The 107,591-nt window shown below is 40.8% G+C and overlaps 3 protein-coding genes across 12 annotated transcripts; 1 reads left to right on the forward strand and 2 right to left on the reverse strand.

The window, feature by feature from the left end:
- Positions 1-3,969: 3,969 nt before the first annotated feature.
- pla2g7 (phospholipase A2 group VII) lies at positions 3,970-36,019 on the reverse strand. 6 transcript variants are annotated; one of them, XM_008116641.3, is made up of 12 exons: positions 35,692-35,830; positions 31,180-31,259; positions 30,928-31,088; positions 25,741-25,891; positions 21,137-21,230; positions 19,057-19,125; positions 18,023-18,167; positions 16,680-16,793; positions 10,378-10,469; positions 8,671-8,841; positions 7,127-7,275; positions 3,970-5,778 (listed from the first exon to the last, which is right to left on the reverse strand). In XM_008116641.3, exons 3-12 carry the CDS (start codon positions 31,012-31,014, stop codon positions 5,666-5,668), a joined length of 1,185 nt encoding a protein of 394 aa, XP_008114848.2. In that variant the 5' UTR covers positions 31,015-31,088; positions 31,180-31,259; positions 35,692-35,830; the 3' UTR covers positions 3,970-5,665. The 6 variants fall into 6 exon arrangements, with proteins under 6 accessions (XP_008114848.2, XP_008114844.2, XP_003215369.2 ...); XM_008116637.3 differs by lacking the exon at positions 35,692-35,830 and adding an exon at positions 35,580-35,621; XM_003215321.4 differs by lacking the exon at positions 35,692-35,830 and adding an exon at positions 32,205-32,279.
- An 8,714-nt stretch (positions 36,020-44,733) lies between these two features.
- Positions 44,734-81,349, reverse strand: LOC100554993 (dual specificity calcium/calmodulin-dependent 3',5'-cyclic nucleotide phosphodiesterase 1A). 5 transcript variants are annotated; one of them, XM_008116631.3, is made up of 16 exons: positions 81,068-81,348; positions 78,727-78,903; positions 76,263-76,329; positions 73,832-73,948; positions 72,539-72,679; positions 69,129-69,229; positions 67,911-68,036; positions 63,949-64,059; positions 63,709-63,829; positions 60,222-60,303; positions 58,983-59,106; positions 56,142-56,326; positions 55,299-55,379; positions 51,369-51,644; positions 50,560-50,844; positions 44,734-45,173 (listed from the first exon to the last, which is right to left on the reverse strand). In XM_008116631.3, the coding sequence occupies exons 1-16, from the start codon at positions 81,172-81,174 to the stop codon at positions 44,803-44,805; spliced, it is 2,472 nt and encodes an 823-aa protein (XP_008114838.2). In that variant the 5' UTR covers positions 81,175-81,348; the 3' UTR covers positions 44,734-44,802. The 5 variants fall into 5 exon arrangements, with proteins under 5 accessions (XP_008114838.2, XP_062813152.1, XP_062813158.1 ...); XM_062957082.1 differs by lacking the exon at positions 73,832-73,948; XM_062957088.1 differs by lacking the exon at positions 67,911-68,036.
- A 972-nt stretch (positions 81,350-82,321) lies between these two features.
- On the forward strand, positions 82,322-104,912 carry LOC100554797 (meprin A subunit alpha). Its single transcript, XM_062959774.1, has 13 exons — positions 82,322-82,339; positions 83,441-83,465; positions 83,587-83,640; positions 84,578-84,618; positions 84,710-84,785; positions 86,316-86,433; positions 87,198-87,373; positions 90,365-90,586; positions 92,688-92,828; positions 95,308-95,523; positions 99,625-100,095; positions 102,348-102,515; positions 104,342-104,912. The coding sequence occupies exons 1-13, from the start codon at positions 82,322-82,324 to the stop codon at positions 104,368-104,370; spliced, it is 1,755 nt and encodes a 584-aa protein (XP_062815844.1). The 3' UTR covers positions 104,371-104,912.
- Positions 104,913-107,591: the final 2,679 nt, after the last annotated feature.

The raw sequence follows: 107,591 nt of genomic DNA on the forward strand, positions 1-107,591 counted from the left end.
TTATTTTATTGGATTTGCTTATATTTGGATGTGTTTTATTTACAATGACTGTAATCTTTTGGGCTTGGCCCTATGTTAGCCACCTGAGTCCCCTCAGGGAGATGGAGGCAGGGTATAAAAATAAAGTTGTGGTTGTTTATTATTATTATGTGCAGCTGTTGCAGAAAGTACATCTGAAGTTCAAGATCTCTTCACTGTGCATAACAGAAAAGTTGGCAAAAATTCTTATTACTCCTTCATTGTTCTATCCTCAACATGTTGCCCACCAGTTAATTTCAAAAGGCAAGGAGCCTATTGCAGTCCAGGGTCAGAGATGCTAGGATTAGAATCCTCTGTTGCCTGATCAATTTGAAGAAAAAAAATGCCCTCTGGAATACAGACTTGCTCCCCATGCATTAAGCAGTTTAAAGCTCTTCTGATGCAGTTTGTGAAGCTCCTAACAAAACACTTTTGCCAACCTCGGTAATTTGCAAACTATCTCTTTGCAAGTTGTAAGAAGTCCTTCCTAATAATAATAATAGTAACAACAACAACCCACCTTTCCCTGCAGCTCATGCAAGCACAGACATTCAGAAGGCTGAATCTTTTCTGGGTGCCAGGTGTTCCATCTCTTAGGCCATGTACTTCAGCAAGAAGTGATTAACCTGCACCCCAAAGTATTTTAGTTTTTTTTACCCATACTTTCATAGTTCCCTGTAACATGTGGAAAGCTATATTTTGTTAGATAATGAGGTCAAATGCGGATCCGAAGAAAGTGACTTGGAAGAGGTTTTCATACAGAAGGTATGAAATTTAGGTTTAGTGTCCACAATAATACCATCAGATTTGGAAGAGACAAGGACCATCCAGTCCAATCTCCTGCCATGCAAGAATACACAAAGAATTTCTGAGATATGGCCATCCAGCCTCTGCTTCAAACCCTCCAGAGGAGATTCCATCACTCTGAGTCAACATATTCCACTGCCAAATAGCTTTTACCATTGGGAAGTTCTTTTCTCACAGTATAAATCCATTGCTCCATGTCTTTGTCTCTGGAGCAACAAAAACAAATTTGCCCCGCCTTCAATATAACATCCTTCAAATACTTAAACATGGCTACCATGTCCCCTCTTAACCTTTTTTTCCTCCAGCCTAAACATACTCGGCTTCTGAAGCCAATAGGGCAGTTTTTGAAATGACATTTCTGGCCCTCTCTAGACACATTCCAACTTGTTAATATCATGAGTTCTGATGCCTATGTTCCAGCTGAAATCTGACCACAGCAAAATGGAATAGTAGTTTTCCCTTTGATTCTAGATACATACTAATGTGCAGTTCATTTTTTTTTCTGGCTAAGGGTAATACCTTACATTTCTCTTATTCTGATCAGACCTTTTAAAGACATTTATCTGACCCTGGAAAATTCATTTAGAATAGGCTAGTATTCGTATACCATCATGCAGTATACCATCGTGCTGCATTTTCCCTATAGCATCACCTGCTCCATTATCCCCACAATCGGTACTAAAGTTTACTTTTTTAGAGAACACACAGCAGGTTTTTCTCTGCAGTTAGCATTTTGCCATCTTCTCCATAGTTGCCCTACAATTTCATTGTTCTTTTTGCTACAGATATAATAAAGCCCTTTGTTTGAAAACTTTAGGAAGCATGAGTTCCTTTTTAAACTTAACATTCTAATTATTACACTTGAGTTATTTCTCCCCTTTTCAGTTTCTTGACAAATGTCCCTTTGTGGACCTCATCACACCAGAGCTTGGATCCACTTTATATCCACTTTAGGGAGGGGCGTTAAACAGCTCAGCCAGACAGATCCTGGGCCTCACCAAACTACAAACCCCAGAATTCTGCAGGAGGCAGAAACTGGATTTAAAGTGGATTCATGCTCTGGTGTGATGAGGCAGTATAAGTCTTAGCTCAGTTGATGGTTCTTTAGACATTCATTCTGCTTTTTTAAGATTTATTTATTACATTTATATCCTGCTCTTCTCACCCCAGAGGGGACTTAGAGCGGCTTACAAATCGAACGTACATACAATATATTATCAGGATAGCACAATATAAGCATTAAATTACAATATTGTACTATATTATATTATATTATTAATATAATATTGTATTACATTATAATATCAATATTATAAGTATATACAATATATATTTATAAATTATTGTATATATCTCTATATATAAAAGGGTAATGAAATTTCGGTCTAGGACAAAACAACAAAACTACACATCCCAGAAACACTAAACTTGGCAGCACAACCCCTCATCCATGTCTTTACGTTCATACAACAAAAAGAAAAGAAAAATAAAGTCCTAATTAGAGGGAGAGGAATAATTGTTTTTATCCAATTGCTGACAGGAGGCTAAGCTCTGCCAACTTGGTCTCCTAGCAACCCACCCAGCCCAGGAGACAGGCGGAGTTAGGCCTCACCTAGGCCTCTTCCACACTGTCTATAAAATACAGATTATCAGATTTTAACTGGATTATATGGCAGTGTAGACTCAAGGCCCTTCCACACAGCTATATAACCCATTTATAATCTTATATTATGTGCTTGGAACTGGATTATCTTGACTCCACACTGCCATATAATCCACTTCAGTGTGCATTTTATTTAGCTGTGTAGAAGGGGCCTCATACTTCGCCACAGCAACACGTGGCCGGGCACAGCTAGTATATATATGTATGTATGTAAAATTAGCATGTTGCTATGGCACAGGAGACAAGACGGAACTATTTTCCTGGCTCTCAGGTTGGTATGATGTCTTCCTCCCCCCCCCCCCCCCCGTTCTTCACTCTGATCCCAGAGTGGCAGTTATTCCTTGGTGGGAGGGGCTGTCAACTAATGGAACAGAGACAGCATGGTATGATGTCTTCCTCGCCGTCCCATTCTTCACTCTAGATACTTCCCATTGTTTCACCTATTGGGCCTGTTTGAAATTGTGCCTTCAATTTGATGGAAAATCTCATCCATCAGGAATCCTCTTCTTTTAGTACTCCTGCCAACGTAATCGCACCTAGTATTTCGCTAGGTTTACTGAAATCAGCCTAATCATCATCATCATCTTTATATTTCACCCTATCTCCCCGAGGGGATTCAGGGCAGATTCCAACAAACAAAAAAGGCAAACATTCAAATCTAGACTATGGTTTGTTTTCCCTCTCAAGACATCCTATCAAGCCCATAAACCATTGTGCTTTTCCCCTCAGCAAAAAGTCTCCTACCATCACTACACATGTCATTTGAATCCTGAAAAGTGTCAGTCCATGTGTTGAATCTCCAAGGTCACATGCACATTTTCTGAGGACTGGCGCTGTTGCTCTTGTTGCTGTTTTTATCACCATGGAGAGAGAGTTTTGAATCAATTCTGTTGCTCCAAACTCAAAATGATCCCTGGTCCTTTCACATTCCTCCAAATGTCTTACGCCTTTCTCTTATGAGAAATCCCGATTGTTCCTCATCCAGACTTCAAGTCACTGGACATTCTCTTCCAATAGGGACACAGACATTCACTTGCTGAAAGTATAGCTTAGCTACACCCACCCTCAATTAAGAATACAAACAGCATACGCTGGGTTGCTGTGAGTCTTTCGGGCTGTATGGCCATGTTCCAGCAGCATTCTCTCCTAATGTTTTGCCTGCATCTGTGGCTGCCATTTTCAGAGGTTCTGTGATGGCCATACATCCTGAAAAACTCACAGCAGCCCAGTGATTCTGACCATGAAAGCCTTCAACAATAAATAGCATAGGTTGTCGAAGGCTTTCATGGCCGGAATCACTGGGGTGTTGTGTGGTTTCTGGACTGTACGGCTGTGTTCTAACAACAGAAAAGAAAACAAGAAAACATTTCTTAACAACCCCAAAGCCAAGATGAAGATGAAATGGTCAGAAGTATAAACTAAATAAATCAACAAGGAGAAATAATTAAAAAGACAAAGGGAAAGAAAGAAAACTCTCCACATTAGAAGAGATAAGCTCTTTACTGTTTATGAAAACCACAGAAAGATGTTGAAACTCCAGATTTTTTCACTATTACAGTAGAGTCTCACTTATCCAAGCTGAACGGGCTGGCAGAAGCTTGGATAAGCGAAAATCTTGGATAATAAGGAGGGATTAAGGAAAAGCCTATTAAACATCAAATTAGGTTATGATTTTACAAATTAAACACCAAAACATGTTTTACAACAAATTTGACAGAAAAAGCAGTTCAATATGCAGTAATGTTATGTTGTAATTACTGTATTTACAAATTTAGCACCAAAATATCACGATATATTGAAAACATTGACTACAAAAATGCATTGGATAATCCAGAAACTTGGATAAGCGAGGCTTAGATAAGTGAAACTCTACTGTGTTTCAATTCAAGGAAGAACAGGCTCAAATGCAACTAAAATTATACCAGGATATAAGACTAGAATACAAAGCAAATTTTAGAAGTCACAAACCGGATTGACCAAGGAAAATAACATTTAACATAAAATTGTATTGACATTGCATACATTAATATTAAATGAAATATGTTATGGTCCCTATACAGTAACATAGGCTACTTCAATACTATGATCAATTCTGGGAATCACATTTCAAGAAAGATATTGGCAAGCTGGAAGGTGTCCAGAGGAGGGCAACTAAAATGAAGGTCTGGAGACCATGAATCCCTGTTTGGAGCGGCTTAAAGAGATGGGTATGTTTAGCCTGCAGAAGAAAAGGTTGAGAGGAGACGTGATTGCCATGTATAAATATTTCAGAGGATGTCATACGGAAGAGGGAACTGCTGCCCTAGAGACTAAGACTCGGAGCAATGGATTCAAATGACAAGGAAGGAGATTTCATGTAAACATTAGGAAGAGCTTTCTGATTCTAAGAGCTGTGCAGCAGAACCCTCTGCCTCGAGAGAGTGAACTGAAGCTCCTTTCTTGGAGGTTTTTGAACAGGCTGGATGGCCTTCTGTCGGGGGTATGTACTTTGATTGTGCTTTTCCTGCATGGCAGCAGGTTGAACTGGATGGCCCATGTTGGCTCTTCCAACTCTTCTATGATTGTTTAAAAATATCAAGTTAATTTTATATTGTTTTTTTAATCCAGTAGTTTTTATGTTTTTACTCTTTTTCTTTAATGTGCCCGGCTTGATTTTTTAAAACAGTGCTGTTATGACCGGCATTTACAAGATCCTCATTTTTCATATCTTCATTCATATCAGAATGCACACCAGCTCCACAACTCTTTTACATGTTTTAACCATACTTGCTAACATCCGATTCCTTAACTAACACCCATATATTAGTTATTCAGTACACTCTTGGGTATTTTCTTTGAATCCAAATATCTTCAGATGAAGGGATTTCAGATTTTATGTCAACTTTACTTTATTTAGCAAAACATAACCTTTTAAACTCTCAGTGTGAGCTGTTTCAGTAGCTAGATTCATTAACAGATGTGACCTAGAGATGCATGCGAACTGACTGGAATAAAGCATGATTATTAATATCATAACAGATAGACAAATAATGTAAATATCTCTTGATCAATGTAATAATGCTCCAAAAATCTAGCCAGTACAAAATATTGTATTGAATTGTATTTATCAAGCATCATACAACATGGTCAATAAACAAACAGCACCTATCAACCAAGAGTTTAAAGGTGAAGAGTATTCTATTGTTCTGATTGAGATGCCACTGGAGGTAAATCAATATTGGTGCCTTGAATGACATTGAGACCTTTGCCATCTAAGAGAGCGTCCCACCGATTAAAATCTTTCTTCAGGCCTGCAGAATAAAAATGCAAATGAAATGAGAACAGCATTACCCGAAAAAGCAAAATAACGATCAGAGACGTCCACAGGTATTTTGCCTTAGTAGGCAAAATAATTTTTGGCATCGCCCCCCACGCCGCGGGAGGCGTGGCCACATGCTGCGGGAGGCCCTGGCCCCGCGTCACACGGCCACGCCTCCCACATCACGTGCCCACGCCTCCTGGCAGGGCAAGGGCGTGTGCGCCGCAGCGGGAAGGTCCAGCCAGCCTGGCTGGGCATTCTCACCACAGCCTGGATGGACCTCCCGCAGCAGCCTGGCTGAGCCAGCCCACAGTGGGGAGGCCCATCCAGGCTGGCTGGGCTAAGCTGCACAGCATGGGGTCAAACCTGGCCCACCTCCCGCACCCTGACCCCGCCTCCCGCACCGCATGCCCTGGCCACGCCTCCCGTGTCACATGGCCACTCCTCCCACGTTACGTGGCCACGCCTCCTGGTGGGCAAGGGCGCATGCGCTTCGGCGGGAAGGTCCAGCCAGCCTGGCTTGGCGTTCTTGCCGCAGCCTGGATGGACCTTCCCGCAGCGACCTGGCTGAGCCAGCCCGTGGCGGGGAGGCCCATCCAGGCTGGCTGGGCCAGGGTTTATTATTTAGTGTTTATTAAAAACCCGCAAAACAGCGAATCCGCAAAAAGCGAACCGCGAAGTAGCGAGGAAATACTGTATTCCTGACACCTCTTGTTCTTGGCTCTTAAACTGACTAGGGCGTCTGAGCATCTTCTACATAAAACGAATCCACTGTAATACCTTTCCTCTGTCAAGTCTAAGGTGTACCTACATTGTAAAATTAATGCAGTTTGACACACTTTAACTGCCACGGCTCACTGCTCTGGTATCCTGGGGTTTGTTGTCTGCTGAGGCACCAGCACTCACTGGTAGAGAAGATTAAAAAATCTTGTAAAAAAAACAACAACCATGATTCCATAATAATGAGCCATGCAGTTAATTTTACAGCATAGATACCCCCTGTGTCTTACACACATTTTGTTCCAATCTGTATTTGCTAGATATGTGAGGAATGGCGCACATATGATACGTGTGATCCTGATCTCCGCCATTACATCAGTGGGAACATAAGATCTCACAACTCAAGCTGGTCAAAATCTGTTGCGGTGAGCTATTCCTTTGACAAATAAATCCTCACCAGCCCATTAACAAAATCTTAGCTGGCTCTTGATGGCCAGAGATAAAGTGAAGATATGTATTATTTCTATGTTTAAATATTTGATATTTAATATATTACCCTCCCACAATCCTGTAGATCACTGTAGGCTATAGATCAAATGTAATAACAAGGAGCAACTTACCTAGACATTTCTGTAAGAAAGCTAATGAAGCTTTGTTGCTAATATCAATGGCTAGATTGGGGTCTATTTCTCCTTTCAGATTAAAAATCTTTCCAACAATACTGCCAACGAGGAATGTAAAGTCTGGAAAACTTTGATGTACGGATCCTCTGAAAATAGCAAATACATTTTTACTCTAATATAGTTAGTAAAGGGTAAGTAAGGCTACGCACCATATTTCAAAATCAGGACATTTTTTAGTACAACAATGTTTTCTTATGGAGACAAAAAAAAACCCTACTCACAATCATAATTGGACTCAGAAGGGAAAACTTACTTCATTCCTTCTCCTGCATTATATAGGTCAACATTGACCATTTGATGCAGTTCAAACTGACAATGTAGATCTAGCAATGTAGATCCAGCCTAAAATGTCTGAGTAAATTACAGCAATCCTCCAGATTTTAAGTTATAACAGCATAGCTGTACAGGGTGAACATTTTGGGGCTGGGATCTTGTATGTGTATCAAGGAAGGGGAATATTTGTTGCAGGCTGCAGTTCCTCCAGAATCATGGAGTATTAGTTAGGAGAGAGCTCTTTTTAGGGATAAGGGGCTGAGCTGCCATTGTGTGAACCAAAAAAAAAAGCATAGAATATGCATTCCACATAGCAGACACCACTTTGAAACGTTTTGTCCTATCTGAGCTAAAGAATAAAGGAGGCTTGGGAAATGTTATGCTGCACCTTTTTTAAAAAAGAACTACCATATTTAAAATGACCCTTAGCCTAACTAACAACACATTTCAGAGATATCTAAGAGACACAATTGTTGGCCCACCTTTAAAGTATTTTTTTAGTACAAGCAATAATTGTTCAGGAAGTGGGTTTGCTGTGAGTTTTCCAGGCTGTATGGTCATGTTCCAGAAGCATTCTCTCCTGATGTTTCACCCAAATCTACTTCATCTCCATTTCTAAGCCGAAAAGCCGGCGTTGTCCGTGGACACCTCCAAAGTCATGTGGCCAGCATGACTGCATGGAGCGCTGTTACCTTCCTGCCAGAGCAGTACCTATTGATCTACTCACATTTGCATGTTTTCGAACTGATAGGTTGGCAAAAGCTGGGACTAACAGTGGGAGCCCACCCTGCTCCCTGGATTTGAACCGCTGACCTTTTGGTAAACACGTTCAGCAGCTCAGCAGTTTAACCCTCTGTGCCACCATGGGCTCTCCCGATAAACATTATTCTTAACACCATATAAACCAGGAATGGCCAACCATGGAGGGGACTGGGGCCACTTCCCAAGAATTATCCCTGGAGTTAAGCAATGTCACTTTCAATTCCAGAGATTATTCCCTTTTTTGACAATAGAGGAATTTTGGAAGGGGGTGCAGAGACAGGAGGTTACACTGTTATGTTCTGAAATGTCATTTCACCAGGTTTTTCATGTTTTTTGCAACAGGAGGGGGTGTTTTTAATTAGGAGGTTCTGCAATCTTAAGGTTCTCATCCCTCACACAAATATTCCTGCTTTTAATAAGAAAGGTTGCTCGAATTCAGCACTTACTCGATTGTGATCATTTTACTTTCTCTCTCTCCGCAGCTTAATTTCTTCATTTCTAGAATGTTTGCCGCCCACTGGAATTTTTCTGAATTTATAAACAGCAGCGGCTGGTGAACTCTTGAATAAATTTCAGGAGACAGGGGCAACATCCATGCATCAAGAGCAATGCCACACCTTGACAGAACAAAAAAAGTATATAGCTGGTAACATACCAATGCAAGTTTCACAAATTGCCTATTTTGGATAAGCTTATCTTAGACCAATTGTTCTAACCTGTGAGTCCCCAGGTGTTTTGGCCTACAACTCCCAGAAATCCCAGCCAGTTTACCAACTGTTAGGATTTCTGGGGTTGAAGGCCAAAACATTTGGGGCCCCACAAGTTGTGAACCAATGTCTTAGACAATACAGAAATAATGTATGAACATACTTCCATATATGTTAAGTATCTTACCATGAGAGAAAGGGTAGCAGAAAATACCATCTACCATAATGACAGCTTATGTTTCACTAAAAAAATTAAACAGAGACTGGGTGGTTACCTTGTTCAGGGATTCGATAGCTGCATTTTACTCCCAGCAGGGGGTTGAAATAGATGAGCTCTGAAGATGTAGTTGAGTCTCCCCAAGGAAACAAAGAACAGGGGTCATGGGCGTTGACTCCAACTCCTGTTATTTTTGTTGGATGGTGATGAAGGAAAATATCCTTCAGGGCAGGCCTGCACTGCCTGTGGTCCTTCAAGTGTTTTGGACCAAAGCTCCCAGGATTCCTGGCTATTGGACAAGCTGGCTGGGGCTTCTGAGAGTTGGAGGCCCAAACACCTGGCGGGCCACAGGTTGTGCAGCCCTGCTCCAGGGCTTCCTTATGCTGACTACACATCATGCCCTGTCTCACCAGGGATCACTGAGCTTGTTTGTTTTAAAATGTGTTATAATTCAGTACTACATGAAGAACTGATAGCATCTTTGAGTGCCTGTTGTGAGTTTGAATAATGTTCTGGTCATATGTGTAGATACATTAGTAGAAAGACAAATGTTTGTATATGTTTTTGATTTCAAAGTCCCATCCCTGCTGGCCTTCTACAGGCAAGTTAAAACCTTCATCTTCCCGCAGGCATTTGGGGAAGGGTAATAGGCAGGCTTTCGGGAGGTTGTGGGTGGGATTGGGTAGGGTGGGGCGTGTATTTTAAAGGGACTAGACTGTACTGTGTTGTCGAAGGCTTTCCTGGCCGGAATCACTGGGTTGCTGAGAGTTTTTTTGGCTGTATGACCATGTTCCAGTAGCATTCTCTTTTGACGTTTCACCAGCATCTGTGGCCGGCATCTTCAGAGGTCTGTTGGGGTTGAGGCAAGTAGAGAGAGAGAGAGAGAGAGAGAGAGACAGAGTGTGTGTGTGTGTGTGTGTGTGTGTGTGTGTGTGTATGTGTGTATATATGTATCTATCTATCTATCTATCTGTGGGATATCCAGGGTGGGAGAAAGAACCCTTGTCTGTAGACCCAAGTCTACATAGGAACCACCAAACTCAGTGCCCAAACATGAATCAAAGAACATGAAAGGAAAACTTTAAGATTGTACACATTTTAACAGCTGCTGCATTACAGTGGTTATCTGCTCAATGTCTAAGAAAGAATTTGAAGATAGACCAAGCTCTGATATTAGTGCAGAGAAAAACAAAGATAAGATCACAGTTCTTTTTAAATTACATGCTTACTTGAATCGCGTATCTTTGCCAAGAGTCTCAATAGCTGTAGCAGCACCAAAAGAGTGCCCCATCACTGTTATCTTCTGTATGTCAATAGAATCCTAAAAATAAAGACACCAGTTCAATATTTCCATTTCAAAACTACTACCATAAGAAACTGAAGCTGTAATCGAACACACAGTGAGAAAATTTATAGAAATCAATAGGGTAAAGCACACCTCTTCCTTTGCCTACAGATCTCAAGCAGACAGGAGTTCTTCCTTCCACCCGGGATATTCCACAGATATATAAACCCCATTTCCCTAGTTTCCAACAAAAAAAAAAGTTTCCAACAGACCTCACAACCTCAGAGGGTGCCTGCCATAGATGTGGGTGAATCATCAGGAGAGAATGCTTTTGGAACATGGTCATACGGGCCCGAAAAACTGATAGCAACCAGGCTTTCATGATTCCAGTCATGAAAGCCTTCGACAACACAATGTAGTCCCTGAAAATAATCTGAAGGTAGATATTCGCTTTAGGTGCCATGGGGTTAGATTCTTCAAAAACTAATCCCTGAACTACATAGGAACATTTGAGAATGGAAATTAGGAGAACAGATATTCTTATATCTTTACACTCTCTAGAATCTTCTTCATTCCAGTATTTGACAGTAAGGTTCAATGTGGCTACAGGGTTTACCCTTTTGTTCAGTGAGATTGATGTTATCAATATGTTGATATGAGGTAGTGTAGTCTTTTCACATATTTTTTATTTAGTAAGTAAGTAAGTAAGTAAGTAAAAGTTTATTTGTATACCGCCCTCTCTCCCAAAAGGGACTCAGGGCGGTTTCCAATATAAAATCAGCATAAAACATTGTACAATAAAACACTGAAAACACTATAAAACGCTATAAGAATTAGAAACGAAAACAAAACGTAACAATTGACAAAAAAAAAACATAAGCAGAAGGAATATAATCACTCAAATAACATGAATCTGCAAAGAAAGAGGGGGGGAAAAAAGACCACTGGGATGGAGGAGAGGATGGCCTGGAGGGACCACTAGAACTAAAATGCAATGTGATATTCTAAGATGCTTTGGGGCAGAGGAATAAAGTGCAGTGTTTCAAGTCAAAGAGGTGGCCTGTGCGACTACTATAGCTATGGGCTCGGTTATCCAAAGGCGCAGCGGAAGAGCCAGGTTTTAAGCAGCTTTTTGAAGGAAGCCAGGGTGGGTGCTTGCCGGATCTCCTCCGGAAGGGAATTCCAGATCCGGGGAGCAACAATAGAAAAGGCCCGCTCCCTCGTCCCCGCCAACCGAACCTGGGATGGTGGCGGGAGCGAAAGAAGTGCCCTACCGGATGAACGAAGAGGACGAGTGGGTTCAAAGCGGGAGATGCGGTCACAAAGGTAGGCGGGTCCCAAACCGTTTAGGGTTTTATAGGTAAGAACCTGCACCTTGAATTGGGACCGGAAAATAATCGGTAGCCAGTGGAGCTCCTTGAACAGGGGAGTAGATCTCACCCTGTAGTTTGCTCCAGTTAACAACCTGGCAGCCGCAGGAGGAGGCGATAGGGCCACTGCAAGGAGTAGATGGGGTGATGGTGACAGGGGATAGGGAAAAGGCAGAACTGCTTAATGCCTTCTTTGCCTCGGTCTTCTCACAAAAAGAAAGCCATCTTCAACCTCAGCAACATGGAATGGACGAAGGATTGGGGGAAATCCAACCCCAAATAGGGAAACAAGTTGTCCAGGAACACCTGGCCACTCTAAACGAATTCAAGTCCCCAGGGCCAGATCAGCTACATCCAAGAGTATTGAAGGAACTAGCGGAAGTTATTTCAGAACCACTGGCAATCATCTTCGAGAGTTCTTGGAGAACAGGAGAAGTCCCAGCAGATTGGAGGAGGGCGAATGTGGTCCCTATCTTCAAGAAGGGAAAAAAGAACGACCCAAACAATTACCGTCCGGTCAGCCTCACATCGATACCAGGCAAGATTCTGGAAAAGATCATTAAGGAAGTGGTCTGCAAACACTTAGAAACAAATGCGGTCATTGCTAATAGTCAACACGGATTTACCAAAAACAAGTCATGCCAGACTAATCTGATCTCTTTTTTCGATAGAGTTACGAGTTGGGTCGATACAGGGAATGCCGTGGATGTAGCATATCTAGATTTCAGTAAGGCCTTCGACAAAGTCCCCCACGACCTTCTGGCAAACAAACTAGTAAAATGTGGGCTAGACAAAACTACGGTTAGGTGGATCTGTAATTGGCTAAGTGAACGAACCCAAAGGGTGCTCACCAATGCGTCGTCTTCATCATGGAAAGAAGTGACAAGTGGAGTGCCGCAGGGCTCCGTCCTGGGCCCGGTTCTGTTCAACATCTTTATTAACGACTTAGACGAAGGGTTAGAAGGCACGATCATCAAGTTTGCAGATGACACCAAACTCGGAGGGATAGCTAACACTCCAGAAGACAGGAGCAGAATTCAAAACGATCTTGACAGACTAGAGAGATGGGCCGAAACTAACAAAATGAAGTTCAACAGGGACAAATGCAAGATACTTCACTTCGGCAGAAAAAATGGAAATCAAAGATACAGAATGGGGGACGCCTGGCTTGACAGCAGTGTGTGCGAAAAAGATCTTGGAGTCCTCGTGGACAACAAGTTAAACATGAGCCTACAATGTGATGCGGCAGCTAAAAAAGCCAATGGGATTTTGGCCTGCATCAATAGGGGAATAACGTCTAGATCCAGGGAAGTCATGCTCCCCCTCTATTCTGCCTTGGTCAGACCACACCTGGAATACTGTGTCCAGTTTTGGGCACCGCAGATGAAGGGAGATGCTGACAAGCTGGAAAGCGTCCAGAGGAGGGCAACTAAAATGATTAAGGGTCTGGAGAACAAGCCCTATGAGGAGAGGCTTAAAGAGCTGGGCATGTTTAGCCTGCAGAAGAGAAGGCTGAGAGGAGACATGATAGCCATGTACAAATATGTGAGGGGAAGTCATAGGGAGGAGGGAGCAAGCTTATTTTCTGCTGCCCTGCAGACTAGGACACGGAACAATGGCTTCAAACTACAGGAAAGGAGATTCCACCTGAACATCAGGAAGAACTTCCTCACTGTGAGGGCTGTTCGGCAGTGGAACTCTCTCCCCCGGGCCGTGGTGGAGGCTCCTTCTTTGGAGGCTTTTAAGCAGAGGCTGGATGGCCATCTGTCGGGGGTGCTTTGAATGCAATTTCCTGCTTCTTAGCGGGGGGTTGGACTAGATGGCCCTTGAGGTCTCTTCCAACTCTACTATTCTATGATTCTATGATTCTATGATTCTACGTTGGACTAACTGAAGTTTCCGGGCCGTCTTCAGGGGCAACCCCACGTAGAGTGCATTGCAATAATCCAGTCTAGAGGTGACTAAGGCGTGGACCACCGTGGCCAAGTCAGACTTCACGAGGTATGGTCGCAGCTGGCGCACAAGATTTAATTGTGCAAAGGCCCTCCCGGCCACCGCCGACACCTGAGCCTCAAGTGTCAGTGATGAGTCCAGGAGGACCCCCAAGCTGCGGACCTGCGCCTTCAGGGGGAGTGCGACCCCATCGAGCACAGGTTGCCACCCAATACCCCGATCAGACTTGCGACTGACCTCGAGGACCTCTGTCTTGTCAGGATTGAGCTTCAGCTTGTTCGCCCTCATCCAGGCCATTACAGCGACCAGGCACTGGTTTAGTATCTGAGGAGCTTCCTTGGAATTAGGTGGAAATGAGTAGTAGAGTGTCATCTGCGTAGAGATGGCACCCAACTCCAAAACTCTGGATGACCTCGCCCAGCGGTTTCATGTAGATGTTAAAGAGCATGGGGGATAAAATGGAACCTTGCGGGACCCCACAGGTCAAAGGCCAGGGGTCCGAGCAGGTATCACCCAGCTTCACCAACTGGGAACGGCCCTCCAGGAAGGACTGGAGCCACTGGAGCGCAGTGCCTCCAAGGCCCATCCCGGAGAGCCGTCTCAGAAGGATACCATGGTCGATGGTATCGAAAGCCGCTGAGATGTCCAAGAGAACCAGAAGGGACACACTCCCCCTGTCTAGCTCTCTGCGGAGGTCGTCCACCAAGGCGACCAAAGCCGTCTCAGTACTGTGACCAGGCCTGAAGCCGGACTGTGAATGGTCCAGAAAATCAGTGTCGTCTAAGAATCCCTGGAGCTGAGAGGCAACCACCCTCTCCAGTACCTTGCCCAAGAAAGGGAGATTGGAAATTGGTCTATAGTTGTTAAGAGTAGACGGATCCAGGGATGCCTTTTTTAGAAAAGGCCTAATTACTGCCTGTTTTAGGCTAGATGGAAAAATCCCTTGTTCCAGAGATGAGTTGATAATTTTCTCAAGCCAAATTAACAAATCTCCCCTGGTCAGTTTGATTAACCAGGAGGGGCAAGGATCTAGGGAACAAGTGGTCGCTCTCATAGCTCCAAGGAATTTGTCCACGTCATCAGGGCGAACAAGCCGAAACGAATCCATCAAGATCGGACAGACAGATGCCTCCGGCACCTCACCTGGCATTGCACTAACCCCAGTGTCTAACTCAGAGCGTATCCGAGCGACTTTATCTGCAAAAAAGTGCGCGAAATCGCTGCACTGGGTTGCTGGGTTGTCAGGGGTCTCCTCCCCCTGGGGAGGATGGAGGAGCTCCCCAACAACCCGAAACAACTCCGTTGGTCTATTGATTGCAGATGCTATGCGGGCAGCCGAGAAAGCCTTTCTGGCTGCCCGCAAGGCCGCAGAATAGGCCCTAATAGCGGCTCTAGCCCGTGTTCGGTCGGATACCCTACGAGTTCTCCGCCAGGAGCACTCTAGACCCCTTCTCGACCGCTTCATCAAGGCCAGCTCCCTTGTGAACCAGGGAGCCCTGGTGCGTCGGCGGGTTGAGAGGGGACGTTCAGGGGCGATCGTGTCTATCGCCCTGGCCATCTCACTGTTGTAGCGATTGACCAAGACATCAACAGGATCGTCAGTCTCAATGACAGGAAGATCCCCAAGAGACCTCAAGAAGCCGTCTGGATCCATTAGTCTCCTGGGGCGGACCATCTTAATGGGTCCACCACCCCTGCAGAGGTTAGTGGTCACGGTAAGTCTTAAAGTGACCAGGTGATGGTCGGACCATGACAATGGAAGAATAGTTTGCTCTTCCACTCCAACCAATCCACTGTCGGCAATAAATACTAGGTCAAGGGTGTGTCCTGCCTGATGGGTGGGTCCAGAGATGACCTGGGACAGTCCCATGGTTGTCATGGCAGCCATGAAGTCCTGAGCTGCACCAGTTAAAGGGGCCTCCGCGTGAATGTTGAAGTCCCCCAGCACCACCAGGCGCTGGGAGGCCAGCACCATGCCAGAGACCACTTCTGCAAGCTCAGGGAGGGAGACTGCTGTGTCGCGGGGTGGACGGTACACCAGCAGAATCCCCAAACTGTCCCGGACACCCACCCTCAGGTGGACACACTCAAAACCTGAGGCTTGCGGAACAGTGCACCTGGCCACGGCAATGGATTGCCGAAAGACCACCGCAACCCCTCCTCCCCGCCCCCCGAGCCTGGCCTGCTGATGCACCCCGAAACCAGGAGGACACAGCTGAGTGAGGTTAACCCCACCCAGCTCATCCAACCAGGTCTCGGTGATGCAGGCCAGGTCTGCCCTGGATGACGGAGGTCTTACCATTAACAGACCTAGCATTCAACAGCAGGACCTTAAGCCCGAAGGGACTGTCATGAGGACTACCACGCCTTTCCTTCTCCAGGGTCGCAAGTGTTCTATTGCGCTTCTCCCTGGGATTTTGGTGACCGCTTCTCCTCCTCCCCCACATGACCTCAATCTTTCCCCCCTGGGGACCACCCGCCCCCTCAGTAGGGTTAGGCAAGATGAAACTGCCTTTTATTTATTTATTTCCATCATTTCTATCCTGCCCTTCTCACCCGAAGGGACTCAGGGCGGCTCACAGTCTGGCAAAATTCAATGCCAATATACAATACAAAAAGATAAGACATAAGCAATTAAAATAATTAGATAATTTAACAAAGTACAATAAATAGATTTAAAACAATACAATATAAAATACTTGAACCATTCATCCTTGTACATGAACCCTAATCTGGACCGAGTCGAAGCCAACAGAATTCACTCATCAAACGCTTGCTCACAAAGCCAATTCTTCACATACATACCTAAAACCAGTTCTGAGCTAGAGTGTCATACCAGACTTAGCATCGGCATGCCAGCCATACTCATTGCAGCAAAATCTGGCAACTACCATTCATTTCATTGGCCAGGAATTTTCTTTACCTTTAAAAGGATCCAGTTAAAGTTCAGAGGCAGCACATTCATGGGAGGCTTTCCAGAATTGATATCAAGCATGAGGTCAACAGCCCTGGTGCATTCATCTGCCCGTTGCTGTACCTATGAACCAAAAAGAGACATCAACCATTCTCTCTTGGGATTGAAACAGCCAAGGCATTCGAATTTTGATGTAACAATTAGAGCTATTCATATGTGTTTATACAAACCCCTTTTAACAAAAATGTTCTTGGGAAAAGTAACTTACACAATTACATCACCTTCCAAGGCAATCTATTCCCCTATTCCACAGATCTATAGATATTTATCTAAGGTATTATGGGTCCAGTGTAACCTGTTAATGTTTTCCCCCTTCTCAGTTACATGCCTTATTGTATTTATGCTATTGGGTTATTTCCTACTAGATGTACTGATGGATAGATATTATTCACAGCTGAAAAATGCCCATCCATTCAAAGGGTTTTCTTCCAACTGGAGGAAAAACCTCTTCCAGGGTTTGCTGTTTGTCAATGATGAACTTGCCAGGCTGCCTTATTCTAAATCACCAAAAAGCAACAATGTAATGGAAGTTCAAATAATAATAATTACAATATAATAATAATAATAATAATAATAATAATAATAATAATAATAATAATAATAATAATAATAATAATAAATTATAACCTGCCCCATATCCCCGAGGGGACTCAGGACAGTTTCCAAACAAAAAATGGCGAACATTATAAAATATCATTAAACACCTTTACATCATAATAAAATCTGACCACTAAAGTGCATTAACAGTGTAAAATGGTTTACAACCACCAACAGAGCCAGGGTGGGTTTCCAGTGTCCAAACAAGATAATTAAGATAATTTAGTCCTCCTTCTTTCCATAGGCTGAAGTGCAAATATGGGTTTTAAAAGGTTTTTTTAAAGGAGAGGAGAGAGGAGGCCATTTTTATTTCTTTGGGGAGGGAGTTCCAGAGTCAACAGGCTATCACAGAAAAGGCCCTTTCTCTCATTCCCACCAACCACGCTTGAGATGGGGGTGGGACCAAGAGCAGGGTCTCCTCTGCAGACTGCAGCATCTGTGGAGATGCGGTTAGTCAAATAGTCAAATGTTCTTCTTTGGAAATACTTGGAAAATTCTGATACCTGTTTGATTACAAATAATAAAGGAAACCAAAGATATCATCAGCTGTTATTCTTTCACCGGTTTTCATATGAAAGATCAACACACTCATAAAGGGGAATAATCAAATATGATCGTGAATAAAGAACTTCCCATTCCACGAGATATCAGCAATGATGCCGTCTAGATGACACATTTTTTAAGTCCTAAAATACCTGCTGATGACGCAAGTAAAACTCATCTTCATTTGCTTTTAATTTCCGGTAATAGATCCATTCCTCATGCAGCTCTGAAACTTTGCCTTTTGCTCCTGAAACAGGTTTCCCCTCGTAGTAATATGTAGCTGAAGCAGACTGGTCTCTAACACAAATGAAAATGCAGTTCAGGATTCTGTGCTGAGAGGTCTACACTCAATGGCCATGACCTGCTGCATAGGCTTTTATTAATATTCACTAATATTTAGATTAAAATCAACCCCTAATTTCATTACTCAAATGAATTTGTAGCACAATGCTATGCATTATTAATTATAACCTTGACAACAACAGTAACAGCCTGTATTGGGATACACTAGCAGAATCACAGCACAGACGTGTATAACAAAAAAACCCACATATAATTAAAAAGTACTAATCTCAAGAATAAAACTTTCAACAGTCTTACAAAAGAACGCATCAAAGGTGTTCGGGAGGTATGGAATTTTATTACACTCTTGCAATTGAGAACGCTGCAAAAAATTGGATTGCTGTATTTCACCCATATCTTCTCATATTTGGGGCATGTAAACAAAGAATGAGCCCCCGAGGGCGCAGCGGGTTAAACCGCTGAGCTGCTGAACTTGCTGACCAAAAGGTCGGCGGTTTGAAGCCAGGGAGCAGATTTGAAAAAAAGTGTTGTGCCATTAAACACAATCATATAGTACACATGACAAAAAGAAATTACAATGTCTGATGTGATTGTGCTGCCTCATTTATTTTGGTTTCAGCCTGCTTTGCTTTCTAATTAGTGTTTGGAAGATACACATAAGCTTGATTATCTTGTCTGATTTTACTGAAGCACAGTATCTCTTAGGAAACCTCAATGACACAGGAAACATAATGCATGAAACATGATAATCACAGAGAAGGAATGTTCCTCTTACTGTCTAGTCAGACCATTTCTAATTCTAGTCCATCAATCTTTCACATTTGTAGTATTTCATTATATACACACATACTTCTTCAACCTGATATAGACAAAGAATACATACCTGTGTTCAACAGCGGCAACAACAAAACCCTGAGATGCCATTTCAATGCAAATTGCTGAATATATACTTCTGTTGGTATAAACATGACAATTAATTATATGTAGTTTGGTTCAATTTTGACAGAATTCATAAGCTTTGTATATGCTACATCTGCTTTATTTTCCATTATTTTAATGTTCCTTTAGGTAAAGGTAAAGGTTTTCCCCTGACATAAAGTCTAGTCATGTCCAACTCTGGGAGTTGGTGCTTATCTCCATTTCTAAGCCAAAGAACCGGCGCTGTCCGTAGACACCTCCAAGGTCTTGTGGCCGGCATGACTGCACGGAGCGCCATTACATTCCCGTCGGAGCTGTACCTATTGATTTATTCATATTTGCATGTTTTTGAACTGATAGGTTAGCAGAAGCTGGGGCTAACAGCAGGAGCTCACTCCACTCCCCAGATTCAAACCACCGAGCTTTTGGACAGTAAGTTCAGCAGCTCAGTGGTTTAACCCACTGCACCACCAGGGAGAGGAGGTTCCTTTAGTTGCTGTTAATATCATCATTTAGAAAACACCTTAAAGTTTTTCAGGTTTCTCAGCTATAAGGCCAGCACTGTCACTGGTAACTTTACTGCCTTTAATAGAAATAGTATTTTTGCTATTGTTAGTTTTCAAAGCAGTGTACCATCAACAAAATACTGGAATTATGAAGGTATTAAATAATGGGTTTCCTTAATTATAACAGAACAGGTACTATATGTACTTTCTAAGATAGAATCACAATCTATATATATAAAAGAGTGATGGAATTCGGGCACCGAGCAAAGCAACTAAACTACGGGCCCCCCAACCTCGACATTGGACAACACACCCCATCATCCACGCCTTAAGGTTGAAACAACACAAAATCACTTCACGCACCTCCACATGGAGAGAACCCACAATGCCCCATCGGGAGCCATGGCCGCCGGCAACAGGGAAGGCAGGCAATGGGAAAAAGCTGTCCCCTGGGTCCTAGTGCCCGCCCATCATCCAAACCATTTATCTCCACTCCAGCCTTCTACAATATCCAACCCATTTTAATACTCTATATTTTAAATATATGCTATGAACCATGACAATCAACACAATCTCTCTCCTAATATTTTAACAACCTTAAAATCACAACACCAAATAAAAAACAACACTCTTACAACACGGGAATGCCAGACACTAAACAATCAGGGCCAGCAAACACCTCCCACGATCTGCCATGCAGGACACAATCCAAGCACTCCCAACAGATGGCCACCAAGCCTCTCAATAATAATAATAGTAATAATAACAACATCATCATACAATCCTAAGGTTTGCAGAGGCTGACTATTTCTGTGGCCCTGACATGTCACATCTCTTTTTATGTTTGGAACCTTTAGAGTGTTTCCTTATCTTTTTCACATAGAAAGAAGATGGCTGTATACTAAGAGAGGCCTGACTATTTCTGTGGCCCTGACATGTCACATCTCTTTTTATGTTTGGAACCTTTAGAGTGTTTCCGTATCTTTTTCACATAGAAAGAAGAAAGCTGTATACTAAGAGAGGCCTGACTATTTCTGTGGCCCTGACATGTCATATCTCTTTTTATGTTTTGAACCTTTAGAGTGTTTCCTTATCTTTTTCACATAGAAAGAAGATAGCTGTATACTAAGAGAGGCCTGACTATTTCTGTGGCCCTGACATGTCACATCTCTTTTTATGTTTTGAACCTTTAGAGTGTTTGCTTATCTTTTTCACATAGAAAAAAGATAGCTGTATACTAAGAGAGGCCTGACTCTACTGTACATACTAAACATAAGGACAACCATACAACAGACATTCAATACCACCACTAACTCAAATTTCTCACCAACACCACCAGACAACGCCACAGCAACGCGTGGCCGGGCACAACTAGTTATTTATATTCTACAAATAGTTTTTTGTGTCAAACCCATTCTTAAAGGCAATCGGCAGCAACATGTTTTATCCTAGAATATAGTATTATTTAGAGACAATCATATATCAGGAATCAGCCTGAAGCTTTCAGAGGCACACGGCACTATTAAAAAGCAAGATTACCTGAAAGCTCCAAGTCCATGGGAAAAAATAATGAGTGGGTATTTTTCTCCAGGCTTGAACACTGCATTCCATTTAGCAGGACATGTCATTGAGCCTAGATGGAAGAGAACAGCTGTCAATGCGATTTTTGATTTCCATTAATTAGAAAGCCTGAATTTCATTTTCTCATGAAAAGAGTTATATGCTCCTGAAACAAAACTTCTTTACACATCCCAGACATTTCATTGGGCTCATGCATATCTGTGGTGGCATCAGCCAAGCTATTCAGTAGGGCCAGGCCAAATGTGATTTTCCCATTCAATGCTCTATTCCCTTGCTGTGCAGCTGGAGTGCACTTTCTGCCCCTCCTGGGGTGGAGTGGACAAACAACCTCAATAATTCTGTAGGTATGCAACTTGCCTTTTTGCTTGAAACAATTGACTCTTGGTATGATGGAATCCATGGATGAAGAATTCACAAATATAAACAGCTGGCTTTATTTGAGAGGTTTGTCATTTTTTTTGGTGAAATTCAATTTGTCATAATTGCAAATCATTCATGCATCCCCAAATATCTACTGAAATCCTGGGTATTAGGCAGAAAAAATGAAATGCAAATATACAGGATGGGTGATGCCTGGCTCAACAAGTCCATGTGAAAAAGATCTTGGAGTCTTCATGGACAGTAAGTTGAGCATGAGCCAACAGTGTAATGAAGCAGTTTAAAAAGCCAATGGGATTTTGGGCTGCATCAAAAGGAGTCTAGAATCTATATCAAGGAAAGTCATGCTGCCTCTCTATTCTGCTTTGGTCAGACCTCATCGGGAAGACTGTGTCCAGTTCTGGGCACCACAGTTCAAAAGAGATACTGACAAGCTGGAAAGTGTCCAGAGAAGAGCAACTAAAATAATCCAAGGTCTGTAGACCATGAATCCCTTTGAGGAGTGTCTTAAAGAGCTGGGTATATTTAGCCTGCAGAAGAGAAGGTTGAGAGGAGACATGATAGCCATGTATATGTGAAAGGATCTCATAAGGAAGAGGGAGCAGGCTTGTTTTCTGCTGCCCTGGAAACTTTGACTTGGAGCAATGGGTTCAAATGACAGGAAAAGAGATTCTACTTGAACATTAGGAAGAACTTCCTAACTGTGAGAACTCTCAGCAGTGGAACTCTCTGCCTTGGAGTGTGGTGGAAGCTCCTTCCTTGGAAACTTTTAAACAGAGAGAAGGCTGAGAGGAGACATGATAGCCATGTACAAATATGTGAGGGGAATTCATAGGGAGGAGGGAGCAAGCTTGTTTTCTGCTGCACTGCAGACTAGGACGCGGAACAATGGCTTCAAACTACAGGAAAGGAGATTCCACCTGAACATCAGGAAGAACTTCCTCACTGTGAGGGCTGTTCGGCAGTGGAACTCTCTCCCCCGGGCTGTGGTGGAGGCTCCTTTGGAGGCTTTTAAGCAGAGGCAGGATGGTCATCTGTCGGGGGTGCTTTGAATGCGATTTCCTGCTTCTTGGCAGGGGGTTGGACTGAATGGCCCATGAGGTCTCTTCCAACTCTACTATTCTATGATTCTAGAGGCTGACAGCCATCTGTCAGGGGTGCTTTGATTGTGCTTTTCCTGCATGGCAGGGCGTGTTAGACTATATGGCCCATGTGGTCTCTTTCATCTTTATTATTCTATGATTTTATGTTCCGTGTAGTCTCGGATTAAATACTGCAGCCTAGGCATGCTAATACAGTATCACATGATCTTTGCTATTGCAAAAATAAACCCCCCCAAAAAAACCCAGTCCAAATAGAAGACCTTTCGTATTATTATTATTTTTTGTAAGATTCTCGGCCTCATATTTTGATAGGATTCTTCTATTCAAGCTAGGTAGACATGGAGATCCAAGTTGCTATTTCACTACATTTTTAAAGGAGTAACTCGCACCCCTCAAACCTGTTCAGAGTTGCCATGGGGTTTACAAAGTTCCACTAGTTATGGGTCCAACAAATCCAGAATTTTTTTTGCTTCTCTAGTGAAAAGTGCTGGTTGAAAGCAGATGATCAGCACTTGTCTTAAAGCAGAAGAAAACACGACACTGAAATGTAGCATCCCTATGGGAATGCTGTCCGTTGTTTGAAGGAAGGGAAGCATTTCTTTACCTTTGTTTTGCTTCTGTTCATACAATGATCAACATAAGAACATTTTATAGCTGGATCTGGAATTTCTGGTGAGTTTTTAAAAAATATGATTTCCATCTGGATGCAGGTTGAAGGCCGCATTGGGGATATATGTTCTGTAGACACCCTGACCGTGTACATTCTATAAACATCTAGACATGTGGATGGGGCCTTAGATGGGGGAAGTCAATGCTACTTTCACTGCCACCATCCAAAAGAGCTCATGCTACATAAAATCCTTCAAAGTTCAAAGTTAGCCATAAGTTAGGGGTATTATTTTTGCTGCCACAGACTAACATGGCCACCTACAGATTTTTTTGTGAGAAAAATATTTTTTCAAAGTATCCATTTGCTGCTGAAGATTCCTTTCCTTCATTTTACACATTTTATACCAACCCTTTTTACTGAGTCATGGAAGTTAAAATGGTGTCAAACTACATGCTCTACATGAAGTCTACAGCATAGATGCACCCTGAGTTTCGGTACAACCATGTATCCTAATAAGCTTTTGTCTTTCTCTCTGCCCCCCCACCCCCCCTTCCACTTCTTCTTAACTCTTCCCATCTTCCTGGCAACATCCAGCTCATAGACACATAGAATACAGAACTCCTATTCACCATTTAAATTAAATTTAAATTAAATGGTGAATAGGGAGTTCTTTTTCAAACACCCTGTATAAAGTGGGCATTCCATTTTTCTAGAAACTTATTAAAGGCGAACATTTCCCTGCAAGGTTGCTGCATCCAAAAAATTAAATACTATGGCATTTTATTCTGCTTTCCTGGAGCAAGCATTACTTTTTGCCCTCGTTCAGTCTAACGGCTTAGCCTTGTTGCTTCCTAAACATTGCTTTTACAGATCTCAGCTATTTAACAAAACACTAAGCTATTGCTCAAAATGGCAACATTTATCCAAGGAATTGGGAGATCTTAAATGTCTTAAATGGGACTACAGTTATTAGCTAAATACTGAAAGTAAATGGTCTATGTCCCACAAAACAAAAAGGCTACACTTCTTCTCAGATAACTTGGCATCTAAAGAGCTAGTAATTAAAAAAAATAAAAGCTTGGAATGTGGACCAGCTAGTATCCCGCACCAGCATAAGATAGCATGCTTAGAGTTCAGATAAAATCCATCTAACCAGGCACCATGTCAACCCTCGCACAGTATTTGCTAACTGGGAGGTCTCTGAATATTCTGGTTGAAAGTCAAAAGCATATTATTGTGTTATCCGCACTGTCAACATCACAAATTAAAATTTAGTGGGGATTCTGCTTCTCGGAACAGACCCAGGCAATACAATGCGAATGGCTCTTAGTACTCTTATAAACTTGGAGCACACTCCACCACATTTCAACAGTAATGTTTTACTTCTTGCTTCTCAAAAGCATCAACATGACTTTCCTGACCCCAATAAAACAAAATTCTGTAAACAGACACAATTTAAAAAAAAAACAGTTAACTGCCATTCCCCCATGAGTTTACCCTGGGTATTTTCTGTACTGCACTTCATCAGAATCTATATCACTAGCAGGGCTGATTGAAGATGCCCATTATGGTTGGCTCTACAATGCCCAATATCCCAGGATCTGATCTTAGATTATCTGCCTTGAACTGAATTATATGAGTCTACACCACCAGGTAATCTGGATTCAGATCCTGGGATATAGGGCAGTGTAGATCCAGCCTATGACCATATTCTTTCGAAGGGTCCTCTACACTAACTTTATAATGTAGCTTCAAGTCAACTCAAGACTGCAGCAGCCATAAAACAAAGACTGCCAATTCACTGATTAAATGGGAAGAAGTGCATTTAAAAAGTCACAAGAAAGTCTTGCGTTAACTCACATAATGCACTGTAGCTGATCCCAGTTAACCCAGATCCAGGGCAAAATTGGCTCCGGAAAATGTGGAGTGCTTTGGAGATACCTACCGTGCTGAAGTGCAGTAAAGAATCCTAAATGGGGGCTGCTGAAGAATGCCCCAAAATTCACAACGAGCAACAGGGGGCTAACTGACCCCCTGAGACAGAGAATTGATTGCCCCCACTGCTGTAACTTTCCCCCTTTAAAAAAAAAATCCGGTATGCCTCCAGCACGCTGTTGTGTATCTCTCTGAGAAATGAAATTAAAAATCTGTAAATTGGTTTGAGGCCTGGTTCTGTTATAAATGTAATCATCTTCTTGACCTCAAACTGGTCCCACACATGGCAATCTGATCACCCGCAAAGCAAAGCCTGTTCATCTCAAACCAGATCTAAGCTACATTATAGTATCCGTGTAGAAGGGGACTCAGTGACAAATCAAGAAAATACATTTACTTGAGAGCAAGAAACTGAAACAGAAGGTCTGCAAAAAGACTTCCCCATTGGGATTCAATCATCATTATCATCATCATCATCACCCCCCCCCCTCCCAAAATTGGGACTCATTGTACTCATTTCCTGATCCAAAACTTACCAAAAAAGCATGCAAAAATGAACTCTCCTAATGTCCGTTGCATGTTAAGAAAATCAGACAGTCCATAATAATATTCTTTCTTGGGAATCCACAGTGTTTCTTCACTACTTGTACCATTTTGGGAAGGGTAATACAGACGCAAAAAAATTCCCTATTATTGAACAACAAAATTGAAATGGTTTCAATATAAAAGTTTTTAAAAGGGGGGAAATGAAATGAAACATGCATTAAAAATGTAGACGGACTCTACCTTAATACTAATCATTTTCAAAAGCTCAATACTTCCGAAATAATATGTTTGATTCTGTTCAAACTTTATTTGTTGTAAGAATAGAGAAAAAAATAATTTTGATCTTTCATGGGGATCTAGGAGTCTTATTGTATCACAAACTGAACATAAGTCAACTGTGTGATGCGGCAACTACTAGGCTTCATAAATAGGATAGAGTAGAAATAATCCCACTATATTCAGCTTTGATCAGACCTCACCTGCCAGTTCTGGGCATCACAATTCAAGAAGGGTATTGAAAAGCTGGAATATTTCCACAGAAGAGAGACCAAAATGATCAAAGGTTTGGAAGCCAATCCCCATGAGGAATGTCTTAGGGAGCTGGGTATGTTTAGATGCTTAGAAGAGAATGCTAAGAGGTGACATGGTATCAATGTTTATATATTTGAAAGAATGCCATATTAACGATGGAGAAGGCTTGCTTTCTGCTGCTCCAGAGACTAGAATATAGAGCAATGGACTCAATCTAACAGATTCTACCGAAACACTAGGAAAACATGGAATGTTTTGACCATGGAATACACTGCCTTGAAGTATGGTGATGTCTCCTTCTTTGGAGATTTTTAGGAGAGGTTGGATGGCCATCTGTTAGGAGTGCTTTGATTGCATATTCCTGCATACTAAGTTGGACTGCTTGGCCCTTGTGGTTTCCTCCAACTTTATGATTCTATTATTTTATGGTCAACTGATAGTCAAGCTAGAAATCAAGTTGACTATATCGTTGGAAGCAGAAGATAGAGAAGTTTCATTCTCTTTGCAAACACAAGACCAGAAGCAGATAGTACAAACCACGAGCTACTAATATCAAAAAAATTGAATAGAGCTAAAGAAAAATACTAAAGCATGTATATACTCAGTTCTATGATATTTATTTACTGTATTGTTACAAGTGTTTTATTTAACTTACTATATAGAGCAGGGGTCCCCAAACTAAGGCCCGGGGGCCAGATGCGGCCCATCAAAGCCATTTATCCGGCCCCCATGGCACAAGGGCAGAAAGGGGATGGGCTAAATGACTCAAGGGGTCTCTTCTTCTCTTACACCCTTATTATTATTATTATGTGAAACACAACAAGATGAGTCCACAGCAGATACTCTGCTGGCTCACACGCCAGACACTTCCCAAGTGTCTAGGACTGTGTGATGTATCGGCGAATAATGCGTGCAGATCCCAGCAAGGTGGTCTTCTGCAGCTGGCAGATGGTAATTTTGGCAGCGCCGATTGTGTTTAAGTGCAGGCCAAGGTCTTTAGGCAATGCACCCAGTGTGCCGATCACCACTGGGACCACCTTGACTGGCTTGTGCCAGAGTCTTTGTAATTCGATCTTTAAATCTTCATATTGTGTCAGCTTTTTCAGTTGTTTCTCCTCAATCCTGCTGTCCCCTGGGATTGCAACATTGACAATCCATACTTTGTTTTTTAACACGATTGTGAGGTCAGGAGTATTGTGTTCCACAACCCTGTATTATTATTATTATTATTATTATTATTATTATTATTATTATTATTATTATCATCATCATCATTGAGGCTGGGTAGCCATCTGTCAGGGGTGCTTTGCTTGTGCTTTCGGTGCACAAAGGCAGAAGGGGATTGGACTCAATGGCCCAAAGGATCTCTTCCAACTCTCTTTTTTATTGTTGTTGTTGTTATTATTATTAATTGTTATTAATTATTAATTATTATTATTATTATTATTGCTCGGTGGCCAACTATAGTCCGGCCCTCCAACGGTCTGAAGGATCATGAACTGGCCCCGTTTAAAAAGTTTGGGGACCCCTAATATAGAGTGTAATCTTAACAAGCCTTGTTGTTTGGTTTGGTATTGTGATATGGCCTAAGGGTTAATCATTATTATTATTATTATTATTATTATTATTATTATTATTATTATTATTATTACTACTACTAAGCCTAAATGATTGGTAGCGAGGAGATCTCTGGACTGAAGCCAGAGACAGTGTTAGGGGTGAAAGCAAAAATGCAGTATTTATAGCCAAAAAAAGAGAAACCCAGAGGATGACAGATCAAACTCTTCAAGCAGTTAAAGACAGATGAAAAACAAAAGCAAAACATGAAAAATAGGGTCAGAACCCTAATGCAACTGTTCAACAGCCTATGTGCAGAGATACAGAAAACTTCTATAATAATCAATGCAGAGAATTAGAAGTTGACAACAAAAAAGGAAGAACAAGAGTCATCTTCTACAAGATCTGAGAAATAAAGGGAAATTTTGAACCAAGAGTGGGGATGTTCTAACAAGGGACACATTACCTGGCCTAGTGGAAATGAAAAGGTAACAGAACCAATACATAGAAGAACTTCCTAAGATCTACAGAGATACTTGTAGGAACGCCTCAGCAAGTGAGACTCTAAAAGTGGCATGTTAAAACCCGGAACCCCAATCAGTGGCTGAGACCAGATGAGAGACTCCCTCCTGAGCATACAGAAGACTGGGCAACTCTCGCACTACAAGATGCAGAGCTAACCTTATGAAATGGGGCTACAAAGTGGAGTCCATGATATGTGAGTGTGGAGACGAGCAAACCACAGACCACCTAATACAATACAGTCTGAGCTCTGCCACATGCACAATGGAGGACCTTCTTACAGCGACACCAGAGGCACTTGAAGTGGCCAACTTCTGGTCAAAGGAAATCTAGTATTATGCCAAGTCTTTAACTCTGTTTGTGGTTTTCCTACACATTATAACTATATTCTCAATTTTCTTCTGACGCAATAAACAAATAAAAGAAATGGGAGAGCTATATAAAAGAAATGAAAGGGTTACATATTTATTTTAAAACAGGAGTAAAAGCTTCACTCAAAGTATTTAAGAGAAATAAGTCACCAGGAACAGACAGCATACCAATGTAGCTGCTTCAAGCTACAAAGATAGAATCTACTATATTTCTAACTAAACTCTCTCAACAAACACGGATAATAAAACAAGAGAATACAGACGGAAAAAACTCAAGAACAGGAATAACAGAACAGCAATACATTCCCATGCAAGCAAAATGATGCTCAAAATTCCTTAACAAATGTAAGATGTCCAAGCAGATTTCAGGAAAGAAAGGGCACCAAGTATTATATTGCAAACAAATGCTAGTTAATGAGTATATCAAAGAATTTCAAAAGAAATTAAGCTGATGTTTCATAGACCATAGCAAAGCTTTTCATTGCAGACATCACAGAAAACTATGGATCGTTCTTAAAGAAATGAGTATGCCACAAAATTTGATAGCCTTAATGCATAATCTGTATTCAGGACAAGTGGCTACTGTCAGGACAAAATACAGAGAAATTGAATAGTTTCCAATTGGCAAGGGGGTCAGGCAAGGCTGCATTTTATCATCTATTTAGCTTGTATAGTGAGCATATCATACATAAAGCAGGATTAGACTCAGAAGGAGGAGGTGTGAAAACTGGAGGACCATCAATGATTGATATATGTAGATGACACATTACTTGCAGAAAACAGCAAAAATGTGCAACAATTCCTGGAGAAAATCAGTGAAAAAACTACAAAAGCAAGTTCACAGTGGAAGAAAACAAAACAAAAAGACCACATATTATTTGTATAAGTCCGAAGAAGAATATAGATACAGTAGAGTCTTGCCTATCCAACATTAACAGGCCAGCAGAACATTAGATAAGCAACCATGTTGGATAATAAGGAGGGATTAAGGAAAAACCTATTTAACGTCAAATTATGTTATGATTTTACAAATTAAGTACCAAAACATCATGTTTTACAACAAATTGACAGAAAAAGCAGTTCAATACACTGTAACATTATGTAGTAATTACTGTATTTATGAATTTAGCACCAAAACATGCAAAATATTGAAAACATTGACTACAAAAACACTAACTACTAAAAGGCAAATTACGTTAGATAATACAGAACGTTGGATAAGCGAAGGCTGAATAAGCGAGACTCTACTGTACATTGAAATAGATCAAGATATTCCATACTTTGGGTCAGTCAAGAAATCAGAAGAACAGGATGTGGAAGAGCAGCTATGACAGAACTAGACAAGATCTTTACATCTTTGAAAAAATAAGTTAAGATATATATTTGAAAAATAAAATTAAGGTAAAGGTAAAGGTTTCCCCTGACATTAAGTCTAGTTGTGTCCAACTCTCGGGGTTGGTGCTCATCTCCATTTTTAAGCCAAAGAGCCGGTGTTGTCCGTAGTCTCCAAAGTCATGTGGCCGAAATGACTGCATGGAGTGCTGTTACCTTCTCGCCTGAGTGGTACCTATTGATCTACTCACATTTGCATGCTTTCAAACTGCTAGGTTGGCAGAAGCTGGGGTAACAGCGGGTGCTCACCCTGCTCCCCGGATTCAAACTGCCAAAGTGAGGTTAGGAGACTTTTAAGCAGAGGCTAGGTGGCCATCTGTCAGAGGTGCTTTGAATGCAATTTTCCTGCTTCTTGTCAGGGGGTTGGACTGGATGGCCTGTGAGGTCTCTTCCAACTCTATGATTCTATGATTGCCAGGCCATAGCACTTCCAATTTCTCTGTATGGTTGTGAAAGCTTGACAATGAAGAAGCAGGTAGGAAGAGTCAAGTCATTTGAAATGTCGTGCTGTATGAGAGTTCTGTGAATATGCTGTAAAATCTAATTGTTAAACACTTCAATGTAATGTGCATTTTGTTCCGACCTGACCCTGACTATGTTCTCTTAATTGAAAACCATAACACTAGATAGGAAACATACCAAATTTCATGGTTCCTGTATATTTCAGAAAAACTAATTTTTGGGGGGTTATTTTGGTTTGTGAGAGCCGTTTTGGGTTTTTGATAAAATAAAAACAGAGAAAGCAATAACAGCAATGACTATTACAGAAACAACCATAATAACAGTAGTAGCAACAGGACACACCTGAATATTATGACCCGTCATGAGGTCTGTGCATCCTACAGAATAAGGGCCTTTGCCTGCAGGGATTCTCCCAAACCTGTTCCCCATTTCTACGGTGATGTTCTAGGACGTTATGTGTTCTGTTCCGTTACAAAGAGAAGCGGTGAACAGAGCTTTGTAATCTGTAAGGGATAAAGGGTGGGAAATCAATTAACACATTTTCAAAACAAATTGAATATAACTTATTTAGTATGGTATCTAGGCATTACTCACTCAACAGCAGCTCTGACTAAGAAGCTCTTTTTTGCAAGGTCTTTTTGCACCCTTCCTTCCTCATCTTCTACCGTGTTTCCCTGAAAATAAGACAGTGTCTTATATTAATTTCTGCTCCAAAGATGTGCTAGGTCTTATTTTCAGGTGATGTCTTATTTTTCCATGAAGAAGAATTCACATCTATTGTTGAACAAAAAATGAATATTTATTATATACTGTACAGTAGTTGTCATCACAAACCAGCATAACCAAACAAACTGTGAATCTTATCAAGAATTTCTTGTTCCTACCATTATTTCCATGTACAACAATCTATAGTACGTACATTTACCGATCCTGCAAGCTCTGATGTTCTGTTTGGCAGGCATGCTTCCAAACGAAAACTTTGCTAGGTCTTACTTTTGGGGGAGGCCTTATATTTAGCAATTCAGCAAAACCTCTACTAGGTCATCTTTTCTGGGGATGTCTTATTTTCGGGGAAACGGTATGCAACTTCATGTTTTTCAGCACATTCGGCATTGAGAGGATGGTAACGGAGGGCTTGGGAAAACAGATTTTCTTGGGCGGCAGCACCACGTCTAGAGTAAAACAAGGCAATAGTGAGCTGGATTCTAACTCTCGCCAATCCCACTGTTGCCAAAAGTGCTTGTCGGCAACAGGCTAGCAAACAGCATCTACAGTAGAGTCTCACTTATCCAACATAAACAGGCCGGCAGAATGTTGAATAAGCGAATATGTTGGATAATAAGGAGGGATTAAGGAAAAGCCTATTAAACATCAAATTAGGTTATGATTTTACAAATTAAGCAACAAAACATCATGTTTAACAACAAATTTGACAGAAAAAGTAGTTCAATACGAAGTAATGCTACGTAGTAATTACTGTATTTACGAATTTAGTACCAAAACATCACAATGTATTGAAAACATTGACTACAAAAACATTGACTACTAAAAGACAGACTGCGATGGATAATCCAGAACGTTGGATAAGCAAATGTTGGAAAAGTGAGACTCTACTGTACCTCCAAAATCCCTAACAGCTGAAGGTACAGCAAAACAGAGAGTACATCGGCCTGTAACAGGCTTCTTCTACACCAGTGGTTCCCAACCTTTGGGCCTCCAGGTGTTTTGGATTTCAGCTCCCAAAGTTCCTACCAGCTGGCTGGGATTTCTGGGAATTGAAGTCCAAAACACCTGGAGGCCCAAAGGTTGGGAACCACTGTTCTACACAACCCACAATATCTGCTTTGAATTGGATTATCTCAGTCTACACTGCCATATAATCCAGTTTAAAGCAGATACTCTGGATTTTATATGGTAGCATAGAAGGGGCCTGACAGGTCCCTTTTCCCACAGCAGCAAAAGATGTTTGTTTAACTGAAAAGCTTTCAGGGAACGATTGGGTTCAAAGAAAAGGCTTTAATAGGGTTCTGTGCTGTTTTCAAACATCTACAAATATTGTTTCATGTATGTTTTACGTTATTTGGTCCTTAGCTACATTTTAATCTAGAGGTGTGTGTATTCCTAACCACATGTTCCATCAGTAAAGGTGAGATAGAAAGGAAGGAGCCCACCTCTCAGTTTTCCCCCCGTGGCTTGGGACGGCAATATTTTCTATGCAGAACCCCATGTAGCCTGATAATGTTTTACGTATATAGGCATAAGCGTCACATATTTACTGATAACAAATCAACATTTTCTAAACAGGCTGATTTTCCTTTTTATGAAGTACAGCTGAAACATTTTATGCAATGTCCCCTATTTATTCATCATTTCAGAAGCAAAACTGAGGGTATCGTTGTAATGTATTTAGAAACACAAAGTTGGAAACTTGGCATTTCCTAAATGTCCTTTGACCAGAATCTGGCCACTTGGAGTCGCTGTGAGAAGGGTCTCCATTATGCATGTGACAGAGTTCAGATCGCATTGTAGTAAGTGGTCTATGGTTTGCTCTTCCCCACACTCACATGTCGCATAATCCACTTTGTAGCCCCATTTCTGAAGATGGACTCTGCACCTCGTGGTGCTAGAGTGCAGTCTGTTCAGTGCCTTCCATGTCGCCCAGTCTTCTGTGTGCCCAGGCGGAAGTCTCTCATCCAGTCTCAGCCATGGCTTGAGATTTCAGGTTTTAGCCTGCCACTTTTGGTCTCTCACTTGCTGAGATGATTCTGCGAGTATCTCTGTAGATCTTAGAAAGCTATTTCTTGATATAAGGCGTTGGTATGCTGGCTGATATCCGAACATGTCCCCTATAAACACTGCATAACCGCACAACAGGCAGTACCCAAATTACAAACATCTGGCTCACAAGTTACTCCTAGTTAAGAATGGGGGTGAGACAACTCGAAGTGAGAGAAATCTATCCCTAGGAAATGAAATTCACTCCTGAAAGTTATCATGGGGAAAAGGTGTCTTCACTGAAGCTTTATCACTAATCCATGTTTCTTTAAGAAATCACATTTTTCAAAATCCAATTGACAGGGACAGAAAGTGAGGTGAAATCTTCTGAACAGGGACACGGGCAGCAAAACATGAACCACATGGGCGTCAACCCTTCCCTATGATATCCAAAGCATATCTGTGGAATGTCCAGGGTGGAAGAAAGCACTCTTGTCTGTTTAAAGCAAGCGCGAATATTGCAATTGGCAAGCTTTAATTAGCATTTGAGTAGCCATGAAATAATAATAATAATAATCATCATCATCATCATCATCATCACAGAATCATAGAATCTTAGCATTGGAAGAGACCTTGTGGACCATCCTGTCTAACCCTCTGCCAAGAAGCAGGAAAATCACATTCAAAGCACCACTCTCATCTGCTTAAAAGCCTCCAAAGAAGGAGCCTCCACCACACTCCTGGGCAGAGAGAGAGTTCCACTGTCAAACAGCTCTCACAGTTAGGAAGTTCTTCCTAATGTTCAGGTTATAATTATAACTTTATTTGTATCCCGTCCTATCTCTCCGCTGGGGACTTGGTATGGCTCACAACAAAAATGGCAGCCATTCGATGCCAGACACACATAATAAATAAGCAAGTAATATAACACAAGTAAACAAGATAGACAATAACAAATCAGTAAAAAATGTATTTAAATAAGAAACTTAAAGCACAGTCTGCAAAGTCTATCAGTGAGGGTATCTGTTTGGGAGGTATTAACTGGCACTTCGTTGTTTGCTGTCTGAAATCCACCTGTTGCTGAGTGTTGTTCTTTATTTATTGTTTTGATTTTAAAGTTTTTTTAATACTGGTAACCAGATTGTTAATTTTCATGGTTTTCTCCTTTCTGTTGAAATTGTCCACATGCTTGTGGATCTCAATGGCTTCTCTGTGTAGTCCAATATGATGATTGTCATAATGGTACAGCATTTCCGTGTTCTCAAATAATATTCTGTATCCAGGTTTAAAAAACACCAGAATCAAGACAGTAAATAAAGAACACCATTCAGCAACGGGGGAATTCCAGACAGACAGCAAACAGCCCAGTGCCAGTTAACAGCTCTCAAACAGAGGATGCCCCCAGGTAGAAACAGCCAGGCTTTGCAATTGCAAGGCTACTCAATGCTAATCTAGCTGGCTAACTGCAACATTCACACTTACTTCAAACAGAAAAGAGTTATTTCTCCCACCCTGGACCTCCACAGATATATATATACACACACACACACACACACACCCCACTTGCCTCATTTCCAATAGACTTCTGAACAAACCTCTGAGGATGCTTGCCACAGATGCTGGCAAAACATCAGGAGAGAATGCTATCGGAACATGGCCAAACAGCTCAAAAAACTCAGCAACCTGGTTTTGAGACATTTACAAGCAAACAAATCGACAGGAAAGCAGTTCAATACACGGTAACGTTACTGTATTTACGAATTTAGCACCAAAACATCGCCATGTATTGAAAACATTGACTACAAAAACCATGACTACTAAAAGGCAGACTGCGTTGGATAATACAGAACACTGCATAAGCGATGGTTGGATAAGTGAGGTTCTACTGTACATACACCCGACTTGCTTCCTTTCCAACAGACCTCTGAGGATGCCTGGAACAGATGCAGGCTAAACGTCAGGAGAGAGTGCCACTGGAACATGGCCATGCTGTGACAAATTCACAGCAACCCAATGATTCCGGCCATGAAAGCCTTGGACAACACATGCCTCGAAACTGCTACTAGGTGATATTCAAAGTGAGGGGAGAGGGGAGAGCTCGGGGTCCCAGCATGAAAGCCAAGGTTAAAGGAGCCGTGATCTAGGGCAGGCCTCTGGTCCAAATCTTCCAAAAGAGCTGAGCTATGAGGATGGATTGGTTGAGCCCTGGCCGGTGCCGCTTGGGGCCAAGAGGCAAGGCGCGCTTCTCAAAAGAGAAGAAGGGAAAGGAAGGTACGTGCCTTGCAGTGCTGCGGAGGCGCTTCCTCCCTTCCTTCCTCCCTGCTCGGCTCAGGGCTCGATCTCCCTGGTCCTGCCCCGACCCCAGGCCGAAGGAGACGCCGCAGGGCCTACCTTCCGTCCTCCTGCTGGGCTCCTGCGGCCGAAGGAGCGCGGCCATCGGCTCCGCCCCCGGCTGGCTGGAGAAGCGGGGAAGGGGAGGGCGCGCAGGCCGCTGCTTCTCAATCGCCGGGCCTTGGAGCCAGCGGGGAACAAGCAGAGGCTTTGCCAGGCCGCCCATTTCCACGCACCTAATACACGTGCCATTGTTTAGAGCGGATTCCGCTGGGCGTCACCAACCAATGGGAAAACCTGCCTTGCAGATGAGGGTTTTATTGCACTATACAACATGGGCTCCTTCCACACAGTTAAATAAAATCCCACATTTTCTGCTTTGAACTGGAATATATGGCAGTGTGGACTCAGATAACCCAAGGCCCTTCCACACAGCCCTATATCCCAGAATATCCAGGCAGAAAATCCCACGATATCTGCTTTGAGCTGCGTCATCTGTGTCCACACTGCCATCTATCTATATATATAAAAGAGTGATGGCATCACGGCGACCCACAAAACAACAAAACTACAGGCCCCCCAACCTCGAAATTTGACAACACAACCCATCATCCACGCCTCTAGGTTGATACAACAAAAAGAAAAGAAAAATAAAGTCCTAATTAGAGGGAGAGGAATAATTGCTTTTATCCAATTGCTGCCAGTTAGAAGGCTAAGCTCCTCCAACTTGGTCTCCTAGCAACCCAATAAAAAATAATTAAAAACACTAAAAGATGAATACAATAAAATACTATAAAAACAGAAAATAACTAAAATAATACAAGAAAATAATAAAATATAATAAATAAAAAGATAACTTACAATAAAATTAATTAAAAAATACAAATGTCAAATAAAAATTACACAACAATTTTTAACCAATACCACCACCACTTTTCCACAGCAACGCGTGGCCGGGCACAGCTAGTATATATATATTCCAGTTCAAAGCAGAAAATGGGGGATTTTATTCAGCTGTATGAAAGGGGCTTCAGTTCAAAGGAGATACTGTGGGATTTTCCGCCATGATATTCTGGTTTATATGGCTGTGCAGAAGGGCCCTATACAACACAGCTTTTGTTCCTGGGTTATAGACATGCCTTTTCCTAATGGGTTCTACCCTGTTTCCCCTAAAATAAGACATCCCCAGAAAATAAGACCTAGTAGAGGTTTTGCTGAATGGATAAATATAAGGCCTCCCCCGAAAGTAAGACCTAGCAAAGTTTTTGTTTGGAAGCATGCCCGCCAAACAGAGGACCAGAACTTGCAGGATCGGTAAATGTATGTACCATAGATTGTTATACATGGAAATAATGGTAGTAACAAGAAATTCTTGATAGGATTCACAGTTTGTCTGGTTATGCTGGTTTGTGATGACAACCACTGTACAGTATATAATAAATGTTCTTTTTTGTTGTTCAACAATAAATGTGAATTCTTTTTCATGGAAAAATAAGACATCCCCTGAAAATAAGACCTAGAGCATCTTTGGGAGCAAAAATCAATATAAGACACTGTCTTATTTTCGGGGAAACACGGTATCATAGAAGCATGGGGAAAGTTGTCGAAGGCTTTCATGGCCGAAATGACTGGGGCCCCTTCCACACAGCTGAATAGAATCCCACAATATCTGCTTTGAACTGGAATATATGGCAGTGTGGACTCAGATAACCCAGTTCAAAGCAGGTATTGTGGGATATTTTGCCTTGATATTCTGGGATATAGGACTGTGTGGAAGGGCAAGAACATTTTCAATCCAGGAACATTATTTTTCTCCAGATTTGTTACATAGTGTTATCAGCAAATGTTTGGTTTTTATACCGATTTTATGCACCATTATTATTAGTATTATGCTAGAAGAGGGTTGGACATAATCAGATATCAAAGTTATACACGGAAAGCATGGTAGATGTCATGGCTAGAAGAGTATTACAGGCCTAATATTCACTTCTAGAAGAGAGTTAGGCACGTAGGCCCCTTCCACACAGCTGTATAAAATCCAGATTGAACTGGATTATCTGGCAGTGTGGACTCAATAATCCAGTTAAAAGCAGATATTGTGGATTATCTGCCTTGATATTCTGGGTTATATGTCTGTGTGGAAAAAAGTGGAAGGGCCCTAAATGACATGACATTCACTCCTAGAAGACTTATACACTGAATGCACTACCTTGAGTTGGTTGCTAGAACAGTGTTGTTGCTGCTGTTGCTTCTGTTGTTGTTATATTATTATATCTGATCCCAAATTATCTGTTTACTCTAGATTATCTGGCAGTGCAGACTCATATAATCTAGTTCAAATCAGATAATCTGGGATCAGATCCTGGGATATAGGGTAGTGTAGAAAGGGCCTTACTCTCATTTTTGAATTGACTGTACAAGAGACACACTGAGCATAGAGGCTCCAAGCAGAGCATTTTCACTCATTATTATTATTATTATTATTATTAAATAATATTAATAATAATAACTTTATTTATTTCCCGCTCCATCTCTCTGAGGGGACTCAGAGCGGCTTACAACAGTGTAAATAATATAAATAATAAATAAATAAAACTTTATATCCCACCACCATCTCCCCAAAGGGACTCGGAGCGGTTGTGCTACACACATAGAATACACTATATATACATAAGCTGTCAAAGACAGAACGCCACAAGATAAAAGATAACAGAGTTTATTGGAGTTACAGAACCAAAAATGCCCGTAAAAGACAAGGGCTAGGCAACCACTGGCCTTAAAAGTAAAAAGAGACAAGAAAAACGTTCAAAAGATAAACCGAATTAAACCGGAGTTTAATTCGGACTAAATCAAAACAGCTTGCTTCAGCCTGGAATTAAACAAACAGAAGCTGGTGAACAAAAGGTTCAAAAGAATGCAACTAATTGGCAGCAGATGCTTCTCTGCTGCCAAAACTATGTTTGAGTAACTTAAAAGTTACTCCTCCACACAGCAGGCAAATTCCCAATACAAACACAGCAGACGAGGGTTGAAGCAGTCAGCGTAGTCCCAGTCCGTTCCGAAGGTCGTAAGGCAGATGCAGACGTTTGTAGTTCACCAGTTCCAACGACAGACACAGGTAGGAGAATCCGAGGCCGTAGTCAATTCAGTCCGTAAATCCAGAGTAGCAGATGGCGTCTGTCAAGAAGACGACGGAAGGTCAAAGCTATTAAGATTAAGCAGAGGTTGCACAACAAAACCCCACACAATTCCTCCCGCCGTCTGAGCCCAATGTCCAGGATAACTTACGTAGTCAGCAAACGAATCACACCCATCTTCAGGAAAACTTCCCACACAGATCCCAAGCGTTCGTCCAGATTACCTTGCCCAACGCAATTTGCTATTGCTCCCAAACCCCATTTTATGCCAGTTACAAGTCCTCATCGCTATCAGCTGTTCTCCTTAGCCCGGGCGTTTCCTCATCACTTTCCTCATCAGAACTGGAACACCTCTGACTACGCCTCACAGCATCCCCAGCTGTGGATCCCGTCCCATCCCTCCAGCTTGTCCACGGGTCTAATCCTGAAGGTCCCCAATCGTCTTCCATAGTATCATTGCCAGTGGCACCCAAATCCTCCCTTACCCGAGTCCATTCCATATCATCTTCTTCCGAGCTAACCACCTCTTCCTCCATTCTCTCAGTAAACCCCTCAAAAGAATCTTCGTCAGATGGTTCTGCAAAGATATCTCGCAGCCGCTTTCTTTCTCGCTCCTCGAAAGTATCTGACTCTCGAGGAGTCTTACGCCCACGTCTCCCAGTAGTAGAGCCATGAGGCTCAACCATAACATAAGCCTTGCAGACAGCCAATTATCTCACTCCAGAAGCGACTTGCAGTTTCTCAAGTTGCTCCTGACACACAAAAAAGCCTATAAAATGATAACATAAATTTACACAGCAAATTCATATAAAAACATGTAATAAGATTTAAAATTCCATAAAATGCAGCAGTACCTGTGGATAAAAATGGCTGTCTTCAAGTAAATAACACAATAATAAAAATAAAACGTTGATGGTAAAACAATAAAGCAATAACCAATAACCAAACAATAAAGCAATAACCAGTGGGCCTCTTGTTCTTCCCTAAATGCCTGCTGACAGAAGGTCTTGATCTGTTTGCAGAGGCAAGCAGATAATGTGGGATTTTATTCAGTTGTGTGGAAGGGGCCTGGCTTTTGAAAGGACTTCAGTGCTAATCTGGACAGATGATCCATCACAGTCATAGCTCCATCACTTCCTCATCACACTAGAGCATGAATCCACTTTACGTCTGGTTCCTGCCTCCTGCAGAATTGAATTTGTAGTTTGGTGAGACCCCAGGACCTGTCTGGCTGAACTGTTTAAAGGCCCCTCCCTAAAGTGGATTTAAAGTGGATCTACGAGATCTAGTGTGATGAGGTCCTGGGATTGGTCTTCAGTTTATGGGTCCTTAGTCAGTTACTTATCCTACTTTACCATTACCAATGTTTCACCTGTGTTGTCATCTTATTTATTTACATTTAGACTAGAGTATGAAACTGCATAATATTTCCATAGCAAAAGGGTATGGGGCCTTTTTGTTCCAATATTGTGTGGAACAAAATGTATTGAACAAGATAGTTATGCCTGACCCCCTCCCAAAAAAAACCCCTCCAATGATAAAATGCAGAAAGTTTTAAGAACTCTTTGCCTGAGCTGTTGTTGGTTTTATTTTTTGAACATTTTTTTTAAAATGTATACAGTGGACAGCTGAAATGCGAGCACTTTGGTTACAACCCTTGCTGTGCCCGTGTTCTAAAATGCCCATTGTGTGGGTCTAGTTGTGTGTTCTGCAACAAAACCTGAGCCCAGTTATTAAATGCCAGAGCTGTTATGACAAATTAAGAATATAGAACTTCCTTCTGGCTTGTGCAATTGTATTGGCAATAAGTAACTTAAGTAATTAAATAACAGGATGGGGCTAAATTTGGTTTAATGCATATTAAGATCTGTAATGAATCTTAGGCAATTGTTGAGGTTTAGCAAGTCTAGACACTGGCAGAGATTTTGATTAAGATTGTTGGTACATTCCAAACTGAACATTAACTTCCTAATGGTGAAATGATAGTAAAGGGAATTCCTTGAGATCTGTCAGATATGTTTGAGAAGTATATTAAAAGTATATTAACTTGCATCAAGTAATATTCAGAACCCTCAGAGGGAGTTAATGTGTATGTAAGAATCAAGTGATAATATGTGTCTATGCAGCCACCAATTTCATTGCTGGTGGAGAGTTGCATGTTTTATGTCTTGTTTTGAACCAGAATGCCACCCATATTTGTCAAAGTAATACTCAAATGTTTAACTTTTTTCTTAATTTTAAAACCTGTTTTTCCCATCAATAAGAGAGGATTTGGTACTGTTCCATTATTTGGGCGGAGACCACTAGGGGGCACTAGATGGAGAAGGATCGTCCATTTTATGGGGGTGGAGGGTGGGTTGAAGGAGAAAAATAATTTCCCACTGTTTTTTCTGTTATTCTCCCCACCCAGGTCCCCATTGTGGAAACAACCCTCATTTATGAAATGAGACATGTGGAGGGGGAATAACCAGCAAAAACAGGGGAAATTGTTTTCCTCCTTTAACCCCCCCCCCCCCCCCGTAAAATGGACTATCCTTCTCTCTCTAGTTCCTCCTAGTGGCCTCCACTTGGATAATGGAAGAGTGCCAATGATTATATAATGAATATACATAATCATTGAGAAGGACTTCATTTGGGAGGATCTCTGTGATAAAAATGAATGTTTTATCCAGAATGATTATTTGTTTTGGCAACAACTGCACGATTTAAGCAACAACAAAAAGATGTAAGTTAGTTTGGCTATGAAAGAAACTGTGAGTAGGAGTTAGGGTATTACAAGATGCAAAGGAGAGTCAGAGGGTTTACCTGATTTGAAACTATCCTTTGCGGCTCTTACTTACTTTGGATGAAAGAATAGGTGGTGCAGAGAAATAAAAAGAGTTGGATGACCGTGACCCGAAGTTTCATTGACATGGATATTTATGGCACTGCAAAGTTAACATTAATGTATATTTTAAAAACCACTTTGTGAGACAAGCCTTGTTGAGAATATGGAACAGATACAGTGTTCCCTCACTACTTCGCAGTTCACTTTTCACGGATTCGCTGTTTCGCGGTTTTTCAATAAACTCTAAAAGACTATTATAAATCATAAAAAATTACAATTTACAGCCTAAGGAAGGGAGGAAGGAGAAGCCAAAGGGAGAGAAAATGGGCCCAAGCGGCAACGAGAGGAGAAGGAGGCGATTTATCAACACACGGTTGTTTGATAAAGACTTAAAAAAGTGTATAACTACTAAAATAATGTATAAATATTAAAATAAATATAGTGTCCCTACTTTGCGGATTTTCACTTATTGCGGGTGGTCCTGGAACCTAACCCCAGCGATAAGTGAGGGAACACTGCATAAACCCAGTTTGTGCTCAAATACGCCTTTATGGGTCTAAGCCCTGGGAGCTTCCTATAAAGAAATAGTAGGTACCAGGATTTCCTGGAGTTCTTTCAAGAGAATGCCAAATTAATCAAGGATACAACTAGAAACAGAAAGATCAAAAGTAGAGCAATGAAAGACCTTTTTGAATGACTGGACGGGAATATGATGGTTGGTTCCTTGAGGCAACATTTGCCCTCTCCACAGAATAACCCTCAGCTTATCCACAGGTCATCTCTGAATCAATAATTTTGGCTCCAAAACTATCCCTCAAGATATACATGAGGTCAACTTATACAGGCATATATATAGTAAATCAGATTTGAAGTACAATTGTGTACAGATAATAAGCATGTATTTTCTAAAATATGTAAACTGTTGTTGAAATGTGGAAAGGAAGATGAATAGGTTAAAGAACGTATGTAAAATGAGATAAGGATACAGGACGTAATATACAAGTCGATCAGTGGAGTCAAAGGTTTGTAATGTACATTTATTTATTTATTTACAGTATTTATTTTCTGCCCTTCTCACCTCGAAGGGGATTCAGGGCGAATCACAGAACACATATATGGCTAACATTCAGTGCCGATTATAACAATGACAAGACAGACAACAGATAGAAGTATGTATTAGTCATGTGTATTTGGGGCAATCCTTGATCCGTTTCGTGTCCCACCTTTCGGTGAGGGCCCCGATCCATTTCAATTGTGCTTCGCAAAATTGGGAGGGCAGATATTTGTTCTTCTGTCTTCGGTGCCATAAGATCCAATTTCTTTCGGCCCATTATTGATGCGGGGGGAGTTCACCCATAGGCCCAAAGCACCCGGGCCTACGGGTGCAGGCTTTGGGCCTACACACCCTGGCCTCGCAAACTCTGCAGCCAAGCACCGAATAAGCTTATAACCACAGACTGTGGTTCCAACCTTTGCTGTGCTAGTGTTGCAAAATGCCCTTCATGTGGGTCTAGTTGTGTGTTCTGCAACAAAATCTGAGCCCAGTTATTAAATTCTCCAACTATAATGATCAATTAAGAATACAGAACTTACTTATGGCTTGTGCAGTTGATGTACATGATTGTATTGGTAATAAGTAACTTAAGTAATAAAATAACAGGATGGGGTTAAATTTGATTGAATGCGTATTTAAATGAGCTGTAATGAATCTTAGGCAATTGTTGCAGTTCAGCAAGTCTAGAAGCTGACAGAGATTTTGGTTAAGATAGTTGATACGTTCCAAACTGAAAATTAACTTCCTAATGTTGAAAGAATAGTAAAGGGAATTCCTTGAGATCTGTCAGATACGTTTGAGAAGTATATTAAAAATATAGGGAGACACATTTTCATTGGCCTAATAAGGATGTCAATATTACTGCCCCTGCATTTTGCAACTTGCAGATATTTGACAAAGCTGGAAAGCTGCCACAATTCTCTTCTTACCATATATATATAAACCTCCCTTGCCTAGTTTCCAACAGACCTCACAACCTCTGAAGATGCCTGCCATAGATGTGGGTGAAACGTCGGGAGATAATGCTCCTGGAACATGGCCATACAACCCAGAAAACCCATAACAACCCAATAGAAAAAACTTCCTTGTTGATGTGACAGGCAAGTATGCCAACAAAAGTTAATTCCAAAGACTTCATCCTTGTTCATGAGAGAATCAGTTCCTGTATGGGATGACAAACTCTTATTCTCTTCTAACCAGTTGTTTATTGCCCTTTGCCCCTCGTTCCCGACATGGCCAAGAAGGGGAGTGGGTCTCTGCCTGCAATGAAATCTCGAAGGCCATCTTCACTCACAATAGAAATAACATCTGAGATAAACTGTGCCTGTGACATACATTTTGTGTGACGTCATTACTTTTGTAGATCTGTGACATCATGAATTTTCCTCTATATATTTGTATGATAGACGAAGCCAATGAAGCTTTAAAAGCTTACTCAGTGTATTTTGTGAATTATCTTTGGCCAGTAAAATTATTGCTCTTTTGTAGGTTTTGGATTTTGCTTTACATCAACTATGTTATTTTCCCCAGAACTGACAGTAAAGGATCTTCCAGAAAGGATCACTGAACGCTACCAATATATAGGGCCTTTGGACTTTGTATAAACAGAGATAAACTGATTTCAGAAGTAGATACTTTACGGCAACACAGATAACAAACATACTTTGCTTTCATTTATTGCCTGTCACTCCCCTCTTTTCTAGCAACACAGGTAATCTTGGTTTAATAGTACTTGGGAGTTCAGCAGAGGGAGGACCTCTTCAATTTATATCTGTGTGTCCTCCTTTTTTAATTTTTTAATTTTCTAATGTTCTGAATTAAAATACAAGATAATCCAAAATGAATTCTTAAGCATGTACTGTTGCTAATTAAGTCTGCCTTTCTCCTTTATTATATTCCCACTGTAGCCTGCAGAAAAGGTCAATGAATTTAGTCTTAAGGAAAGAAGGGAATCCTTGAGCAGGCTTTGTTTTCATAAATAAGATATAATTGCTCCACAAATGCTTCTTTGAACATCCTGTCAACTGATTACAATAAAATGTTTCCGCCTTTAACAGCAAATACTCAGCACCCAACGTTCTGTGTTTAGTCAAATGGGCATGTATTTATTGGTCCCTACTGTGTTTCAGATAAACTTACATTGCAAGTTAGACTTATGGGGGTATTCTGAAGACCCCAAAGCCATAGTTTAAGGATGTGACAGATACAGCTGCTGCTCCATGTAAAACAATTTCACTATGCTCATATCCACTTGATGGTGTGGTATTTTCATTCATTGGGGCTGGAGCAGTGTTGTCCTCTTGCTGCCCTGGATCTTTTCTTGGCCCTGTCTCTCTTGAACATGTAACAGGGACAGAGTCAAAAGATACTATTTGTAGGACAAAATTATCGTTTCCGGAGGAAATTCCCTCGCTTCCTTGAGAGCCCTCACTTGGCTGTCCTGTTATGGGCTCTTTTTTTTCATCTGTAGGCATTCCGGTTTGATCTTGCTTCTTTTGTTCAGCAGCACGTCTCAAAACTTCTTCTGCAGGAAGAAAAAAAATATGTTGCTAGATAAGAAGGTTTTATATTGGATTTAAAGACTGACTTCTTCAGATTTTATGCTGGAAGAATGATTTCCAAATTATAGAAAATCAAAGCAAATTCATATAATTATGACTTTCAGATGTTATGATAACAGCTGAAAGCATGTAGATGACAGGTAATATTCCCCCATTCTTATTTCCTTCTGTATCTACATGTACTGATTGAGGAAAAGCTATGTGGCTTAGCACAGCTGGCTAAACCGCTAGCTGCAGAAAATCTGCTGATCGGAAGGTTGGCAATTTAAGCCTGGGTCAGGGTGAGCAGCAGCCATCAGCCCCAGTTCCCTGTTCATCTAGCAGATCAAAAGCAGATATGTGAGTAGATAAATAGGAACTGCTTTAAGTGAGGAGGTAATAAAAGGGATCCATAAGGACATGCCGGTGATTCGATCGGGATGTCAAAGAAAGACAAAGCTCCTCAGCATGGAACAAGGAGGGGCAGCACCCCCTCCCCTCCAGTGGCCGGAGCCGAACACAGCCTCCAGATACTGGAAATGGGGAAAAAAGATGGGGAAAGCCTTTACTTCTGTTTATGTGTTGTCTGTCCTTGTTAATTGTATAACACATTGAATGTTTGCCGTATATGTGTTCTGTAATCCATCCTGAGTCCCCTTGGGGAGATAGAGCAGAATATAAATGAAGTTTATTATTACAGTATTATTATTAATGTGGAAACACAGTGAAAAAGAGGTCTGAGCATTTGTTATACACACTGGTTTGCACATGGATTTTATGAAATTTCCTATTGATTTTATCCAAGGAGAAAAATAATTTCACATTACATTCTACTACTTCCCAATGTGGTATTAAATATCTAGTATATTTAATGCAAAAATTTCTGCTTTTCTGAAAGCAGTTCCCGTTTGAAATCTATGCTCAGGATCAGGAATGGTCAATTATTTTAAATTAGTGTAATTCGCTATTGTTTGTTTGTGACTTATGGGGCATGTGCTGCTCTACTGCTGCTCAGTCATTTAGTCGTCTCCAACTCTTCGTGACCTCATGGACCAGTCCATGGCAGAAGCTCCCTGTCAGCCGTTGCCATCCCCAGTTCCTTCAAGGTCAAGCCAGTCACTTCAAGGATACCGTCCATCCATCTTGCCCTTGGTCGGCCTCTCTTCCTTTTTCCTTCCATTTTCCCCATCGTGATCTTTTCCAAGCTTTCCTGTCTCCTCATGATGTGGCCAAAATACTTCAGCTTTGCCTCTAATATCCTTCCCTCCAGTGAGCAGCCGGGCATTATTTCCTGGAGGATGGACTGGTTGGATTTTCTTGCGGTCCAAGGCACTTTCAGGATTTTCCTCCAGCACCAGAGTTCAAAAGCGTCTATCTTCCTTTGCTCAGCCTTCCTTATGGTCCAGCTCTCGCATCCATAGGTTACTATGGGGAATACCATTGCTTTCACTATGCGGACTTTGGTTGCCAGTCTCTGCTCTTCACTATTTTGTCAAGGTTGGCCATTGCTCTCCTCCCAAGAAGTAAACGTCTTCTGATTTCCTGGCTGCAGTCTGCAGTAAGGCACACCTGTTTCGGCAGGCTTTTGAGTTCTGTTATTGATGTTTTAAAAAGTGCTTTTAGGATGTTTTAAAGATGTTTTTTAAAGATGTTTTTAAGATGTTTTTAAATTGTTGATTTTAGCCGGTTCTTGTAAGCCGCCCCGAGCCCTAGGGGAGTGGCAGCAAATAAGTTTGAAAAATAAATAAATAAATAAATCTGCAGTGATCTTCGCACCTAGAAATATAGTCTGTCACTGCCTCCACGTTTTCTCCCTCTATTTGCCAGTTATCAATAGGTGTAGTTGCCATGATCTTGGCTTTCTTGACGTTTAACTGCAACCCAGCTTTTGCACTTTCTTCTTTCACCTTGGTGATAAGGCTCCTCAGCTCTTCCTCACTGTAGAATTAATGCTGTTTGACACCACTTTGATAGCTATGGTTCAAGGATTCCTGTGATTTGTAGTTTAGTAAGGCTAAGGCACCAGCACTCTTTGGCAGAAAAGGCTGGAGACCTTGCAAAACTACAGCTTCCCAGAATTCCAAAGCAATCAGCCATGATATTTAAAGTGGTGTCAAACAGCATTAATTCTACAGCATAGATGCACAAGTGCATGTCCATTTCAGATTTTTAATTCTTCTGTCCCACAATGTTCCCATAATTTTTATGGCAGCCACCCACAGACAAGTTTTGGTAACATTTAAAATTGGTACTCTTGTTTTAGGGTATTAATTCAGAAATATTTAGAGGTAATGCCAATGAATCAGATCAAGCACCAACCTTTTTTAATGGCTGAAAGGCATGCTATGTAAAATGTTTACAGCTCCAGCTGAGCATAGTAATTTTATCTAACTGAATAATAAGTGAAGCTTGAGCCAATATGTTCTCTTATTAAGAGATAGAAACTTGTGTTAGATTATACACAACAGTGTATGCTATGCAGCATTTAGTTTGGCATTCACCCATGGATTACACAAGTTTAACTGCTCAGATTCTTGAAAGTAAATAACTTGATCATTTCAATGTCAATGGAGCCAAACATACCGGGAATAAAAACCACGCAAAATAAACTAACCCAAAGTTCCTCAGAGCAGCTAAGAGCAAAATAGATAGCAGTCTCCCAAAGCAGACAAGAGCATGAGGCACGGAGGCTGCTCCCTTGAAGCCCTAAAGCCCTGTACTCTCAAATTAGTGCGCCCACTGGCGCTAGCTCTTAACTCAAAATGCTACTTGAATGTCAAAGCAAAACCTGGCTAACTCAAAATGCTCTTTAGTTGGGAAGCTCATAAGTCAAAGTTACTCGATTCAAACACCACCTCATGGAACAGAAATGCTTCCCCTCATTTACACCAACACATTGCTTCTTGCCTGTTTAAAGAACTGGCTGACAGATGAAAAGCATGTCTCCGTGTGTGTACTTGGCCTTTGGATTACAGGAGGCTATGCTGTAATCCCATCCCATCCATGTTTAAAAAACCCCACAGAGGCATCCAGAATTTGTAAAGAGTGGGGGGAATCAGTGCCTCTATTACAGAAAGTTTATATACAAGATTTACCGAGAAGGACTGTTTTCATAGCAGTATTACTGTATAAACCCAAGTATAAGTCACCCCAGGTTATTATAGTCAATTTTTGGCATACATTTTTCATCTTAGTATATACAGTACATAGGTGAAGGTTTTCCCTTGGCATCAGGTCTAGTCGTGTCTGAATCTGGGGGTTGTTGCTCATCTCCATTTCCGGAGGCATTTGCTGGCACTGTCCGCAAACGCCTCTAAGGTCATATGGCCAGCATTATTGCAGGGAGCACCGTTACCTTCCCGCTGGAGTGGTACCTATTGATCTACTCACATTTGCATGTTTTTGGACTGCTAGGTTGGCAGAAGCTGGGCCTAGCAATGGGAGCTCACCCCGCTCCTCGGATTCGAACCGCTGACCTTTCGGTCAGTAAGTTTAGCAGCTCGGCGGTCTAACCCACTGTGCCACCAGGGGCTCCTAACCACTAAATACACATGTGAAATAAAACAGATCTGACAAACCTTGAATACATAAAACATTTTGAAAGGAATACTTTCAAAGGAATACTTAGAATCATAGAATCATAGTTGGAAGAGACCTCATGAGCCATCCAGTTCAACCCCCTGCCAAGAAGCAGGAAAATCACATTCAAAGCACCCCTGACAGATGGCCATCCAGCCTCTGCTTAAAAGCCTCCAAAGAAGGAGCCTCCACCACACTCCAGGGCAAAGAGTTCCAGTGCCGAACAGCTCTCGCAATGAGGAAGTTCTTCCTGATGTTCAGATGGAATCGTATTTCCTGGAGTTTGAAGCCATTGTTTTGCGTCCTAGTCTCCAGGGCAGCAGAAAACAAGTCTGTTCCCTCCTCCCTTTGACTTCCCCTCACATATTTATACATGGCTATCATGTCTCCTCTCAGCCTTCTCTTCTGCAGACTAAACATGCCCAGCTCTTTAAGCCGCTCCTCATAGGGCTTGTTTTCCAGGCCCTTGATCATTTTAATCACCCTCCTCTGGACACTTTCCAGCTTGTCAACATCTCCCTTCAATTGTGGTGCCCAGAATTGGACACAGTATTTCAGGTGTGATCTGACCAAGGCAGAATAGAGGGGTAGCATGACTTCCCTAGATCTAGATGCTATACCCCTATTTAGGCAGGCCAAAATCCCATTGGCTTTTTTCGCCGCCGCATCACATTGTAGGCTCATGTTTAACTTGTCCATGAGGATGCCAAGATCTTTTTCACACATACTGCTGTCGAGCTAGGTGTCCCCCATTCTGTATCTTTGCATTTCATTTTTTTCTGTCTCAGTGGAGTATCTTGCATTTGTCCTTGTTGAACTTCATTTTGTTAGTTTTGGCCCATCTCTCTAATCTGTTAAGATCGTTTTGAATTCTGTTTTGAATTCTTCCAAAATGTATCAAGGAATGATTTCATTTCTTCACCAGCTTCCACTTATGGTTTCTATTTGGAGGCTTCTCTTCTTCCTCTTCCTCTTCTTCAACATTCTGGGGATAGCTAGTTAGGCAATCTTGCCTGTTTTTCTCTTTCCTCTCTGTTTTACTGTTCATACCTGCTCAGTTTAATACCAGTTTGTGTTTTTCTTGCCTGTTGCAGGCAGGCATACACAGCTACAGTAGTATTGGCTAAAACAGAATCCAATTCTTTCCCAGCTCAAACTTTATTGCCTTGTTTACTGTGGACACACTGCTGGAACCTGATACTAAAAGCTTGTGTTTCCCACTATCCTTATAATGACAATGTGGCTACAAAAGTCCACCTAGTTAGACAAGAGGAAAAAACAGAAAGCTGGGCTGGACAGGTGTAAAAAGAGCCTTTTAAAAACAGGGGTGTGTCTGTATTATGAATTTAAAAATCAAGTTCAACATTGAAATAGCAAACAAAGTATCATTTCCTGTTGTTCTCTTAAGCTGCTGAACCTACCTATTCCACAAATTCTGTCATGAGTTTACTGGCGGAATGTGAATACATATTCTACAGCTTTATAATATATCAATGTCTCCCTGAAGGTGAGTACAATTCAGTGTGTATGCGTGCATTACATGTATTTGACTTTGCTGTCTGGAACTATCTGCTTGCGTACAGCTTTAGTCCTAGAGATCAACTTCTGCCAAACTGTATCTGGGTTATGCCAACTCTAGTTTAATTTCCAGCAGGCCATGCTCTTTGGTTGCCATGATGTACAAGCACCATCCACTTGTTCCTAAGAACATTTCCATTGTAAAATGTTTAAGGCTGGGATTTGTCTCTAAATTACAAAAAAAAAAAAACCCTAATAGAAATGGTTAATTACCGTTCCACAGGGAAAATATCTCCATATCACTTTGGGTTAGTTCTGTTGGTAGGAAGCTGATTTTAGGGGGTTGCTGGTCATCCTTCTGAGCAGCGGGATCAGAAGATACGCTTGTTATCAGGGACTGAGACTCATCTGAAATACATTCCTCAATGACAACATCATCACTTTCATTCGGACTCAGAGGTTTTGTTTCTGGCACCATGCGCCTCATCTCCTCTATGTTTTCACTTACAGGTTTACTAGCAGCCTTCCTCCAGGAGCTTGGATTATCTACCAATTCCTCTGCAAAATATATACATGGCAAAACATTATTCAGCTAAATCACTTTGGACAAAAAAGAGTGCTATTTCTTTCATTACAGAGATAATCTCATAGAAACATACATTTTCACTTTTAAATTGGAGATTGATGGAAACTCCCTAAATCATTTCCTTAGAAAAGGCCAACCAAACAACTAAACATGGAAATATCTAGTGAGATCATTCATAATTTATCTCTGAATTATGATAACTGTGGCCTAGAGGTTTCTTGGCTGTTTGTATGGATACATAGATTGCTCAACAGAATTCTGAGTAGATAGGACACATTCTTGGTCTTGGGCAGTAGGTCTTCTTTACAAGGCTAAATGCCATAGTATACAATTCTATTGCATCCATGCTGGTTTTAAGACTCTCCCCCTAACCCATTCATTTCAAAATATGGAAAGCCAATCAGTATTAAAGAACAGCATGCATGTATTAACAAACAACAAAAACAACAGATCTACACAGGTAATAATTTCAAGAGAAGTAAGTTTTACCGCATACCGTATGATTCAGTGACCTCCATGACATCATCCAGATGTGACTGTGACAGTTCTGATGCATCTGCATTGTAAACTATGAAGCTGACATCAATTGGTTCAAATGCTCTGCTATCAGGAAATTGACAATAGCACAAAGGTGGTTTTTCTGGTGTGGCGCAATAGCTTTTTGACTTTGAAGAGTAGTTTTTGCCCTTGGAGGCTTTCTGGGATTTCCCCCTCTCTGCTTTACCTTTTCTTCCTTGGTCTTTAGCCTTTTTACACTCAGTTTCCATGGATTCTAAAAGGAAAAGGAACATTAAAAATCACTGTAAAGCTAGGCATTATCCTGACATACCACTTTGTAAGCAGTAATTGTGACTTATTTTTCTCTTGCCCAGTTTAGAATCCTTAACACATCTTGTTTTATCACCATGGTTTCTTTCCTAAGGAGTTTAAAGCTTTCTGTAATAAGAGCACAAAAAACCACAGGCTGTTTTATAGTTTAGTCACCAGTCGTTTGGGTCACCATTATTTCAGCCTTCCCAGCTCCTGGAAATTTGCCATCCCCACAAATGGCTCTTTTCTTAAAGGCTTTGTTTTGTAAAAGCTCCCTGTCCTAAGAGCATGAAATCATCAGGGTGCAACGCTGGCTTACACTTTTACAGTCTCTCTTAAAATTCTACTGTGATGGCACCTGCATTCATCTCCAGCCTGAAAACATAGAAAATTTCTCAGGAATTTACTGCTGTCATCCTACCTGTGGGCTTTCCACCGTTCATGTTGCTCCTGACATGTTTTTAAGATTTATGTGTGCGTGTCTATATGTTTGTAATCTCAAATGGAGAATCACATTTTATTGCCCTTCTTTTATCTTGGTTGTTTTTCTCAGTATGTTCAGGGTTGTGTAATGAGGACCCTGATCTGATCATTTGTGGAGCCTTCCTCCGTTTCACCTCAAGATAGCATGAAGACTATAGACTCGACTGTCCCCACTCCTCCCTCTTTTCTTACTTTCTTTTTCTTTCAACATTTTTGTCTGATGAAGAGAACTGAGGTTTCAAAAACTTGCACTGAGAATTTCTTGCCTTTTTACCTGGTCTGATAAAGGTCTTATTGATGTCAAGCCATGTCACCCCCTCCCCAGCAGCAACTGTACCTCAAATTCTATCAGAGCTAAACCCTTGAATAAATGTAATAATGATATTTCTTGTGTAGCTTGTATTTCCTATGTACTGCATCAATTTCTAAATGTATACACTTGTATCAAATGTATCCTAAAAGCAGCTGCTCTCTCAGTGCCCCCTGTTTGCATAAGCTCCTGGGAATGGAGATCGCTGAACAATTAACAAAACGCCCGTCCAGCAATCCTCCAAGCCATATAACACCAGACACTTTTGTGTCTATATGTAAGAGAAATGACCCTTTTGTCACCAGGATGAGATTAGGATATTCACCTGTATGTCTGGAGGCTTGTCATTGTCACAGAAGAGGAGGCTAAACAGATATGAATACATTAGTCTTTTGAATAAGCAGAAAAGCCTCTGGCTATTTGAGATTGTCATATTTTGTCTTTTGGGTCTTGCACCTTTGTCTCTATGGAACTGGACACTTAAGTCAATCAAGATATCATCTGCATACCTATGTCATCATTTCCCCCAGTCTCATGCCCTCCCAGGGGACCTCTCTGCAATTGACTGAACCTTTAAACTGACCAATGATCAGCTGTTCTTCTTCCTGCCATGGGGATCTCCTGCCAGTGATGTCAGGGAAACCTCCAGCCAATCCCTGCATGGATCCTCGCTGGCGTGGTTTCTCAGCAGGTCAGGAGGAGACGTGGGAAGTCTGAATGGCTGTCAGAACTGCATAAAATGCCTTGTATTTTCCTATGGAGTTATGCTTGTTCATTTTGAGCATTGGCTGGTACTTGCATCCCTTTTGGCCAAACTGTAATAAACCTCTAGAGTTTGCCTTCAACCCAGAGTGCTTGTTGATCTGATTTAGCAAGAGCTCACCGAGCACAGACCTCTATCCGCGATCCTAGCTGAAATCTCATCATAACCATAATATGGACTTCAGGGTTATTATTCTAATTTAATTTTCATTCTTCTTTATATTTAGAAGCTTGTGCCAAAAACCTCAAATCACAAAGGACAGTTCAATCCTGTATGTGTTTCTCTGGGAGGAAATCCCAATAAATTCAGAGGGCTTACTTTTGAATAACTACACAGTCTCTTAGAGCAAACACAATGCTTTTTATTTTTATAACAAGTAGTAGAAAAAATAAAGTTTATGGGATAAAGCCCACCTCTTCAAATAGATTAATTAAATATATGGGTGGAGGTTAGGGAAGAGCCTGATTTGCAAAAGCCAAACATAGACTCTAGGCAAAAGTGCTTCCAGGGATTGTGTTCCAATACAGAGAATGGGAACCCATTTTTTTCTTCTAAGAGCTAATCTGATACAAAAGTGTGCAAAAACGTGGGCTGCCTACTTCATCTTGGCAATTCCTAGAGAAAACAAATGCAGGTAGAAGATTTAATTTGATTTATTTCTTACAAATCTCGATTTGAATCCTTGTAGATCAGCCATGTTTGCAATGCTGGACTATAGTTACCACCTCTTTCTCCATCTTTCTTTTTCCCCTGACAAGATTGTTCAAATTCTTTATCAACATGGAAGGCTGGCACAACAAGGATCACTCAATGGTGATAGGAGTTGTACATGCTGATTTTGGCCATTGCAATCCAGCATTCCACTGAATCCGGTTCTGATGAGACCTCACTAAGATTCACAAGTTGATTGAAAGAAACTGATATTTTAAAACATTAAATTTATGAATTTATATCTAGAACTCAATTAATCTGGAGCCACATTTTTAAAATAAAATTTGTCTGTGACTCATCTGCATGAGGGAACATGGATTGTATCACAGCCCTTTATATTAAGACAATGATGGGCAAATGTTTGATATACAGATGTTCTGAATTCCCATCAGGCCTTATCATCATGGTCAGTAGTTACACATTAGAGGGGCTGGAATTCAAACATCTGCTACTTTCTTCCCATATCTGCATTTATCTTTGGGGCCAGATGATGGTATTCTTCAGATGACAACCTTACTGCAAACCTGATGTAGCCAGCCTACTTAAAATTAAATATACGAAGTGGGTTGTTGTTATCTCTGAAACAATTTTATTGATCAGTCAATTGGTCTTATCAAAACTGACAATATGAACACAACATACAGTATACATCTAGTTCAAGTAAAATTATTAATATACAAGTACAGAGAGAAAAATTAGGTATGGCCAACTTATGACCTAATGTACCTTAATCTTAGGTGTATACATCAGATATCCTCGTCCCCCTTACACTGTATACCAATCTGATCAATATACTCTGATCTCCTATTAGGGGTAGTTGTTATTATTATTATTACTACCAGCAATAAACATAGAACAATGCTATTGTGATATTTTCTAGATCCATCTGATCTTGGAAGCAGTACTGGGTCCAGTCTGGTTCATACTTGGATGGGAGACTGCAAACAAGTATCAGATGCGGGAGGCTACTTTTCAGAAGTGCAAACTGTCAAAAGCACAGCTGAATATTACTAAGAAAACACTATAATTAATGGGGCCACCATATGTCAGCAAGTGATTTGAAGTCACACACACACATACGGAAAAAAAAACCAAAAGGAATGAAAGGAATGAAAAAGTTAAAGATGTGAAAAAACAATGGGCTACAGTGGCCTTTCAGATGTTTTGTGACTGCCACTCCTATAATTCTTTTTCTTTTCTCCAGTTGGTCATGGCATCCTCTTCTGTCCTTAGCACCTCCATTCCCCTTCTCCTGTCTTGCCCAAAGGTACATTTCACATCCCATCCCATCCTCTACTTGTACTTCACTGAGTCTCCCACAGCCCAATCCCTTTCTCCCAATCCCTTACCTTCTCTGGTCCCTTTGTCTCCGTCTTTGGTTTCTGATTCTGCAACCTGTCCCTTCAGTTCTGGGAGCTGCTTTTTTTGCTCTGTGCAGAAAGGAGAAGTTGAAACAAATAAATTAAGGGCACCCTCGATGGACAAGTCCTTCTTTCCCACACAATCCAGTTTTGGTTATGCTGCTCCATGCAAGGAATGGGCCTGATGCATCTGGATATCTTTTGCCTTCGTGGAGGAGTGTCCTATTATATCCTGGGATTCTGCCTGACAGCTAGGGCCATGTTGTACTTGTGGCTTCTTCTGTGATCTGCCTTCTGCACCCATTAATCATCATTTTCAGAAACATCTTGTTTTATTAAATTAAATTGATCAGTGGCTTATTCTGTATTTAGCTACTCCGAAACATCTTGATTATGCCTCAGGTTAGTGTCATGCCCTATCTATGATCTGTTTTATTTGGTATTTGGATCTGTTTTAAATTGTAGTTACTGTTTCATTTTACTATTAGTAATTTGCAATATGCTTTACTTCTATTTTTGTAATGGATTTTTTTAGGTACTTGCGATGCAATTACACTTAAGGAACTGCATGACCCCTATGTTTGCCAGAAACCATGGTTAAGCCTGACTAAGGAAAGCATAGAGATTTGCACTCAAGAAAGAAGAAAAGAGTTGGAACCCAAAATGTTCTGCTGGGGGAAGGGGCAGAGTACTCCACCCCATTTTAAAAGCCTGGAACCAAATTTACAAATCATTGTAGAGATAGGGAGCATTACTTACAGCTCAGTTTTCCTTAGATATTCAATATGATAACATTTTACATAAAGACCAAAAGTTACTATTTTTGCATACCTTCAGAATTTTTTTCCTGAATCTCTTTCCACTTTTCTTTGTTCTCTTGAATAAACATCAACAAATGCTCCTTAAACCTTGATATATCTAAAGCTGATAAAAGCTGTCTTTCTGTGGAAGTCCCAGTTTCAGGGTTGTCAGTGTCTCCATTTTCACTTCTACTTTCACTTGTATATTGATTCCGGCTGGGATGGGAAGGAAAGATAATAAAAATGAAGTTGAAACAGCTGAAATGATTTATTTGGATGAGCCTAGTGGTCTCTTCCTATTCTATAATTCTATGAACACTCCATTTTGGGGGCAAGGTACTCAAAGTGAAATTTCAGCTTCTGGGCTTTTTGGCTTATCTAGATGTATTACAAGTTGGCTTCTTGCCCAGTTATGGAATAAAGATGGCCTCCATTGCCTTGGTTACATTGTGAACTGAATACAGGGAATTTGTCCCTGTAAATTCTTCTGAGTGTTCCATACCATAAATAATGGTACTGTTATAAAATATAATGTGTGGAAATTAAATGGATTTGGATTGAATGAAATCATATGAAAGAAATATGAATGGGGCCTAACTGGGCTGAAGACACAATTCTAAAAACTACAAAAAGAGGTAAACTAATGAATTGTAATTAAAAATTGCTGATGAGAACTGCTGACATGACCAGAGACAAAACATTAACTCTGTAGTAGAAAACAACATGTTTACATTACCAAAGACAATGGCTTTTTTAAGTTAAGAAGGAAGCAAACAATGCTCCTTAAGAAGGAACGTCAACATCTGTCCAGGAACTGGACGTGTTTTGGCTGGGAAAAAAACACCTGTCAGTTATTTACAAAGACAATTGTAACATCAGCAAGAAATATTGCTATATAAGAGACCATCTAATATTCCAGAATTGTGTCAGCTGGTCTAGTCACCTGTCATGCTCTGCTCCATGGGAAGGACAGGGGTGGTATGTTTGCAGGGTGACAGATCTGCATGGAAAGGTTGTCTACCTCCTTCTCAGGCTGGAAGGGAAGGAGTGCATTTTTGGAAAAGTATTGGAAGTATTGGGAAAGTGGCAGATTTGCAGGGCCTAAGTGCAAGTGTTCTTCTTTAGGAAATGGAGGAAGAATGTATGCATGTGAAGAGTGAATGTGTATGTGTATTGTGAATGCTGAGTAGATGTGGAATCCCCTTTGTTTGTTAACTAATGTAGCTTAGATAATCTGTATGTCTACCTTCTTTCTCTGTGTAAAAGTTGCTCTGATATACTCTCTCAATGAAAATGCAATAAAAGAACCTTTGTTTAAAAAAGGTATTTACAACAGTACCATCCTGGACAACTTTGCTAGTATGGAATTTGGAGACACTGTTTTGTAGTGGTCCCTCTCCTTCCTAGAAGGGAGAGCTCAGAAGCAGATGTGTTTTAATGTCATGTAAAAGACACTGAACTAGCATCTTCAAGCTTCAGGCTAGCCTATAGCACAAAAACAGCTTTGGTCACTTTAGCAGATGACTTGGTCTGGAAGCTAGACAGGGAGACTGTATTCCTGTTGGTTCTATTGGACTCTCAGCAGCTATCAATATCAATAACCATACTATTCTTCTGGGCTATCTGTCCAGTGTAGGACTTAGGGCCACTGTTTTATTGTACTTCCGTCCTTCTTGCAGGGATGGATTCAGAAGAAGGTGTCTGGAGACACTTGGCCAAGAAACCCCTGGAAAAGGTCACCTGGAGTTTCAGGGTTCAGTGTCTGCTGTCAGTAATGGACTCAATGAAGATAAATACATTGAAATTTACTCCAGGCCATATTTGCAAAGGTAAATTAGCATGCCAGACTGTGTATTTGTAAAGTTAAACTAGTATGAAGTCAGATCTAGCTACTGCGACCCATGCCTTAATAACATCCCATTTGGCTGACTGTAATGCACTGTCTTTGGAGCTGTGTGGAAACTGATCAGAAACCTACTGGGTCCAAATTGCTCCAGCCAGGTTTCTGACTAGGGCTGGTTACTTGGATCATACAATTCTCCTGTTGAAATGGCTTCACTTGTTTCTGGGCAGAATTCAAAGTTCTGGTTATGACCTTTAAATCCCTATACAGCTTGGGTCCACATTATTTAAAAGACTGCATCTCCCATTATGAGTCAGTCCAGGTTTTAAGACCTTCAAGGCAGGCAATCTCTCACAGCAAGTCGGAAAAAATGTTATTCAGCATATACATGAAACCACTGGGAGAGTTTATTTGGAGGTTTGGGGTTCGATACCCTCTAGTGTGATGAAGTCTTTTAGCTCGCTCTTTCCTCTCTAACCCTATCTAAGAAAATTTAAGGCTGCCATCTGTAACGTACTGGATGAAGGCAAATAAGGTGAAGCTTAATCCCAAGACAATAGTGGTGCTAGGTCAGCATACAATCAGATCCTCTTCTCCACCACTTCTTTTAGTAATAGAAATGTTTAATCCTATTTTAATATTTATATTTTGTAGCTTTTTAAATTGTGTAGTTTTTAGGGTTGTGAGTCGCTTTGGGTCTTGATCCAAAGAAGAAAGCAAGGTACAAATATAATAACAACAACAGCAACAACACTTGTTTTACTGTGTGGTTTTACTTTTTATAAGCTGTCTTTTCCCCCAGATTTGGGGGGAAATTGGGCTATAGATGGAGATGGTGATAATGATGACTGACATAATTAAGAACCAAGATAGCAATAGCCGTGTTGAGTCTGCTTGTGGAGAGAAAAAGTAGGATATAAACATAAACATAATAATAATAATAATAATAATAATAATAATAATAATAATAATATAATTGAAGACTGCTAAAATAACGTTAACACAAGACAAGGTGTTTTTTTTTCATACCGCTGCTGTTTGGAGGAAGAAGCACATTTTGATTTAGAAGCTTCCTTTATAAGAGGAGCAACAATTTCTTCAATTAGTTCAAGTAGAAGAACAAAAAAAGGTTTTATTATGATGTCTAAAAAGCCTGTAAAGAAGAAAAATTCCAGACACAATATTTACATTTCTTGCAGATGAAGAAACTTCATTCAATACACAGTCACGAATGCAGAAATTTAGCTAAACTGCCAATACTCCATCTGCAAACCAGGCCCCTTCCACACAGCCATATAACCCGGATATCAAGGCAGAATATCTGCTTTGAACTGTGTTATTTGAATCTACACTGCCATATATTCCAGTTCAAAGCAGAAAATGTTGGAATTTATTCAGCTGTATGGAAGGGGGCCCAGTCTCCTCTCTCCAGCCTCAAGGCTCAACAGAAGGAGCGATTCAGTACTGTCAAAACTGAAGCTACAAATTATTTTCCTCTCCTGGTTGCAGTGCTTTTGGCTTGTGAAGGAATAAACAGAAGTGACTGGCATGCCTCTTGTTTGTGGAAGGGCTTGGGAGGGAAGTCTAGTGATATTTTTCAACTTTCATGGGGAATTGCACCCCTAACCTCTGTGGATGTGGAAGGCAATTGTAGTATTTAACATGTGTTTTTAGTTTCCTGAGGAAGTCCCAATGGAGACAAAACACTTCCAGTGTACACAGAAAATATTTCAAGATCTTACTCTAAGGGCATTCCCTTGGGAATTGGTCTTTTATCCAACATACAAATGACTCATAGTTAAGAATAAGGGTGAGACCACAGCAAATCAGAGAAATCTACCCCTCGAAAGGGAAATTTGCTCCTGAAAGAGTTATCATAGGGAAAAGGTGTCTCCACTGAAGCTTTATTGCCAATCCTTGTTTCCACAAAAAGCCACATTTTTCAAAATCCAATTATCGCAAGGACAGAAAGGGAGGTGGAATCTTCTCATCAGGGGCAGAGACAGCAAAACAAATATCACAGGGATTTTGACCCTTCCCTATGCTATCCAAAGCATGCATGCTTATCTATATATCTATATCTATATCTATCTATATCGCTGGAGTTACATTTTTTAAAAAAGTACCTGTTCCGACATCCAAACAAATTCAACTTAAGAACAAACCTATAGAACATATCTTGTTCATAATTTGGGGGCTGCCTATATTTGAATTTCAGAAACAAGAGAAATGATTCCCTCCATCACACTGCTCTTAAATGAACCTCACCTATTTGAGATTCAGCAATGTTTATAGTCTTGCGATCACAGAGGGAAGAAATTGGCAATCCCAGTGCAGCCTCCTTGTCACCCTGGAGTTGGAAGGAATGTACACAGACACAAGAGAGCTTGAATAACATTGTATATATCAATCACATATTGTTCACAAACATAGCTTAAAAGCATTAGTCCCAAATTCATCTTCCAAGAAAGAAAGAAAAACACACAAGATAAACACATATTTCCCCTGGCAGTTGGTGCTCAACTCCATTTCTAAGCCGAAGAGCCGGCGTTGTCCATAGACACCCCAAGGTCATGTGGTCGGCATGACTGCATGGAGTGCTGTTACCTTCCCACTGGAGCAGTACCTATTGATCTACTCACATTTGCATGTTTTCGAACTGCTAGGTTGGCAGAAGCTGGTGCTAATAGTAGGAGCTCACCACAAAACACATTTCAGAAAGCAAAACTTTAACATCCAACATGTCAAAATACGAAACCATGGAGATTTTAAGTACAGGCAGTCCCCGAGATACAAACATCCAACTTACAAACAGCTGGTTAAGAATGAGGGTGAGACAACAGGAAGTGAGAGAAATCTATCCTAGAAAGGGAAAGCCACTTCTGGAAGAGGTATTATAGGGAAAAGTTATCTCCACTGAAGCTTTATATTATAACCATTAATCCTTGTTTCCACAACAAGCCACATTTTCAAAATCTAATTGTCACAGGGACAGAAAGTGAGGTCAAATTTGGCTGGAGTTACACTTTAAAAATGTACCTGTTCTTCTGACTCAAAAACAAATACAACATAAGAACAAACCTACAGAACCCATTTTGTTTATAACTTGGAACTGCCTGTACTAGCAAGGAACATTTGATCTTGGTTTCATGTACTGGTTAGTAAATTAACATGAAACTAAGCTCTATTTGATAATGGACAATGACAATTTAATGAAATTAACCAAAGCATTGACACGAAGCCTACAGAGAACATTCTGGACTCATTTCAGCTTTTTAAAAAATCCATGGTGTGTTAACTGAGCATTATAACACTCAAAGCACCTCTCTGATATAGATACACTATAATTTGTAATATGAAAGGCTAATGGTTATATTACTAATTATGTACATATCCTTGTGAGAATGCCACCTTAGCTTAGAATTTGTAATAAATCTATCAAATCTATTGAGGGCCTCATTTATACTGATACTATAATGCAGCTTTGAGATGACTCAAAGCCATATTGACCACAAAATGCATGCCACCAATGCGCACTGCAGCTCACATTTAAAGGTATATTTATTTACTAATCTTATTCCCCAACCCTAGCATAGCAGCTCTATTTTAAAAAAAAGACTTCTTTATTTAAAGACATAATTTTCCTTGGATTATGTAACAGATATCCGTACTTTCAGATAATTTTGAGATTTTGATTAGGAAGTAATGGTTGCTTATTGAAGGACTAGTCTCATGGTGGGAGATTGTTTATGGTTCTTGCTTTTTTGGGGTTTTTTAGGGTTATTGTTCAAAAAGAATTAATATAATCAGCCTTGCATACTGAATTCTATATAGCAGATGAGATTACTTCTTTTCATGCAGTGGGATGACAAAGCTAGTGGGAAGATTTGCTTCATCTACTATTGCCCAGATAATTGGCTGGAGTTTGCAAGTAAGCTACATGCATCTTTGTCTGACGAGTAATGCATCTTTATAAATTGTACTACCAGCTTCATGTAGTTGCTGCCATAATAGACCTATAGAATTATAAGGAATTAATCCAAATTTATCACAAAATCATGTGGAGCACTCTAAGGGAAGTTTGGTTTTCTTGTCTCAAACCTTTACTTGTTTGCACCACAAATACATGGGTTGGATATTTATTTCCTCAAATGAGCTTTTAAACAGCATTTTCAAATGTGCTTGATTTTTCTGTTGGGTGTTACTCTTTATGCCAAAATGTTAATGATACCTGTTCACCCTTAAAATAGTGCAGAAAGAATCTTACAATGTATAGATGTGGCAACTGTTATATAAATAGGTGATTGTCTAACAGAGGATAATATGCACCTATCCCAAGCTTATTTTAGCTGCAAAAGGGCCTATTATTTAGCAGGAATGTTTGTTCTGATGGGTTCTAACTGGCAGAAATACACGGGTTGGGTATGCAGCATAGCAGGGAAGACCTGTCCCACTTGCTTTATATTGGATTTCACCTGCAATAAAATTGGCAGGTTTGTAACAGTATCATTAGCTAGATTAGTTGCTTTGTTAAATGTATTAAAGATTAAAGCCCATCTGCATCTCCAGCTGGGTACAAATCCCTTCCATCATTCCTTTCCTGAAGCGGGTTAAATCCTTGTACCGGCAGGACTGCTGATTTGAAGGTTGGGTTGCTGACCTGAAGGTTGCTGTTTCGAATCCAACCCGGGGAGAGCGTGGATGAGCTCCCTCTATCAGCTCCAGTTCCATGCAGGGACATGAGAGAAGCCTCCCACAAAGACGGTAAAAAAAAAAAATCAAAACATCCGAGCATCCCCTGGGCAACGTCCTTGCAGATGGCCAATTCTCTCACACCTGAAGCAACTTGCAGTTTCTCAAGTTGCTCCTGACATGGAAAAAAAAATCACTCGCTTTTTAAAGACTACTCTTGAGAAGCAGTGTGGTATGGCACAAGCACTAGCCAGGATAACTGGTGACAAGGGATATTGAGAGGGCTATGCTTTGTTTACCCCTGGTATAGCAGCTATCATGTGGAATTTTGACCAGGGAAACGGTGTCCCTGCAATTCCCTGCCCAGCCCTCAAGGTCAGTGGCCCTGGGGGCATGTCGCAAACATTTGTTTGTAGCTTTATAGTGGAACCAGCGCTCAGTGGGTTGAAGCACTGGATCTTTCCAGTTTCTAGTTGATGATGTTCTGACATCAACTCTCCTGGCTTTATTGTTTTCAGTGACCATGTGGTGAACACATATGAAGTTTTATCAGCAAGGTTTAGTCCAGGCATGGGCAAACTTTGGCCCTCCATATTTTTTAGACTTCAACTCCCACAATTCCTAACAGACAATAAGCTGGCTGGAATTTAATGCCAGCCACAGATGCAGGCAAAATGTTGGGAGAAAATGCTGCTAGAACACAGCCATACAGCCCAGAAATTGCACAACATTCCAGTGATTCCAGCCGTGAAAGCCTTTGACAATATAAATACCAATATATTCAGTTTTTATCAATGTTGTTAAACATGTCATGATTTCAACAGGTGGACAAATCCAATCAGTCGATAAAAGCGAATTTACTGACCAAACAATTAAAGCTGTTTGCTTATTGAAATGAAGATTTTGACATTCTTGCACGACTGTCTTTCACTCAAGTTCTTTTCAATAAACATTGATAAAACTAATTGTAGAAAAGAAAATAGCCAAATAACTGGAAGAACAACTCAAATGCCGAGGAATGGCTTTATGATGCGTTTCCTAATGCAATTTTTGTAAAAGGCACCTGATTAAAGAATTCTTCCATTACTGCTTCTGACCATTTTTGGTGCAAGTGCCAGGGCTTTGCTGGATGACTTATGTCAGCGGCATGTACAATCATAGCCATGACTTTGTCTTTGTGTATCCTATCAAATGAAGGACATTATCTGGTTATCTCAGCAAAAACAACCATTTTACTGAAATATACTTTACAATTCTTAATCCCCGCCCAAGTCACCCACTCCCCTACTCCCCAATAACCAACCTTTTCACTTGCTGCTCATTTTGTAGAATGCGTTTCATACAATTCATGTGGTGGAAATGCTGTGTCATATCTGTGGCTAAAATCATCTCAATGACCAGGTGGCGTAACTCTCTGAAAACAAACAGATCCATACTTTGTTTAAGATATTCTCTAAACAAGGATTTTCAAATGTTTTGCCATCCTTTCATGTGCCATATCTTTGTGCTGCCTGATATCCTGCAAAAGAATCTGCACACCCTGAAGCACTGATCTCCTTAACATATTAATCCCCTTTATTCCATCTGTTTTGTCAATTCTTATTCTGTTTATGTGGGTCAGTAAAATGCTGCTGAATGACGGGATTATTCAGATGAGGGGAACACGTTTAACTAAAAGGAGTAACATTCAAAGGCTGTTGCAAGGGCATACTGCCCATATCAGAAGTGGAGAAATACTTATTTATGTATTTATTTATTTATTTATTTATCGTATCAGAAGCAAACCGAGGGTACAAGTTGTAATGTATTTGAAAAACACATTTTAAAAACTTGGCATTTTTCTTTGACCAGTAGCTGACCGCTTGGAGTGCCTCTGGTGTTGCTATAAGAAGGTCCTCCATTGTGCATGTGGCAGGGCTCAGGCTGCATTGTAGCAGCTGTTCTGTGGTTTGCTCTCCTCCACACTTAGATGGTGTGGAATCCACATTGTAGCCCAATTTCTTAAGATTGGTTCTGCAGCTCATGGTCCCAGAGTACAGTCTCTTCAGTGCCTTCCAAGTCACCCAGTCTTCAGTGTGCCCAGGAGGGAGTCTCTCATCCAACATCAGCCACTGATTCAGGTTCAGGTTTTAGCCTGCCACTTTTAGACTCTCACTTGCTGAAGTGTTCCTGCGAGTATCTCTAGATCGGAGAAAATTATTTCTTGATCTAAGGCATTGGCGTGCTGGCTGATACCCGAACAGGGGATGGGCTGGAGACAGGCATGCAGCCAGCTTCACCCCCCCCCCCCCCCGAAATTCTCAGGGTGGTCCGCAAGAAGGCCTTACTGGTACGTGGCACAGTGGCGGTGCACTCTCTTTGCACCTGTGCATTGAAGTCTTGCCACACTGGTGGCTGGGAGCGGAGTGCGTTGAGTCCATTGGCTAGGGTAGATCCTCTCTCACTCAGACTCAGCCCCACCCCCCCCCCCCACCCCCGAATTAAAATCCTGGCTACGGGCCTGGCTGGAGATGTCAATGCCTTGGTCCTTTCATTGCTGGCTGCTACTCCCCGGCAGATGTCAGGTGGTACAATGCCAGCCAAACAGTATAATTTCTCCAGTGGTGTGGAACATAGACATTCTGTGATAATGCGGCATGTCTCATTAAGAGCCACATCCACAGTTTTAACGTGGTGAGATGTATTCCACACTAGGCATGCGTATTCAGAAGCAGAGTAGCAAAGCGCAAGGGCAGATGTCTTCACTGTGTCTGGTTGTGATCCCCAGGTTGTGCCAGTCAGCTTTCGTATGATATTATTTCTGGCACCCACTTTTTGCTTGATAGTCAAGGTAGAAATGGTTGATTTAACATACAATTGCCTAGTGTCATATTAAGAGTTCTTGTTGAGTTTACTTTTCTTTCTCTCTTTTTGTAGAGCTCTGTGTTCGCTTTGGGGACAATGATAGAGGGCCTAAAAAGTAGGAGGAAGTGCAGTGATGGACCAAAAGGACAGGATGTGCTCACCCCTGAGTGTAAAACACAAGGGGGATGTGTGCAGTGGTGGCTCCTCATTCCCCCTTCCTCAGTGATGTGCCAGAAAAGTGAAGAAGGGCTTGAATGCAAGGAATGGCAAACCTGCCTCAAGCCAAGCTGAATTTGTTGAATATTTCAACATGGCTCAGAGGGAGGTAGGGAACACATTTTTTCAACTATCATATTGTAGAGCTTTCATATCACTTGACCGGCCAGATTAAATCTAGATTCTATGCATTCTAACTAACTAGGGTAATTAGCTAGCCTAGGTTGTCAGATTTCAAGCAAACAGGGGCAGAGTAGGATCACAGAATCATAGAGCTTTAAGTGACCCCAAGGACCATCCAGTCCAACCCCCTGCCATGCAGGAAAACATAATCAAAGCACTCGTGACAGATGGCCATCCAGCCACTGCTTAAAAACCTCCCAAGAAGGAGTCTCTGCCACTGTCCAAGGCAGCATATTCCACTGCTGAATTTTTCTCCTTGTTGAACTTCAATGCATACTGAGGCCAAAAAATAAATAAAAATGAAATGCACCAATATAGGATGGGTGACACCTGGCTAGAAAACAGTTCACGAGAAAGGGATCTAGGAGTATTAAGTAGACCACAGGCTCAACATGAGCCAATAATGTGATGCAGCAGCTGAAAAAGCCAATTCTGGGAACCGCAATTCAAGAGGGATATTGACAAACTGGAAGGTGTACAGAGGAGGGCGACTAAAATGATCAAAGGTCTGGGAACCAAACCCTATGAGGAGTGGCTTAAAGAACTGGGGATGTTTAGCCTATAGAAGAGTCATCTGAGAGTGGACACGATAGCCATTGAAAGGATGTCACGTTGAGGAAAGGGCAACCTTGTTTTCTACTACTCTGGGGACTAGGACTCAGAGCAGTGGGTTCAAATTGCAGGAAAAGAGATTCCTGCAAAAACATCCATCCTGTTGATAAAAGCCTGTCGACAGTTGAATATGCTGCCATGGAGGGTGATGGAGTCTCCTTCTCCGGAGGTTTTTAAACATCGGCTGGATGGCCAACTATTGAGAGAACTTTGATTCTTAAGTTACTCTACAAGTTTGTTATATATTTTTTAAGTCAACACTGATATATGAATAGCCTCCACATCATAAGGCTTTCCTGTCAAGATTGAAGGTTTGCCGTTACCTTCTTCTAAGAGCTTGGGACTTGCCCAGAGATACTCAGTGAATGTCTGCGGCTGAATAGGGATTCCAAACTTGGACTTCCAGAGTCCATGTCCCACCTTCAGACCACTACACCATACCTGCTGTCAAGTTAGGGGCCGGGCTGTGGCGCAGCTGTTGAGCAGCTGCCTTAAATCACTCTGACCATGAGGTCATGAGTTCGAGGCCAGCCCGTGGCGGGGTGAGCACCCGTCAATTAAAAATAAAAAATAGCCCCTGCTCGTTGCTGACCTAGCAACCCGAAAGATAGTTGCATCTATCAAGTAGGAGATAAGGTACCACTAATAAAAGTGGGGAGGCAAGATTAACTAATTTACGACCTGGTATGAGGAAGTGCCGTCAGTGTGGATGATGAAGCAGCTGCTCCCCCCTGTGGCCAGAATCGAACATCCCCTCAGAAGAAAGTTAACTTGCCTCTGCGTGTGTGTCTCTCAGTCTCTGTTTGATGTGTTTATGGGCATTGAATGTTTGCCCTATGTGTGTTATAATGTGATCCGCCCTGAGTCCCCTTCGGGGTGAGAAGGGCGGAATATAAATACTGTAAATAAATAAATAAAAAGTCTATCAGGTATCAGTCACAAATTTTGCTTGCCTGCTTATCTGGCTATATTTACAACCTCATCAGACAGGGTTAATTTAGTGTTCTAGGATTGGGGATTAGGGGTGTCCCCAATTGGGGATGGAGCTCCATGCTGGACATCACACAATGTCATATGATTTCCAGCTGAGGCCTCGTCCCCAACTGGGGTAAAAGCATCATTGGATGCTTCCCTCATAGCACAGGAGGCTCTCCATGTTGTGCTGGCTCCATGTGATAGGAAAGGCTTCGCCAAGAGGGAGTTGCATGCAGGGTGACAGATTTTCCCTGTTGCCCCTCTCTTTTCTCCCAGATGGCAGGCCTATAGTTGTGTTTGTCATTTATAACTTAGAAGGGGTTAGTAAATCCTCTGACCAATTCATACTTTCTTCAGGTCTCCAAGTGGGTGACTGTACTGATTAGTGACAAGACTGCCACCAATTTAACATCAACATTCCTCATATTGTCTTACCTCCATTCTTCTGCAGTTAAATTGACTAAAATGTTCATTTCATCACTTTGCATAAGATGGTAAACAGCACTCACATGATGATTTTCAAGAACAGATTTGTCATTATATAAAATAGCAGTTTCTGACCTAGTATAAAATCAACAAAATGTCCATGTTAACTTTTAATTTAGAAGGGAATCTTTAGGTCTTCCAGCACAGCTCTGCGGTCAGCTTCCGCACTGGATGATCCAGAGATTCCTTAGAGAGTACAATTTAATCAAAGCCATGAATAATCAAATCTTCAAAAGTCAAACCCACAAGTATTATGCCCATGTTTCAGAATAGTAGCTTTCCAACAGTGTTTGGAGAAATGTCCTCTGTACAAGGACTGCAGCCGAGGGAAGTGAGAAACAACACCCGGCACTTAGTGTAGCTCCTTTCACTGTGAGCTGTTTGCTTATCTGTGTAAATACACAGATTGCAAGCATATTACCAGAGGCAGATTTATTTTATTGCCTTTATGTAAGCCATTAAAGAGACCTTTTGTCAGAAGAAACAAAATTTTGGAGGCAGTTATTTAAAATTAACTCATTATCATGAGATTCCCTGGGAGTTCATTAAGCTCTCTCAGTATGATCTGAGAAAAGCATTTTTCCCAGAAAAGACCATTTCCTAAGTTTGATCTGCTCTGATGTGGATTTCGTTTGCAGCCCAAGTGTTGGGTGAGATGTGATTTGACCATAAGATCACAGTGGTGTATCAGGTGAATGGAGAATATATCTCTGGGGAACTCCAGAACGCTATGCAGTGTTCCATGCCCGATAGGTTCGAGGCAGAAAAGGTTCTCGGAAAGAATAACAATATTGCCTCAGCATATAAGATGTTCTACAAAGGGGGCGCTCAAGTTACCAAGTGGCTTTCTTTTCTTGCTAACACATCTATTACTTCAGCTTATGGTAAGCACCACACTTTCATGCCTCTTTCGTGTTATTCAGGTTTGCTTGTCCCCATAGTCTTCCTTCCTCACAAACTCAGAAATACTTCAGGATGTCTTTTGGGGTTTGATGCTGAACATGAAGATGCACAAAGTGAATCAGCTCAGAAATACAAGCACATACATGTTAATGCAGAATGATATCTGGTTAAATGTAATAAAATTAGGTACAGGATCACAGTCTAAGGCACTCCAGCCTCTCCTAGCCACACTAGAATATGATAGGGCTGGCACAGAAGCTTTACCTTGTCGCAACATGGAAATGGTTTGTGGTCCCAGGGTGGTCATAATCATGGATTGAGGTGCCGAAAATGAATGCTAGTATCTCCAGGTCTGTGAACCAGTGCTGGTGAGAAAAATGAAAACCAGTCATGTTGAGTATGCTGCTAATTTTAGGGCAACTTAGCATGAAGATGTGGGAGATCTGCATAGGATCACTTATGGTTAAAAAAACATTAACAGTTGGATTGAGACTGTGCAGTAACTGGATCATCATTTGTCTGGAGTGTAGCAGTCATTGGGTTAAGTCTTCTTCCGGCAGTGCCATAATCCAGGAAATCTATCAATAATAATCATAATCATCATAATCATCATAATCATCTTCATTTACATTCCGCTTTATCTCCCTGGGGGGACTCAGAGTGGATTACAGTACACATATAAAGCAAACATTCAATGCCTTTTCAACAATGAACAAAAACGATGCTCAACTCTGGCTATAGGGAAGTGCTCTTGTTCCATTTTTCATGCTGAGGAGCCTGCTATCCATAGACATCTCTGATCTTTTTGCCAGCATGTCTGCATGGGACGCCCTTTTAGCTTCCCGCCAAGGCAGTACCTATTGATCTACTCGCATTTCATGTTTTGAACTGCTAGGTTGACAGAAGCTAGGGCTGACATCGAGAGCTCACCCTAACTCTTGAGCTCTCCTAAAACAACTCCTGAAACATTTATCATGCGTATCACATGATATTTCTCTTAATGTGGAAAAGGTGTCTCAACTGAAGCTTTATCCACAACAAATCACATTTTTTTTTCAAAATCCAATTATCATGGGGATAAAAAGTGGGGTGAAATCTTCTCAACAGGGACAGAGACCTCAAAATCACCACTACAGGGGTGCTGACCCTTCCCTATGCTATCCATAGCTTGCATATATGTGTGGCTGTGTGTGTATCTGTATCTGGAGTTACACTTTAAAAATGTTCTTGTTCATAATTTGGGACTGGCTGTATCTGAATTTCAGAAACAAGAGAAATGGTTCCCCCATCACACTGCTCTTAAATGAACCTCACCGATTTTAGATTCAGCAATATGTGTGAGTGTGTGGCTGGAATTACACTTTAAAATGTACCTATTCCAACTTACATACAAATTCAACTTAACAAATCCACAGAACCAATCTTGGATTGCTGTGAGTTTTCTGAGCTGTATGGCTATGTTCCAGACCTCACAACCTCTGAGGATGCCTGCCATAAATGTGGGCAAAACGTCAGGAGAGAATGCCTGTGGAACATGACCACACAGCCTGGAAAACTCACAGCAACCCAGTGATTCCGACCCTGAAAGCTTCAACAATACATTGAACCAATCTTGTTCTTACCATGGGGATTGCCTGTGTTTAGATTGTGCTTTGCCTGCATGGCAGGGGGTTGGACTTCATGACCCAAGTGGTTTCTTCCAGGTCTGCAATTCTATGATTCTGTGAGATGGCTTTAAGATTGCTTTGGGCTGAGAGTAGAACGACATCATGTGAAAGTGTTTTTATTCTTGTCTAGGGAGCAGATTACAGATGGTGTGATAATCTCTAAAGTGGTTGTTTCCCTTTAAAGAATTCAAGAGAATCTCTCCAATAATTTCATATCTGCTGGTCAAATTAAATTTATCCACCACCTGGGCCACAAGGATAAATTGTAATTTCTAAAGCAAATTACTTGAATCGTGGGATGATAGCAAAAAAATGTATAAATATATGGGTTTTTTATTGTGTCAGAAGTGACTTGAGAGCATCCTGCAAGTCGCTTCTGGTGTGAGAGAATTGGCCGTCTACAGAGACGTTGCCCAGGGGACACCTGGATGTGTTGCTGGGAGGCTTCTCTCATGTCCCCGCAAGCTAGAGCTGACAGATGGGAGATCACCCCATCTTGCGGATTCTGGCAACCTTCAGATCAGCAATCCAACCTTCAGGTCAGCAGTCCAGCCGGCACAAGAGTTTAACCCATTGTGCCACCGTGGCTCCCAATAAATGGGTAACAAAGCACCAGTGGGTTACTTTCAAATGGAAAACTGACTATGGTCAAGTTTACCTCTGCCAGGTGATCTTTTTTCTGGGTAGTTCTTGAGTTTAGAGGCAAAAGCTTCAAACAGAATAGGAAACCAAAGGAGGACAACCAAGAAGCTAGGGGAGGCTGGAATGGAGTATGGAGCCATTTGGTGCTTTTAGTGTATTTTGGGACAGTGTGGGAAGAAAAAAATGGAAGGAGCTGATCCCATGGTCAATTGGATTTTCTTTGTGGGTCTGTAGATAGTTTGCAGGTTGTGCTTCTTCATCAGTTTGCCTATGCGGTCAGTGGTTCCCTTGATATATGGTAAGAACACCTTTCCTCTGGGTGGATCTTTGTCTTGACTCTCATGGCTTGCTCTTGGCCTTGCAGCTCTTCTGATGTCCATGGTGGACTATCCATTGGCCTGTAGAACCCAGTTTAGGTGGTTTAGTTCACCTTGGAGGAGGTGAGGTTCGCAGAAAATCCAACAAATGCTACGGTCAGCGAAGGACAAGAGGGATCCTCTCTCCTGCAGGAGTCTACCGGATACCATGCAGCTGTGGACAAGTATACATAGGGAGCGCCCAAACAAGAGTCAAAGAACATGAAAGGCACTGCAGACTAAGTCAACCAGAGAAATCAGCCATAGCAGAGCACTTGATGAACCAGCCTGGACACAGTATATTATTTGAGAACACAGAAATGCTGGACCATTCCAACAACTATCATGTCAGACTACACCGAGAAGCCATTGAAATCCACAAGCATGTGGACAACTTCAACAGAAAGGAAGAAACTATGAAAATGAACAAAATCTGGCTACCAGTATTTAAAAACTCTAAAATCAAAACAGTAGATGGGAACCAACACTCTGAGGGCAGAGAAGCCCCAAGGACAGCTAATGACTGGACAAAGGATGCCCCCCAGGCAAGAGACAAAACCTTTCCAATGCTAATTAGGGTGATTAACTGAAACATTAATGCTGGCTTCCCAGTGACAAAGGACTCTTGCCACACCCTGGACTCTCCACAGATATATATTCTTTCCTTTCCTTACCTAAGTTTATCCATACCTCACAACCTCTGAGGATGCCTGCCATAGATGTGGGTGAAATGTCAGGAGAGAATACTTCTGGAACATGGCCAAACAGCCCGAAAGACATACAACAACTCTGTGATCCTGGCCATGAAAGCCTTCAACAACACATTGAACATCACATATGTCTCTAAAATAAATTTGGTAGCTATTTATACCTCAGAATCCCCTCAGATGAGAAAATCTAGGACTGTCAGATACTTTTTTCTTATCTGGGTTGGGTGGGACTCTGATGTATAAACATCTACCTTGCCATTACTTTTGTCAGATCATTCTCTCAAGGCAATATGTCTTACCATGATTCCAGTATGAAGCAAAATGGTGTGTACAGTTTGAGTGACATCTGTGGCATGCACTGAATTGTGATACGTATTTTGGTATTTGTTGTAACCAGCTTCCAGAGCACTTGTAAATGAAATCAGGCAAGCAATAGGAATCTGTAAAAGGCAAGAAACAAATACAAGCAGAGTATCAATGCCTTTTCAAACAAACCTTCCAAAGGAAATATTATTTTCATCACAGTTCTTTCTCCTAGCCTCCAAACAGTGTCCCAAATCTGTAAAGAGATTAATGAAACTGCTAATTACCCCAAAATATCAGACGCCCTTATATCATTATCCTGCTTTATGTCTAAATTGTACAGTTTATGCTATCACAGTAGACACATACTATTTGTGGAGAGGGGCATGATAGGTTTATGCTCTTTGCTCCCTGTTATAAGTGGTGCTTTTTATTTTATAGCTGTTCATAATTTCTTCTAACCCATTGGAGAGAAAAGACTATATATCTTGCCAGGCTATTGATATGAATTATTGGAGTGTTTCTGTAGACATTGCTTTATGGGAAAATGAATTTATTTGATTCTGGATTATATTGCACAAGACTAACAAACCGGTATTGCAACTAGAGCATCCCTTCCCTGCTATTAACACGTAAAACTTATTAATAGCTCCTAGTCCCACAGTGTTCCCATCACTTACCTTGTGTGATTGGTCCCTTCTGCTCCTGTGACTTCATGATGACAATTTTTTTTATCGTGTCAGAAGCAACTTGAGAACATACTGCAAGTTACTTCTGGTGTGAGAGATTTGGCTGTCTACAGAGATGTTGCCCAGAGGATGCTTGGATGCATTATCAACCTGCTGGGAGGTTTTCCTCCTTCAACCCACCTCCACCCCCATAAAATCGAGTATCCTTCTTTCTCTAGCACCCCCTAGTGGCCTCTATCTGGATAATGGAACAGTACCTAATTTAAAAATTAAGGAACAGTAGTAGTGCAGCAAGGATGTGCAAAAGTACAGTCAAGAGATCACGAATTGGTGAATTGGCAGAATTGTGCTACCAAAGAGAAGTGTGTTATCAAAGGTGTTCAACATGGTATCTGCTATCAACAATAACAGGACTGTAGTGGAATAGTGAGCGTATGTGATTAACAATTCACACTTGCCATGCTTCTTTCTTTAACCCCCACCCAAAACACTCTTATTTATTTCTTTTATTTTTTATCCTACCTTTCTTTTGAAATAGTGAGTTCGAGGCACCTAACAATAAAAAGCTACTAAGACTTGACCTGGAGTTAAGATACTCACCTTGAATTGGCTCAGAAGATTATATTTGCTTAACAGCTCACACATCAGATATTTCAAGCTGTGTCCTTGACTCACTTCATTTAAGGCAAACACATCAAACCCCCATTTATCAACTTCCTGTTGGCAAGGAGCAAATCTATATATATAAAAGAGTGATGGCATCACTGCGACCCACAAAACAACAAAACTACAGGCCCCCCAACCTCGAAATTTGACAACACAACCCATCATCCACGCCTCTAGGTTGATACAACAAAAAGAAAAGAAAAATAAAGTTCTAATTAGAGAGAGAGGAATAATTGCTTTTATCCAATTGCTGCCAGTTAGAAGGCTAAGCTCCTCCAACTTGGTCTCCTAGCAACCCAATAAAAAATAATAAAAAACACTAAAAAAATAATACAATAAAATACTATAATAACAGAAAATAACTAAAAATAATACAAGAAAATAATAAAATATAATAAATAAAATATAACTTACAATAAAATTAATTAAAAAAAATGCAAATAACGTCAAATAAAAATTACACAACAATTTTTAACCAATACCACCACCACTTTGCCACAGCAACGCGTGGCCGGGCACAGCTAGTATATATATAAATTACATATACAAGCAATTCTGTTTGTAAAACTGTGTTAGATGAATAAAAAAAATCTGGTACTATCCCAATATCTGGGCGAACACCACAAGGGGGTGCTAGAGCAAGAAGGATAGTCCATTTTACAGGGATTGAAGGTGGGTTTTCCTGTTATTCCCCCACCCATCATGGAAACAACACTCATTTAAGAAATGGGAAGTGGAGAATAAGTGGGGGAATAAGCAGCAAAAATGATGGAAATGGTTCCCCCCCCCCCGTCAACTCCCCCCCCCCAAAAGAATAGACCATCCTTCTCTCTCTAGCGCCCTCTTGTGGCCTCCACCTGGATAATGGAACAGTACTGAAAATATAAATACAAATACTTTAATTACCTAGTGGTAGATTTCATAGTAATGAATATACCTGTGGCAAACTATTCCAATTACGTAATTTGAACAAAATCAATACTATTACTCTGCTGTACAGCTGCTTTTATATCATGGTCTGCTACCCTAAACAAGTGATGCCATGTAGAAGGTGTAGTCTATTAGGTGCTCAAAGCATCTTTGTGGTTTCCTCTGAGCATGATCTCACAGTCATAAGACTTGACCTTTATGGGTCCAAAAACACAATATTCCTGAAACTGGAAAACAAATTCTAAACCACTGCTATGAAATCATCTTTAAAGCAAATGTATACAGAAAAGGTGATTTCATACCACGCTGATGGGATTTGCTTTGGACTTACTATAACATTCTGCCAGCAGCAAAATCTGAATATTTTTATCTTAACCTTATACTGCTGTTTGAAGGTAATGCAAACAGCCTACTAATTGCATTATGAGAACAAAGCAAATTTCAGCTCACATTGTGGAAATGATTTCTGTTTCTAGTGCCTTGATATGCTGCAAATTGGAGTTTCAATCCAGATGAAGGGGTTTTTTTTCCTTCAAATGATGCCCTGAGAGCCAGATTTGGACAAAAACTATCTGGAAGCTGCACGCAGCCTACAGGCTGTACTTTCTCCAGCTGCTACCTTCAAGCTATGGGTATAGGATGCTATGAATCATACCATATATACTCGAGTATAAGCTGAGTTTTTTAGCCCTTTTTAGGGCTGAAAAAGTCCCTCTTGGCTTATACTTAAGAGAGTCCTGGCCGGCTTACATTCCGGATGGCTTATACTCAAGTATATAGATAATCAGAATTCGACAGTCTTATCTTATTAAAGTCTTAAATTACAGTTTTATGTAAATATTCAAAAACATTTAACATATTGATGCCTCAATTAATGTAATTTTATTAGTATCTATTTTTATTTTTGAAATTTACCAGTAGCTGCTGCATTTCCCACCCTCATCTTATACTAAAGTCAATACATTTTCCCTGGTTTTTATGGTAAAATTAGGAGCTTCGTCTTATATTCGGGTCAGCTTATATGCGAATATATATGGTAAATGAATTTTGAGTTCACATTTGCGTTCCATCTCCAAGATATCCCATTATGCATGTATGTGAAAAAAAAGGTTTTCCAAAATCTGGAAGAAGAAAAAAACCCAATCCCCCAAAATTGTGGTTCCAAGCATTTCGGATAAGGGATACTTAACTTGTATATATAATGAGACATAGTATAGGTTGAGTATCTCTTATTATGCTAAATATTTTTATTTAAGGGGGATAACAGATACTGAATCTGTACAATCTCTTCTATTTCAAATAAACTTTACCATAACCACACTGAAACAGGTTATTTTGATTCTCCACGCTGTTTAGGCGAACTAAAGGCTATATTAGAATTCTTCCTTTATAAAGTTTTGAAATGAAACTATTTTATTTCAGAAACAGATTTCACCTTGAGCGCTTCTGTGACTTCTAATGGATAAGCTAATCCAACTGGGCTAGTAGCTGTATGGAACTTCCTAAGAAAAATAATAGAAAATATATGTTAAGCTTCTTTAAAAAGCAAAAGTATAAAAAGCATTCCATCAAGTTAAACTACTATTCATTTCAAAAAGATTTTCTAAAAGCTGACACATATTTTATGTTGATGCAAGAAAGAATGTGTGGTCTTAAAAATATAAATAAAGGATAAGGGAAAAACAAACACATTTTTTCATCCTTATTAGTCTTTTATGCACTGTTCCATTATCCAAGGGGAGGGCACTAGGGGGCGCTAGAGAGAGAAGGATGGTCCATTTTACAAGGATGGAGGGTGGATTGAAGGAGTAAAACTATTTCCCCGTTTTCCTGTTATCCCCCTACTTATGTCCCTATTGTGGAAACAACCTTCATTTATGAAATGGGATGTGTGGAGGGGAAGTAACCACCAAAAACGGGGGAAATGGTTTTCCACCTTCAACACCCCCCCTCCGTAAAATGGACTGTCCTTCTCTCTCTAGCACCCTATAGTAGCCTCCGCCCAGATTATGAAACTGTGCCATCTTTTACATTACTCTATCCAGAAACTTTTTTCTAAGTTATTTTTTGTAAGTATCCTGGGCAAATGTCATCTCATTAAATCAGTAAGTCTCTTTCAGTTTGAATAGTGAAAGAAGACAGTAGGAACACTGGCTTGTGGAACCTGCATGCTCTGGAATTGTCCTGCTTTGGAAGTGATAATCCATCTTAACTCTCCATCATCCCACTTTTCCACAGGCTTTTAAAATGTCCCAGACTCTCTCTTCCCACCCCCTCTTTGTCCTCAGCTTACTTCAATTACTGCAATCTGAGGCTAAAGTGTAAAAGGTGTTTGTATTTTATTAATCTAGTAAGTGGGAGCAGAGAGGGACCTAAATCTTTCTCTTCCCAGTAGACTCAGGCAAGAGCAAACTGGAGCTGCCTCTCCTAATTTATGTGTTCTTCGTCATTAATACGTTTTGCCATCCTGACCACATTCTGATGTTACTTGACCAGATTAAGCAACAGTATTTTCCAACTTCTTACTGTTCCATTATCCGGGTGGATTCCTAAAGGGGACCTAGACAGAAAAGGATAGTCCATTTTACTAGGGGGTGTTAAAGGTGAAAACAATTTCTCTCATTTTTGCTGCTTATTTACTCTCCCCCCTTCCAATATCATAAACAATGGTTGTTTCTACGATGGTGACATGGGTGGGGGGAATAACAGGAAAACAAGGGGAAATGGTTTAACTCCTTCAACCCACTCTCCACCTCCATAAAATGGACTACCCTTCTCTGTTTTGTGCCCCCTTGTGGCCTTCGCCTGGATAACGGAACAGTACCTAAAACGTTTTTTCAGTCTTTGCTTGCAAGGATCTTTCTAATTCACTCCTTGCTTTGCATTTATAAAATCATTGAGTCTTGAAGGTGATTGCGCACTTTTTTAAAAAAAAAACACCTCATTTTACTCTATCCAACTGTGAAATGTGAGCATTGCAAATAAGTGTGTTGCTCTGCTTTGCAGGGCTTGGGATAGGGTTGGAGTCTTTTTTGCTAGCAGGTGGACCTTTGCAGTCAACAATGTTTAAAGGCTTTGGAAAGTCATTGTCGTTGTTGTTATTTATACCCTGCTTTATCTCCTCAAAGAGGACTCAAAGTTTCATGGGTCATAAGTCTTCCTCCATACAGTTGCCAGTTGCCCAAGATCTTGGGTATGTTGTGATGCAAGGCAGGCAGAAGCAGAGAAGGCCACAGGATCCATCACAATTTGACTCTGTTAGTGCCTCTTACCGGAAAAATCAAGAAGAGATTGGTCCCACTGCCTCCCCTTGTTTGTGGTTTTATATTGGACAAATATGTGTGGAGATTGGAAAGTGAGAGAGTTCATAGAGATATGTGAAGTTTCCCAACAGTTTGAGTTATGTTGATTTTTTACTTTTACCAATCATCATCAGCATATTTTTACCTTGCTGTCAGCTGCCTTGAGTCCCATACTGGGGGAAAGTAGAATAACAAACAAGCCAAAATTTATAGTCTTAGGGTTAGCTTTGGCATTCATCGTCAATTCTGTCAAGCATTTGTTGCCCCCGGTGGTGTAGCGGCAGGTTAAACCGCTGAGCTGTTGAGTTTGCTGACCGAAAGGTCAGCAGTTCAAATCCGGGGAGCAGGGTGAGCTCCCACTGTTACCCCAAGCTTTTGCCAAACTAGCAGTTTGAAAACATGTAAATATGAGTAGATCAATATGTACAGCTCTGGCGGAACGGTAATGGCACTCCATGCAGTCATGCTGGTCACATGACTTTCGAGGTGTTTACGGACAATGCTGGCTCTTCAGCTTAGAAATGGAGATGAGCACCAACCCCCAGAGTCGGACAGACTAGACTTAACACCAGGGGAAAACCTTTACCATTACCTTACCTTTCTACAAAAACTCCTGTCTGGACAGCATATGCAACAGTGCGGACACTAGCTGCATCCTCAGCTTTGTGTGCCTCTTGCTGACTTGTAAAGGTAATAGTCAACCACTCTTGAACGTCCACAGGCATTGAATCCCACTGGATTTTAGACATTTCATCTTCACTATTCAAAAGGCACCTGCAAGGGATTATACTGAAATCATTTATATCCCACTTCCAAAGTATCTAACAAAAAAGAAAGGAAGTAGCCACTGATTTTTGATTGAGCAGAGTGTTTATTTTTTGAGTTGGGAGGGACGTGTTACTTTTATGCATAAGTGCCTCAAATAGAAACATCTATGCATTGTCTATGCAGTCAGGATCTGTTGGTCTATTTCCCTTGGATTCTACTGCTTCTATCAGAATAAGACATCTCCAGATTGCTTCTGGAGCTTCACTATACACCCTAAAAATCATCTGGGATGCAGATAGAGGGAATGAGGAAAACAATCCTGATTTTGCTATGACCTGATAGAGTAGTATAGCATTGGATCAAATCATTTGTGCCCTTGTGGTATGAATCTGATGCATACTGAAAATGCATTTATTGTGGGGTGTAATGGTTCAAAAGCAGTTATCTTCCATGATGTCCAAAGACTGAGTAAGGCAGGAAATACGATAAATTTTTGGACTCCGTAAGGTTGGTACCACATAATATACATTTGTAAATGAGAGTTTGACCTGATTGAAAGTGTTTTAATAAATTAATTGTACATTTCCATTCCCACCTAGCTGGGTCTGAGTGAAAAGGCAGACAGTTCTCTCTATTAAATCAGACGAGGTCCCTTCTACACTGCTACATAAAATCCAGATTATCTGATTTGAACTGGTTTATATGGCAGTGTAGAAGAGCTCTGAGATTTAAAAGGGCCTCTTGGGCCCACTGCCATATAATCCAGATTATCAAAGCAGATAATCCACATTATCTGCCTTGATTATATGAGTCTACACTGCCATATGATTCAATTCAAAGCAGATAATCTGGATTGTATATGGAAGTGTAGAAGGGCCTGAGACAAATCTCAGTGAGCACATCCTGTGAGAGGCCTGCCATAAGTGGGAAATGACTTGAAGGAACATAACTGCAGCAACATAATAGAAGAACAAAAATCTTCTGCCGAATTAATCAAGGATACACATTCAGTCTATTAAAAATTGAAAACGGATGACTGTAGCCAGTTAATATATTCTGCATTTCAATGATATAACCTTCAAAGAATTGGACAGCATGAACAATGTGGACAACAGAGGGGCAGGTTCTTGTCAGAGAATGGCCAGTATCCTAAATGATATTAGCATAGTGTAAACACTGCTCACAGATTTACACTAGCATTGTGCAATTCCCAGCTCTGCACAAGACGCACATAGGCCTGGACAGCTGTGATGTGCAAGAACTCTACATGCACAACTTCTAGTACCGTCACTGAAATGTGTGGCCTCTGCACAATATCTCAATAATCACTTCATAACTGTAACCCAATGTACACTTGAGTAAGTCCCTGGACTTTATCACATTAGGGAATACTCTGTTTCTGAGACTGTTTGAGAATGATTTTGATCATGTCCCATCACGTGACATTTGCACCATCCGGTCAGTATTCTGTTGGAATTCATCTGCAAAGTATCGTAGAAACAGATTATTTGCAGATGGAATTCTAATTGTATTTTTAAAATTTTTTGTCTGCATCCCATCAGCAGCGATACTTTTTAAAAGGTCATAGAGTGATGTAGGGCTTCAAATTACAGGAAAGGAGATTCCACCTGAACATCAGGAAGAACTTCCTCACTGTGAGAGCTGTTCAACAGTGGAACTATCTGCCCTGGACTGTGGTGGAGGCTTTTAAGCAGAGGCTAGATGGCCATCTGTTGGGGGTGCTTTAAATGTGATTTCCTGCTTCTTGTCAGGGGGTTGGACTGGATGGCCCATGAGGTCTCTTCCAATTCTACTATTCTATGATTCTAGGGGGGTCTTTTGAATGGATTGGGGGGAGCCAGCCTGCCGTGGTGTGATGAGTCAAAGCTCAGTATTTTCAAATCACAAAAATCATAATAATCAGGTGTGATGAGGAGAGTATGCATCCCGTCTCAATACAGTACACATCCAGTCCTAAAAAACATGGGGTGCATACTGATATAAAAGGATTATACCCCAATGTGATAAAGTCCCCTAATAGGATACCAGCCATCATTTCCGCATCATATAGCGCACTACATCAATGAGAGTGACCAGAAGGGCAAGATTCTGAACAATGGCTGGTGATTTTTCCCTGTCCTCTGATCTGAAGAAATGATGCTGTACTTACAATATATTAGAAGAAAGTTTCTTTTTGTTTCTTTGCATAGAGGTTTTTGATTTGGCTGAACTGCTGCTTGTTCTCACACCAGTCTTCTCCCTTTTATCCTGTGTCATAATTACAGCTGTCTTTTGCTTTACTAAACCTTGATGTTACTATCTTCAATTATTGCAGTATTTTGCTACATTTAGAATTAAGCTGACTAATGTTACCTATTCCTATGTGAATGTCATTCTTACAAATTACTTGTTGATACAAGCTGAGTGAAAAAAGCCAAGTCCTTTCATAGGCATTATGATGTCATTCTGATGTAACTGCTAACCACAGTTGGGCTGCCTCTGCTTATTTCTTGCTGGCTTCTCATACCTTCTGCAAAAACTGTGTCCCTCTCATGGCAAATCACTAGCAGGGGTGGCATTAAAAGGCACCTGCAGAGTTACCTGGCCTGTGTTTCCTCTTCCTCCCTATGCCCTCTCTATATAAGTGAAATCTGACAGCAGCAAGGAAAGATCATCATATTTATCCCCCACTGCAACCCACATGAACGACAGGAGATGAAAAATACGGTAGCTACACCATTTGCAAGAGTCCACTGCAATACGGATTTTCTGATTTCCTTGTGTGCATCTGTCAACTTCCTTGGGACACATCTTGCACAGGCATTCTTCAAGTGCAACTGTTTCAGTCTTTTGCACACACTTGTTTCCCCAATGCCCAGTTGGAGTGACATTTCTTTAACAGTTGTGCCTTTATCAGTCTTAACCTTGTCATTTATGCACCCCATATTGTTAGTTGTCTGTGCAGTATGAAGTCTGCTGTTTTGTGGAGCAACCTGAATATTGATTGGCATACTCTTTTTTACCAGATATCCTACACACCCAGCAACTAACAGCACTACGAACTATGCTGGGCGCTTCCAGACAGGGCTTAAACCCACACCAAAGCAGGTTTAAGAAACCTCCTTCGGTGTGAGTACCCACCCCCAAAAACAGGCTTTCCTAGTGGGGGGGGGAGGTCACTGTGCCATCCTGATAACTACCCAACCCCCCCCCCCCCCCCCCCAAAAGCCCTTAAAAGAAGAAAAAACTTACTTGGCTACCATAAAGGTACCTCTGGAGTCCACCTGGCATGTAAAAATTATGTGCCAGCAGAGGGGGAGGAGAGCAATTTTGCTCCTAGACCCCCACCCATCTCCTAGCACATCATTTCTATGTGCCAGGATCACTCCAGCAGTACTTTAATGGTGACCCAGCGAGATGGAAAATGAGGACTCACTCCCAGGTAGCTCCAGGTAGTCTTGTAACTACCCGTAGGGGAGACTCCACAGGCCCAATACCCTGTTAGACATGGGCCTTTCAGGATCGAATGGGATATCAAATTAATTTGGGATAAAGCAGGATTTACCTCCTTTTTCCTGAATTAATTCGCTTTTACTGGAGGCGTCATTTGGACAACTCTGGTAAAAACCCATCAGGCCCCACATTTTGGGGCCTGTCTGGAAGGGCCCAGTGTCATCTCCATACACCTTCTTCAGTCTCTTGTAGATGTTCCCCACTGTTTCATTCTCACAAATCAGGAACTGAATTGCAGCACATTGCTTCTGATGGATATCAAGAGCAGCAGTCATTCTGAAGTAGTGCTACGACAACATCATATGCAGGAGTGGGTTGAATTAAATGTGAACAAGAGTGGGAAGGATTCTTCTGTGCCCTCAGCAAATAGCAAAGATGTAGAATAAAATTGTTTTTTTTGTTGTTTTTTTGCTGTACATTACTTTTTTAGTGACCCTCATTTAAAATAGCTATAATGGAGACTTTAAATCAAATAGTTGGCCATGTGTGGTTTTATTTCAAAATCCATTTCAAATTTGATTTTTAAGATTTTTCATGGAAACAAAAACATTTTACAATGCTTTTGCAGAACCACAAAACACAGTTTGGGAACTGCTGTGCTAAAGTGGTGTTATTTCAGGGAAAAAATGTTCATAGCATTTCTCTTTCATCAGAGTCTTGTGCCCCTTGCTTTGGCAAATGCGGAGAACTGATTGTAGGCATGACTTGGGAAAAGGAGGTTACTTTGGGTATATTTTATTATCAGGAAATAGAAGGAAGACTCTAACATTAGATAACAGGTGATTAATCATTCAAGAATACTACCCCTGGGATTGTATACAAAGTCCAGCATTTTTATCATGGTGTCCTCAGACGTCGAGAGTTAAGTCTTTTCAAAATGCCTTCCTTTCCATTCCTGCATCTGGCAGTTTTAGTGGCTATCTCTTCTGCTTTTGTGGTATGATCATTTTATGAATGGCTTCTGACAATAACAAGGCTGAGATTTTATCTTCATCTTCCATGTTCTTAATGTATCCTATTGCTATTACAGATCAGGGAGAGAGACAATTATGAAGGTAAACCTGTTAAAAAGCAATGAAACAGTTATCCATTCTTAAGGTGGGAGATAACATGCTTAAATTATTATTCTTTGTACAAGAATGACTTGTATTAACCATGTTGTTTTCTGTTTAACAGCATACTCCTTAGATGAAGGAAAACCTAGACAAGGCATCCCAGAGATCAATAAAGGTACGTATGTTAATGGACAAAAGTAGCATATTCTTTCAGGTGCATAAATCAGCTTTTTAAGGCATAGGGCAGGTTTTCATATTTTCTAAGGATTCCAGCATAGTTCTTATGCACAGTGATTTGAGGCTAAGTTTTCCTGTTTGTTGTAGCAGTCTCAAATAGATAGTACTGTTCCATTATCCAAGTGGAGGTCACAAGGGGGTATTAGAAAGGAAAGAATAGTCCATTTTACAGGAATAGAGGGTGGGTTGAAGGAGAAAAACATTTCCCCCTGTTTTCCCATGTCCCCACCATGGAAACAACTCTCATCTATGGTATGGGAGGGGGAGAAGGGGAATAACCAGCGAAAGTGGGGGAAATGGTTTTCCTCCTTCAACCCGCCCTTCACCCCATAAAATGGACTGTCCTTATCTCTCTAGTGCCCTCTTGTGCCCTCCGCTCAGATAATGGAACAGTACCGATAGTATATATATATTATAATTATAATTTATTTTCCGTAAATTACTATTCCTGCCAGGGAGAATAGGGGGTACATGGGGAATTGGAGAGGAGGGTTCAGTTACCCATTATGTTTTGGATCTGTTAATAATGTGTCTTAGACCATTGTACTTTTTTGCCAAATCAAGTGCTGGATTCAGGATTTGCCTTTCCCTAATAAAAACGACTCCCATCTAATTTTCAAATTTCTCTTCCCTTCACTGTACTCCAGCAAGCAGATTCTCCTGTCCCTTTGGGCAATTATTGGTGGTAAAATGTTGCAGCTGTCACAGTTGCAGAGACCTAAATCCTAATCCAACATATATGATGTAGGAACAGTGATGAGATGACAAAATATTTTAAATCTCTGTTTAAAGAACCGAACGCTTAATCTTGGTTTAGTAAACAAAAACAATTGATGTTTTAATACACTGCTCTTGTTTTACTCCCCCTTTTTCAGCATCTGATAGAAAGTTCTTTGAAGGTGACATTATTGTGCCGGTATGTTTTTAAAAAATCTAATTTTTTTTTTGGGGGGGGGGGTTTGATTGTAAAGAATGGCATAAATCTCTCTTTCTTAATTTTCTTCCAGTTGGAAAAAAACGCACTTAGAAACAGCTCCTACAGATGGAAACTTCCAGTTCCTTACATAATGGGTGATAGCTTAGGTAAAAAGTTCTCTTACATTCTGGAGTGACTAATTCAGGATTTTGCATTATGTGACATGAAGTTATGAGGTTTGGATTGATGGAATTTTTCACGTTTTCTGCAGCCCCTGAAAAAACTGACCCAGTGCTTTGGTCAGGCTGTTTCTTACACTGGTGTGGTCATGGTGGTGCTAAAACGAGGAAGTTTGCATGATCTCTGCAAAGTTCCTTGTTCAATTTCAAGTAATTCCCATCTTCCATTGTAGCTCAATCTTCTGCCTATTCTCTCCCCCCCCCCCCCCACCTCTCTACCTTCTATGGAAAGGACTGGGAGGGAGCAAAATAATATGTCTTCCTCTAAAAAAAAAACCAGGATTTCAAACATGATGTTTTATAATGGAATCTAATCAGAAGACAATCCCATTGAGTTTACTGGGTCTTATTTCCAGGCAGAAAGATGTAAAATTGCAGCCTCAGTGTTACTGACACAGTGCTTTTATGAATCCTTAGTACTGGAGACAAATAAAATCACAATTTGATCTTAAATTATTTTGACAATAAAATTCAGTGTATTGTTCCATTATCTGGATGGAGGCCACTAGAAGGCGGTAGAGAGAGAAGAATAGTTCATTTTACAGGAGGAGGGAGGTTTGAAGTATTAAACCATTTCCCCCTATTTTATCCTATTTTTCCCCCACCCATGTTCCTGTTGTGGAAACAACCTATGAGGGATGGGGAGGGGGAATAACCAGTAAAAACAGGGGAAATGGTTTCCCTCCTTCAACTCCATCCCCATAAAATAGACTGTCTTCTCTATCTAGCGCCCATTAAGGGTCTCCGCCTGGATATTAGAGCAGTTCCAAATTCTCACCAAACTACAGCTCCCAGGATGCTATAGCATTGAGCCATGGAGTCAAAGTGCTATCAAATTGCATTAATTCTACAGTGCATGTGTGTCCTGAGAAGATTCTCCCTCTCCCCATCCTTGCTGTAATAAACAAATGGCTTGGGCCCTAAGTGAATAAATTCTTTAATCATGGTAGAGATTAGATAGGTTGATAACATTTATGACATTGGGCAAAAGGCACCATGCCATGATAGTTCACAGCTATCATATTGCCTTATCAGGTTGTTTGTGTTCTCTGGTTCTCTCCAGCTAATACTATTCCAAACCTGGGAATCAGGAACTTGGTAACCATGACTGGGGGAAGTATGACTGACTCAACATGTTTTGCTCAGAGGCCCTAAATTGGGTTGATGAGGAACATCATAGCAGACTGGGATGCTGGCATTAGATACGAGGGTACTGTTCCATTATATAGGCAAAGGCCACAAGAGGGCACTAAAGAGAGAATGATAGTCCATTATATGGGGGGTGGGGGAGGGACCTATTTAGTCAATAGGGCCAGCACCTTGGATAGCTCTTTTAAAGTTCAGACTAAAACCTGGATATACACTATTCCACTGACTTGGGAGCCACCTGCCTCCTCTGGATATTCACTTATTTACTTTAACAGTTCAAAAATACTTATATATTGTTTTCTGTTTCAGATCTGAATACCAGGGGTGTTATCTTGCAGGCATTTGAGATGTTCCGACTCAAATCTTGCATTGACTTCAAACCCTACGAAGGAGAAAAATCATATCTCCAATTTGAAAAATTGGATGGGTAAATTCAGTGACCATATGGGATAATGGCATAGTGTGTTTTTCCTTTAAAAGTAATGCAAGTGTATATATTAAAACCATTTGGCATGTCTTTCCTTTTGCTTTATTGTTTCCTATTATAAAACCATTTTAATTGAACACTCTCTCAATAACGTTTCCAGTTTGTAAATCTAATTTGGGATTCTGCATATGATTGAGTCATTTGACAAGGTTTATTATAAGAAAGTGAAATCTGATTGGTTTTCATAACCAATTTTTCAGTTATCTATTTGCAATCTATTCCAAAATTCAAGAGCGATTCCCATGATTGTAATACATAATGAACTGTACAATCCTATACATCAGTGGTTCTCAACCTGTGGGTCCCCAGGTGTTTTGATCTACAACTCCCAGAAATGCCAGCCAGTTTACCAGCTGTTAGGATTTCTGGGAGTTGAAGGCCAAAACATCTGGGACCCACAGGTTGAAAACCATTGCTATACATGAAGGGGATCAATTGAATACATTGAATACATTCTCCTAGGTTAAAAAAAATGTTTCTGCAAAGTGAAGCCTCCATATTCCATTTTATATCCATGGGTGAACCGCTTCCCACAACCTTTCAGTATGGCGATGGGAGCATTCTAAGCACTCTAAGCCAAAGAATGAATTTTTCTATATACTGTGCACAGGCAGGAGAACTGAAAGGAGAGTGATTGTTTTTGCTGTGACGTGGCTTTGTCCCTCACCCTAAATCGATGCATATTGCATGTTCTTGCCTCACAGATGCTGGTCGTTCGTGGGTGATTTTCAGACTGGCCAGAATGTTTCTATTGGACCGCGCTGTGAATATAAGGATACTGTCGAACACGAGGTTCTACATGCTCTTGGGTTTTATCATGAACAGTCCCGCACTGATCGAGATGATTATGTTAACATTTGGTGGGGTGAAATTATTGAAGGTAAGTGCTTAATTGCAAGAGAACTGGGGAAAATCTGTAAATGCACATGTCCTCTCAGATAATTTGTGGGCAATGTTGAAATCTTTTATTTCAGCTAGATTTTGCTGTTCGACCTGAAAAAAGCCCTCTACTTTCACAATTTAGTGCCAACAGGTGCCAGTAAATTCTTGGAAAGTAGATGATCAGGAATTAGCAAACATACCCAATCAGTGCTATTCCAACAGTAGAAAACGGGAACTAGGGGCTCTTCCACACTTCCCTATATCCCAGGATCTGATCCCAGATTATCTGCTTTAAACTGGAATATGTGAGTTACTAAATAATCTGTGATTAATCAAATAATCTAGGAGCAGATCCTGGAATATAGGGGTAGTGTGGAGGGCCCTAGGGCCCCTTCTACACTGCCATGTAAAATCCAGATATTCTGCTTTAAACTGGATTATATTGCAGTGTAATACAATAGTATAATATACTTTGTTTATATTCCACTCTATCTTCTTGAGGGGATTCAGAGTGGATTACAGAATACATATATGGCAACTATTCAATGCCGTTATACAATTAACAACAAAGACAGATAGTACATAGACATAGACAGAGGCAAGGCTTCCCTATTTTTCCCCATCTCTGGCATCTGGAGGCTGTGCTCGACCTGGCAGTTTAACTTGTGCTAGCCGCAGTCCCTGTTACTTCTGAGTGTATTATCTGATTTGATAATCTGGATTATATGGCAGTGTTGAAGGGGCCTAAAAAGACTTGTGGAACGTATAAGAGAATTTAATCCAGCCTCAGCTTTTTATGTACTTCAGTCAAGTTCTTCAGAAAGATGGAACACACATTCTCCATAGAAAAACATAATTTCTCTCCTTTTTATCCCATCATAATATTGGCACTTTTTGCAGTTCTGTTCCATCTCATTTTCCATCTCCTGTGATACTGAGGCTTCATGTTCTAAAAAAGTAACTGTAGTCCTCAAAACTTTATACTATTTAAAAACACACACTAAATATACCATATTTCTTTTTTTCTTCCTTCTTTTTATACTGGAAAGCTAAACATAGCTATGACTTTGAAAATTATCAGTGGTATAGCTCACAGATGACTAAAGAGACATGAATGGCAGATACATATGTATTCCTCACCTGACATAAAAGTGTTTCTGCAGTTAGAGCACTTTCATGCTTCTCTTACCCAAAAGTATTTTTCCAGGTTTGAAATGTAGATGCAAAGATCTGTGCTCCAACTCTTAGGGGAACAGTCACCATACCTTTATCAATACTATATTACAGCAATAAACTATTATTATTATTTTATTGTATGACACAGCAAACAAGATATTATTATTATTATGTTTATTTATATCCCTCTTTTTCTCCCTGCAAGGAGACTCAATGCTCTTACATTAATTCAGGTTTTTTTCTATTCTCGTGTCAGGAGCGACTTGAGAAACTGCAAGTCGCTCTAGTGTGAGAGAATTGGCTGTCTGCAAATACATTGCCCAGGGCATTTGCCCTGGATATTTGAAGTTTTTACCATGAAGTGTTATTATGAAGTGTTTTTGTGAATCCTATGCTATATTTTAACTGTGTTGATCAGGCTTGTCCCCATGTGAGCCTCCCCGAGTCCCTTCGGGGAGATGGAGGCAGAATACAAAAATAAAGTTGTTGTTGTTGCTGCTGCTGCTGCTGCTGCAAAGGAAACAGCTGAGATTCCTCATCTGAGGCTATGATATGCAGCCATGCTTTTTTATTTTGTCAGAAGCAAATTGAGAATATACTGCCCAGGGGATGCCCGAATGTGTTACCATCCTGTGGGAGACTTCTCTTATGTCCCCATATGGAAAGTTGGGACTGACAGATGGAGCTCAGTCCGTCTCGCAGTTTTGAGGTCTTCAGGTCACCAGTTCAGCCGCATAAGGGTTTAACCCATTGTGTCACCACAGCTCCTTGCAGCCACGCAAGTGTATTATGATAATGCACAATGTGTCCTGGTACAGTATATGACAAAAACTACTATTGTGAAATGGGGGTTCATTGTTTTATGAGGGTACATAAAACACAATAGACACATGGCTGATACTGCTTGTTCAGTGGTCCCTATAAGATAGCTATGTCTCAACTCCTCCCGAGTGTACAGCTTCATGTAACTGTAAATGTATTTACTATGGGGTGACTTCCTAATAGGATGCCAGTCAACTTTTTCTCTATATATATTCCATGTTTACATAAATATTTATAATATTTAAATACATTTTTATTATTCCTGTGACACCAACACACACATAAAGAATCCTTTCCAAAAAGGTGATGATAACTGTAGAATATCTTTACAACTATTGGGTTTTAAGGTCAGAAAATTCATATTGAATCACATGAAATGGCTCATAAAATGATATACATCTCTGCTCTATGGGAGGATAAATTCTAATTATTACCTGAGTATAAAAGTGAGTTATGTAATTAAGCAGACATAAACCCATGTAAAGCTTTAAAAAGATGAAAAAGAAAGGTACTGTTTCATTAACCAGATGGAGGCCACAAGGGGGCGGTCGGTAGAGAGAGAAGGATAGTCCATTTTATGGGGGGGGGGGGGAGTTGAAGGAGGAAAACCATTTCCCCCATTTTTGCTAGTTATGCCCCCTCCCCCACTTTCTATATGATAAATCAGGGTTGTTTCCATGACGGGGACATGAGTAAGGGGAATAACAAGAAAATGGGGAAATGATTTTCCTCCTTCAACCCACCCTCCACTCCCATAACATGGACTATCTTTCTCTCTCTAGCATCCCCTAGTGGCCTCCACCCAGATAATGGAACAGTACCAAAAGAAATACTAAGCAAATTCAGATCAACTGTCTTTACTGAAAAATTTTGTGACTTCCTTCAGCACCAACTACAGTAAAGTTTGTATATCTTCAAATCCACAATCAATGGACAGAATATGCTGTCATCTTCAAACTTTCCTAACAGCATGGCAATCATTTCTTCCTAGGTCAAGAGCACAACTTCAACAAATACGATGATGATTTCATTTCTGACTTAAACACACCATATGATTATGAATCTGTCATGCATTATGGGCCATATTCATTCAACAGAAATAGTAGCATCCCTTCAATTACAACTAAAATTTCAGAATTCAATGATGTGATTGGGCAAAGCCAGGATTTGAGCAGGATAGACCTACAAAGACTGAACCGCATGTACAATTGTGGTAAGTTGATCTCTTTTTTGTGTATTGAGATTCCCTTCGGGAGTGTTTATTTTTAACTTTATTAAATTGGAAAGAAACAATGAAGTCATTTCAATTTTGTTCCACTTCAGTGGCAGGTAAAATTCTGCAGAGGCTTATTTTAAGGGCAGAAATATGGCCGATCTTCACAATATTGTTTTTTTTTTGGAAAAGGTGAATGTTATGTTCAGAGAAGACCTCTTGTTTAAACATTCTTTAATTTGTTTGTTTTTAATTCTCAGCACAGGACTCAGAAAAAAAGCAAAATGGGTTATAGATGTGTTTTCCGGGCTGCCTGGCCATGCTCCAGAAGCATTTTCTCCTGACGTTTCACCCACATCTATAGCAGGCATCCTCAGAGATTGTGACGTCTGTTGGAAACTAGGCAAGTGAGGTTTATATATTGGTGGAATGTCCAGGGTGGAAGACACACATACACACACACACACACACACACACATATATATATATATTCCACAGCTATATAAAACCTCACTTGCCTAGTTTCCAACAGATGCCACAACCTCTGAGGATGCCTGCCATAGATGTGGGCGAAACATCAGGAGAGAATGCTTCTGGAACAAGGCCATGCAGCCCAGAAAACTCACAGCAATCCAGTGATTCCAGCCGTGAAAGAGTTCGACAACAGAAAGCAAAATGCTTTCTTAAATCCAAATAATGTAAACAACTTTTGTCCATGAATATAGTTGTATATTAAGCTAACAGGAAAACCTGGTTGCTATCAGAGGGAGCAGATGTAAAAAGTAGAAATATAGTTTTAGCATTCGTTATCTGGAATTCCCAAATCTGAAATACTCCAAAATCATCTATATGGCTCGCTGAGTGACATTTTTGCTTTCTGGTGATTCAGTGGCACAGACCTTCACTGCATAAAATATGTTAATATTGTATACAATTACAGTATCTTCAGGCTATGTGTATATATAAAAATACATGAATTTTACATTTAGACTTGGCTTCCATCCCCTAGATATCTCAATGAATTCATATATGCAAGATCCAGAAAAATCTTAAATCCAAAACAAGCATTTTGGATAAAGGATACTCAAACAGTGATACCTATGTTATTAACAAAGTACCACTTGAAAGTAATACAAACATCCTTTTATTTCTGTTCAGACTTATAGTGCAATGCCCTTGTTTCCTATTTAGTTCAACTTTATCACATTGAGAAATTTCCCCCTGGTAGGACACTTCAGCCTCTTTTCAAGCATGGAGAGACACAGAGCTCATCACATGTTCCAGGGCTGAAAAGAGGCAGAAATGTCCTGAAAGGAGGGAACTCTGGACACGGGTCAGCAATCGTGTTCAGAGCTCCTACCTCTTATCACACTTTACTCCCATTTTTAGAACTGAAAAACAAGTGGGATGGGAACCATCACAGTTTCCCATCCTGTTTCACTGCCTAACTGTCAGCAGTCGCTTGTATCCTATGGGGTTTGGGGCAGAACAATAGGATCCTATGGAAAGAAGTGATTTTAAATTGATGTCAGTCTCCTATAATGTAAGGGGCTTTGAACAGGGCAAGGAACCTTTTGGTTTGTGAGAATTTTTGTTTCGCCTGATTTTATAAAAAGTAATACTGACCTTGTGAGGAATGTAAAAGATGAATGTATTGCCAGCTCTTAAGTTTCTATGTGTGAGTGTGATGGGGAGGCAGAACTCAAAACGGGGCTGCTGATAATATAAGAGGGTGATTCTCTACTCTTAAAGGGACGGTCACCCATGCTTTCCCCTCTCAATGTGATGAGATGGCAAGTGAAATTGAAACTCTTGATTAAATTATGATCACCCGTTTCATTTGTGGAAGATAACCATTTGCCTGAATCTTAGATGTGGGCGACATTGTAAGGTCTTGTAATAGTGTCATTAGAGAAAATACACTGAGTTAGTACCTGAATGTGCACCTCTCAAAGTGACCCCTTCTTCCAGATACAGAAGTTCTTGGGATCAAAAGCATGGGCATGAGTTGTAGTGGGATTCTCAACATAAATTGTGCCACAAGAGTAAAAGGATTTTTTTTCTTTTAACATGTATATGTATTTTCTGGTATATCCTACAGCTTCTAGCCTCACGCTACTTGACCAGTGTTCCTTTGAATCCATTAATATCTGTGGCATGATCCAGAATGCAAAAGATGATGCGGATTGGCAGCATACTGTAATCTCAAATGGTGGCAACAACTTAGTGGGCCATTGTCCAGGTAGGGTATGAGAGCACGTTTTCTCTGGATGGATGTTTCCTGTTAGCAGCACAAAGGAGATAGGGGAAGGAGTCCTTTTGCGTCTGTGGAGCTGTGCGGACGTGCCCTTCTTTGTCAGGTTGACTGAGTTGAGGCATCTGGAGCAAAACAAGAGCTGCTTATTTATGGTCACATAATATTTGTGCTGTTCTTAGAAGTAAACTCCAATGCTTGTGTAAATTTGTCAGACAGAAGGAAAGCTCTCCACACTACACAGTATTGCAACTTAACCCTAACATTACTGTATGGGAGGAAGTGAAGAGGGCAATTTGCCTTCCAACCAGGGCTGTAGCCAAGTGCTGGTGGTGGTGGTGGTGGTGGTGGGGGGGGGGGGGGGGTTCAACCCCCCCCTGACATTTTTCAGGTTTTAAAAAAGGTGGTTTACCCATGAATTTTAACAGGTTAACCAAATCTCTATGAGTGTCCTCTGAAGTTTATCTGTCTTGAGTGTCCACTGAAGTTTATCGATGGAGCCTGATTTCTAAATTATTTTGCGTTACGGAACTACTCTTCATGATTCGCTAAAAAATGGTTTCAAACCCCCCCCCCCCCCCATTTTTTCTGGCTATGGCCCTGCTTCCAACCTATTCTTCATGCCACCCTTAGTTTTTTCTTTCTTTCTTGTCCAAATGTTTCAACAGGCTACTGAGAGGAGAGGAAAGAATAAAGTGGTTTGGAGAATTAGGGCATATTGTCAACAAATATTTGTAACGTTGCCTTTTCCAAACCACTTTCTCTTTCTCTCTTTCCCCATAACAGACCTCAGTCAGCAGTGTTGGCAGCACAATTTTAGAGCTGCTCAATTTTAGGAACAGCTTCCAAAGGCAAACCCACACAGAGTGATCCAAACAAGGATGTAACTACAACATCTTTATCTGATGAAAAGTTTCAAAGGTCACATCTCCTGTAATGGATGCAATTGTTAGACTTGAAAATTAGGCTTTTGCAATTCAGCTGAAGGGCGATCTGTCTTTGGTGTCCAAATTTTGTTGGGCACCCAGATCCGTTTTTGGGAGCCTCCTAAAAATTGACTAATGGAAATATCTGTTTTTGGCTAGGCAGCCAAAAGATCTAGAAAGATCCGTTCAATTGGTGGCAATGGGGAACTTGCAAGGCTCCCCTTTCCGTTCCTGGGATCCTTTCCTTTCTTCCTTTCAAGGGAGTCTGGGTTTCAGCAATGGGGTTAAGGAAGCACCCTTCCTAAGACAGTTTTCGTTCTTGCCTTCAAGGGAGTCTGGGTTTCAGCAATGGGGTTAAGGAAGCATGCACCACGTACTCCCGAATAGATGGGAAGAAGGCGCACCCAGCAGCCACGTGGGCCATTTTGGGCAAAAAAAAGAAAAAAAAAGACGTCTGAGCCCTTACCCTTACGGCTATCTGAACAAGCTGAACAAGCCAGATTGACCAAAGGGAACAGAACAACCTAAATCCGTCCACAAGCTATTGCAAATGCACACCTGGCCACTACTAAAATGTAAGCATCCAGGCTAAGATCCGAGTCCAGAAGAACACATTAGCTGGAAGGCTGAGATTTCAGTGAAAGTGTATCCCATCCAGCAAGGGATAATTCTCTGTCCTTGATCTCCCTTTTGATTGATTCTTGGCAGATGGAGCTTCAGTTTATATGTCCTCATCCCACCCATCACTGACAGCAAACACAGGCTTTGCACAATAACCAGCTTCCTTACTATTGGATGTAAAGAAGAAATAGAGTGGGATATCATTGCTATCACTATCCTCTTGCTTAGAATTTAGGCCCCAAGCTGAATACAAAAGCAGAGACTGAAGAAGCTTTCAGAATAAAGGACTCCCCCATCCCATCCCACCCACTTGAGCATTACGTTACTAGCCCTCAGATGGCCTGATTAGGTCTAAGGCTAAGTAGGGCCATCTTACTTGCTTGTCTACGCCTCATTCCACTCTGCTCTTCCTCTTTTTTCTTATTCCCTTCTCAAGTGTCTTGGATGGACTATCTTCTGTTATTATCACTGTGTCTTTCTCCTTCAGTTCCCATTTCATAACACACACCATCTTCCATCTTATTTCCATATGTATATCTCCCAACTCCTTCTCCCTGCTCACCCCCAGGAGAAACATGAGTCCAAGATGTCTTGAATTCTCAGTTATTAACATTAGGAAGTCATATTAAATTCCACTCGAATTGCTTCTGCATAGACATTTTGAGATTGCCCCATTTGTCTCAATCACCTGTGCAGTCTGTTGTTGTCAGGAGATAGGGCTGTGGTTCTCAACCTGGGGTCCCAGAGGTTTTTGGCCTACAACTCCCAGAACTCCCAGCCAGTTTACCAGCTGTTAGGGTTTCTGGTAGTTGAAGGTCAAAAACATGCGGAGACCCTAGATTGAGAACCACTGAGATAGGGCATCACCACCCCCACCCTCACCACCTTGTCATCTAAAAATCCTTTTATCTGCTTTGTAGAGATGGGATATTTTATGCGGCTGGACACTACAGCAGGACAGTCAGGTGACTCAGCCATTTTGGAATCACGGATCCTTTACCCGAGAAGGAATGAAAAATGTCTTCAGTTTTTTTACAAATTTGATGGAAGTCTACAAGATGAACTCATTATTTGGATTAAAAGTGATGATGGAACTGGAAGTGTTCGGAAGACAGCTAAACTACAAGCAATCTCTGGTAAGCCTTCAACTTTCATATTTTATTTACATCAAGGTTAATAATCAAATTTCCAACAGCACCAGTTAGAGCTGATTCTTCATATCCAGAATATATCATATTTCATCACATAATAGTTGCCACCGCATATAAGTCACATATCCAATATAATCTTGACATTCTTCACATAATAGATGCACCCACACGCACCCTTAGAGCAGCAAGCCCTGTATCTGCAAAGGGGAGATGCAGGCAGGTGGCCAAAATGCATTTTTAACTGCTTTATGGTTGCCATTGCATAGTAGTCACACCATGACTATTATGTGGTGAAATACAATAACTGGTTTGTGTAATAAAGCCTGGAACAGATTTTTAAATGATGTAATATTATAGGAACAAACTGAAGCATCCAGAAATTATAAATGGCAGAAACTTCCAAGGTTGGACATGGACACCCTAGCTGATTAACTGGGTAGGTTAATCTGGGAACATTACAATAAAAGGTGAAATCGCATTCATATACACTGGTTTTTCTTCAGAGGAGCCCCCACCCCAATAGTGTGAGAGGAATGGTTTATGCCATTGGTATTTGAATGTAGCATATTATTCACTGTGACTGGGGGCAGGTAAATTAATATACTTGGCTTTGCTGATATTCAAGTAGCTGTTTTTATACACATTTATTCATTAAAGAATTAAAGAATTAAATTAAAATTTTAAATTAAAATTTAAAGAATCTTCCAGATCATCAGAGGAAAAGGGCATTTGGCAGGCTACCAACTTGTGGGTCCTGAGGTGTTTTAGCCTACAACTCCCAGAAATCCCAGCCAGTTTACCAGCTGTTAGGATTTCTGGGAGTTGAAGGTCAAAGCATCTTGAAAACCACTGCCCTAAGGGATTCTTGGCCTTGGTTTTAGTCACAGGAAATAATTCACATTTCTTTTTTTATTTTAAAAAAAGAAACATATCATCAGAGTTCCCGATCACCATGAGTGGGCATCAGGGCTCAACCCTCTCTCCCCTCCTTTCCATTGTTGTAATGGATTTTTTTGGTGTGTGTCAGGAGCGATTTGAGAAACTGCAAGTCGCTTCTGGTGTGAGAGAATTGGCCGTCTGCAAGGATGTTGCTCAGGGGACTCCCAGATGTTTTGATGTTTTACCATCCTGTAGGAGGCTTTTCTCATGTCCCTGCATGTCCCTGCATGGGGAGCTGGAGCTGATGGATGGGATCTCACCCCAATCTCCCCGGATTCGAACCACTGACCTGTTGATCAGCAGTCCTGCTGGAACAAGAGTTTAATGCTTAGCGCCACCGGGGACTCCGTTGTAATGGATGAAGTTACTAGAGATCTGCAGAAACCAGCACCTTGGACTTTTCTGTATGTTGATGACATAATGCTTGCTTCTGAAGACAAGGAAGAACTTGAATGCCAAGTGCAAGCATGGTGTGATCAGTTAGCGCAATTAGGTCTTTGCTTCAACGTCAAAAAGATGGAGTACCTGATGAACAACAAGGAGGAGACTGGTACTATCCAGGTGGACAGGATGGATCTCCCAAAAATCAACACCTTCAAGTATCTCGGATAGACCGTAACTTCAGATGGCAACCTTTTTGACAAAGTCACCACAGGGATTAACACGGCTTGGATGAAATGGCACTTGGTATTCTGTGACAAGAAGATGCCAAATCACCTGAAATTAAATATCTATCAAAATGTTGTAAGGCCTGCCACAATATATGGAACCAAATGTTGGCTGGCAACAAAGGAAGCAGAACACAACCTCTGTGTTATGAGATGAAGATGTCATGATTTACAGCTGGCATCACATTCCTTGACCACATCCACAACCATGACACCTGGCAATGCTTTGGCATTGCTCCAATTGCTGACAAACTACAAGAATCACGTCTCAGATGGTGTGGTCATACTCTCTGAGGTGAAGACAAGTCCACTCGCAAGATTGCTCTTGATTTTGAAGTGCCAGGCAAGAGGCCAAAGGGACAACCGAAGCAACTTTGGCTGGACACGATGCACAATGATCTAAAGACTGCTGGTTTACACTCAGATCAGGAGCATGATTGGGTGAAATAGCGCCAACAAACTAGTAAAGCGGATCCCAGTACACACATATAAAACAGTATTTATTTAAACGCAAGGGTTTTATGAAATAGTATCTTTGTTGAAATTGTACAAGAAGAATAACTTAACCATTTCAGAACAAAAATGTAGATTTTAACAGCTTCAATAAGAAATTATTATTTGAAAAGCTCATATTTTATTATTTTCATATTATTACATCTCCCCCCTCTCCCCTAATTTTTGCTGCCTTTCAGTTTGACAAAACTGTCAAGATGGCTTACACTACTTTTAAAATTAGGAACACTTGTTTTCTGTCTCTTACAGGACTTTAATTTTTTCGAAAATTTAAAAAATGCATTAGCTAAACTAAGATACATATTTTTTTAAAAAAATCATACAGATGTGCAATGTTTTGGGAGTTGAGTCCAAAAAACCTGGAGGGCCAAAGTTTGCTCATGCCTGGGCTAGGGCTCACCTGGTATGACAATTCAATTATATCCTCTGTGACAGATGATCACCAGTTAAGGTCGACTACTTTGAAACCATTTACTATATAATAAAGCATTTTCAATATACAGTAGAGTCTCACTTATCCAACATAAACGGGCTGGCAGAACGTTGGATAAGCGAATATGTTGGAGAATAAGGAGAGATTAAGGAGAAGCCGATTAAACATCAAATTAGGTTATGATTTTACAAATTAAGCACCAAAACATCATGTTATACAACAAATTTGACAGAAAAATTAGTTCAATACGCAGTAATGCTATGTAGTAATTACTGTATTTACGAATTTAGCACCAAAATATCATGATTTATTGAAAACATTGACTACAAAAATGCGTTGGATAATCCAGAACGTTGGATAAGTGAGACCCTACTGTACTGTAGTATAGTGTTTCTATACCCCATGCATGTTCACAGGCAAATACCTCACATTTAATTTACTCTGCCTTTATTCCCTGAATAGTGTTAGGAAACCCACAGCTCAAAATGGACTGAGGCCCCTTCTACACTGCTATATAATCCAGATTATCAAATCAGATAATCCAAATTATCTGCTTTGAACTGGATTATAAGAGGCCCCTTCCACAAAGCTGTATAAAATCCACATTCAGATGGATTATATTGTTGTGGCTGATAGGAGAGATAACACCAAGAGCTATCCTTTCATTGAGGCTGAAAAGTCCAGTTTTATTTTCAGCTGAAGACTCTAGCGTGGACTTTCATCCAAAAGCAAACCAGAGCCCTGATAGGTGTTGACATTGCCTTTTATACATTTTCAAACAAAGAAACATGCTTCTACATACATCTCATCATCAGTACGTCACTTCACATGTCTACATACATGGGCATAAATATGCACGTATCAGCATTTTCCTATCTAAGCACTTTAACTAGCCTGTAGCATGTTACAGATACTAAGAGAGATCTGTCAAGAGGCCTACTCATGACCTGTCAAGAGGGAGGGAAGTTCATTCTCCTCCATTAGTGTACCAGGAACTATCTCACACTGGACTGTAATTTTTTATGATTTATAATAGTCTTTTAGAGTTTATTGAAAAACCGCGAAACAGCGAATCCGCGAAAAGTGAACCGCAAAGTAGTGAAGGAACACTGTAATCTGGGATCAGATCCTGGGATATAGGACAGTGTAGATCCAGCCTGACTCTGGCTAGGGAAGCAACAGGAAGTGGTCCCCCACACCCAAATATATTTGAAGCAAGAAGTAGGTCTAATGGTTTTAAGTTACATGAGGGTCAGTTTAAATTGAACATTAAAAGTAACTTATTTACAATAAGAACTATTCAACAATGGAGCCAAGTAGCTAAAAAGGGGTTGGGGTCTGGACTACTACCTACTGGGGATGCTTTTGCCAGAGATCTTGGATTCAACAGTCCATGAGGCACCTTCCAACTCTACAACTCTATTGCAATGTTAGCCATTTCCTATTGAGAAGCCTAATAAGAGGCATCAATTACTACAAAGGGTGTTGATGTTGTGGTAAAAAAATCACAGATCTTCTCTTCTTTCTTTACAGCTGATGGAGAACGAAACTGGAATTTAGCCACTATTCCTTTCAGGATCAAGACTAAATTCCGATACGTTTTTCATGGCATTAAAGGAAATACATCCAGCTCTATTGGTGGCGTTAATATCGATGAAGTCAGTTTGACAGAAACGCAATGTCCCACTGGCATCTGGCAGATAAGAAACATTACTTCCCTTTTAAATAGAACCTCAAAAGGAGATAACATTTCAAGTCCTCTGTTCTATAGTTCAGAGGGTTACTGTTTTGTGCTCAGACTCTTTCCTCATGGTCCAGCCAGCTCAACAAGCACAAGTTATTTGGGAATCATGTTTGCTCTGTGTAGTAGCCAGAATGATGGTGCTCTGGAGTGGCCAGCTGGGAATAGGCAGGTGATCTTCACCATAGTTGATCAAGATCCCGATATAACCCAAAGGATGTCAGCAAGTCGGACCTTTACAACAGACCCAGAACAACTTCATAGTAAGTCTATGGCCTATGTCAAACTTCAACATTGATTGATTAGCCAACGTCTATTTTTCCATGCTGCTCTGCCTTTTTTTTTGTTGTTAACTGTTGTTTCATGATCCTTTTCTGTGTATTTCACCTTCTAGAATCTAGCCTAATACTTTTCAATTTATATCCTACCTTTCTTTCAGTATGGGACCCAAGGAGGCTCACAATATATGATAATACCAAATACAATTGAAACAATGCATGATACAAAAATCTTAAAAGCATTTATTTAAACATCATAATCATGATTAAAAAATATAGCATGCCCCAGTTAAAAGACCTTCTTCAATAGATAGTTAACAGTCAAACGTCTGGGCAAATAAGAAGGTATGTGGAAGCTGGGAGGAAAAAAATAGTGAGGGGCCAACCTTGCCTGCTATGGGAGGAAATCCCACAGCCTGGGAGGCGCCACTGATGCTGGAGCTACACTGCCCTGTATCCCAGGATCTAATTCCAGATCATCTTCTTTGAACTGGATTATATGAGTCTTACACTGCTTGATAAGATGAGATAAACAGATAATCTGGGATCAGATCTCAGAATAGGATGAATCCCAGTCCCCTGATCTGCATTTTTACTGATTAGTAACAACTCTTTTAAAGGTTTCTTTGTTATCATCCAGTCTAGTATCAACAGGAGAGACTGGTTTAGCATTGGGACAGCTTCCATGGAATCAGGCCCCATCCAGACAGACCCATAATGTGGGATCTGTCTCGGTTTTACCGGAGGTGTCCAGACACTTTCGGTAAAACCAAATTAATTAAACACCTGGTAAGATCTGGGTCTTGGTCCCAGAGACCGCATCACGTGAACTTGGTTATCTGAGTCCTAACTGAACTTGGTTATCTGAGTCCTATATCCACCCATATAGGTTGCATGTCGTCTGCTCCTCTCGCTCTTTCCCCTGCTTTTCTATAACCCTCTCTTCCCAAAGTGCATCTCCAGCCCTCCTTCACCTGTATGTGTATGTGTGTCATGTCATCTCACCATGTCAGGGTTGGCTGTGGGCGTGAGAGTGTATTCTAAACATATGGGAGAAATAGAAGGGCAATACAGGCGCTAAGAGAATTTTAAAAATAGCTGTAATTTGGGCTTTCCCATAAAATACAGGAGTGTTGGTTGCACAATCCCCATCTAGTTCCTACCATAGATCATTCAGCAAGACAGTCAAAGCCAACTCATAACTCATCTTGAAGCTGAACTAAAATATTTTTTTATTTGATTAAAAAACAAATTAATATTTTTCACATGGTGTTTCTTAATAATTATTAGAAAAATGTTGATCTCACATAAATTTGAATGAGCTAGTGAAATGAATATGAGACGGTGGCCACAATACTATATTATACTGGTAAAGCTCTGCTAAGATAAAGCTGTTTAAAGCAACTTCTGAAACCTGCTCTTTAGTGGATGAGGAAAAGCAAAAGGGCAATCAGGCAGGGGCCAGTTGTATTCATTTAGTGAGACAATAAATTTCAATGTAAAAAGGATGTACCAGATTCCTTCTTGTAGAGCAACTTTAAGAAAGCATTCACTGGAGTCATACTTTCATCTATTACCAACAGGATTTTGGCTTGTTCTTCTAACAGTTCTTCTTCATTCTTCTAATATTTTACAGTGTTAGACCACACAATGATATAAATCTAACTATTCAGGGTTACAGTTATTGAACATTACACAGTTACTGGTGATATGACCTGAATTTACTACTCGTGCTTTGACTAACGTATTTCCCCGAAAATAAGACAGTGTCTTATATTTATTTTTGCTCCCAAAGACACACTTATTTTAAGGGGATGTCTTATTTTGCTCCCTTCTCCTCTGCCAAGAAAAGCTATCAGATCCTGGGATATAGGGCCTGTCTGGAAGGGCCCTATGTTGCCTCTATAGAAGGGAATCTCAGTTCCCAAAGTGGGTGAGAAAGAGACCATGGGAGGAACAGCAGGTCAGTCTCAGCCTAGTAGCTACTTGTGCTTTGCTTTTGACTTATCATGAGAATTCACATCAAGAAACATTTTTAAAAGCTCCTGTACTGAAAGACTCTGGCTAGTCCTGCCAATTATATATGGACATTGGATTACTAATATTCATGTAAGCCCAAGTATTATTATGTGAAGCCTGAGCTCTCAAAAATGCTATAACTTGCATCTTATAAAATCATAGAAGAGTACAATTTGTTTTAGCATTTCTTCTTTGTTTATTTAATATTTGCACGACAGATGGGAGATATTTTTGGGACAAACCCTCAACTATTGGATCTTTTGATCCTTTCTATAACCAATACATAGGCCCGATGTGGGGCTGGAATTACATCCTGCCACACAGTGAATTGCATCGAAGAAATTTCCTGAAAAATGACAATTTAATAATCTTTGCCAGTTTTGAAGGTAGGTGGTATTTTCTATTTATTTAGCTACTAGCTTGGATACCTGGCATTGCCCAGGTTATTAGAAAAAGTCAATTTTTAATTGTATAAAATGCATAAGGTTGTGGGTGAACTACAACTGACATCATACCAGATTAGCCCCGAGAAACTCCATGAGTACTTAGGTTGGGCAAGTTTGCATCATTGGTGGGGTTCAGTGTGCTCTCTGGCTGTAGGATAAACTACAACTCCCACTATAGTGAGTCTGTCCCCTCAAATCCCTATAGTAGGTTGAGTTAGTCATAAGGGTTCTGTGTGCCAAGTTTGGACCAGGTCAGTCATCAGTGGAGGTCACAGTTTCCCTGGTTGTGGGTGAACTACAACTCCCAGAAAGGAAGGTCAGTTCCCCCCAAACCTCTCCAGTAATCAAATTTTGGCATATCAGGTGTGTGTGCCAAGTTTGGTCCAGATCCATCGGTATTGGGTTCACAGTGCTCTCTGGATGTAGATGAACTACAATTCCCCCAAATCAAGGTGAATTTCCCCCAGAGACCTCCAGTATTTTTTGCTGGTCATGGGGGCTCTGTGTGCCAAGTTTGGTCCAATTCCATCTTTGAGTGCTCATTGATTGTAGGTGAATTATAAATTCCAGTACCTACAACTCCAAAATGTCCAGGCCCCCTCAAAACCCACCAGTATCCAAATTTGGGCATATCGGGTATGAATGCCATGTTTGGTCCAGATTCATCATGGTTTGAGTTCATAGTGCGAACTACAACTCCTATAAATCCCTCCAAAGACCTCCAGTATTTTTTGTTAGTCATGGGGGTTCTGTGTGCCAAGTTAGTTCCAGGTCCATCATTAGTGGAGTTCAGAGGCTCTTAGATTCCAAGTGAACTATACATCCCAGTACCTACAACTCCTAGAAATCATGGGGAATTCTCCCCAAACTTCTCTGGTATGTTCAGTTTCTGATCAATTCCTCTGTTTGCTGTGTGCCATAGAAAATAATAGGAAAGGGTTAAGGGAGAGGCAGTGGGAGGTGTCATGCAAATTCCACACCAATGGGAGAAACACTGGGATGTCTGTGGTAAAGGAAAAATAGAAAATCTAGGATGAAATTGTCCCTGTATGAAAGCCTTCAGTTGGGTGGTGGGTAGGATGGTGTTTGTGGATGACATTGGCAGGGCTCTTGGACATATTCACGGCGCTCCCTATAACCTGCAATGTCATTGGAGGGAGGGCCATTGGGGTCTCTTGAATAGTGGGAGCTATAGCTATTTGTGGAAGTGGGAGCTTGTCTGTGTCAGTGGACACCCCAACCATACATATACATACAGATTTTCACTTTTATTATGTGTATAGATATGGAACAAAATATGAAATGTGATTAATGGGAATAAGAAGGAAGAATATGGCATAAATGGATGGATCTGAGTGGCCTACAAAGCTGGCAGAGTCAAGGGCAAAAGAGGCGAAAAGGCAGTATTTCAGATAATGCTACTGGAGGAAAGGACAATAAGTCATGAAAAGAGTTGGGTATGCAAACAAATGGAAGGGCAACTGTGAGAAATGTTGAAGTAAATCAGGGGTTCTTAGCCTGTGGGCCCCCAGATGTTTTGGCCTTCAACTTCCAGAAATCCTAACAGCTGGTGAACTGGCTGAGATTTCTGGGAGTTGTAGACCAAAACACCCAGGGACCCACAGGTTGAGAACCACTGAAGTAAATGAATTGGCAAGCACCCAACACAAACAGTACTTTGTAATGTGAAGGAAGATTCAGTGCCTTATTTACACAACTCCAATTATGTCTCTCTCTCCCCCACCCCCACCCCCTTATTTTTGCAGTTGTCGAAGACCCAGGTAGTGTTTTATAATCTCTGCGACTCAATTCCTTTGTGAAGGTTTTTGCCGTTGTTTGATCTTTGGTATAATTTAGAGATTTATTATTTCTACTGAAGAAAATAAATTCAAGTTAATGAATGCATATATTCTTCTGAATATTGTCTGTATTGCAACCTGCACACTATCAGAGCTTGTAAGTTTATCAGTCTATTACATTACATTGTGCTCAAAGTAATTCACAGGGAATAAGTAATCTAAATATAGTAACAGCAAGGACAGGGAAGAAATGTAGTTTTAACTTAATTACTAAGTGTAATTTATATGTCCTCCAAAAAAAGCTTGAGAAAGAATGCTAAAATATTCATATTTTGTTAAATAATTTGCAAATGTAAAAATGCATACAAAAGGCACACCAGCATACTTCAGTTAGCCAAGTCTCTAATAGAGAAACTCCTTTCTATAATGTCTTTTTACATCCAAACAGCCCCTGGCGAAACCAAGACATGCATCTTCAGTTTACAATGATGTGTCTTTAGTAAAACATGAAATAAAGTTTGAACTTGTAGAAAATGAACGTGTCTTCTATTTGAATCTACTATAACTGTGTGCACCTGCCTACAACAGGCAAAAGTTGGAATCCTGTAGCACGTTATACTTAACACCGTACTTAACTAAGTATATTCCCCCCCCCCCCCCGCCCCCGAAATCTGAGGGAAACATAATTCGACCATGCTCTGTTCATCAGCAAAAAGAAACTTCATTCTCTTTATGCAGCTGATGCCTGGTAAAGTAGGTTGGAGGGAAACTAGTTAGGATTATAGCAATAGTACCACAATCAATCATTCTGCTATGTTGTCGAAGACTTTCATGGCCGGGATCACAGGGTTGTTGTGTGTTTTCCGGGCTGTATGGCCATGTTTCAGAAGTATTCTCTCCCGACGTTTCGCCCACATCTATGGCAGGTATCCTTAGAGGCTGTGAGGTATATGGAGAAACTAAGCATGGAAGGTTTATATCTCCATATACCGCACAACCTCTGCCTACCATAGATGTGGGCGAAACGACAGGAGAGAATGCTTCTGGAACATGCCTGTACAGGAACCCCAATCATTCTGCTGTCACAAACCTATCTTGCTTAAGACTGGAGTGTGCCTGTCTAACCCCTCTTCTCATCACACCAGCCATTTTATCACACTGAGAAATTCCCCAGGCTTAGGACACTTCAGCCTCTTTTCAAGCATGGAGCTCATCACATGAGTTAAACTACTTCTGGCTGTCATGCGTAGCCCACCATGGTTGAAAAGAGGCAGAAGTGTTCTGAAAGGCGGGAACTCCTACAATCAACCACATCACATTGAGAAATGTCTGCCTGGTAGGACACTTTGGCCTCTTTTCAAACATGGACAGGCACGGAGGTCACCACATGTTCCAGGGCTGAAAAGAGGCAGAAATGTCCTGAAAGGAGGGAACTCTGTACACCGGCCAGCAGTCATGTTCAGAGCTCCTACCTCTTATTACACTTTACTCCAATCTTTACAACTGAAAAACAGGTGCGAGGGAAACCATCAAAACTTTCCCATCCTGTTTCATTGCCCAACCAACAGCAGTCTCTTGTATCCTATGGGCTTTGATGCAGAACCATAGGATCCTATGGAAAGCAAGGGTTTTAACCTGGATCACTGTTTCTTGTATCTTATGGGGTTTGTTGCAGAACCATAGAATCCCATGGAAAGCAATGGTTTTAACATGGAGTACTGTCTCTTGTGTCCTATGGGCCTTGGTGCAGAACAATAGGATCCCATGGAAAGCAAAAGTTTTAACCTGGACCACTGTCTCTTGTATCCTATGGGCCTTGGATCCCTTGGAAAGCAAGGGTTTGTTTGGGAGGTGTTAACTGGCACTTGATTGTTTGCTGTAAATAAAAAACATCAGTAAACATCTCCCAAACAAAGGATGCCTCCAGGCAACAACACATACACTCACTGATTGACTTTGCAAGTGCAAAGTTGCCCAATGATAATCAAGCTGGCTAATTGCAACATTCACACTTGCTTCAAACAATCAAGGGTTATTCTTCCCGCTCTGGACATTCCACTGATATATATATATATACCTCACTTGCCTCATTTCCAATAGACCTTTGAGCAAACCTCTGAGGAGGCCAACCACATATATAGACAAATGTCAAGAGAGAAAGCCACTGGAACATGGCCATACAGCCTGAAAAACACACAACAACCCAGTGATTCCAGCTGTGAAAGCCTTTGACAATTCTATAATTTATATTGCCATAAAGATCAATATGTCATCCAGCTTCTTTGGGGTTCCACCATCTCTTTGGAGTGTTGTAGTGGCACGAGGACCTTGTAGCCTCTTCCAACTTCTAATTTCTGTTGCTTGAGATCAATTCACTGAAAATCTAACATTTTAATTGATTGGAAGATAAAATACAAATTCAACTAAGAAAGTGATGATCTGAGAGCTCTACAGTGCTATCAACCAATAAAGTTGTCCGGTCCCAATAGCTCTTCTGGAGAGTTTTATATGGTGGTTACCAACCTGCTACTAAAGAAAACCAAAGCCAGCTACCTGGAAAAAGACAACGTTAAAAACAATATCTGATTCCAATAGAGATCGAAATAGCTTACAATTTTATTATTCTGCTCAATTGATGCATTTTTAAATCCCCTCAAACAAATTTGTCTTACAAGACGCAAGAATCAAATTGACCTTATTGATTAGTGTCTCCCAGATGTCCTACTGTGTAACACATAATACATCTCAGCACACAGTGAAGGCCAATTCTCACTTAATGTTCTTAATTCTCTCAAGGTTTTTGATAGATGGGGATATCCTTTTAGAGTGCTACACAAAATAGAATTTGACAAACGTTCATGTTCCATCCCGATCAAGAAAATGAATGCAGGTTCCCAAGCCCAGTACAACGAACCTGGATTTAATTTCACCCAGCCAATTCCCAGGAGGGGGTGCTGGCAGCTCAAGACTGGCGAAAGAGAAAATTACCCTTGGACATATTTTCAAAGAAACCTTCAAACAATCTTTAGGAGTGTAAACAGGTTTCTGTTTACTTATGTATACAAGGCTTACATGAGCTGATTCTTTCATTACACACGCATCTTGCTAATTTTTAAATCAAAACGTCCCTTTTTTTGTGTCAGGAGCGACTTGAGAAATTGCAAGTTGCTTTTGGTGTAAGAGAATTGGCCATCTGCAAGGACATTGTCCAGGAGAT

This window comes from Anolis carolinensis, chromosome 1 (genome assembly GCF_035594765.1).
Source record: "Anolis carolinensis isolate JA03-04 chromosome 1, rAnoCar3.1.pri, whole genome shotgun sequence".
NCBI classification, from domain to species: domain Eukaryota; kingdom Metazoa; phylum Chordata; class Lepidosauria; order Squamata; family Dactyloidae; genus Anolis; species Anolis carolinensis.

Coding starts and splice junctions, on each gene's coding strand:
- pla2g7 (XM_008116641.3), bottom strand. CDS start 31,014: ATGGGGAACAGGTTTGGGAGAATCCCTGCAGGCAAAGGCCCTTATTCT. Junction 7,276..8,670: donor AGTAAAATGATCACAATCGA/GTAAGTGCTGAA, acceptor TGCTATTTTCAG/AGGATCCGTACATCAAAGTT. Junction 5,779..7,126: donor TTTCTTACAGAAATGTCTAG/GTAAGTTGCTCC, acceptor TTTATTCTGCAG/GCCTGAAGAAAGATTTTAAT.
- LOC100554993 (XM_008116631.3), bottom strand. CDS start 81,174: ATGACACAGGATAAAAGGGAGAAGACTGGTGTGAGAACAAGCAGCAGT. Junction 69,230..72,538: donor TGCTTCATACTGGAATCATG/GTAAGACATATT, acceptor TTTTCTCACCAG/CACTGGTTCACAGACCTGGA. Junction 45,174..50,559: donor GATATTTTCCCTGTGGAACG/GTAATTAACCAT, acceptor TTCTTCCTGCAG/AAGAAGTTTTGAGACGTGCT.
- LOC100554797 (XM_062959774.1), top strand. Junction 84,619..84,709: donor AAGGTGACATTATTGTGCCG/GTATGTTTTTAA, acceptor ATTTTCTTCCAG/TTGGAAAAAAACGCACTTAG. Junction 92,829..95,307: donor CTTAGTGGGCCATTGTCCAG/GTAGGGTATGAG, acceptor TCTGCTTTGTAG/AGATGGGATATTTTATGCGG.